Here is a 138,262-nt window from a genome sequence, read left to right on the forward strand (position 1 = left end):
AGGAAGGAAATGTTTCTCTCATTAATGGATAGCTTGTGTGTCTTCCTTAGATCTGGGTCTGCATATATCTCTCTATGTATGTGTCAATGTGTGTTTTTTTGCTATAAAGCGCATTATTTTTGCATATTTTCACACACCCATACACTCGCACACACATGCAAAAAGGAAGAAATGCTCCTTGCAGTTTTTTGATTACTTTTCACATACAATTTTTTATGCTGCCGAGATTTTTGCATTTTGCGCGCATTTCTACACCAGAAATAAAAAGCACCACCGGCTGCTGGCTGCTGACTGCTGCTGCTGCTGCTGATACTGATCCTGATCCTTCTCCAGTTCCTTCGCCCGATCCTGATCCTGATGAGGAGGAGAACCCTGGTGTACGTCACCCCATGGGCACAAAGTTTTCATTATGCCATTTCTCCTTCTCCCTAGTTTTTGTGTGTGTGCCAGCCTGTCTGCCTCCCCTTCTTGCCACATACCTTGCTTCCTTCGTTCCTTCTTCATTTGGTTGCTTGCTTGCCTCCTTCCTTCGCTTCGTTGGCTTCCTTGCGTGTGCATTTGCCACATAGCTCGCGCCAAGAAAACGCATATGCCACCTCGATCGCCCATAAGTAATCCTGCTCCTTACACACACACACACACACACACATTCTTATGGAAGGACACAGAGGCATGCAATCGCATTTGGAATGAAGCAAAAATTTAATGAATCGTGGCAAAGGAGCAAAAGGAGGGCCACAACAACAGCAACAGCCAGAGTCAGACCGAGAGCCAGAGGCCAGGGAAAATCTCTCCAAAAGTCTGAGCCAGGGGCGCAGCTGCTCGATGCCAGTTCCTTTGCCCAGGAGGAGGGTTCAACTTGATCCTCGAATTCGACTCGAACTCGTATTAGCAGTAAAGCACCACCAGTACGAGTACCATTACCAGTGGCACAACCAGCACAGCACCATCACCATCACCATCCTCAAGAGCACCAACAACACCACCAACTACCACCCGATCGATCGACTAAGCCCACCACAAGAGTTCCACGGCACAGCTCAAGAGTATTGCCTAGAATATTGATGAGGCTGGCAGTGGAAGAAAACTGGAACTCCTGATACCCCCTTGGACCTAATCTTTTTAAGAGCATAGATGAAAGTCACCTACCTTTGAGGATGGGAAATATGAGACCTTAACATCAAATATTACTGGTTTAAGATCACTAGAAATGTGGGGTCTGAAAAGACTTAAAGATCGCTATCTTTAAAAACATGATTTTTGAAATCTTTCAGCATGGTTTTCGAATTACACTTTTGGCCGAACTTCAAGGAAAATGTGAGCGTTTCTTAGGTAATTATAACACATGATATTATACGTAGATTGTGTTATTCTCATTGCAATCGTCCCCCAAAACTCAGCATAGCCCTAGTTCTCTAAATAATTTTCCTCCACTGTTCATAGGGGGGTTTTTCCTTCCCTTTGAGGGAGGGAAATTGGGGAAATGGAAATGCGAAGGAGAAGACAGTTGCGGACATTTATATGTGGCTCTGGCAGTCGTAAATAAATGGAACTGCCGGCGTGACAATGACCCCAAATGTTATTAATATGCCGCTGAAACAGCAGTTCCGTTAGACTGGAGAGGGGAGTGGAGCGTGAACGAGTGAGTCGGGGTGGAAAATGGGAAGTCGATCCATATGTGGGGCACTTATCTTGCTACTGTCTTAGGTTAGGGTCTGTGTCTGTGTCTGTGTCTGTGTCTGGGCAAAGCAAACAGTTCGTTGAACTTCCTTAGAGCGTGCCACATAGACAGCCGTATCTATATAAACGATAGATACCCCATGCCCGTACCCATAAAAAACGCAGAAACTTCCCAGAAAAACTATAGCACGTGATAAGCAATAGGGGATTAGATACAGCCCCAGAATTATAGCTATATTTGGATTACCACCATAGAAATGGGTTATAAATGAACAATCCATCGATAGATAGAGAACATTCCTGTACTTGGGAAATAGCAAATATTTTTTCAACATTTCTTTACCCAAGATTATGCGATTGAATGTCATCAAGTTGTTCCATCAATTTGCGGATTATTTAAGGGCTTACCCCTAATGAAACTTCAATGGTTCGAACGTCGAACTTCATTTATTGTTATTGCCTTTAACGGAAAATCCAACTGCAAGCTGCTTAAAGCCTTGAAGCCTGCTTTCATTTGCATAGGAGGGTGCCATATAATTTTCACCTTGAGTCCATTAAGTATTTATGAAAATGTATTGGGGATTGGGGGGACCGCAGGTTAATAATTTCGAATTAAGCACAATTATGCTAAACAAGAATTCAATTGGAGCCCTCCGAGCAACCCTTCCCCCAATAATCGAACTCATTAGCCAACTAACAATCCCCCAATTGACTGTAAAAATAGTGAGCATTTGGGGGTTGGGGTTCCTCCGTTCGGCTTTTAGCTGTGGGGCTTTTAGCCGGGGGGATCACTTACCAAATTTGTCGCCCTGCGATAAGCTACACTCGCACTCGCCCCAGAGAAGGATGATAGTCCGAAGGCACATTAAAACCGCACAAAATATGGGACAGATGTTTGGCGGAGCGGAGTGGAGTGGCTTGTGCCACGGCCTGGGTACAAATTGAAGGTGTCAGGCTGACTCTGACGCGCGGGCGAAGGAGTAGGAGAGATGCCGGCTGGAAGGACCTCATTATTTGCTGCATTTACCGGATCGCTTCGCTTGGCTGTGTTACAGTTTTGCCTCCTTCAAGAAGGAAGAAACAAGAAACAGGAACAAAAAAAAAAAAAGAAAAACCCCGCGCACTTTGGCACGAGCTACGACGATCAGCTGTGGCACGTTGACATTCAAGGGGGATGAAACTCGGGGCTCTTCTTCCAGGTGGCGGCGTCTAGCTTCCTAGTGGCCCCTAGCCCTTAGCCCTTAGCCTCCTGGCAAGTAAAAACTAACCTACCCCTAAGACATTCGCTGTGGCCGTCTTGACGAGTGTCTTGGGCATTCGAGAAATTGTGCAAAATCGATTACAATGATTGCATTTTGGAGACGGAAGAGGGATACTCGGGGGATGGAAGCCCGACCCACGAACCACGAACCTCGAAGCCTAGAAACAAGCGAGGCTGCCGGGCATCAGCATCACTGGGGCAGGACAATAGCCGAGGTGCGCCGGAAGAATAATGGCATAAACATCGAGCCCATTGTCCTGGCGGAGCAGCCGAGCGGAGGGAAAACTGCAAGATGTGCGCCAGGAGCCGGCCGGAGCCCGGTGTTGCACTGATTTTCCTTGCCTCGTCTTTGTTTGCTGCATTGTTGATTTCTTGATTCCGATTCCATTTCTTCTTCGACAACAACATTTTTGCACAGTTCTGTCCGTCCGTTTCGTTGGTGACATTGCGCAATGATTACCGTTGTGCGCAGCTAATGTCCTGCCAGTAATTTATATGATTTTAGGGGATCTGGATCTGCAGATTGAGCAAAGAGAGAGACTTCCTTGTCTCGTGCCGCTGCCCGGCAGGCCCGGTGTGCCCGACAATGTGTGCTCTGGCTCTGTGGTCAGTTTCTTGCCGTTCTGTTGCACAAATTTGACTATTGTCCTGATGCCCGAATACTCTGCCAGCCATCGCAGCCATCCCAGCCATCCCATCGAGACTGTACCCAGCTGCGCCTCGAGTTTGTTTAGACGGCGGGGGGAGCAAAGCTTTTTGCAGCTGCCCTGCCAGCCGCTCTGATTTATGTCACCCATGTAATCAGAGCACAGACCCCGCACTGATTAAGCTACTCGGTCATTGACTCGACAAGGACATGCAGCACGAGCACGAGCAGGAGCAGGAGCAGGAAGCAGCAGCTGCCACCCGTAGGAGTAGCATCGGAGCATCAGCAGCGAGAGTATCATCAACGGGAAATCAGCCACCGCGCCACCAGCATGAGGCATGAGGCATGAGCCATGAGCCATCATGAGCCATGAGCCTTGCACCTGCCTTGCCTGCTTACAACTTACAACGGGCCCGTGCCATATCCTTGGGGGTTGGCAACCACCCCAAAATATAGAAGCCACCACCACCAACGACACCACGATTAGCACCAGCAGTCCAGCCACCCTCTCGCGCACTCTCGCCTGGCACTCGCAGACAGCCGTTAGATTCACACGCGCATTATCCTGGCGCTGGTTTTGCGCACTGTACTGCTCCCAGGATACCAGCTACGTATGCTGGAGGGTGTACACCCAGGATAACACCACCACCACCCCATGCCACCAGCAGGAGTACCACTGCTTGGTACCACCACCATGGCATATCAATTTTGTTTGCCCTGCGGAAATGGCGTTCACTTGTTCTCATTTTTCCAATTCAGAATCCAGGGGGCGAAGCGCCTCATTCAACCCTGAATGGTCTCTCGCTCAATATTCCGATTCATATTCCCTTTGCAGCGATTCCCATTTTGCGCAGGACCTAAGCGCACGTGCGCTCTGATCCTGCTGCGCCTGCGCCACACTTTCGCGCTTTTGACTGACAAAAGAATCTGCTGGCGCGCACACACTCACACACACACCCCCTCTGCACAGAGTATCCTGATGCCGGGGCTCTAGCATTTATGTTTGATATCCTGATGCCTGATGCCGGCCCAAACAATGCCACTTCTAATGCAAATACAATCGCATCCTTTCAAAGGACCCCATTGTAAGCGATGCATATTAACAATTTTGTCCTCCATATAAATACATTTTATGCGGGCCCAAAAATATTTGTACGTACAGAACGTAGGATTATAGAGCGTGCCTCTCGATTTCCATGGCAATTTCGAATGGTGAAAATTGTATCCGGCACACGTGCCAAATTGAAAGGATTCCCCCGAAAAATGCAGATCACGGTCCCTGTTCGTTGCCGGTGGGCGTGAGGACAGACACGGCGAGAGAGAAAGTGGCAAATTATACACTTCCATTGAGGATCCGAAAAAGGAAGGAAGGAAGGACGGAAGAAAGAGTTGCTAATTAAGATTTCAAATTAATGTAAATAGAATAGTCCTTTCCAAGGCCTCACAGATGTAATATACGATGGATATTGAGAGAGATCTTTAAGCACTCAATTTTCGGTACTACATTCCGATTGTAATTTTAACTGAATATCATTATACCATCTCATTTAGTTTGCTTTGTCTTAAACGAAGTAAACAAACTCAAATTTCAAGCAAAAACATTTCAAGCTAATAAACCCATTCCCATAAATATGATCTACGGAACATTATATATTATATATCCCATAGCACTCACTCAGCAATCAAGAGTCGGCGGCAGGCAATCAGCAGACACAAAACTATTCATATACCACATATACGTACATATATAGTCGTATTCTCGTATACATTTTTAATATCTGAAGACCCCAAAGAAATACCAAAGACGATCCGGTCCGGACCCCAGTTGGAGTTCTGTTCTCAGTGGCAATCCAAAGTCCCAAGTCGCAGACAGACAGAGAGACAGAGAGAGAGAGAGAGACATGTCATGCAAACGAAGTTATTTTTAAGAAATTCAAACCTGCAGTGAGTGAATTATGAGGCAGGCTCTGTCAAGGCTATGGACTGATGCTTGGCAAGCGACACACACACGCTGGGAACGGACACCAGAGCCAGAGAACGGGGTACCACATACAATACTATATGTAGAAATGTAGAAATAGGTGTGATCCAGGGGAGAGGGAGGGCGAGGCACACCTTACGCTGCCGAATGCACAGAACAGGTTGCAGCAACAGAGAGTTCGGGGATCGGATCGCATCGGATCGGATCTGAACAATAGGTAGACAGAACTCACGTACTCATAATCATCGATGTTTCTTCTGTTGTTGTGTTCTGTGCCATGCCTCTCGTTTCTAACATATTTGAAATCTGCGCAATCTGCTTTGGTATGCACGGGGCTTGGGCCTTGGGCATTGGGCCTGTCAATAAGGTTTCCCATCTCTCAGGTTCACTCAGGTTTCTGTTTCTGTTGCTGTTGCTGTAGCTGATGATGATGATGTTTGATGTTGATCATGGGCAATGACTAGGAAATATTGCCTTTCCTAAGAAGGATTTGTGTCAGCAAACGTGACTCGAAAGACCAAGTTCCGAGTGGGTTCTCTGTTCTCTGTTCCGTGTGTCTGTGTGTGTGTATTTGATTGCAGATCCTTTTGTATATGCCTATTGTTTGAATAGTTAATTATGGGTTGGATCAGCGGACACTCCTTTCAGACCAAAAGCCGAAAACCTTTTCCACTCTCAGTGGCAGCTCGAGGATTGTTTTTAACCATTTTTACCCATAATTTGGGAATTATTTTCAAATTTTTTTTTAGAATTTTCATCTACATAGAGTTGCTGGTGCATGGTGCGTGGGGCGTTGGGCGTGGCTGCATTGACAACTGCTGACAATGACTTCATTTGTGGCAGTCCGGTGCTGACAAGCATCAACAAGCAGAAAGGGAAAAAGACAAGTAGAACCCCCACAGAAATTTTGCTCGCAGATTAATATTGCACACATATGGCGAGGATATATGTTTAGGATCCGTTGATGGATCGATCTTTTTCATAAACGTCATTTGGCCATTGTTCCAGAGCCTCACAATGGACGTTGAATGTGTGTGCAATTATCGATATTCCAGCAAAAGATTGCAGAACAACGATCCTCAAATGAGGATCCACGTGGAGATGAGCATGTGATTGCACTTGTAACGCCCTCAATATTTTTGCTGGTAGTACTTTCTGCTGCGGTTTTCAGTTCCAAGAGAGGATCATCGCCCACTCAGGGGATCGAAAGTAGAAAATCTGCCATTGATCATTCAATATCCAATACTAATGTTGTCTAGGAATGGAGATGTTTGTTGCCATCTGGTAATGGGAGATTTTTATGAAGAGATCATCGTTGGTAGATCTATTTTTGGGAGAGAAATAAATTACTCAAAGATCATTCAATTAGGTGAAAAATTATGGATCATTCCATTTCCTCGCTGGGATTATCCTTTAAGGTTTCTACCTTTTGCAGACGTTACTTTTGATCTGGTAATTTGATATTTGAGATGATATCGATCATTCAGTGGTATGTTTGGAAAACATAAATAACTTTTAAACCATAAATCATTTTAGTTTTAAATCAGAAATGCATATACCAAAGACATTGATATTTTTCAGTTAAATTTATCAATGAATAAAACGATTATTGACAGATCAGATCCAATAGAATACATATGTCATTGGGATTGATCACAGAATTGCATGAGATTTCTTAGTGCTCTAGATTTCTTCCCAGAAGATCAACTTTCTCCGTTCCAGAACTACCACCACACCTTCGGCAACTGCATGAGGAATGGGGCAAAAGGCAATTGCAAATCGACAAGGACCATTTGCTGATGTATTCGGGTCGATCTTCGGTGATCTTCAAGTTTTCTTTTCCCACTTTCATCTCACGGTTACGTGGAAATGCACCCATACCCATGTCACATAAATAAAATTTGTATATGCGATTAAATTTGAAATTCGAATCGTAATGCATTTCCACGAGAGACACGAGATACAAGGCTGCCCCTGCCCCTGCCTCTACCTATGCCTCTGCCTGTCAGTCATCCTGCCAGATAGACAGACACGACACTCTCACTCCGTCGATCGCTGGCATCCCTCCTAACCCTCCTGCCTGGTTCGGGGTCGGGGGCATGTGATAGACAAAATCTTGTCATAACTTTGATGTTGTTAGTAAAACAATGCAATTGGCTGTCCCAAGCTGAGACTTGGTTCCTTCCTTCCTTTCTTCCTTCTTGCTTTCCCCCTTCCAAGGCAAGCAAGGTCCTTTACCTTCAGGTCCTCAGACCCATCCTATCCTATACCATCCCGTTCTGTCGTGTCCCACCGTCTGGGAATGGTGCGAAATCTGCTCCTTGCGAGGGGTGCTGCTGCACACAACTTTTGGGCAGCTGCCGCAACTTCTGACTGTGGAGGAGAGTGGGAAAACCGTTTTTGGGTTTCGTCTCTCCTCTGATGATGATTATGCAACCGGCAACCGGCAGCCAGCAACAACCACGAAGACATCATCGATGGCATCTAATGTGCTGTGTAATTCCTAGAGACATTGAAAAATTACTGGACCAGGACAATCTTTAGATGATTTTGTGACTGATTTCCCTTAACTTACTCGTATTGTAGCCTCTCCGTCATATGTATGTCCGAATTCCGAGAACCACGAAAACTGCGCATTAGGCAAGATGAAGATTAAGATCAGCGCGCATTAGAGTGGATCTCTGGAGAATGACGATGTCCAGTGTTCCCTCTGCCTCAGTCTCTGCCCTGCTGCCTTGCCGCCTATCCCATTCCTATTGTCCCAGATCTGGTCCAAGACAAACAAATCGCTGATCCCAGGCGCCGACATCTCTCGGAAGAAAGGGGTTGCGTGGAGTGAGGAGCAAATGTGTTGAAGGCCTCGCCTCGCGTCGAGTCGAGTATGTAACGCGATAAGATCGTCTCACATCAATCCACAGCACAGGGCAATGCTATCCCTAAGAATGTTAATCAATTAATTACATGCTGCGTGTTCAGGGAGGGAGGGAGTTTATGAAAGGATAGAAGATGGAGCATACAGGATTCGCCACCGCCCAGGGGTTAACCCTTTCTCCTTTTTTGTTTTCTCTTGATTAATTTCAAACATTTCCCAAGGCTATCTATAAATTGGCATGGGACCAGGGGCCGTGTGCGGGCCAGAAAATTAGCTTGACCATCGGTCAGTGGTACGTGGTAGTACGTGGGTCAGTCGCGTGGCTGATATTAATATACAAATAAATATTGACCATCATCCAAAAAGGGTTGAGTAGGGTTTGAATCCCAATGAAATGAGAATGTTATTGGATAACAAATCCAAACGAGGGATTATTCTAGATGATCTTTTAGGGATCTTGGATTATTACTTTCGAATTGGTAAAACATTTTTGGAATATTTATAGTAAGTCTGAATCGAAATTCGGTTGGGTTAATTGGTCTCAAAATATATAATATGATCCTTCATGGATGATCATTTCTCTTATATCCCCATGCGATCCCCCAAATGTCCCTGAACTACTATAATCAAAAGGTATAGCAATCATGCCTTTAAGGCATAATATATGTATCATAATATCTGTAATATCTTTTATCTCTCCACTTTATGACATGGTTATGGGACCCCTATACCACTGTCACCATCAAAGATTAGCGCGCCAAAAAGCCGAAGCACTTGAGAAGTCATCCCAGGGCTCGTAAAAAACCGAAAAATGGGAAAGAATTTCAGCAGCCTGCTGTGTGGGAACCATTCCATTCCGGAGTCGAGCCGAGTCGAGTCCCGTGTTGCAGCATGTGACAAGAACAACAACATTTTGGCACTGTCCGACAGGCGGACACTCTGACAGACAGAAAGAAGATCAAAAACTGTTGCATTGTGTGTTGTGTGGCACTTGTTTTAGTTTCGAGCACACACATTGTGACCCAAATTGCTTTTTGGCGAAAACAAAACCGAGCAGAGATCCCCGAACAAAGCCGGGATGGAATGGAATGGAAAGGGAGATGGAAATGAAAATGGATTCGGATTTGGCAATGTGCCGAGCACAAGGCGAGCTCATGTCCTGATAAATGGCCAACCACTTGACCAGGACAATGGTTCGGTAGAGCGGCTACTATTCAAATTATATAGAAAATTGCCAGTAAAACACAAACTAATTGTATTTTGGCCCAGACAATGCGAACGGGCCAAGCGCGGGAGGGGGTGCCATGGGAAAAACCTTACTTCTTTTTTCCCAATTTCGCAAAAGATCACATTGGAGTGTGGAGTGGTGTGGAGTCTGTCTACCCAGGGCTTGGGCATGGGAAACTCAAGTGGCACACAGCGGGGCGGGCATCGATTGTGGCATGGATGCAATGTGGCAGGCAGATGATCAGTCGCCGTCTTCTAATCTAATCTTTATTTTTGCCATGGGTCCATGGGGTCTCTGCATGAGTATGGCCTGAAAACCCCAATATGTGCGACAAGCATATCAAAATCGAATTGAAATGCGAACAAGTCATAAAATTGTGTGCTATAAACAAAGAGGAAGTTCTGGCGGAGGAATCTGAAGCGTAGATACCCTATCTATATATCGGTCAAAGAACTGAATAACAAATTATCAGGATCGTGGAGATTTATAATCAATAAAAATGTCTGGGATATGTAAAAACAAACATTTCTCTTACTAAAAAATACTCTGATGTTTGATCTTTAGTATTCAGAATTTCAGCACAATTTTGTTGAATATTAAAGAACTTTTTTAAGTTCAAATCAATCATACAAGTTTTTCCGACACTCAAGAATCCAACAATATAGTCTCGGAAATGCGCGTACTCCCGAAGGGACAGAACTGTTACACCCTCTGTTCCTGCTAGGGTATGCAAATAAAAATAAAAATTCATATCTAAGCGTGTCAAGAACATTGTTCGCTCATTAGACGACGGGTACAGCGACGACATCGCCATCCACATACAGAGTCCCCCTCCTATTCCCTTTTCCCCCCGCTATTTTTGTTGTTTCTGTTTCTGTTTCTCCCATACAATACTAACTTTTGTTATACTCGTACCGCTCCAGCCGTTATAAATATAGAGAGGGAGCAGAGCAGGAAGGAGAGCAAGAGCGGGCGACTGGGAGAGTGTTGCACTGAAAACTGAAAGCATCGTTGATTAGTACTTCCTGAGACTGCTTTCTGTATTATAGTCGAGATATTCCATATCACGCAATGGCTAGAGAAAGAGAGAGATGGGGAGGGGGCGAGAGGTTTGCCAACAAACAAACAACTGCAGCATCTGGGGGCAGAGGGAGAGAAGCTTGGGCCCAGCTTATCAGCGGCACCAGCATAGGACGGTTCATGGGGGTTCTAATGCAAGAGGAATGCAGGAATGTTGAAGTTTCAGGTGTGCCTCTCTTCCGGCTATACATCTGCATACATGTATGAGAATAAATCACCAATTAGTATAAAATCGCAGTAATCAATTAGTTATCAATAATTTTATACCTTAAATATTAAGTTGATCCAATCATCCTTTCTTTGACAGGGCACTTACTTCCTCCTTGATGCCATAGACCCTTCTCTTCTCATATAATGGCACAAGACCCACCCAAGGAGACGTGAGAAGAGCGCACCCCATCCGAGAACGATTCCAGCCGTAGTTAATGGACAATTGATTTCCTCTTTGAGCTTTCTTCGGCTCCGGCTCGGAGCGCATTTAAACTCTGAACCCGGCAATTGATTGCCGGCGAGAAAGCTTCATTTGGCGGACACTGTCCCTCCGTCCGTCCCGTTGGCCCATTGGTGTGCGTGAGTGTGTGCGTGTGAATGAATGCGTTCTCTAACATCGAAATGAATTGCTTATTTTGACATTTATTAAAGCTTTAAATAAAATTTATGCAGAGAATCAATTAGTGGAGGAAGACCATAAAAGCGGGAGAGCAGCCCAGCCGCAGTCGGAGGGGGCACGGAAAGAGGCACCGGGGACCTACGCACGCAGCCGAAAGTCAAGTAACGCGAAAAGTATCTTGAGAATATTTCTCACAATCGGTTTGTAGACAAGACGGGTAAGGAAAAGGCAACCAGATATACAGAACGCGGCTGAAACGCGAAAAAAGGCTTCGAGGGTGTGGATACCCTTGCCGATACCATTGTTACGGGACACATTACGTATTCATCCGATTTGGATACAGTTTAGATATGCTATGAAGCTTGTTGAATTTCATCGATTATTGACCGACTATTGTTGCTTTGTCTGCTATAAGATATGGAAATCCGTTCTATATACTGTCTGAACCCAATGGCAAAGATTCTGGGGGGAGTTTTAGACAATTTTCAGATCGGTAGGGCTTCATCTCTGCTCTTCACACATCTGATGAAAAATAATCATACCCTCTGCAAGGGTATAAAAAGTAGCAGCAACAACAAATGCGGCGCAGCCAAAGAGAAGGCAAAAGGACAACCGGACAGCAGCAGAAAGAAGAGCAACAACAACAACAATCGAAGGAGCGACAAAGACTGCAAGAAATCACAAGCAAGAGTGTGGTGGGAGCAGGAGGAGACGAAGGCGAAGAACTGAAAGATAAACAGACTCGCAGACAGAGGCACCAATACATATTGAACGCCAAACTCCTCAAACGAGTCCTGCATACATGTACAATATTTTGGCGCAAAAACCTCCTGCCCCTACTCCTATTCCTCCTTGCACACTCATTCTGTGGCCCTGCTCTTCACCTACTTCTTCGCTGCGCTGCGCGCTGCGCGCTGCCCGCTGCCCGCTCTCCGCTGCACTTCGTCGACTGCAAGAAATCTCAGCGCCGCGTCCGCTGCGGCTGCGGATTCCCTTCCCCCACTCTTCTCCAACCATTCTCCGCAACGATTCTCACTCATTCTCACACATATACACACACACACACACACATGGAAGAGGCGACCAGTCGAGCTCGTGTTAAGGAATTTGCGCGCGCACGTTGTTGTCCCCGTTCCCTCTATTCCCGTTCCCGTTCACCTTCTCCTGCTCCTGCCTCCTGCCTCCTGCTCGTGACACACACACACACGAGCCGTTCTCAGCAGGACTAATTCGTTTTCTTTGCTGCTCATATCCTTCGGCTCCTTGGGCTCTTGATCAGCTGATTGAACACATGTATTGAGGCAGGAGCACATAGAGGGATGGGTAAGGAGAGGGCGAGACGGGTCATTCCCTGCCGCTATCCTTGTCTAACTGTTTCTCATGCGATCCTTCTCTGCTCCTTTTTCTGCTCTTTGCCTATGTGCGTTTGCATTGGGTGTTTTTCTGATTAGTTTTTGTCGATTCCTTTTTCGGATGTCCTTATGTACTCTTTGATTTCCCCTACCTTTTGTCTGTTGGGGCCTGAAGAGAGTATTTTTAGATCAGGGCCAGGGGCTGGCGAAGGGACAGACGCAATTCTTCGATGACAGACTGTCGACACCTTCGACAAAAATTTGTAATGCAAATTGTTGGGGGAGTCCGCGTCATACGCCAATATGTAAATAGCTGGGAATGTACAGTGGAAGCCGCCTTGGGGGGAAACTTTTGTATATTCTGTTACGTTCAAAAGGAACCCATGTACATTCCACGCGTTTAAAGTAATTGATTTCCCTGCAAGCAAGCTTTCACTGTCTTCAGGCATACATTTGGATCTGTGTGTGTGGGGCATACATAACTCACCTAGACATAAAATTGCTGGCTCTCCGCTTTGTACCTTCCTTCTAATTGCATTGCGCGCCTTCTTCAGCTTCCTTTGCCCCTTTTACCGCCTGCCACACACATGCACGTACACTGGGACCGCCCGCCCAGCCAGCCCCTCCACCCAGATTTTAAGCATTTGCGCGCGCGCGCGCGAGTGTATCTCAAACGCTTGTTATACACTCATGGGCTTTTATGTGTTTGCAGATACACTCGTACGCACACACAGGCACGACCGTATGTCGTCCGACGTCAGGCGCTTAAAAAAAAGAACCGAATCTCAAAGCTCACTTCTTGGAATTTCGATTTACAATTTAGTTCTTCACTTTTTTCCGCTTTTTTGCTGTTTTCTGCTGCTGCTCCCGCTGCTATTGTTGTGCGGCTCCATTCACATTGTTGCTGCAATTTTTGCTGTTTTTCTGTGTGTGCAGCCTATTCTCATTCTCATTCTTTGCCCGCAATCAAATTCTCCAGCAGCACATACATATATATGTACATATGTGTTTGTATATGAGTGTGCTTTTTTTGCATACATATGTGCACTGTGGTCACTGAACTATTTGAACTACGGCCAAAGCTATCCGGCAGGCAGGCCACACAAGCAGAGTGAGAGAAAGAGCATCTGCTGTGGAAGCTGTTGAAGAGAAAATTTAATATGCACTCCAGCAAGTACCGCAATCTCTTTTGAGTCCATTCTAATGTGTTTCAGCCCACTGTCCCGCACTATGAATGAGTTTTGAGCTTCCCTTCCCTCTCTCACACTCATGCGGTCTTTCGCTCACACAACAAATGCGCTTTTTTAACTTGTTCAAAACCACTTTATGATTTCTGCGTCCTTTTTTCTCTTCTCGGTTGTTTTCCATAAAGATGATCCTCTTCCTGCAGCAGCAAAGCAACAAAAGCTCGCTCGAGAAGAGGAATTCATAAGAATGAAACCGTAGCTCATTTGGTTGGTTTCGGCTGACGAGCCTGCCGGAAATCATTCACGCGAACATATGACTGAATGCCCTGGGCACTGTGAATGATATCAGATTGTTCGCTTTGCTCGGCTCTTTGCTGTCCTTTGTTTCTGCATTCATATTTGCCTGCCATCCGTCCAAGAGGGGGGCTTTACAGCTGGAGGGGAGATCACAAGCACACACTTGCACTGGGGTATCCATGGGTGTCCCAGTCCACTCCCCATCCCCACCATACCCCTCTCCATAACGATCTGCGAGAGATGACTCCCGCAGGGCCCTGAGCGCATATGTAACTCGATTTTGCTTTAACTTTGCCGCAACCACTCTCATACACACACACACACACACACACTTCTGCTCACTCCACATAAGGATGGGAGCGAGCGCTTTGCTGCTCATTTAACGACGACATTGGCGTCTACGTCTGCAAAAACACAAAAGAGACACGCCTCCCCACCGCCCCACTGCGGCGGTCATGGCATGGGGATGATCATATGATCCCACTACCTGCTGATGGCTTGAAGAGGCCACCAGGAGTTGGGGAGGGGGGAAGGAATGCGTGGATCTCACATTATTACCTGCAAACGACACAATCGATGCCGCTGTCGCTGCCGCAGCCGAAGTCTTGAATTCTGCTTAAAGATTTACTCAATTCTTTTACTCTGCCTCCTTCGTTTGCTCTCTGCCGCTGCGGCCTCCTCCCCTCCCTGCCTCTGAAGTCCACAAACTACTGTGCCGCTGCGGCGCAAATCACATGTGTTTCGCATTCGGCTCCACTCGGGCCCCAATCGGACCCCATTCGGTTGCCGATGGGGTCGGTCTTCGCGTCCGGTATAAAAGCTAGCGCGCCAAAATCTGTGCCCTCCATAGTGCTGGCGACCATTGGCGCCTTCTCTCCTTCTTGCTGGTTCTCCTTTTCCAACGGTTTCGTTTCGTCGTGGTCTCGCGGAGAATGTAGGGGAAAGAACGTGAGTGAGTGCAAGCTACCTGTTGCACTGGGAGCGCTCCAACTGCACAGATTTGTCCATTATTTCCCCTTTGCACTCCGTTTCTACGCTCTTCGGTTGGGAAATGGAAAATTGTCCACTATATATCCATGTACATACATATGTATTGTTGCACATAGCTCCCGATCCTGCTCTGACCGCCGCACCGTTATACCCTACACCGCTTACTCTCTCAGAGAGCGCCGGGAGAGAAGAGGCAAGAGTGTTCTCCGTCCTCGTCTCCTTCTCTCTCAACGATAAGGAGGCAACAACAAAATAATAGTCCTCTCTCACGCACACGCACACCAGAGCACCGCTCAGCTGTGCATTCTCATTCTCTCATTCTACCCTGTTTGCTCCGATCGAGAGTGGGGGTTGCACCGGTCTTTATAAAAACCAGCTGCGCCGAGAAAATAAACACAATTTTTCTCTCAACCGCCGCCGTGATCACATCTCGAGCTCCCTGTGTGGAGAAACTATTGGATAAACATTAACCCACACACCCAACAACAACAAAAAATTTAAAAAACAGTTAACATGCTGAAACGGACACATTAAACAATCCCAAAAAAGTATTAATAAAATGCAATATTAGCTGTAAACTATAAACTATAACTAAACTAAAGGACTACAAAGTGCAAAAGCCGAAAGCAGTAGAACAAACTGTAAATGAAGAGTGAGAAGTGACAAATCGAAAGAAAATTGTGTTTTAGCAATTTTTGGAAGAGGAAGACCCGTTTAAGGGGAATTTAAACATCAATTCGAAAATCCAACAAAATTCATCAACAAAATGCTCTGGGAAACGATTGAGGAGGAAAGCAGCAGCAACAACTGCAGCATCAGCAGCCTGGATTGCAATATCAGGTAACTATCCAATATCCATGGACTAGGAATACCCAAAAAAAATCCACCCACCAACTTTGATCGGACATAAAAGTGAAAAGAATAGCAAGAACGAAAGGATAGAAAATGCAAGTTCAAGAACAGCAAAAAGCACAAAAAGGTCTTGGAACAGAAAGAACGGTGTAAAGTGGGAGGAAGACAAGAAAATCGCTTGACAACGCCGACTGCGGCGCCGCTTTACAGTTGAACAAAAGTAAGAGTTTTATTGCTCTTCTCTCTGCTGCTTATTTTTTGCACGCTCCACACCGTTTACTTTTTTCGGCCCAGCTGTGCTGTTGTTGTTCTTGATTTTATTGTTGCTTCTTTTCATTCATTAAACCGGCTTCCGCGAGGCGTGCGGAGGAGCCCCATGCTCCAAAAGCGGAAGAGAAACAACAACAAGAGAGTCAGTCGTCAGTCAGTCACTTTTTTTGTGTTGTTGCGGTTCTTTGTGCTGTTTTTTTGAATTCCCCTCGTTGCGTGACCCAAAGTCCAGGGGCAGCAGAGTGCAGAATGTGCATGGGAATAGGAGAGTGGGGCAGCAATTGCAGTGAAAACGAAAACAGCTCGAGCAGAACGGTAAACGTTCACATGTGTGTGTGTGCGTGCCAAAGGGGATTCCGCTCAGAGTTCCGCAAAAGTAGAAGAAGAAACAGAAGCGAAAGGAGGCAAAGAGCGCGACTAAATTTCTAATTTCGAATTCCAACTTACGAGAGTGAGAGGGGAGGGGGAGGAGCGCAACCCCTGCGAGCGTTTTTGTTGTGTTTACACACCACCACCACCACCACCGTCGCCGCCCGCCTGCGCTCCTCCTGCTGCTGGTATTTTTAGCTGCAGTTTAATGACCCGTTCCAGAATTTAGGGAAGAAACAGAAGACCCCTCAACCGCTCTCTCTCTCTGTCTGTCTCTCTAAATGCAGCTGACTAATTCCCGTTCTCTTTCTTGCGCTCTCTTTATAGCAATTCGAGCAACAAACACAACAGCCGTCGCGCCCGCCGCTCCCTGGCCTGCAGCGAAATGATGGCCATGGACGCGGAGGAGCTGTCCTTCTACGACGATGATGTCCTGCCCCAACAGCGCGTGGCAAGTCCGGAGCTGATGGGGCTGCTCTCGCCAGAGGGATCGCCCCAGCACTTCCAGATTGTGCGCCAGCAGAAAACGCTGCCAGCGACAACGGAAGAGAGCAGCACAGCCGCGACGCCAGCCCGCAGCTTCCGCGTCTTCAACAGCCTCTCGTCCACCTGCTCGATGGAGTCCAATATGGATGATGAGTACATGGAGCTGTTCGAGATGGAGTCACTGGCGGGACAGCAGCCCAGCTCCCTGGGCTTCCCCAGCGGCCTCAATTCGCTGATCAGCGGCCAGATCAAGGTGGCCTCCCCGGCCCGCCCCATCAGATCGCCAGCCCTGACGATGCGTCGCCCCTCGGTCCGACGCTGCCTCAGCATGACGGAGACGAATAGCAATCAGCTGCAGCAGCTCCAACCACAACCAAAGACGCCCGAAATTCTGAAAGAGACTGCCCGGGACTGCTTCAAGCGTCCCGAACCCCCTGCATCGGCCAGTTGCTCGCCCATCCAAAGCAAGCGCCACCGCTGTGCCGAGAAGGAGAACTGCCCCACACCCACCGCCACTGTCCCACACAGCCACAGTAGCACCACCACGACGGTGACCTCCCATCCCCCACCGCTGCGCAAGTGCATGTCGCTGAACGACGCCGAGATCATGTCCGCGATGGCCCGTTCCGAGAACCGCAACGAACCGGAGCTCATCGGGGACTTCAGCAAGACGTACGCCCTGCCACTGATGGAGGGACGCCACCGCGATCTCAAGTCCATCTCCAGCAACACGGTAGCCCGCCTGCTGCGCGGCGAGTTCGCGGGGGATGTGGCCAGCTACCGTATCATCGACTGCCGCTACCCGTACGAGTTCGAGGGCGGCCACATCGAGGGGGCCAAGAACCTGTACACCACCGAGCAGATCCTCGAGGAGTTCCTCTCCGTCGCACAGACTGAGCTGCAGCAGCAGCAGGCCTCCGAGGCCGGCCCCAAGCGCCACATCATCATCTTCCACTGCGAGTTCTCCTCGGAGCGGGGCCCCAAGATGTCGCGCTTCCTCCGCAATCTCGATCGGGAGCGCAATACCAATGCCTACCCGGCTCTCCACTATCCCGAGATCTACCTTCTGCACAACGGCTACAAGGAGTTCTTCGAGACGCACATTGAGCACTGCGAGCCGCACACCTACCGCCCCATGCTGGACCCCGCCTACAACGAGGCCTACCGCCACTTCAGGGCCAAGTCAAAGTCCTGGAACGGCGATGGCCTGGGCGGTGCCACTGGGCGTCTCAAGAAGTCCCGCTCCCGTCTTATGCTGTAAGGGGAGTCTCCGGAGTATGGCTTTGAGTCGTTATCAATTGGGTGTTATCTGGGTATTATATATAATAGAGATGGTCGGGTCGGTCATCGGGGGTATTTATTTCACACGCAGCATTTTAAGTTGATTTTTGTTGATTTTCATTTGTTAATCTATGGCTTAAGTTTAACCAGAACTCCCCCCTCTGTCACACACACACACACACACACCACGTCACTACCCCACACAACTTTCGATGTCACCCCTCATTTTTATTTAGTTGTCTATTGTTTTTTATGAATTCGGCTGTAGTTCAATTATTTGTAGTCCTTTAGTTCAAATTTTAACGTAAAGAGCGCCAAACGCCAAGAAAGAAGCAAAAGCTGAAAGAAACAAAAAAAATGTGCATTATAAGCTAACGAAAAGACGAAAGCGAGAAACTGTCACTAAAATTTAAGAGGCCGAAACAGAATATTTTAAATTGTACATGTCCTCCCCTCAGACCCCTTCATCATTTTTTAGATGATAAGCAGAAAACAAAATGGCTAAAAACAAACACACATCCACACACACGTTCATCAAGTACATAGACATCCATTTTTAAATGTTTAAGTATGATTATTTAAGAGTTAAAGTTGAAAACTTTGGCTAGGTACAATTTACGCTTATTATTTGTTTAATTTTAAATATACTTGCAAAACACGAAAACTGAACTGAAAATCACTGACTGGTATTTAATTTTTTTTGTATTTTTCTGGCGCCAAAAGCACCTAAAGGGCGGGAATAAGAGAGTCGTCGGTTTTGATGGTAATTTCTCATTTTGAATTTGGCGCGCAAATTAGTACTGGCACAGTACCGACACCTATATAAGTTTGGACAAATGAACACCAGAGGGCGAAGCAGTATAAAAGAAGTAGACAACCGTTTGAGATTCGTAGCATACTTCTGGGCGTAAACATCAAATGTTCAAATGTTCGTTGCCAGGACTTTGTTGTTGTTGCTTCCTCCAGGGTTTTCAGGAAGTTGTCTCGGAACTTTGGGCGAAAATCAACACTGAAACTGTGGGATTCCCTAACATGGATTTTGTGGTCGCGGAATACGGATCAAGGATCTCCATTCACCGCAGTGTTTACACTGCGTCCGACCACGGACCAGCAGCATCCAAAATCGAGTTCCGCTACTCCTAACTTCGGAACTGGGTTTTCCATATGTCTTACCACAAATTGATATATTTTTCGTAAACATTTATAATCTTAAGATCTAGTGAAACATTGTCACTCTATGAGGTGCTTTCAGGTATGAAAGCCTGGCCGCCTCGGAAAAATGGCTCATGTCTCTGGGCAACTGACTATTATAGATCGAAATGGCCCTTCGTCGCGACACCCTCGATATGATGCAGATGGCTTTGATCTGATCCTCCCAGATGAAGGTGGGGCACGTCCTGTCGAGTGTGTGATGTCTGGAGTGGGGCACCTTCCGCGTGCGACAATTGACGCAGGCCTGATTCCGACTGCACTTCTCGCCGATGTTCAGGTGCTGCGCATAGCCGCAATTCAAGCAGGCCGAAAGACTTTGACAGTCCCTGGTTGGGTGCCCGAAGAGCAAGCAATTCCTACAGCGCGTTGGAGTGGGCACATAAGGATGGAGTCGAATGATTTTGCCATTCAGTTGAATACTGGGCGGAGGATAGGTATCAAAGTGCAGTATTATCAAACCCGTCTCGTGCTTTTTGCTGGGCTGCTGCCTCCAGCGAGTGATCTTCCTGACGCTGATCACATTGTGCTCCTGCAGCTGCTGGAGTATCTCCGCCTCGGAGTGTTTCGCCAGGTCGTACGAGTGCATCACCGCCCGGCCGTGGTTGAGGCTGCGATGCTCCTTCACCTCCACATCGATGTTGTTGGGCAGGAAGCACACCTGCGGGAGTTTTGCGGCGCTCAGGTTGGCGGCCCAAGTCTTCACAAGCACCGTGCCGTTGCTCAGCTTCTGGCAGAAATCAACGGGGCCGCAGCAGATATTTTCAAGAGCATTACAAATGTGTTCTACCATCACATGTTGCAGTCCTATCCTGGAGTTCAATCGGGATACAGTGAGATATTTGGGAAACGGTATTCCGCTGCGAGCGGCCATTGTGCAACCTTCGAGTGTCCTGACGAAACTGTAGTGAGCTCTGGAGCAGCCTCGTATTTTACCTCAATCATTCGCCACATTGCAGCATTGATCTTATGACGCTTTTTACCTTTTGACTGGTGCAATTGGTGTAGGCGGTTATCCTCATTATACCCTTTCAGTGGGCATTGGTCGTACAGCGAGCACCCCCCAGGTTGTGACTCAGGTGTACCCTCTCTTCAGTATCAGAAGATGCACTTATCAGATGGATGTTTACGAATATATACTATATATTACGTGTAAGTCAATGGAACGATTTTCCTATAGCAAGTATTAACCATTATTAGGAGCTTGAAACTACAAAGATCTTCAACATTTTATCACACTGAAAATTCCACTTTTCTAGCCTTGCACTAAACACTGAAATGGAAACTGTTAGGGTGTTCAAAGCACCGACGACCCTTTCCACACTCTCCCTATCAAGTGCACATAAGCAGATTAGCATTTGATTTCCTTCCCGACACTCGAGTCGGTGTACAAGTGGCTCGCACGAGTGTACTATTAATTTGATTCCCTCGAAATTGTGGGATATGAATGTGGGCTTATGCCAATTAGTCGCCTTTCTATGAAGTGTCCTGTATCTGTGCTTCCGAGTCCCTCCCTGTTGGGGGTTCCCCATCACTTGTTTTGCCACTTTTCCTTTTTTGTTTGTGTGCGGTGTCCGCTTATCTGGGGGTCTGAGCTTCCGCCATGGGGGGTGGGCTCGACTCTAGGGTCGAGTGGCGGCTGAGGTGCTGCTGGAATACCAAATAGAAAGAAATGGGTTAATCAGCGCAATTAAGGTCAAAACCACGTCTCTGTCTCTGTTTCTGTCTCTATGTTTTTTTTTGTGTGTGCGCGTTTGCATAGAGATTCAAAATTGCGCATACGCCGGGTAAGCCCTGCCATTATTTTATTGCAAGCGTCCCGCTGCGACTCTCTGTGCGGAAACATATACTAACGCATCCCGTATATATGGATGGATGGATGGAGGGATGGATGCGTGTGGTTTCTCTATGATAAAGATTCTCGAAAAGCTTCCACGGCGCAACCTCTAAGCCGTCGACGTTTCAAGTCTCTCTCTTTCTCTCTCTTTAAATTTTCTCTGTAAATGTATTTGTGTTTCTCGTTCTGTATCTGTGTCTCGTTCTGCAACTGTGCGTGTGTGTGTGTGCTGGAGCTGTAACTGTGTGCGTAGCCCGTTGCCTGGCTATAAGACAAAAGCGCTGCGCTCAGAAAACTTTAGATTCGCGTCAACCGCCGACCGTCGAACAGGTCGCATTCGCCCCGTAATTCCTGCTGCTCGCTGTCACTGTCCGTACCCTCTGTGGCATCCAGCTCTGTGGCTGCTTTTGTGGCACCTCTGTTAACGGTTTGGTGCGTCTACATCTCAACAGCTTTTGTGTGTCAAGCACTGGCCTGGCCGGCCCTTCAGTCAAGTGCAGCCACAACAACAAAAAATAGCCCCCCAAATTCAAGAACAACTCATGAAACACGTACCGCGGACAACAACAACAAAAACACCAATAGTTTCGGGGCTTAAAAAACCAAAGTGATACAAAAGTGTGTTAAGAGACCGCATTCAAGAACAGAAATAGCCAGAACAAGTTTTATTTTGTGTGTCTGCCGTTGTGTCAAGTGCTGACAAGCATTTGAATTTTATCGCGAAAAGTGCGCCACTCGTTGTGCCAGAAATTGATTAACACTTGCCGGATAATTCGATATAGCCACCCGTAAACCAGTAAACAATGAGCAGATATGACCGGCACCGGTATCCCAGACCAGGGAATTCTGAAAATAGTATATCTACAGCAACTGCAGAACGCCCAGCCATAAACATGATACTCGTAGAGCACAATCTATGTACATATATTATTCTTAAAGCGGTGCCAATTAATTGGCGAGAAATCTGTGGAGAGAGCGTACTGTCCGAGTCCGGGTATATGGGGAAGTACGCCCTTAATGGCCCGGCGATGGGTTCAATTGATATGTCAATGCCATCGACCATCGACACGACATCGCGGCAGCACGTGTTTGACATTTACTGCTCTCTGCAACCGTTCATCAAACCATATGCGTTATCAGGAGGCTTCATGAAGTGTGAAAATCATTTAGCCACAACTTAACCAATTGGTTCTAGATAGTCTAACCGATTGGTTCTGTTTCAAAACCTTTTGTACAGGTACTCAAAGATAATTGGTGGTGGCCAATGAATATTTAGGTAGGATTCGGTAGGCATTAAGTTAATGATTTGGATTAAGGAATATTTGTAAGGCCTTTAAATACAATTCTCATTTCAAATTGATTTGGAAAAACATTTTGAATGGATCAAAAGTACATTTTTAAAGATTACCTGCGGCATGTTCTGATCCCAGCTTATCCCACAAAATCTTCCAAAGGCTTGGCCCCCCCCATTTGGCATCGGTTTCCATATGATGTTTATATGCTAATCATTCGGGTTCATTGACCGCACCCGCATTTACATAAATATATACATATGTATGCACTCGAAGAACTTGGAAAGCAGAAGCCAAAAAAAAAACAAAAACAACTTTTGCATAATTAAGAGCGACAGGGAGAAGAGTGGAATAAACCGAATCGGGGGGTGAGGGAGTTGCAATCTGGTTAATCCAGTCTAGAAAATATATGCATCTCCTTCTTCTCTTCCTCTTCGTTGGGTGGGTTCTGCTGAGAAAGAGCCTTGATCTGGAGAGGTACAGAGGGGAAGACAGAAACGAAAAAAAATGTAATACAAAGTTCATTTAAAGACACACCCAAATCAAGAAAATAAACAATATCTTCTATATATACTACTTTCATGGGTCTTTCTTCAGATTTGTACAATATATTATTTGTTTGATTATATTATTAGGGAAAATAGCATTAGTCTAATGGTTTTCCGTGCCTATCTGTATCAAAGAATGATATTATAATGAATTAGTAAAGAAACCTTCAAGTGTCACAAGAAGGTGTTGTAAGCTTTAGTTGTTTTTAAAACACCTAAATCTTTCCCGTTATAATCAATTATTTTGATGGACATTTATGGATTTTCCACATATAATTATCCAATTTTCAGTTTTACAAACGTACAGTTTGTAAAACTATTCGTTGTGATATTTATTAGTGACTGAGCTTACAGAAACAATTAGAGTTGGTGTCCGTCACAGGCAGACAGGCAGACGGTATACAAATCAAACAGGAGACGAGGGAACTCAGCTTCATAGCGACTGATATATATACACATGTTCTAAGGCGGGATCTTGATGAAATGATACAAGGTGGTCCGCTCCCACAACTCGCTCTCTTTTCGGGTCTTACTTCGATCATTGCAACAGCAAACTTCATTCTCTCTCTCTCATCACACATTAAAGCGCTTTCAGTAGTGCTCAGTAGGACCCGATAGAGAGTAAGCGTACCACCTTGCATAATATCATATGCACAAAGGCAAATAGAGAAGACAGTGCGTTTACATATTCAACAAAAACACTTCCAGAAGTTATACTATAGAGTTTTTATCGAAAGAAACAGCGAATACATATAATCCGAAATATTAGCAGCACTACAGGCTATGCATCAATTGATCGAACATCTGGCCATAAAGATAAGTAGTACCTACCGCTGGCAAGGGCATACATATGTACGTGTTTAAGTACCCGTATACCCAACCGAACAGTAGACTCCACAGAGCATAATGCGGATTGTGCTAGTATATGGAGGAGGAGAGTCGCCAATCGAGTTTCATTGGCCCAGACCTTAATACGTGTCCGGCATAATGAGCCGAGCCCCCCCGCACGGCACCGCGCCGCCCCACAACGCAACGCAACGAAAATATAATCGTAAAAGAAAACAAATTAAACAAAATGCGATTTGCATTAAATTGAAATAAAGCAATAAGCAAACACAGTAAATTACGAGTAAGAAAACAGAAAACAGTAACAAGTGATTACTCTCCGCTCCGCTCCGCTCCGCTCCGCTCCGTTCCGTTCGGTTTGATTTATTTAATGAATTTCCAAAGTGATTTAGTTAATTGATTTGCGAGTACTTGCACAGAAGCCCCCCGCTGACGAGTTCTCTTCTGCTCCGTCTCCTCTCCTCCATAGAGTCGGCCATGAAGTGGATTTTGCTGTTTATGGTGGCCCTTGGACTGGGCCTGGCCGCGGCCAGCACCAGCTCCAGCTATAGCTTTTATCGCCTGCCGACGGCAGTGCGGCCCCAGAAGTACCATCTGAAGATCCTGACCCATCTGGACAATCCGGAGGAGCTGCGTTTCGCTGGCACCGTCAGGATTCTGGTGGAGGCTCTGCAGAACACCAAGAACATAACGCTTCACTCCAAGAACCTCACCATAGACGAAAGCCAGATCACGCTCCGACAGATCAGCGGCGAGGAGAAGAAGGACAATTGTGTGTCCTCGACGGAGGTGAACCAGGATCATGACTTCTATGTCCTGAACACTTGCCAGGAGCTGCTGGCCGGCAATGTCTACGAGCTCTCGTTGCCCTTTGCCGCCGAACTGAACAAACAGCTGGAGGGCTACTACCGCAGCTCCTACAAGGATACCGACACCAACAAGACAAGGTAGGAGCAGGGATACCGGTGTAAACATGGGTAACTGATGGACTCTTATTTTCAGATGGCTCTCGATTACCCAATTCGAACCGGCCTCGGCTCGAGCGGCCTTCCCCTGCTTCGACGAGCCCGGCTACAAGGCTCCGTTTGTGGTTACCCTGGGATTCCACAAGCAGTACACGGGTCTCAGCAACATGCCGGCGAAGGAAACCAAGCCTCAGTGAGTCTCGATCGTCACAAGACTCCCTGCAAAGTACCAAATGCATTTATCTGCCTTACAGCGAATCGCTGGCCGACTACATTTGGGTCGAGTTCGATGAGTCGGTGCCCATGTCCACCTATCTGGTGGCCTACTCCGTCAATGACTTTGCGAACAAGCCCTCCACGCTCCCGAACAGCCCGCTCTTCCGCACCTGGGCCCGTCCGAACGCCATCGATCAGTGCAACTATGCGGCAGAGTTCGGTCCGAAGGTCCTGCAGTACTATGAGCAGTTCTTTGGGATCAAGTTCCCTCTGCCCAAGATCGATCAGATTGCCATTCCCGACTTCAATGCCGGGGCCATGGAGAACTGGGGCCTGGTCACCTACAGGGAGATCGCGTTGCTGTTCTCTCCGGAGCACACCTCGCTGGCGGACAAGCAGCGGCTGGCCAATGTGGTGGCCCATGAGCTGGCCCATCAGTGGTTCGGCAATCTGGTGACGATGAAGTGGTGGACGGATCTCTGGCTGAACGAGGGCTTTGCCACGTACATTGCCAGTCTGGGTGTGGAGAACATCAATCCCGAGTGGCGGTCCCTGGAGCAGGACTCGCTGTCTAATCTGCTGACCATCTTCCGAAAGGATGCCCTGGAGAGCAGTCACCCGATCTCGCGACCCATCGAAGTGGTCTCGGATATAGCCGAGAGTTTCGACCAGATCTCATACCAGAAGGGGTCGTCGGTGCTGCGCATGATGCACATGTTCCTCGGGGAGGAGTCCTTCCGCGCGGGTCTGCAGTCGTATCTGCAGATGTACTCTTACAAGAACGCCGAGCAGGACAATCTTTGGGAGTCGCTGACCCAAGCGGCGCACAAGTTCCGCGCCCTGCCCAAGAGCTACGACATCAAGAGCATCATGGACTCGTGGACCCTGCAAACAGGGTAAGGACTACGAAATCGAAACCCTTTTATTTATAATTCTTAAACCCCTGCGATCTTCCAGCTATCCCGTGATCAATGTTACTCGGGATTACGGCGGCAAGAGTGCCAAGCTCAGCCAGGAGCGCTATCTGCTCAACACTCAGATCTCGCGGGAACATCGCGGCGGCTGCTGGTGGGTGCCTCTCAGCTACACCACCCAGGGGGAGCAGGACTTCAACAACACGGCGCCCAAGGCCTGGATGGAGTGCGGCAAAACCGGCGAGAGTCTGTCCAAGACCATACAGGATCTGCCCGGTGCCGATCAGTGGGTGATCTTCAACACCCAGCTGTCGACGCTCTATAAAGTGAACTACGATTCGCACAACTGGAAGCTGCTGATCGAGACCCTCACCGAAGGCGATTTCGAGAGGATCCATGTGATCAACCGGGCCCAGCTGATCGACGATGCCTTGTACCTGGCCTGGACCGGCGAACAGGACTACGAGATCGCCATGCGACTGATCGAATATCTGCAGCGGGAGCGCGAGTATCTGCCCTGGAAGTCGGCCTTCGAGAATCTGAAACGTGTGAGCCGCATCTTGCGACAGACGCCAGAGTTTGAGTTCTTCAAGGTAAACTGAGATATTCCCGAGTCCCCTCTATAGTATGTTTATTGTGAATCCTGCACTCGGCCTAACCTCTGGCTCTCCATTCTCATTTGTATTTCGAAACGAAACTATCTTAAAATTGCTCTCACACACCCAACCAACAAACCAACCAACCAAACCTCCATCCACAAAACTCCACTCCACTGCCATTGGGGGCCAAACGAAAAGTTGTTTTTTGTCGTAAGTCTGGGCATGACGTAAGAACAAACAAGACTGAGAATATAGTCGTGTAATCCGACTATAAAATACCCGGTACTCGCATTGTTATACATATATATTCTGCTTATCCGAAAGATGTGATACTCGGCAGATCGTTAGATGAAAAATACAGCTGTAAATTGCATTTGGAAGCGTAACATGTACGAATACCGGGTATTAATGTGTTTCCTGGAGACCATATAACGCTTACTTAATATCCATTAACCGAAATAAACCCTCTCCGCTCCCGCAGCGTTACATTAAGAAGCTGGTTACACCGATCTACCTGCATTTGAACGGCCTCAACGACACATTCAGCGGCATACAGCAGCAGGATCAGATACTGCTCAAGACCATGGTCGCCAATTGGGCGTGCCAGTACCAGGTTGCCGACTGTGTGCCCCTTGCCCTGCAATACTACCGCAACTGGCGATCGGAGGCGGATCCGGACGAGAAGAACCCGGTGCCGCTCAATCTGAGGAACACCGTGTACTGCACCTCCATCAAATATGGCACGGATGCGGACTGGGAGTTCCTTTGGACGCGCTACAAGAAGTCGAATGTGGCTGCCGAGAAGCGTACCATTCTGACCTCCCTGGGCTGCTCGCGAGAGGTGTGGGTGCTGCAGCGCTATCTGGAAATGGCCTACGATCCCAACCAGGCCATACGCAAGCAGGACTCGATGTGGGCCTTCCAGGCGATCGCCTTCAACGAAGTGGGCTTCCTGCTGGCCAAGAAATACTTCATGGACAATGTGAACTTCCTCTACAAGTTGTAAGTCTTACGAATAGCCCATGCGGATGAGCATCATTTGCTAACACAGCCTTGAAAAACCTTGTTTATGTTTCAGCTACTATCCGATAACGAAGGATATGGGTCGTCTGTTGACGCCCTTCTCGGAGCAGGTCTTCACCCAGAGCGACTTCAATGAGTTCAGGAACTTTGTCCTGCTGTCACGAGACTCGCTCAAGGGCCTGGAGCAGGCCATTCAACAGACACTCGAGACGATGCTCACCAACGTGCAATGGAAGGAGCGCAACTACCACCAAATGTCGCGCTCCATTCAGAAGCTCCTCTAAGCCAGTGTCCGACTCCGGCCCAAGCCCAATGCAGTCCAGCTCTCATCAGCTCATTGACGAAGGAATCTCTTCAGCTAAGCAGGAATACGATATATACATTTAGAAATCCTCTAATAAACTATTTAATACTATCGTACAAGTATTATCCAAGTATATCCGCAATGAAGATTCCGTTCAATTTCTGTGTAGGGTATGCCTCCCCGGAGATGCCTGCTCGTTGCCTGATTGAGTAGGGGCCTGGTCGTTAAATTCCCTCTAATTGAAAGCTGGTTCAGATTCTGAACATGGGGTATAAAAGGCATAGTTTGGACCGACTTGGGCTTAGTTGATTTGTATCGAGTGCCAGTGAAATTTTGCAAGTGAATTCAAGTGAAGGATCATAAAGAAAGTTACAGCGAAATATATAAGGGATACAGTTATCATAAGAAATTATTTCAGGGACACAGTGCAAGGACCTCAAAGGACCTAAACGATAAAGACTCTACCGCGTGTAGAATATGGATGTGGATATGGTGCTTTAATTTGTGATTCGGATAAGGAATTATGCGGTGCAAGCAAAGGATAAACAAAGTATTCCGACACTCATATGGATTAGGACTTAGAAGACTCTTAGTTAAAATTTAAAGGGAAAACTCTTCGTATATCCTAGTCATGCCGGCACTTTTGTATTCTCTCATTTGTTGTGGATTGTTCTGTTTACCGCTATGCGGATCTGAATACACCTATCCCCGGCTGCCGAAATCGGTGAAACCCTTGAGCTACAACCTAACGGTTCTCACCCATCTGCATGGACCCAAGAAATTCACCTTCGAAGGCGAAGTCCACATTCAGTTCGTGACCCGAGTCGAAACAGACAATATAACGCTACATGTCGGAAATATTACGATCCACGAATCCAAAATTAAAATCATTGCTCTAGACGGCGATGACACCGCATTTGAGCTCGATGGAACCGGAGAAGTGCCGGAGAGACAATACTATATGTTGTACGTGAATGTGAAGTTTGTACCCGATGTGGTCTACGAGCTGAGAATGGCCTTCTCCGGCGATATAATTGAGGCCGGAGATGGCTACTACTGGAATAAGTACACGGACCGACAGAACGATACCAGGTACAGACTCTTTAAATGGTGCGTATAAAGACTACACCCATCAAGTGTCCTTGCAGATTTTTGACGGCCACTCAGTTCCAGCCAACCCTCGCGCGGGATGTGTTCCCCTGTTTCGATGAGCCCAGTCTGAAGGCGAATTTTACCATCATATTGGGTCACGACAAGGCCTATCACTCGCTCAGCAATATGCCCGTTAAAAAAATCACTCCACAGTAAGTTCTTTGGAAGGGGATCTTTGGAACTCTTTCTGGATATTACGAGAATTTTTCCGTACAGCCCTGAGCTGCACAAATACGTTTGGACTGAATTTGAGGAGACCGTTCCGATGCCCACCTACCTGGTGGCCTTCTCCGTGAACGACTTTGATCATACAACGACGATAAAGTCCGACAGCGGTGTGGAGTTTCGCTCCTGGGCCCGTCACGACACCAACGCCACGACCCTGGCTGCCATGATATATGGCAATGTTATGGGCTTCCAGGTTTTGCAGAGTCTGGAGAAACTGTTCGGGATCAACTACGCCCTGCCGAAGATGGATCAGATGGCCGTGCCCAACTATACGGGAGCGATGGAACACTGGGGCTTGGTCACCTACCAGGAATCGCGGATCTTCTGCACAGACGATACGACGGTCGCTGACCGACACGCAATTGCGGGGATGGTGGCCCATGAGATGGCCCATCAGTGGTTCGGTAATCTGGTGACGGCCAAGTGGTGGTCGGATGTGTGGCTCAACGAGGGGTTTGCCTCGTACCTTGGCTGCTATGTCCTGCAAGATCTGATGCCTAATCAAGATCCTTGCGAGCACACGATTGTCACGAGTCTGCGCACGATTTTCAGTGAGGATGCGAACAACAACTCGCAGAGTTTTTCGCGGTCCGTAATGGACGGCGATGAGATCAGCGCCACCTTCGACGAGTTCTCCTACGGGAAAGGTGGCATTGTCTTTCGAATGCTGCACCACTTTCTGGGCAGCGACGCATTCAAGGCGGGCATGCGTGACTATCTGAAGCGGTTCGCCTACGGCAACGCAGGCAAGAAGGATCTTTGGGAGGCTTTCACTCGGGCAGCGGAAGATCAACCTGAGCTGCCGGCCAACATCAGTGTGGCCACCATTATGAACTCGTGGACGAGGCAGCCGGGCTATCCGCTTATAAATGTCACCCGCAACTATGATACTGGCTCAGCGGATATCACGCAGCAGCGCTTCCTGCAGGATCAGCAGGAGGATACGCGGGAGGATTGCTGGTGGATACCACTCTCCTTCACAACGGCCAAGCGTTTGGACTTTATGAACACCGAACCTCGCCATTGGTTCCAGTGTCCGAGCGATTCAGATTCCGGTACGGATTCTGTTCCAGATGTATTGACCCTTCCATTGCACGTCTCGGCCAAGCAGTGGGTCATCTTCAATCTGCGCATTTCTGGCCTTTACAAAGTCAACTACGACAGGCAGAACTGGGAGCTTCTCGTTGACACCTTGAACAGCGAACACTTCAGCAAGATTCACGCCCTGAACCGGGCCCAGCTGGTCGACGATTCCCTCCTTCTGGCCTGGAGCGGGTACATCTCGTACGATGTGGCCCTGCCACTGGTGAGGTATCTGAGCCGGGAGCTGGACGCTGTGCCCTGGCTGATGGCCATGGCCAGTCTGCAGAAACTGACCAGCATCATGAGGCGCACAGCCCACTATCCCAGCTTCAGGGTAAGCATCGCGAGGAGACTGCGTCTTGTGAGTCGCCTCTACACACAGGTTCATTGCAGGGCTTTGCACAGCTGATAACGACACCCATCTACAAGCACCTTGGGGGACTCAAAGACAAGAGGGATCTGAGCCTCAAAAAGCAAATCCTCAAGGCACAGCTCGTTTCGTGGGCCTGTGCCCACAGGGTGGACCGCTGTATAAAGGATGCGATGGATTTATTTCTCCGCTGGCGATCGGCCAGCCTTCCGGACAAACACAATCCCATTCCCGTGGACCTCCGTCCTGCCGTCTACTGCACGGCCATTGCCGAGGGCGATGAAATAAATTGGTACTTCCTGTGGCGGCGCTACAACAGTCCCAGCAATCTGCAGCCGCGTGGCATGCTTCTGAGCGCCCTGGCCTGCACGCAGAGACCGTGGGTGGTGCTCAAGCTCTTGGATTTCATTATGCGACCGAGGGGCGTAATGCCCGATGAAGATGTTATTGCTGCCGTGGATTCGCTGACAAATCAGGACGTGGGCTTTCACATAGCCAAGGCCTATTTGATCGAACGTTTCACGGGAACCTTACCGTGAGTAACGAAAGCAGTGCAGCTCCATCAGAACTGTCTCCCAAGGTTATACTCCCAACAGCAAAAGCCGCAGGACCGTTGTGAATTTCACCCATCTGCTGATTGCCTTGACCCGAAAGATCCACACCGAGAGCGATGCGCGATACTTTTCCGGCTTGATTCGACTGCACATTCCGAACATCCAGTCGGAGGAAATGATGCATAGGCTCCGGCAGGCCGTGAGCACGATGGTGGGCAGCGTTAAATGGCGGGCACGCCATGCCAAGACTGCGGCCAGTGCACTCCGGAAGGCTATGAAGTACAAGGACACAGAGGAGGTGGTAAGAGTGGAGGAGTATGGGGGCTAGAAATGTACCGATACGAGCGCTACATATATGTAGATGTTGTATATTTCGTATATTTAGTTAAGCTAGAACATGCTAATCCATAATGAACATAAATATAACTGGAATTCCTTCCATAATCATACATACATGTGTGTGTGAGTGTGTGGTTGTGTGTGTGTTCGGAATCGGTTGATCCCGTTTGATCATCTGTGTTTAAAAGTTAATGTAAATGTTACATATTACAATGTACATAATTATTTGCTTTGTAAATGTTAATATCACTATAGCAGCGCTCTTGGAAAAAATAGAAGGAGAACCTAAACGGAAACTAGTAAGTAAAACTAGAAGTAAATCTAGAGACTAAGGATAATAATGCGAATGGAGAAACTAAATCTAATTACTCAGCCAGGCTCCGTTTTTCACATTCACAAAAGTTTTCCGATTTACTTTTGAATACAAATAAATTGGGTCGGCATCCCGTTTTCACATTCCGCAAGATTTATTCGTTTTCAAAACGAAAACATTTTCGTTGACGAAATGAAAAGTAAACGGCAATTTATACAACAAAACGAACCTTAATTGCAAAAGGAAAAAAATAGATGACTTATTGTTGCAAACAGCAAAAATATGTGAAAACTGGATAACCTTAAAACGAATCGTTTTGGCAGAAAAAGTAATCCGAAAAACGGAACCTGCCTGACTAAAAATATTGCATAAGTGTGTGTGCGTGTGTGTGTGGTGTGTGTGTGTGGTGTGTGTGTGTGGTGTGTGTGCTATTATTATTGGTATTTGTTATAATAATTATTAAATCTATTTATCAATGTTACAGTATGTGTCGTTTGTGTCTGTTGATGTAGTTCTTCTGTTTTTTGTTTTGTTTTGTTTCTTTTCATTATGAAAACATTTGTATAAACTATGCACTCAAATTTTATAACAATTCTCAGTTGTTCCATCTTGATGCTGTTTCTCTCGGATCCGATCAGAGATCCGTTCCATACTATATTCCTCTGGCTGCTTGCCGCTTGCTGCGTGTTCCTATGCGTTTAACAACTATTCAACACTTCGTATATATATGCATGCGGATCCGTGAACATATACATATATCCACTTAAATATATATGTATGTATATGCATATGTGTAGCTCATTGTTTACAATAAACCGTTCCATTTACTAGATGTATACTTGATGCTGTAATTATTACAGATTGATTTGCTGCCTGCCTGTCGGCTGCCTGCTTTGTTCTATGAGAATATCGGAGATTATTCCATATTACATACATATACATATATTATTATTATCATTATTATTATTATTATTATTACAACATTCGCTTTTAAAGACGCTATTGAATCAAAGGTTTCGTTTTTTATTATTATGTGTATTATTACTTTTGGGATTTAATTTATGCACGAGTATATCGAAAATGTTGTGTTGCGTGTTGCACGTTGCATGTTGCGTGTTGCTTCAGTTACATTCAGTGGTGAAGCAAAACAATTCTAGACCGCGTCCGTCCTCGGCGTTTAAATTCGTGTTCCGTTTACGCAGCATTTTGTTTGGAACATTTAAATAACACATCGATTGAATGCCAAATGAAATGCAAATGTTATGGCAAACAGAACGAAGAACTGATAACCGATAGCCCCACACTCTGTGGAAATGGAACGTATAACCCATTCCGATCCAGTCGAGAGTGAAGTGTGGAAACAGATTACTTTTACAGGGCATGCAAAGAGGGGCGTGGGGAGGCATCAGTCAAACCGCTGGTTAGTTATGTTAATGATAGTTATGCATGTAGATAAACGATAGATCTTAGTACGATTATATTGTTTAACAAACAGACTTCTTCTTCTTATTATATTACTCTAGAGACATCCACATCCACATCCGATCCAATCCTATCAGTATGCAATACATATGTATGCTTGTATATTAATGCTGCTGCTTCCAGGGCTTTCCCGAACACCCTCAAATCTTATGCGACCCTACACCGCTGCCGGACAGAGCCTCATTCGACCAGGAGCTTTGCGATGACGCAGATGGCGGTGGCGGCGTCGAGGAGGATGCTGTGCCCGAGGGCTTCGACGGCGGCTGCAGATCGAATCGTGCATAGAACAGCAAGTATGGTGTTATGGTTATCTTCCGTGATGGGGACAACAGCTCCTCGAACTCCCGCTGTGTCATCGCCTTGATTTTGTCGTCATCGCACATGTACCAAATCGGATCCGTGCCGCCGTGGGCATAGTTCGCCTTGACACCGCCACGTCCCGTACTGCCGTAGCCCGTGGGATAGTTGGGCACCACACTGCTGCTGTTGATGCCGCCGCTGCCTGCCGCCCCACTGCCACTTCCATGGCTGAGATTGCTATTGCTGCCGTTCTGCAGGGACTCCTCGCTGAAGTCACTACAGCTGGCCGAGTTGCTGTTGCCGGCGGTGGCGGCACTAGGTTGCTGGCTGCAGCACAGGCGCATGGCACAGCAGCTCACGCCGTGGCAGGTGGTGTTCATGCTGAGCTTGCCAATGCCATTGGTGATGTTCTTGCTGCTGATTCCATTCAGTTGCTTTACATTTTTGCTCATGTCCCCGCTGCTCGAGGCCTTGCTGCGTCCGAATTTCATTTTCTTCATCAGACTAGTGCCAGAGGAGGCCAGGACCAAGGCAGCCGCCGCCACGGGCGTGCTGGCCACGTGGCTGCTGCCATTGTTTGGCGCCGCACTCTCACTGGAAGCCGCCGCCTGCTGCGTCTGCGATCCCGACACTGTGTTCCGACGATCCTTTGGGCAGTTTATATAGTCACTGGGCAGATCCAGGAAGCACGTGTACGCAATGTAATGGCCCACTGTAAGGGTGGCGCCGACATGGGTTATCACACTGTACAGCTTGTACACGTGCAGCTTGTTGCCGTCGCTCAGCTCGCAGCACTTGGCGCAGAAGCACGGGAGTGTAAAGGCCGTGGGCACATACGTGCTCACCTTCTCCATGCCGCCCGAGAAACGATTCAGCTGAATGACCAGCAATCGAGGCAGCACTTCGTACGAGATGGACCGTATGGCCTCGGTGTAGCCGGTGCACTGATTGCAACTGTATTTGTTCTCACCCCGAAAGTACTCCTTTGTGATGCAAGAATTCTGAAAGAAGAACTTTGAAAATGAAGCCGATTCAATGGATTCTTTTGCTCGACTCTCTCACCTGAATGTAGGTGCTGGGCTTGTCCTGGAGGTCGGCATTGTCGTAGCCTGATATCGGCACAGGCACGGAGATGTCGAGCATGCCCTGCTTTTGCTTCGTGACCGTCTCACAGCTGAGACATTTGGTGGTCAGCACCACAGTGCCCTCAAAGTCGGCACTGAAGAAGTTCAGATGCAGATCCCGTATGCGGTCCTCCAATCGCATGTTGTTCTTCAGCGCACTGGCCGGGTTCATTTCATCGTCGCTCGAGTATTTTCCGGTCGACGCTGGCTGCGAAACGGTCGGTGTTGCTGCCGGGGCCGCAACGCTGCTGGCGCCGCTGAGATCAACTGTATTCAAATAGAAGAGACTGTTTGCAGTGGAATGCGCCGGTGCCGCGGTGAGACCACCCGCCGTCGGACTGTTGTCCTTCAGCGGTGACTGTATACGCGTCGATTTCGATGACTTGACCTCATCTTTTCTCTTTGATTTGCGTGAGAAGAAAGATGTTTTTGTCGTGGTTATTTGACTAGTGTTGCCATTGCCAGAGCTTGCCAGAGGCCCCGCGGTATCCGTACGCTCCTGGGCAGCCTCCGCAGAGTCCACCTCATCGGGATTGGCTATATAACTGAAGGGATAATGCATTTAATAATGCAACTCAAAAACTAAAACTAAAACTGAAAAATGAAGAGTGAACACTTACCCGTTTGCAATGACCTCGGGGCATTCGTCCACGGCCTTGATCAGAGCTTGGTTCGTTTCGCGAATACAGTTGAGAACGCACATGAGAAACTCGTGGGCGTCCTGCTGCTGGTTGCCCTCAAATGTGGAATTCACAACCTGTATGGCATGCAGCAGTGTGTCCGCATGGTAGGGCTCCGTCGAGTCGGCCATTTCGTTGCCATGCAGGCTGTTGTACAGCTCGTGCAGCTTCTCCGTGACCGACTGATAGGTTTCCTTGATCGAGCTGGTGCTGGTGCTGCTGCCACTGACCCCGCCACTGCTGCTGCCATTGGTGCTGCTGTTGTACTGCTCTGAGGTGGCCAGATCCTTGCTGCTCCAGCTGCGTGCATGCTCCAGCTGCGTGGCACTCACGTTCCGCCCCAGCGAGGCCGACTTGGCGGTCTTCTGGCGCACTATAATCTGCTGCACCACGTTCAAGTCGTGGATCAGATGGTGCAGGTTGTGCAGAAAGAGTGGAGCAAAGCGTAGCGTGTACACTACCGAGTTCAAGTAGCATGTGTTGCCAATGTTGCAGAGGGTGCCCATTGAAGGAGCATGGTTGAGAGCGGCTCCACTGCCATTTAGGCCCGCCCCGGCGCCCGTTGGATTGCTGCCCCCCGAAGATCCATAATACGGATGGACCTGCAACTCCTGCGGCTCAATGTCACTCGAAGTGGCCGCACTGCCTGTCCGTAATCCGTTGCCGCCATACCCGTTCGGCACGCGCCGCTCATCGGCGGTGCTCTGGAATCGACGGTCGTACAACGACATGGTGGTGTTCCTCTTACGTTTGGCACGTGATGATGGCTTCCCTGACGAATCGAGCTCAAGTTGTGCCGCCGCAATAGCGGCCGCTGTTTCCGGGGCGTAGTTTTCACCGAGCTCGTTCAGTAGCCTGCCGCGTCGCGTGCGATTACGTCCACCGGCAACGCGTCGCTTCTTGCCGACGAATTTAAATTCCTCTTCTTCAATCAAATTCCAGAACGCCGGATTAAATTGCTCTGAAATGGTAGATCTCCCTTCAGATCGAGAACCGATTGAGGACTGGAAGTGGAAGTGTGAAACCCACCTGGTTTGATGTACTCTGTGGATTCTGTGGGCGTCGGTGAGGCGACCTGTGTTGGCGGTGGCGTTGGTGTTGTCGGCACCTGCTTCGACCCCGCCTCGGTTGTGTCTTTCGACTCTTGTCTCGATCGCAGGCAGCGGGATGTGTCCGCGATATAAACACGACGCTGACGCTTTCGTTTGGGAGTTAGCGGCAATAGCTCGTCCCTATCTGGACCCACTACAGACGACGGCTCATCTACCGCTTGATCGACGACTTTATCGGCAACTTCGAATATAGCAGGATATAGGGCTACGAGCGGTAATGTGGGGGAAAGCCTTTCCGGCCTGGTTGTATCACCTGTGTCTGGATTAGCTGTCGTGGAAGAATCAACCTGCTCGGCTATTTGCGGTTCCTCGATAGCCACCTGTGGTTGCTGCTGATCCGTGACCGTGACCGACTCACTGGAAATTTGGAGTTCGCTGCTGTCGTTGCAGCTTGTGTTTTTGTTGTTTGTGTCGTTGCTTGTAGGTGGAAGACTGGCTGGTTCCTCTTGACGCTCGTTTAAGTCATTTTCTTGCATTTTTTCATCCTACTGCAAGGACCAATAAATGGCATTAGTAACACACATCTCAAGGCCGCAAACAAGAGGTAAAGGTGGAAGGTAAGGGTAATGTGAACCATGCGGTATGAGCAATGCTACGCGAATGCGAATGCCACAGGTTCAAACGTTTTTCAAGTGTTTGTCATCGACAGTTACCACACACTTTTTGTTGTTGCCTGATAAGTCCTTCTCTACCACACACGATAAGAATCTGTTTGATAATTAATCATTGTTCTACGCCTACTGACGCGATGCGACGAGCAGTGAGTCATAGCCCCTGTAGTTCGACAGGAGAGAAGGAGTATATTTGCTGGTCAGGAAAACCTGACTCCATCGTACAATTGGATCTCTCAGAGATATGGATGGATTAGAAAGCTCAATCAGAAGCTTTTTTGGCTACAGGGCCTTGAGCTTCGGTCAGCTGCTGCTGGTACGCCTCATCTGATCACATGCGTTATCAATTGATGTCATAATCCCCCGCCGCCCACTCATTATGGCAGTAACTCTATTGATTGTCCACAAGTGAATATATAAATATATATGCTACCATGAACTTGACAAAAAGTATAATGTAGAAACCAAAAATTCAGGGGGTGGAAAGCCGTTTCACCGGTGCGATGGGGTGGGCGGGCGTGCGGTCGGTTGCTTTATGCTTTGGTGGGGCAGGCTCTCCGGCTCTGGTCTCGGTCTCGGTCTCTGTCTCTGGCTCAGGGTCTAGTGAATGCAACGTGAACGTAAACGATATTACTATTGATTTTGTAGCTGCTGGAATGAAGGTCACACGTCCCACAAAAAAAAAGAGAACACGGCAAACTAAAATCTGTATGCGCCCACAGCGGACCCACGAAAAGCTCTGCTCCCCCACACACATGCATAAAAAACGAAAGCCCACAAATCGAGAGCAACAACAACAGTTGGGACGGTAAACAGTTAAAATTATGTAGATAATTTATGCACGGCATGCTTCAAGGACTTGATAAATTATTCTGTTTTTCTGTGTTTTTCTTCTTGTCCTTCTCGTGAAACTCACATAATTGGAAGAGCAACATTTGAAGGCAATTGGCGATAAACAGTGCTGCTGCGGCTCAGGGTAAAGTAATTAAAACGCCGCCGAGCAAATGCGAAATTTAAAGAAATTTTGTGTTTGCAACGTAAGACACGCACACACACACACACACACTTACACACACGCGTCAACACGGGCTCTTGTACTCGCTGAGAAGTCTGATTTTGCTCCCACTCTTCTTCTTCTGCTCAACACCACTTTTCACTTTTTTCCACTGCAGCGGCCCCGTACGCCTCGCCGCTCTTGTGCTATCACCACGCCACTCGTATAAGTATATCAGTAGCGGTCGAAATTTGCATCGCCGCAAGAAGCTGTTTTTTAAATTTAATTGTGTGCTGAACGAAATTGTTTTTTATGTTCGTGTAAAATTATGCGCCGTAGTGGACGACTAGGGATGTGAAGTGACATCGATGAGCATACAGCTATCGATTGCCCGCCGTTAACTTGGCTAAAAAGCCGCTACAAAACTAAATTAAAACCAAAACATGCTTGCCACACAGTTGAAATGACTGTATAATATCACGGCTAGGTCGAATAAAAGTTGCAAAACGGCGAAGCTCCGGCAGAAATTGCAGTTATTTATTAATCGATAGCATAATGGAAAACCGATGGCCCCCCAACCAGTGGGTATTTAAATATACGCACGAATATTATGAAACTGGTGATGAGAGGATGGATTTACAAGAGGAATTGCAAACAATATTATTTTCCGCGGCTGAACTCAAGTTGTTAACCAGAAGGTGAAGAGGAAGGCGAAGTGGGCTAGGTTCGGTTTTTCATCATACGAGACGCTATATTGTTGTTGCGGAGCAAAAACAGCAATCGCCGTAGCAAGAAACCAAGTCAAATATTCAAAACGAACCAGCCAAGTAGAAAATCGATTCATTAATCGGATAAAATTATGTCGACAGGGCTGAGAGATCTAGATAGCTAGTAATATTCGACGGAATATCAAAAACAAGGAATATAGAACTTCAATTCGTCAGTATATTTCCGGTATACTTTTAAAGTGAGACGGTATATTTTGGTATATTTCTGAGGCTCATACGATATATTTGGTCGACTAATGGGTCGCACTGGGCACACTTCTCTCCGGCAGAAATCACGATGTCGACTGGTGTAAGTAAAAAAAACGCCGCAAAAATTTGCAAAATACAAAGCAATCATGCGGCTATAATTGCAAATTGAATGCTGAACGCGTGCCCAATGGGTCGAAGCACTGGTTACTAATGTTATTTCGTTTTGGATTTGGCTAATTGCAGACACTTTACACTTACCCCGAGAACTTCCGCGCGTACAAGGCGCTGATTGCCGCCCAGTACTCTGGCGCAAAGGTGAAAGTGGCCGATAACTTCAAGTTTGGTGAAACCAACAAATCGGCAGAATTTCTGAAGAAATTCCCCAGCGGCAAGGTAATTGCACATATATGATTTGCATGGGAAAACATGGACAAATCCCTTATCGCTTTTGGGTGTGTTCGCTTGTGGGTGGTCTGTCGAGCCGGCATGCTACGTCATCAACATTTTTGCTGCTATACTAATTTGTGCCGCGTGTCTTTTTGCAGGTGCCAGCATTTGAGACCGCTGATGGCAAATACCTGAGCGAATCGAATGCCATTGCTTACTTCTTGGCCAGCGAGCAACTGCGAGGTGGCAAGTGCCCCTTCGTCCAGGCCCAAGTTCAGCAATGGATCTCGTTTGCTGACAACGAAATCGTGCCTGCCTCCTGCGCACTGGTGTTCCCCCTGCTAGGAATCTTGCCACAGCAGAGGAACTCCACTGCCAAGCAGGACGTGGAAGGTGTCCTGGCACAGCTCAACCAGAAACTGCTCAATGTCACCTACCTCGCCGGCGAGCGCATCACCCTTGCCGACATCATTGTTTTCAGCAGCCTGTTGCATCTGTACGAGTACGTCCTGGAGCCGACTGCACGCGCCGAGTTCGGTAATGTGAACCGTTGGTTCCTCACCATCCTGAACCAGCCACAGGTCCAGGCTGTGGTCAAGGACTACAAGCTGTGCGAGAAGGCCTTGGTCTTCGACCCCAAGAAGTACGCCGAATTCCAGGCCAAGCAAGGCGGTGGCAAGCCCCAGCAGCAGCAGAAGCCAAAGGAAGAGAAGAAGCCCAAGGAGAAGAAGGAGGCTGCGCCCAAGAAGGCCGCCGAACCCGAGGAGTTGGATGCCGCCGATGAGGCCTTGGCTCTGGAGCCAAAATCCAAGGATCCCTTCGATGCCTTGCCCAAGGGCACCTTCAACTTTGACGACTTCAAGCGCGTCTACTCCAACGAGGAGGAGGCCAAGTCCATCCCGTACTTCTTCGAGAAGTTCGACCCCGAGAACTACTCGATCTGGTTCGGAGAATACAAGTACAGCGAGGAGCTGTCCAAGGTGTTCATGTCGTGCAATCTCATCACTGGCATGTTCCAGCGCCTCGACAAGATGCGCAAGCAGGCCTTCGCCTCCGTGTGCCTCTTCGGTGACGACAACAACAGCACCATCTCCGGTGTGTGGGTCTGGCGCGGACAGGAACTGGCCTTCCCCCTGTCGCCCGACTGGCAGATAGACTACGAGGTCTACGACTGGAAGAAATTGGATGCCAAGAGCGAGGAAACCAAGAAGCTCGTCACCCAGTACTTCTCCTGGTCCGGCACCGACAAGGGTGGCCGCAAATTCAACCAGGGCAAGATTTTCAAATAAGCATAAAAACCCCAACACCAACAGCCACACAGCAGCAACAATAAAATTTGAGATTCAAAATGCAGCAAAAGCACGATGCCTATTCCTTAAGTTCCAACTGATAGTATCATAATGAGACGGTCGTCTGTGGTCGTGCTGTGTCCTGGTCTGGTATTTAGTTGTTTCGCCTTCTGAAGAAGAATCGTTTTTGTATCGCCCATACTTTATATATATCATGATATTGTCCACAAAACCAGCCTGCAGCCAGAAATATAATTTATATAAAGAATAAAGTTTTCTATAAACAACACATCCCTTCACACTTCATTTAATATCTGATTAGGCAACTTTTATTGGCTTCTGATTAGATTTGATCCAATACCAAGGTTTGCTTACGATTAAAAAAGGCTCGACAGGGGGCTTGAAATTTTTAAGCAAAAGACTCGCCCCCTTGAAGGGCGAAAATTTCAACAAGGAAATGCTAAACGTGAACGTAACGTAACGTATCGATGCACCGCTGGAATTACTTCTTCTTCACCACAACCGGTCCCACGTTGTCGCCCGTCTGCTTGTTGTGCTCGCCATGGCTGCCATCGCAGTAGGGCCACTGCGGGAGAAAGGATCACATCACCGATCATGTTTTGAGACAGACAGACAAAGAGAAGAGCTTACGTTCTTGGTTTTCCAGCACCGGCAGAAAGCGGCCTGGCCTGCAATGTCCTCCACATCAACCATGGTAACCACTTTGGCTTCATTTTTGCGAATCGAGCTGTTGCAGCGTCCCGAATCCTTGCCAGCGCATCGCGCGGCCGGGCAGAAGGCAAGATAAGTGGTGTATCCAAGGCCGGCCACCACAACCGTGGGTGGAATGAGGGCGAGCCAATCCTTGACTGAAAATGGCAGAATTTAGGAGCATTAAGCAGGTTTATTTTAAGAAACAGATCTGATCTAGACGTTAGACCGTCGCCCATCTCCCCGCCAGCATCGGTGAGCTGTAGCCTTGGCACGAAAGAGATACCCTCTACACATAACTGTAAGTGTGTGTTTGATGGAGCGGCACAGCCCACAGGTACCGTACATTTTCTTTTATCTAAATTCACTTCCCCCTATCGTTCAGCAGATAAACCGAAGCCAATTAAAAATTGCGTGTTTCCAACACACAACCACAGCGGCAGAATGGCGAGGAGCTCAACAAACGTTGCATAATAGGTGCAGTCGGGGGTGGTCTACTGTAAATACTGTCACTGGAACAAGTGCATTCACTGCAATCTTATTAATCTGCACATCTCGCGTTGAACACCACGCGCTCTGCTGACAATCTTTAACTCAACAATATCATAGCCCTTGATGCTGTGTCATCGTTGGTGGTTAATGTAGGTCGCCCTTGCAGGCAAATTCCAATTGAATCGAACGTTCACTTTTCTCATAACTTACAAGATAGCTTGAACCAGCCCCCAAAGCTATCGGGAATTGGCAAACTGGACAGGTAGTTGGGCAATGAACTTTTAACTACGTGTGATATAGGCTCCATAATCGAGAGTTTCTTCTATATTTTCTTTTCTAGACTGCTTGTCTGAAGACCTGTTTTTGTTGTTGTTCTTGTTGTTTCAAATGGCGCCTGCGATACAGTAAAGTGCGATGATTTTAAATTCAATCGATAGTTGCACAATGTTCTCTTGCTGTGTACTAGAGCTGTCAAACCATCGATAGTAGCAACTGGCACAAAACATCGATAGTGCCATCTCCACCTCCAGTGTAAATTGAATACAAAAAACAAATATCTTTAATTTTTTAAATGTCGGCCGGGGTACAAGAACGTTTGCAAATGAGCCGAATGCCTCTGGATACGTGGACCAAGCGAGAGCATCTGTGCCTGGCGTCGTCGGTTTCCTGCAGCGGCGATCAGAACTGGATAACAGTCAGCCGCACGCTGAAAACAGTCTGCGGCAATGGCAACAGCAACAACAACAACAGACCGGCAGATTGGTACTCGCAGAAGAATTGTGCCCTGCAGTACGGAAACCTGCTGGAGAGCGTGGAGGCCACCAAACGCAAGAAGCGCAGCAGCGAGAGCAGCGCCGGGGTCTCCTCCCCGGCCTCGGTGGAGACGCCAACAGAGCTGCTGCTCCGCCGGCTCACGGAGGAGCGGATGCTGGAGATAAAAGCGCAGATGCGCTCCGACCAGGAAATGTACCTCAAGATACAGCGCGAGATCGATTCGTTGCAGTCGGACGAGGTGAGCGAGCAGGAGATGCAGGACATGTGGCTGGCAATCGAGAAGGAGCAGGACACGAAGCGCATTGAGGAGATGAAATTGGAGAACCAAATGCGCGAGCGGGAGCAGCGCAAAAAGGAGATGACGGCAAGCTGGCGCAACAGCAGTCCTGCCGCCCGACGATCCATTCAGACAACAGACACAACCTCCGTCGACATGGACGTGGAGGATATCAGCAGCGGTGGCAACAAGCAGCAGTCCGGGCCGTCACCACTGCTTACATCCCTACTGAAGTCGCCCACAAGCAGCAGTCCAGCTCCTCCTTCGACCCCCGTGGCTCCTGGCAGTAGTGTGGCCAGAGCCACGGCTCCCACAATAACTTCGCTGCTGACCAGCGGGGCCAGCACCGTGTCCAGCCAGCCAGCCATCACCATGAAGAGCCCCACCGACGCGGCATTCATGTCACGCCCCATGACCGGGCCACCAGCGAGTGAGGCCCTCACACCCACCACTCCCACCCTGGAGCGCAGTCCCTCGCAGGCGGCTCCCACGCTCTCAATGCTGCTGGAAAAGAACAAGGCGGCTGTAAAGTCTGGTGAGGCTGGCGGCAGCTCGGAGAAATCTGAGAGCACAGCGAGCCAGGAACAGCCGTTGCTGGATGACGCAGAGTCCGCCTTGGTCGATCCCGATGAAGCCGACCAGCTGCTAGAAGGGCTCTCAAACATCGACGAAATAATCGACGACATTGACATTGACATGGCCAGCGTCATCGATGATGAGATTTTAAAGGAGGTAGATGAGGCGATTGCCTCTCCCGTTGCCGATAAATCGGATGGAATTGACTTCGAGGACAAGCTGGACGCGCTAAAGCGGGAACAGACCGGGACCACGCCCACCGAGGAAGCTGCCAAGCCTGTAGAAGTGGTGATTGCCTCTAGTGATGACTCCAACGATAACATACCACTGGCGGCAGTTGCATCGCAGGACAACAGCAAGGACCGCACTCTAACGGCCTCCGAAGGCAATGCAACCCCGGAGGATGCGAACCGTTTGGCCAGCGAGGTGGCTGTAGAAGAGATCGGTGAGACAATAACACTTATCAGCACTTCCAGCGAGGATACGGCAGGCTCTCCGCCAACTATGGCTAAGCCTGAGGAGGACTTGGTCGCCGAATCGGTCCCAAAGGACGAGGAAGAGAAAGCCACAGAAGATGCGACCATTGAAGCTGTTGGCGAAGCCGTGGACACAGTAAAAGCAACAGAGGAGCCGGAAATTAGTCCTGAACCAGCAGCGACAGCAGAAGAAGCCACAGCAAACAAGGAAGATGCCGACAAGCAGCAGACGCTGGAGGAAAAGACTGCCACCCCCACTGCAACCGTGGCTGTCTCCCTGCACGACACAGACGAGGAGACATCTTCGTTGACGGACAGCAGCAAGCAGGATGACCCGCCACGCAGTGTCAGATCGAAGCAGCAGTCCGTCAAGCAACCGGCCACTGAAGAGTCGAAAGCCGACCAGGAACAAGCTGGAACTCCCCAGCCCCCGTCGGCACCGGCTCGAGCACCGCTTCTGCGCAAGCTGCCCCATCGAGATCGCTCCGAGAGTCCCATGGTTGACGACGATACCACAACAGCCAGCGACCATTCGACGGCTAGATCGAGCACGCGGCGCCGATGTTCATCGACGCCAGTCATCGACAGTATACCCAATTCGCCGGCCTCCAGCGAGCACACCGACGAGAAGCGCGAGACCCGAGCCGCCACCAAGAAGCTATTTCTCTCCATCTACGCGACGCTGCAGGAGAGCAAGCACGCAGCTCCCTTCCGGCGGCCCTTCCACGACGAGCACGCCCAGCGCCATGCGGAGATCTGTCTGCGTCACATGGACCTGCCCACCATCAAGCGGAACATCGACTCTGGCCTGATACGTAGCCTGAACGAGCTGCATCGCGACGTGCTGCTCATGGCCCACAACGTCCTGCTGGCCTACAAGCCCCACACCACGCAGCACAAGACGGCGCGTCTGTTTTTGGAGGATGTCCAGGCGCTGAAGGAGTTCTCGGTGGGGCACGAGACTGCATCGAACAGCACTGGTAGCACCTCCACTCCGGCTGCCAACGCCAGCGGGCCCAGCGGCAGCAGCAGCAGCACCACCACCAGAGCCGAGAGGCCGCACGGCAGCAAGGCACGGAGCGGCTTCAGGAAGAGCCAAAGGCATCATTAGGCATAGCACAAAAGATTCCTCATCAGATAGTATTCCATATCGAGTGCATAACTACACATTTTGGTAACATTTTTATATATTCATTGTTCGTTCCATCAACAATAAAGCCTAACATTTAACTAATCGAAGAATATTAAATTTTGCAAGCGTCGCGATCGGGATGAGTGGCAAATGGACCTTCGCTTGGGACAGTAGTACTTCTTGAGGCATCGCGAGAGCCGCAGATCGCACTGGCAGAGACGGGCCGCACAGGAGTCGGGACCCCCCCACTCGCCGTGATCGACGGCACAAAGGGGCTTGCCCCGATAGCACTTCCACACGTACGGGACAAAGTACTCCAAGTAGGAGATGCAGTTGCTCTGGCCGTAGCACTTGTCGTGGAGGCGACAGCATCGATCGATGCCATCGGCGGGCACCCCATGGCCACCGAAGCCACAGTAGCAGCCGTATCCCTTGTATATCAGCGGATCGCAGCCCGTCGAGCACTTGATCATGGAGTACAGCTTGGCCACATCCCGTTTGCCGCGATCCGCGCCCATTTTTTGCTCTTCCAAAGGCTCTGGGTCTGGACCCGGCTTCTGGCTGCTGGCATTGTTAAACGTCCACTTCATGGAGTAGCCAAAGGGATCGTTCACCCGCGCAATATACACGTTCTGTCCGTTCATCAGATCCTCCATCTCTGCAGGCCTACCACTTGTGGCAGCTATGACCCGTATGTCGGTCACGCGGCCATCGAAGTGCTTGTTCTTCAGATCCAGGAGTATCTCATCGCGCGGATATGTATTCTGCCAGCTAATCGCTGGATGAGTGTCCCTGGAGAGAGTTATTAAAAGGATTGCAGATACAGATACATATGTATATCACAGATTCTTTTAGCAGCGTCTAAGGAAATGTGTACTCACTTGTGGCTCTGCTCCAGCCAGGGAAGCGGAGGCTTCAGTTCGCCCGACCATCCTTCCAGGCCCATTTGCTGCCATTCGGCGTGGGGCGAGGTCACCAGGCTGGTCTTCACATTCGTTTCCGGCGGCTCAGCTGTCAAGGGAGCCGTGCTGGTCGTGGCTGATACTTCGGTGATATTGGGAAAGATTGGCTCCGCAAAATCCGAACGCTGCATGGTGAGCAGTTCGTAGCCATCACCGCTGCCACGAGTGGGCATTCTGAAGACAAAGGTGGGATTCGCGCTGCGCATACTTGAACCGTACATTTCCGGTATAATGTGGTCCAGCAGCTCGGTGTCGTTGGTGACGCCCCTGAAGGCGTTCCTAATGTCATCCATTACCGTGACATTTGCCACAACTCCGCGATAATTGAGCAGCATGGGCAGCAGCGACAGCGCCGCCGGCGATACCAATAATATCCACAACATGTTGTCCAGGAACTGGAGTCGAATTCGCGTTACGAACAAAATGATTTTTTTTGCGCATGCGCCACCGACCGCGAACCGCACGAGTCGAGCTCCAATCAAAAATTGAAGCTGCCTGCCCCGGTCGGCGAAATGCGGTAGTCGGACAATTCAACTGTCCGCGGCTAAGTACTCCACCCAGCCGGACAGACAGACGATCAGACGGGCAGACGGACAACAACAATACGAGTCGAGTACATAGAAAAACTCAAATACAGACTGTTCAAAATCGTGTTAATGGCAAAAAGAAGCTGAAAACAAATACTTCGGCGGCGCTTTGCCGAGCGACGGATTTGGTGCACATTGGCTATAAATACGAATCGATGTGGAGGAAAGCACAACCACAATTCGGTGGCACAAATTCGAACACCAACCCCATTTTGGGTGGTCAAGTTACCCACATTCACAGTACGATCTTAACGGGCCGAGAAACAGGCCAGACCGAGCCAGAGCCAGAGCCGACCTCCCCCAAGTTAAGGCGAAGGTTGGGCCCGCACTTCGATGCAGTCGTCATAAGCAGTTCATGGTCAACTTTTAGGGGGGGGCCTTAATTGTTACAGTTTCTGCGAGTGGGGCACGGGACAGTGGGGCAGGAAGGGGAGGGTGGCTGCTGCGTGACTTGCTGCTTTCCCAGCTCTGCTGCGAAATTGTGTGCAAAACAAAAACCGACAAGTGCTCGGCTCGTAAAGATTATATGGTCAACTCTGCTGGTGGTTGTGTCTGTCCATTGCACACATGTAATTTATTGTGGCCGAGTGCGTCTGTGGCTGCCTCCGCTGCGCTCCGCCTTAGTGTTACGTTAGTCGGCTTGTTGCGCGCAAAAGGAAAAGCTCTCCACCCAAAATGATCAAGCCTATTGCACTTGTAATCGCCAAGCCTCTATTCAAGGCAAGTGGGAGTACAAACTCGTATTAAGCATTTAATTTATGATCCAGTTGCGATTAAGTATCTTGTTGATCAAATGGTTCGCAACTACTGTAATCAAGTAGTAGCCCAGGCAATTGATCATCTCATTTATATTTATGAGTGCTCATTACTAATTAAACTATCACGTTCGGAGCTCTTTAAAGGAGATCTTAATATTCAAAACGTGGTTATTCACCTTTAACCTAAATTCAAATTCAAATTGTGGCTATTCAACATAGTTTACGCGCCGTGTGAATGGCAAGATCTGATCGAGGTGAAAATAAAGTTATCGAAACGATCGCTGGTTATCGACAGTGTTGTAAAACAACAGCTTCGCGTTTAACAGCTCATTTTGTGTTTTCGCGCGTAACATCTACTTTTGTGCATATCTGCTGCTGACACACATAATAATTTAAAATCTTGTCTAGCAACCGCCAAACTTTTCGCATTTTGTTGATTGCCGTTTTGATTTTCAGAATCAGAAGCAGTGTAATATTTAGTCATTGACATGTCGTCCGAGCTTCAGAGCTATTTCTGAGGCCAATTGCAGCTGCAATATTGAATAATCTTCGCCCAAAGCATGGGGCGCGTTGTTTACATAGGTATCCCTATATCCCTGCCCATGCCAACCAATTGTTTCCTTTCAAAAAGTATAAATCAAAGACAAAGCGCTCTTAGGAAGTGCATACAAACATCTTGTATTTTGATTTAATAAATGTGATTATCTTTTCTTTTCCGTCCGTCCGGGCCGTTGGTCAGAACAGTGGAGTGCCGATTGCAAAGTGCATCAGCGTCGGCAGCCCAGCCGCATCCTCCGCTGGTAAACGGAAATGCCGCGCATTGGGATTGGGGCAAACATTTTTCCAGCTGCTTCTGCTGTTGCTGTCGGCATCGACATCGACATCGACTAGAGTTCAAGTTGTTCGCGCATCTCTTCTCCGTTCTGCATTGCTTTAATCGCTGCATTGTCATCTTTGCTGACTACGGGTATGTATCCCCCCTTCCCCCCTGCTGCTGGGGCTCCTTCCTTTTCCCAATCATCGTTTGCTGGTGGTTCTGCTACTTCAGCTCCACCGATTGCTGGTGCTTCTACTTTTCCCGATCCGATCCACCGCTTGCCGCTACTCCTTCTTCTTCTCCGTCCCCGTCTGCTTCTTGTAGTTGTTCTCCTCCTCTGCCCCAATGGCGTCGTTGTAAAGTGCAGGCATTGTTGCTGTGCTTGTTCTGACTGCTGCTGCTGCTGCCGCTGTTGTTGGTATTTCTGTTTGTGGGAACGAGCACACATAGCAGGAAAACTATTTTCAAATTGGAAAGGTTTTGCACTTCACCAACGCCGCCGCACTGCAGTCGCGGTGCAACCTCTTTCGCCTCTTCTCCCGCCACCACGTCTTCTTGTTAGTTTGTTATTTTAACTATTATATCAATTAGTTTCAGCGTTTGACGAGGCTGCCAGTGTCATGGCGACTTCTTGTCGTTCCTGATTGCCGACCGGCTGCCTGGCTGGCTGGGAGGGAGGAAGTGGAAATTCAGTGCAGTACAGGGAAAGCCAGGCCAGGCCAGGCCAGGCCACGCCATCAGCCTCCCCTGCCACAGCCGTTGCAATTCAATGCTCTTCTTAGCTGGGGTTGCAACTCGATGGATATGTCTGTACCTACAAATAACAATACAGGAAAAAACAAAACAAACGGCATTCATTTAGAAAATATGTAAAGTAGACTCGACTCTCTTCGCCCTCTCCGGTGCGTTGGCATTTAAATGAGCGTGAAGCAGCAGAAATAACAATGAAACAGGGTTAAAAAGGTGTTCCGGCTCCATTCGCTCGTTCCTTCAGCTGAAAATTGGAGACAGGGAGAGAGAGCAGAGAAATGTTAATTTACAGAAGCACCAGCAGGTGCTGCAGTTAGACGCCCACGCAACAGTCGAGTCGAGTCGAGTCGAGTAGTCGTGTCGTCGTTGGTTGATTACTGCCTGGTGTGGCTGGTCACAAAACAACAAGCACCGTTACTCTCCATGCATGGAAACACTTACCCGCAGGCGCCAAAGCCTTGGCAAACACAGCCAGCCCTGTTGGATTTTCACACGCTGGGCTAGCTTAGCTGCAGCGAGCAACTCCTCGACAGGCAATCCATTGCATTGCAGTTTCCATTTGTTTTTGTCAACCCAGGCCCAGGCCGTGCGCATTCGATTTTTAATCGCGTGCGACTAGCCCATAAATTGGTGGCCCGCTGGCGCTGGCGGTGCTGCTGCTGGCTGTCACTAGCTGCAGCCTGACACTCCACTCTGCTCTGTCACAGTCCCGTCCCGATAAAAAGGCACTCAACACACACAAATCACCGATCCGATCCCAGCGTCAAGCTACTGTCCGCAAGACACGAGATGCGGGCTGCTGGGCGCTCGAGGGGCGTGTGAGCCGAGCCGCCGAGCCAGCGAGTTACAACAGTCATCGGTTAAAGGCCATTGACTCTTTTTATTTCTTCTTTGGTTTTGTCCAACTTACTACACGCCCTCATTGAAAGCTGCATGCTACCGCTACCGCTGCTGCTGCTGCTGCGGGGCGTGTGCCATTATGTGGGTCACGGGTCAATCATGCAATACGGAATCCAATCCCGTCATATATGAGAATACGTTTCCCATAATTAATGCGTCTGCTAATTGCCCAAGACCCACCCAGCGTTTCTCCTGGGGGGAGCGATTGGGAGTGGGAGTGAGAGTGCTGGCTGCACTGCTGGCTGGAGTGCAATTTTCGACAACTGCGTTGCTCTGCTCTTTCGGTTCGTTGTGTTGACCCAACTTAATAGACGAGCATGAAATCTAGTCACGAACTTAATCATGAACAACCGTGCACTAGATCCATGTTCGCCGACAAAATAGAGTCAGAGAAGAGCAAACGCTGCCGGATCAGACCCAGGCTCTGGCTCTGGCACTGTTACGGGGTCCATCCTTTCTTCCTCCTCCAAATGATGATTATTGCCAGTGCACGACTTTCTGTGGCATTTTTCGCCACTCTTCGAGGGACGGGCGATTGGTGGTGATTGGGTTTAGTTTTGGTTTTCAGATCGGGTTCTTTTTTGTTGTTTTTGGTATGGCATGGCATGGCATGTCATTGCTCTCGTGCCCGGCAACAATTTTCGATTGTGGGCCCGACGACGTTTGATCGGTTTTCATAGCTCAATTGGGTCCGAGACTGCGACTGCGACTACGCCCGTCCACTTCTACCCACTCCCCCCCTGGGCAGTGGGGAATGGGTGGGTTGGGTTGGGGTGGGGTGGGGTGTAATATGAATGAATCAAGCTCCAAGCTTCGAATTAAGGTTTATTATTTTTTGTGCCCGTTCGCTCTTGTTATTGTTGGGTTTTCTGCTGATTTATACAATACTATATCCCGCCTCAACCGCCAGCCGCCAGCCGCCACCTTCCCTTCGTCTTTCAAAAGCCGACAACGTCGTATTCGTCGACGTCGTGGCCGTCGTTCTCGCCCCGTCCGTCTTTCGATTGTTTAAGAATTGCGGCGTTGTTGCAGTTTGAATTTCTGCTGATCTGGGCAAAAATTCTCAAAAATAAAATAAGAGTAGGGCAAAATCCGATATGGCAACCGAATGATTCAACGGAAATTATTTGTTTGTCCCCATGGCAAGACGTAGCACCACCACCTATTAATCTGAACTATGGCAAGTCTTCCCAGAATTTCCAGCAATTTGTTCCGGCAGAAACCCAACCGAGAGAGGGGCGGAGCAGGAACGAAGAGGAGGAAACATCACCCAGCAGTAATGGAGGCGGAACTACAAACATGAATACACAACACACACACACACACACACACATGCACGGGCGGCGGACTGAGTGGTTGAACTCTTAACCTTTTCGTTATAGTTATAGTTACAGAAACTACAGACGGAACAATCACTCGAACAACATTTTCCACATTTTCTCAAGCGATTCCACAATTAATTTGTGAGTTAATTTCGGGCCTGCTATGTTATTCTTTCTCCATTTTTTGTGATCTTCGTTCGTTCTGTTCTTTGCATTCACTCCATACTATTCTTCTCATTTCGCCCCCCACTCTAATTTCGTACTATACGATCTTTTAATTTCATTCTTTCTGCTTTTCTAATTTTGTTGCTTCTGTTCCTGGCTCTATTCAAAAAAAAAAGTGATCCACATTAGCATTAATGGTAATTTAGTGCTGAGTAATAAAGATAGATATCCAAATAGCCCACAAATGCGAGTGTCTGTGTGTGTGAGTGTGGGGGATCTGTTCTGTTTCTCCCTTTCTCTTGTGTTCATTCGGACAGGTGGTTTCGTTCTGTCTGGCTGGCATTGCGTGCGTGTAAGAGAGGGCAGTTGACTAATTACCTTTTTCCCAAAGAGGCCCAAACAGGTGGTGGCTCTTTGGAAATATACATGGGAGGAACGGGACGGGATTTGCAGGACGGAAATGTGAATGAAACACTTCCACGAATCGATACGTATCGATGGGGGCCAACACGTGCATTCTGTTGATTGAACTACCGTTATTAATGAGTGTGGATCTAGTCACAAATACTAAGAAAATCAATGTGAAACACTGGACCCTCACTCACTAAAAACAGTAGTATGATCGCGAACTTAAAACCACTTCAAATGGGACTGAATGATTTTTTTCTTTTAGTTTCGTTTCGTTTCGTTTTTTTTTCCTTCTTTTCTTTAATTTCAATTATTAAGCGATAGTGCAAACACAACAAAACACAATACACAATGTGCTTGCTCGGTCGTCGTCGCTCGACCCATTTTGCTACACAGTTTTTTCCTCTTTTCGTTGATAAGCCGGGAGTCTCTGGAGCAGGCGGCGGTTCTGCGTGTCTTATCAGTGGAATACAGAACCTACATACACTCGTTTTATGTACATACATACATACATGGTTTAACTATTTCAACGAAATGTCCGTGCGCTTGATCGTTTCCAATTTAAAATTCGACGAATTTCGAGGCTGTGTGGCAACTCCGACAAAGAACCGCTTATTGGCAGGCGCAAAAATATAGGGAAAATTGAACGTAGTATATATGTTTTTTTTTCGCCTGCTTATATACATACCAACACAGACATGGCAGGCAAGCTTACACACACACGCGCGCGATCACAGCTATGGAGCGAGCAAAGCGATGGAGCAAGAGAGAGAGGCAGAGACTACTGGAGTGAGTGAGCGCCGTTGTGTGAGTGAGTAACGATCGGGGCAGCGCTGCTTTTATTTTTCAAGTATGTCTTGCTGCTTTTTTGCGGCTGTTGTTCTCGTTGTTTTAGTGATCTTCTTCTGTCTGTTCTTTGAATTGAGGAAGAAGTATGGCGAATTACACACAAACACACCAATACATGCATACACACGCACGAGGAGCCTGGTCCGGTCCGATGTGATCTTTCGCGTTATTCGTCTCGTCAATTTCGTTTCGCGAATTCATTTTTATTAAATCGTTATTGAAATTAAATCATTTCTAATTAGGCGCTGCATTCGAGGGAAAAGAGCAGAGCGTCGACCAACTACAAATGCCGCCTGCATCCGTCCCGTCCCCACTCATTCGGTATTTCGGTAAAGTCTGTGCTTGCGAGTGTGTGTGCGTGTATCTGTTCATGATCGTACTGTATACTGTACACTCGCCTCGGCTTGTAATTTGAAAAAACGGCACAGCCACATCATACAACGCATACAGGCACAGAAACACACTCACACAAGCGTAGATTCGCGGCAAAGCGACTGACGCGGGCCAGCGGATGAGAACGAACACGCGTTTAATACTATTTAGTTTAGGGTTTGGATTTTTATATACGATTTGTTTATAACATATTTTTCGCCGGAACTACACTTGGGATTAAACATTTCTTCTCGAAAGCAAAGGCGGCGGCGGCGGCGCAGAAGCAACAAAACCTCTATTCTGTTAAGCGCCTGGTATTTATACGGGGACCATGATGAAATTTGACGAGGTGTATTCCCGCAACGCGCTCTCTTCTCTCGTATCACGCGTGACGTCAGAGCGATCTCAGCGGGGCTGATGGTAATACACTCGAAAGAGAGACTCGCGTTAGGTTGGCAGCCCCGAGAGTGGTGGCATGATGAAAGTGTGCAAGGTGGTTCGATCCAGCAACGCGCTCTCTTTTCGGGGCTTCTCTCTCGCATCACACGTGACGTCAGAGCGATCTTAGCGGGGCTGATGGTACAAGACTCGAAAGAGAGAATCTCGTTAGGTTGGCAGCCCCGAGAGTGGTAGCATGATGAAAGTGTGCAAGGTGGTTCGATCCCGCCACGCGCTCTCGTTTCGGAGCTGCTCAGTACAACAGAAAATACAACAACAGCTTCCTTGCGATTGGACTTGTGTGAGTGATGAATTGAGAGGAGAGCGAATACAATACACCACCTCGTATAATTGAACTCTAGTCACATACACACAGTTATTGCTGAGCGTGAATTTCTCTCCCTAGTGTACGAGTGTGTGTGTGTGTGTGCAATCGTGTGCAAATGATACACAGAAGAATTATATCAAAGGCAGAGAAAAATAATGATGACGCAGTGAAAAAATTATATTAAAATAATTACAACGGCGCGTTCGTCGACTTCGACAAGAGATCGGAGCGTCGTGGCCATTGAGAGGGTTGTTTCTTGAGGAATTGTAGTGGAAAGGTTTTCCAGACGTTGTATGGGCATGCATATGTACATATGTGTACGTATGTACATACGATTTAATGTACAGCACACACATACTATGCGGCGTTCCTGTTGCTTTTTTGTTGTTGCCAAAAACTAAGGGCGATATCTTTGCAGGAAGGAAGGGAAGGGAAGGGTTCTGCCCTGCAAGTTGCGGCGTTGTCTGTCTTAGCTTTCCCGCCCTCCTGCGCCGGCGCAGCTGTTGCCGCGTCTGTCTCGGAATGAATCCCATTATCCGAACTGCCCAGCGGGAAGAATATTTTCGTTGTCTTTCCGTTTCTGTTCGGTTTTGTCTTTTTTCCGTCCAAGGTGACACAGTTTTGCGTATCGGCTGCGTCTTCTCTTCAATGAAATTGTGCCGAGTTGGACAAATTTGTTGTATTTAAATACGATGCAGTATTTTCATTCATTTTCCGCTTCCTGCACTTAAGATTCAGTGACGTGTGCAGGGTAGTAGTCCCTGCTTCCTGCGACTGAAAGATCTTCTCCGAATTCACATTTATTGAAGAAAGTACTAATTGGTTAGCTCTGTTGGGGGCAGATCGGGTCATGTACTACCGTTTGATTGTCAGGGTTCTTCCCCCTAAACATAACCCTATCTCGAAGCCATCTGACAAGCCACGAACATCTTTATAGCCGCTGCTTTCATATCACTCCAGTTACTCCCTCTCTCTTTCTCTGGGGCTGCCTGCCCCAATTAAACGCTAAATTCTTCCCACAGTACCGGGCCTGGGCCCCATCACATAATCCAATTCAAAGCCGAGCCCCAGTCTCAGCTCCAACACCAGCTCTCCAGCACTCCAGCTCTCCGGAGCAGATTAAAGAGCAGGTAAAAACGTCAAAGTCGATTTTTCGACTAGGAAATACCCGCTACTTGGATCCATTGTGTGTGCACTAACTAGAAAATGATCTAATTGGGGTCCTAATATATGGTATATGTACATATGTTTCATCACCTTTGCTTCAATAATTATCCGAATTAACCATGTAAATAATCTGGCCACATACAAGCCTGAAACAAATATCTTTATTCCCTCTACCCGTTCCATAGATCTGCACGAGCACAACATACCCATAGAGTCCACGGGTACCGCGGGTATTACAAAAAAATCACACACGCCTGGGCTACTTGTCATTGCGAAAACTTTGAGGTGTGTGCAGAGGAGAGGTGTTGGTGTCGGTGTTGGAGAGGTGGAGGTAGGGGTAGAGGGTGTGTGACCCAACCAATCTCTAGCTCCAGCTCCAGCTCCAACTTGGACTCGTATCTTTTATTGTAAATGTCAGTTGTGTTTTTGCCGTTGCCCAACTGCCAGGCCACGTCCATGTGCCCCATCTAAGACCCCCAGCCCCATTTCGATCTCCATCCACATCCCCAATCCCCTATCCCCCATCCCCATCCCCAGCCATGTCCGTGTCCGACGTCCACTCACATTAAATTACATACACTCCTTTTGTTTGCAATATATTTAAATTGCTTGGCCGGCCTGTCTAAACAGTCCAAAAGCAGAAAAGAAAGAAAGATCGGCCCATCCAAATCCAATGGCTCAAACAAATGGCAAAGTTCAAACGAGGTTAACAGCATTTCATGCCACTTCCACTTCCATTGAAGTTGAGGCTGTTGCTGTGGCTGTGCTGTGGCTGCAGCTAGATGGACGATTCAGCAGGATGGGACACAGGCCACGGCCACCAAAATGGATAAAAAAAAAAACACTGTGCAGGCCAACAAACCAAACGAAACCAAACCAAACAAACAAAACCCAGCAACGAACGCAGCCAAAAGCCATCTTAAACGACAGGCTGCGGTAACATGACCATAGAAACGATAGCTCCAGCTCCAGCAACAGCTCCAGGTCCAGGTCCAGGTCCACGTCCAACGTCTAGCACCGGCAACGGCAAGTCCAATAAATAGACATGAGCGCAAATCTGAAGCCACGGCTTCATATAAAACCTTTCTAACGATCGTTTACCTCTCTCGCGAAATGTAACAAAGGAGTTGGACGTTAAAAAAGTTGCCATTGGAGCGCGGGAGGGGAGCAAGTGATAGGAGGTGGTGGCATGGTGGCATGGATGCTGGCTAGAAGGAAGACCGACCAGTCCGGGCCAAGCCTGTGCCAATGCGCGCCCACTTCCTACTTGTTGCACGCTGCCGCTGCCTCAGCTGCTGCCGCTGCCGCTGCTGCCCACAAAACGTTGCCTAGAAGCTGAGATTTGGTTTTTATGCCTCCTCTCGGTCGTGGCTCGGATCGAAAATGGTAGCTGCTGGGAAGCTGCGTAGCTGTAGCTGTAGAGTTCAGGCCAGCGACGTAGATGGCGGGTAAGCTCTGGGCCAACGTAGTCATTTGGCCCCTTTGCATACGCCACTGTGCCCGAAAAGAGTCAACGGCGCGACCAGACCAGAAGACCAAGAGACCACCGCTCTAACCGAAAACCTCTAACCGAAAAAGCCAGAGCCAAAGCCAAAGCCAAAAACAAAATTAAAGGAGAAGAAAAGAGTAATAACCAGTTTTTTGTCTCCCGAAAAAGCCAAACAAATGAAGTCAAGCCTCAAGTCGAGGCAGGGAAGCAGAAGAAAAGAAGAGAGGAGAGGAGAAGAGAAGAGAACAAGAAGAGGAAAGAACGTACCTCATGTTTACGAGTGGGGAAGCAGAACCAGGCAACACAAAACTTCTGGCCAAAACGAACGAGCGAGCAGCAAGCAGCAAGCAGCCAGCAGACGATCGAGCAATCGAGCGGAGAACCAAGATCAGGGGGCAGGGCGGTGCAAGGGGTAGGGTAGGGTAGGGCAGCGCAGGTCGGGTCGGGCGCTCTTCAGCCTTAACTTGAACGTTAACGGCCATCATCAGATAGAGCAGAGCCCCAGCCCCAGCCACAGCCACAGCCGAAGCCGCAGCCGCAGCCGCTGCTGTTGCCGCTGCCAGAGACACGGCCAAGAGTCCCCAGCCCAGCGAAAGAGCCAGTACAGTTGAATTGAAGTAAAGTTGCGGCAAACGGGTATTGAGGGAGTTTTAGAGCTGGTACTCATAGTAGGTCTCTGCCACAGCTCCAGCTCCAGCTACAGCTCCAGCTTCGTACCGTACCTTCTACTCCCCATCTCTTCTGGCCTCTGGGGCTGCTCCAACTGGGGTTTCGGTGTGGTGTCTGTCTCTTTTTGTTTTTGTGTCTCTGTTGTAGGAGTTTTGGCTGCACAGAAGTTTAGTTACATGCTCATTACATAGATACAGATACACACACATAGACACACACACCACCACCAAGAAGATACATTGTAGAATGTATGTGGCAGTGGTGGCAGGCCATAGATACATACAATTTATGTATTGCAGATACATAGATACCCGTAGAAGCTGGCTCTGGCATTGGCTCTGACTCTGCCTCTGCCTCTGCCTCTGCCTGTTGCTTGTTGCTAGCCTGGACCTGGCTTGGATGCTGCTCTGCTGCTGCTGCTGCTATTGCCTTTCTAAACTTCGGGCTTTTCCGATCTTTATCGCAGAAGAGTAAAGAAAATAAAAATAAATAAATGCAGAACTCCCACCAAAAAAAGCGGACCATTTCTTTGGCCTAGCTACCCTGCTGTTGGGGATCCTCTTCCTGCCAAAGCGATCTTTCTTCTCATGCATAAATTTCGAACGAAAGCAGCTTCATTTCATCCCATGGCCATAGTCATAGTCATAGTCATAGCTATAGACATGGCCGGGCATCGGATCGGTCTCCGCCTCCTGCTCCTTCTCCTTCTCCTTCTCGGCGTCCTCCCGTCTTCAGCATCATTAGTTTTGAGATTTTTATGTATTGTATGCTCTGTGCTCTGTGTGCTCTGTACTCTGGTCGGGTCGGGTCTCCTATTGCATGCTGTTAGAGCCGCGATTGTTCAGGATGGGATTTGATTGTGACCATGGCAGTGCCACAATAAAAACTGAAACTCTTCTTCGTCTCCCAAGTCTCCCCCTCTCTCTCGATCTATCTATCTGCTGTGTCTCAGGTTTTTTCCGTGGGTCCGTGTGTGGGTAATTGTAAAAACAATTTAGACGAATTTTCCAGTTCAATTGCGCTTTTAATTTAAATTGCAGGCTAACTTGCCTTTGCTGGCTGGCACAAATCAATTGTCAGTCCATTTTGGAGTTGAAAGTTCCATGCGCGAAAATTGCCCAAGATGATCATGAGATGCCATGCCATGCCATGATCATGGACTGGACTGGAGTGGAGTGGAGTTGAGTGGAGCTCCCCTTTCTGCAATGGACAAATGTTGAGATGTCAGTGGAAATGTAAATGGAAATGGAGCTTAGAGCCGCCTCTGAGAATGTCAATTTGGCGGAATTTCGATGGGAGTTAATTAACGATCGAGTGATCGAATTGCTTGTTTGGACTGATCGGCAGATCCTCAGTTACAATACTCCTCAATACACAATATACTTGATCCGAGAATGATATCAGAGATATGTAGGAGGGGAAATAGATCAAGCTGTAAGTTGATGAATAGTTGGATAGAAAGATACAAGAGACAATACGTCTCCTGTGCCGTGCAAACAATAAATTTGATCTAGGATGGATGTAAGGGATGAAGAGGTGGATTCTTCGAGCTCCTATTGAACAGCAGATTCTCAATTGATTGATGTGCGACAGATCCCAGCGATGCGATAAGTACAGATAGATTCGTCAAGCTCTTACAGATCAGCAGCTCAACATTGAATGGCGCAACACACACGCAAGTACATACATACATACAATATATCTCTGACTCAATGGAAGAACCTCTTCCAGCTCTTCAAACATTCTCCTCGTCTCTTTTATAATCCCAGCTCTTCCAATTTCTATTTGTAGAATGTAACAATCATTGATGACTGTTTAATAGGCAAACATTTTGGAGTACTTCAGATTGTGTGGCCGCCTGGAGACTGTCAAGCTCCCTGGTACTTATTGACCACTTGAAGCCTTTCACCATTGCTTCTGGGCCGAAACCGAATCTGAAGCTGAAGCCGGGGAACAGTAAGCGCCGACTGGCGACTGGGGACTGGGGACTGGGGACTGCACTCGAAGCTGGGTTTCGTTCGGTTCGGGCTCCTCAAGTGAGGAACATTAAAGCCTAAGAACAACAAATCGCCTGCTGCTAAATTTCACTGTTTATTTCTTGTGCTTGAGCTGAAATTAAAAGACTATAAACAATCGTGAGAATGGCACTTGAACATGTTCAAAACTATAATGGCCTAAAACGAAATGTGCAAGAGAAGCCGCTGACGCTGCCGTTGCTGAAGATGAAGATGCGGATGGAGGAGATGGGGGAAACGACAGAGATGGCAAATGGACAAACCAACAAGCTCCACAGCCACAGCTCCAGCCACAGTCGCAGTCGCACAACCAAAGCCAAAGCCAACAAACGGAGCGAGCCATGGACAAGCGGCTAAATGAGCAGACAGTCAATCAACTTTTAGTCAAAAGCAACAGCAACAGCAACAACAATCATGACTGGGCCTATGACTATGACGTTGTTGGCATCAAAGAGAAAAGCGCGCGCTCGTCTCGGCTCGGCTCGTCTTGGCTCAATTCAAGCCAAACCAAAACGATCACGAGATCTGGCCTGGTCTCTGCTCTGCTCTGCTCTTCTCTGCCTTGGCCAAGATGATTTAAACAGAGCACTGCTGCACTGAGAAAACTATTACAAAATGATCAAAACAACTAAAACAAAATCAAATCAGCCGAAGACGATGCTCCTCAGATGCTGATGCTGGATGCTGATGTTGATGCTGGATGCTGATGCTGATGTCGTGGCGGCCTGATCTGTTGGACCTGAAGCGGCAATGGGCTATTGCTATGGCGATCGTATCGTATCGGATTGGATCGGTTCGAGACTCGATTACAATAATTACAATCGGCTACGCGCGATTCACCAAATCACAGCAACAACAAAGTCCCTCTTGGTAGTAGTGTATGAACACACATATCTGCATCTGTACCCGAGTATCTGTGTGTGGCTGTACACACACACAGATAGAGAGAGAGAGAGAGAGAGAGAGGTACGGGACCAACTATTACGTGCATATAAACAATTTTTATAAGAAATTGAAGCCAAGAAGCAGAATTAAAACAAAACTCATCAACGGCATCCACTTCCACATCCACATCCATAGCCAGAACCACGTCGTTGGGGATACGATACCAACACTCACTTGGGAGCTGCTCACACACACTTACCCACACGCACGAGTCAATTGCTGTGTCTGTTGCTGGGGCTGGAGAAAAGAACCGAACCGAGCAGAAAAGAAAAGAAAAGAACAGAACAGACAGAGATCCATCTTCAGCATCTGGGCTCACGCTCAGTTCCCAGTCCCCAGTCCCCCCAGCCAGCCCCTGCCCCTGCCCCTGCCCCTGTCTCTATTTGAGCATCAAAACAATCTTCAGCTAACTGCTCTGCTCTGATCCGGCAAAAAGGGCCAACACTCACTCGTTCAGCTATGAGCGTGAGCCGGGTATTAGGGATGTCAATAACTTTTAAATGATCGATTTGTCGATTTTCAATCAATTTTTACGATTTTCGCTTAATCGAAGACAAAATGGGTTCTGAAGTGGAAGATCCCTGCTGTTCCTGTATGTATCATAGGGATAGAAGTAAGGATGATTTGCTGTCGGCTTCGAATAGATGAAAGATAGTTACATGGGTCTGTACATCCCTAAATCTTTGCTAACAGCTCTGTGGCTACCGTGAAAGGAAAGGGTTCGATTCAGCTACGAGCGATTAAGCTGTGTATCTACTAGGCTCCATTTGGCAAAGCGAATCGGGCAAAACGAGAAATTGAAAAGACAGTTACAACGTCATAATGAAGCTCGGGTCTTCCTCCGGCCCGCTCCCCTTTCATCGTGGCGGCCCTGTGCCTGTGCCTGGCCATGCCATGCCCCCTCTCTCTGTGTGAGTGACGACCGCGAGAGCTGTGGCAAAAGTTTACAAAAATCCACAGCAACCGCATGCTACACATAAACACACAAACACACACACACACACACTGACAGGCAGGCCCGATCGTGATGTTGTTGTATATAGGGGAGCATTGGCTTTTTTTGCGAGATTGAAAAGTACATGGCAACCAGAATGAGAACCTGAAAGATAAGAGAGAAGAGAGCAGCTTGTTTCACGTTCATTTGATTCTGACGATCGATCAGCTGTTCTGCTTACTGGCAAAAAAATGGTGATGATTCGGCCATATTCAACCCATATTATCCTTCTCTTCGAATCGATTAATTTTTGATATATGTATGTACATATAAATCTGATTGTTTCCTTACAATAAATTCTAGAGTCCAGACCAACACTGCAGCAGATGTAACTGCACAGCCTCACGGTTCTTCTGTTCTTTTCTGTTCTGTGCTGCCTTCGCTTCTAGCCGCAGGCACGCACACAATCACCAACTACATACATTGCCCCCACACACACCTACGGTACATGGTGCACTTACATTGCAACTGGCTTTTGGTCTATAATTCTTGTTTCTGGTTTTCGTGCTGCCAAGATAAGGAGTGGGACATGGCCAGCGCAAAGCGCACAGCACACAGCGCACAGCGCAGCATCATCGTCGTCATCATCATTATCATGGAGTCGATGGTGGAGCCGAGCCGCGATGGGGCAACAGGAAACTACAGCAGCATGGCGCTTTGTCTCTTCTCCCAGGAGAAGAGGAAGCGGACCAGTAATATTTACATTTATTGCAAAATTATGCATACTTTTTTGCTGTTCGTATGCGGGCATTTTTATTTGCAGACCATCTTTTTTGCGAATAATCAACCTAAGAATGTATGGCTATGCTGTGCTACGCTATTATTCCAATATGTCATTGCAGCTTTGCAGTGCGCTGCCCAACACTGGCAAATAGAGTTGCTGTAAATTGAACAATCAACGCGGCGCCGTTGACTTGGAAAAATCAACAACGCCATATATTAATGAGTTTGTAATTTGAATAAAATTTATGACGTGAACCCATTTCTATGAGGTCGAGCAATCTCTCTGTGGTTTCCAAGTCTCCTTCCTCATTTGCCTCTTTCTTTATTTCTCTCCGTTTTGGACTCGGGGGGAAAAGCGTTGCGATTGCTACTAATGGCCGGAGATTTTCATGGAAAGTTGGTGCGGTTGCTTGTTGCTTTTTCTTGTTTTATGAAAATTTCACGCTAGTCGAAAAGAATTATTAATTGCGCAGCAGCAAAGGCAACCACCACCACCACCACCACCGCAACCACACCATGGCACACAAAAATCCAAAAAGTGGGAATTATGCATCGCTGCGCAGAAGCAGAACGCAGTACAAACAGTCACACACACACAGACACAACCAACACACACACACAGATAGAAACATGAAAAAACAGCAGTCTGTAAGCGCGTGTAAAAATATGGTAAACATGGAAATACGTAATAACAGTGTAACAAAAAAGGGAAATATAAAATCAGGTACAAATTTCCACCAAAAACAGTTTACATCGCTCGCTCCGTCGACGTCGGGGGGCCGTTGAGCTGCAATCTAACTGATGACTACAGACGGAATACTGGGACTGGGGATGGGGCTGGTCTCTGCTCTGGTTGGGGCTTTGGCCTGACTTTGACGATTTCGTGGTCACACAGTGTGAAGAATGGCTAGGAAATATTGTATGCACCGTTGTTTGGTGGGCTGTTACAGATTTACAGATTATTGCGCCAGATAACAAATGAAAGTGCCCCGGCATTTGTTGCTCCGCTGACTGGGGTTGTGAGTGGATGAAGAAAACGCAGGAGGAGGTGATTGCCACAACAAAAGAAACACAAAGTTGATTCAACAATTTCCTTTTTTTTTTATCTGTAAGAGAGTTTCTGATTCTTACAGAATAACTGTAATTTTGGGTGGGTTTTGTTTTACATATGGTTTATGAAGAAAGATCGTAGATCGTGGATAAGCAGCGAAGCTGCGCTTCAGCAATTTTCAGCTCGAAAAAGTGCTTAAGCTAATAAATCATTTGGAGTAACCCTGATTTGTTAGATGTGACAATTGCTTGGCAACTCTATCCTCCGGAAAAAGTTGTACAGCACTGGCCGAACGAAGAACAAAAAATTTTTTATCGCCCGTGAAAAGATTTTGGGAAAAGAAAAGTGTAATCATGGCTAACAAATTTGGACACGCTATCTCGAAGCTCCTGCAGCTTTCCAAGGGCTATCTGAAACGCTCACCTGTGCGCCCAAAGTCAAGCTTTTCGGCTCCCAACTGGATCCCGGGACGTTCAAAATGGCTGGCTTTCGGTGCTCTGACCGGCGGACTGGGGGCGCTGCTATACGCCCTGGATGCGAGTGTGGATGCCTCGCACGACTGCGTGCACCCACCGAAGCAGTTTTGGAACCATAAGGGTCTACTGTCGGCCCTCGACAAGGAGGCTGTACGCCGCGGCTACCAGGTGTACAAGGAGGTGTGCTCCTCGTGCCACTCACTGCAGTACATTGCGTACCGCAATCTGGTCAACAATTGCATGACCGAAGCGGAGGCGAAGGCACAGGCCGAGCAGGTGATGGTGAAGGATGGACCCGACGAGAACGGCGAGTACTTTGAGCGTCCGGGCAAGCTGTCCGACTATTTGCCGTCGCCCTATCCGAACGAGGACGCCGCTCGCTCGGCCAACAACGGAGCCTATCCGCCGGACCTGAGCTACATCGTGTCCGCCCGCAAGGGCGGCGAGGACTACATTTTTGCACTGCTGACTGGCTACTGTGATCCACCAGCTGGGTTCGTGCTGCGCGACGGCCAGTACTTCAATCCGTACTTCTCTGGCGGCGCCATATCGATGGGTCAGGTCATCAACAACGAGGTTGTGACCTACGCTGACGAGGAGGTTGCCCCATCGGGGTCCCAGATTGCAAAGGATGTGGTCACGTTCCTCAAGTGGACCTCGGAGCCGGAGGCAGATGAGCGCAAGCTGCTGCTGATCAGGGTGTTCCTCATTTGTTCATTCCTGATTGGACTCAGCTACTACATCAAGCGCCATAAGTGGTCGGCGTTGAAGTCACGCAAGATTTTCTACGTGCCGGAGGTCACTGGAAACGGAAATGGCCAGAGCAAGGGAAACGGCCATGGCAATGCAAAGGCCAAGACCGATGAAGCTTGCCCCAAACATGAGCGCAACAAGAAGGAGGGATATGGCAAGAATAACTATGGATATTGGAAGCCCAAGTAATCATCATATACTCAAATATTCATTAAATGCTGTATGGAAAATGTATTTTCCAATTCGTACGTAAAAAAAACATGTTCAAAAACAATAATTCACCGCGCGCTGCTATCGATAACAAGCGATAGACAATCCAGGGCGCCACGAAAATAAATACATAATAAAATACCAATTTCTTATTTTTATTTAGGTATATAATGGTATATTTTTATCAAATTCTTCTATTAAATTCAATTTTAAAAGATATATGAAGAACTAGGGATATAGAAACTTCCATTCGCAGGTTTTTTAACTTTTCGATTTGAAAACAGTATCCACATATTAAATTAATGAAGTGGGGTATACACCGGTTGACAAGAAAAATACCTTCAAATACCAGTAACATTGACATGACAACACTGCGACTGTTTTTTTGTTGACCTTTTTTTGTTTAAACCTTGCTGTAGTCAAAATACTATAAATGGGAGTACTTAAATGTAGCTAATCTTGTAGAACATTTATTCATCAATGATCTAAAATTATGTGGGCAGAGCTAAGGGTTTTAGTTAGTCAGCATTATTCAACGGAATATCAAAATTGAGCAATAGAAACGATTTACATATCTCTTACGTTTTATTTGTTTGACCTTTTTCGCTAAAACGTTTATTTAGACAAAATCCAATAAAAACAAGTATTTAAAACAAGCCAGTCAAATAGAAAATTGATTCATTAATCGGATAAAATTATGTGGGCAGGGCTGCGAGACCTATCTGGGTATTAATATTCGACGGAATATCAAAATCGAGGAATTTGTATGATGGAACTTGGATAATTCGCCAGACGGAGTGAGTAACTGAACACTGTTTATTTATTTTTCTTCAGAACACGGGCCCGGCGACGCGAGTGGCCAAAAACAAAACAAAAACAGTCGAAACAGACCCACTAAAAATGACAACGAGTCCTTCCAGCAGGTTTATGAAATGTCTGCAGTATGCGGCACACCAACATCGGGATCAGCGGCGCAAGGTAAGGGAAACTAACCGGGTCCATAGCGATTGTATTGAGCGACAATTTGATTTTTTATAGGATCCCCCGCAAACGCCGTATGTAAATCATGTGATAAATGTGAGTACGATTTTGGCTGTGGAGGCTTGTATTGAGGATGAGGCCGTGCTAATGGCCGCCCTGCTGCACGATGTGGTGGAGGACACCGACGCGACGTTTGCAGACGTGGAGCAATTGTTGGGCGGCGATGTCTGTGGTCTGGTTCGCGAGGTGACCGACGACAAATCGCTGGAGAAGCAGGAACGCAAGCGTTTGCAAATCGCCAATGCGGCCAAGACGAGCCCCAGGGCTAAGCTCATCAAGCTGGCTGATAAGCTGGACAATCTAAGGGACTTGCTGGTCAACACGCCGCAGGGATGGACGGAGGTAAGCAGAGCTGCTGCCACAGAAAAGCATTCTGAGCAATCCCTCCTTTTCCATCACAGGAACGTCGGGAGCTGTACTTCGTTTGGGCCAAGCAGGTGGTGGACAATCTGCGCGGCACCAATGCCAACCTGGAACACAAGCTGGACGAGATCTTCAGACAGCGCGGGCTTTTGTAAATATAAATCAACAAGATGTCTTATTTTTTATTGTTTTTGTAAAACTCCACCATGAGATTTGCCAGCTGCTGAGTCTCCTCCAGGGTGACGGCATTGTACAGCGATGCACGTATACCGCCCACTGAGCGGTGGCCCTTCAGCTGGATCATGCCATCAGCCTCGGCCTTGGCCAGAAACTCCTTCTCCAGTGCATCATTGCCGGCGGCGCTGCCAATGCGGAATGGAACGTTCATGTGGGAGCGCACATTCGAGTCCACGGGGCAGTAATAGAAGCCGTTGGACTTATCGATGGTCTCATAGATGAGCTGCGACTTGGCGTTGGCGAGCTTGGACATGCCAGCGATGCCGCCATTTCGCTTGATCCACTTGAAAACCAAGCCCATCACGTAGATGCTGCAAAGAACAGAGATTAGCATTGGGAAACAAGACAGAAAGCCTGGAAACCTACACAAATGTGGGTGGGGTGTTCATCAGGGAGCTGTTCTTGTCCATCAGTTGGAAGTTCAGGATGGATGGTGTGCTCTTCAGATGCTTGCCAATCAGATCCTCGCGCACAATTATCACTGTTGTGCCCGCTGGTCCAATGTTCTTCTGTGCGCCGGCAAATATTACCCCAAATTTGGCAACATCGATGGGCCGCGAAAGGAAGTTAGACGACATATCAGCCACCAGCGGCACACCGGCCGGCACTTCTGGCACAAAGTCAAATTCAACGCCCTCGACTGTCTCGTTGTCGCAGTAGTAGACATACGAGGCCTTGGGGTCCAGCTTCCAGCTGTTCTGTCGGGGCACGGATATGTACTTGGCCGCCTTGGGAAGAACGGCATTCACCTTGCCGTACTGGGCCGCCTCCTTGGCTGCCTTCTCTGACCATGAGCCGGTAATGACGTAATCGGCGGTGCCAGTGACACCAATCAGATTGAGGGCGACGGCAGCAAACTGCCCGGTGCCACCGCCCTGCATCAGAAGAACCCTGTAGTTGCTGGGGATGTTGAGGAGCTCGCGGAGATCGTTGATGGCCGTCTCCTGGATCTTGCCGTAGCTGCTGGAACGGTGGGACATTTCCATAACCGATATGCCGCTGCCATTGCAGTCAAGAAGATTTTTCTGCACCTCCTTCAGAACCTACGGAATCAGGGCGAATCAGGAAGACCGAAAATCGGTTAGAACTGGTATGAAATATTCTCGTCTGACCATGCGGCTGACCTCCTCGGGCAATTTGGCGGGACCGGCGGCGAAATTGATAACCATACTGAAGCTTTTGCGATCTGTGGACCTCTCTCCGGCAAGACACGACTGAAAGTGTTGGAGCTGCTCCCGACGCTGTTGCCGCAGTCACGCGTTCGTGCTGATAAACGAAATGGCAGAAAGAACAGCAACAAGTCAATGTAAACTGAAACAAAGCGTGTGGGGGAAAAACAGACTTCGGCTGGACAACGAACTCGCATTGTCCAGGGGCGTACTGTGCCCGATGGAGGTGGATCGCTGCATTGCTCGTGCACACCGAATGCGCCCCTGCACCGCCGGAGAAGCCAGACAATAAAGGCAGATGCAGCGAATTCGATCAAAACAAGTCGCCAAAAGTCGTCTGCGGTCGACGTCAGACGCGGACTGCAACGCACGAAAACAACATGCGATTCTCCGCCACTGTACTCCCCACTTTCGAGGTGGGTTGCCATGCACCGTTTGCTGGAGGGAGACGAAAACAACTTGAATTGCAGTAAACAAGCTTCGGGTTGATTGTGCACGTGTGTGTGCGCACAGTAGAGCATCGCTTTAACGTCATACACATGTGTTTTTTTTTTCAAGTAAAAACTTATCAGGTAATTCGCTCCGCCCAACTGATTGCGACCTACCGCTACTTTGATTTGTCTATTCAACAGTATAGTTTCGTAAATCATTGTCATTGCCACAGGAATCATTGCGGCAAGTAACTTTGAATCTTCCCCCGATTATATCATTACGGTTTAAAAACTTTAAGTTAAGTGTGCTTATAGATTTGTATAGTCAGGTGTCCCTATAGATTTTCTTTCAAGTATTCAATTTTCTTAAGTCTATCATTGGACTCATTGTATTCATATGAATGAGAATATTGGAAATTGAAGGCTTGCAATTAAGTATGAAAATATGTACAGTAAATTTTGGTTAATAATTTTATGAAATATTTATATTGAGCAAAAATTCTCGGAACTTGTTTATGGCTGGTCCCACTCAACCACTCTTATCCGCTTCCTCTGATAAGATGCCAGTAGTTAAAGGGTAGGGCATATAAAGGCCTGGAATAAATATGAATTTCACTAGCCATCTGGCTACGGCCTGTGCCTTAATTACTTTATCGCCATAGTCCGGCCCAGTCTCTCTTCATAGCCGGCATGAAAGGTGCTTAAAGTTTCCAATTTACTGGCTGGGCCAAAACAAATTTCCAATGAGAAGCTGGCCAACGTGTCTGGAAACTTAAACGTGTTCGGCTCGTGCGTCCGATTGCGGCCTAGTGTGGGTGGGTCAGTCGGGCGCACTGGTGGCTTGGTTCGAGTTTTCGGATGTGGGAGGGCCTGTCGGCCATGGTTCTGCAAGTGTGTGTGTGTATGATATGTGTGTGTGTGTGTGTGTGTGTGTGTGGAGCTCTGGTCAATTCATAAACGTTAAGCCAAAAAGTCAATAATTTTGCTCTGTAATGTTGATTGCACAGCTCAGTGGGGGGCTTGGCCCAAAGACGTCCGTCCGTCCGCCAAATGGGGATTTGAAAAATCTTCAAACAACAATTTCCTTTTGACTAATTAGGGTTTTAAAGATTTATTGCCCAGTGCAGGGTATATACGAGTACAGCTGTTATAAATAGGTACATAATTTTCGTTATTGCGGCTCGGCCTGCACCTTGTTAACGATGTCGCTCCAGAAGGTGCCGTACTCCTGTAGCACAGTGCCGCTGCAAAGGAAAATGTAAATTTTACAATCGAGCAAGTCATGATTTTCGTATGCCAGGCTAACAATTTTACAATGATTAAATATAGGCGGTTGCTATAAATAGGTAATAATTGATGAATCGACACTTTCCAGGTAGGGGCTTTGATGGGGGAGCTGTTGTACGGTGACACTAGGCAACAGAATTTGGATGAGGCTTGGCCCTGGCGCAGAGTTCCATATCATTTCTTGGACAAGAGCACTCTGTCTTACCTCTGCCTTATTTATAAGGAGTCTACAATTTCGTATTTATTTTTCCTTTCCTGGTACGAATAATATATGAAATCCTTCTTGAATGTTCCTATTTATTATTAAGCCTATAAAGTCATTTAGTTTTTGAATATAACTATATAAATTTTTTTCCCCATAAGCTCTTTTTCTCTTGATTTTCTTCTCTTGGCAATATTTCGGCAAAAACAGTTTTGTCATGGAAAATCCTGTCATTAAATTTGCATACACCTGGACATGATTTTCCTCTTTCAACATTAAATTCTGTAGTCCTGTCTGAGCTCTTTCTTTTGCCAAATGCTCCACTTAATATTTCATTTAATCCTACTTTTAGCATAATTTTTGGTAAAATGATTAATGACAAAAGAGTCAAACTATCAACTGCTGCCAGTCAGCACCCACCCATGTAGGACAGTGCCATCTTGCCACAAAGTTGCTTTTGTCATATAAAAAGCATTGACAAAGTGTCTTCGGATTTTGCCCTGGGCCGGTGCCTGAGCAAAGCGTCTTTGCCGTTTGATGCCTTTTTTGTGGATGCGTGGATGGATGCATGGATGGATGGAACTCTTTCACGTTTGGCTTTTTTCGAATAAATCAATTACATAATGCTTTTTGTGTGATTATCCGGCAAGTTTTGTCGGCCTGACAATTATGTGCGCATTTTGCTATGTGGGTCAACGTGGCGTATGATTAATGAATGCCCTTCCCAGACGATGAGGGTGCTCCTAATACATCCACGGTTATTGCTACTGGTCATGATGATTATGTGATGGCAATGACGATAATGACGATGGTGACAAACGGCAGACGAGCGACGACAGACACTGTTTGATGTCAGGCTTAGTTTATTGCCAAATCATCAAGAAATCCCCTCGACGACGGCTATCCCGCACCAGACTTACGTAAAGTAAACATTGCCGCGCTTGTTCTGCGGCGCCTTCCATAGCAGCTTGGCCCCCAGTTTGTCCCGGTTATCCGAGTGCGTTATGGCCGAGCACTCAGGTATGGTTTTTGTGTTCTCGCTCTGGACCCACTCGCCAATCCACTCATTGGAGTGCGCGTCGCGGGCCTGCAGGAAGAAGCCCCTGAAGACCGTGCTCTGCTGTGCGTGCGGATAGATGACCACAGAGATCTGCTGACCCGGATGGTAGCTCTGGGCGTCGGCCACCACCTCAAAGGGATTTGTGTGGGCTGGCTGTGTACGGGCCTTTCCGTGGTTGGGCTGATTCGCGCGCTGCTTCACACACGTATCGGCTGGGGCCCCATCCGGAAATGCGGCAGTGCTTCCGATGAGCAAGGGCAGTAGCATAATCAGCAGCATGCTGGGCACTTCCTGGGCTATTCTGGTAAAACGATCCTTCATTTTCTTAATCTTTTTTTTTTTGTAGATTTTTCTTCGTTTTCGAATCGTGGGAAAAACACGCGCGTGCACGGCTAATGTAGCGGTAAAACTTGGCTCGCGGCCGCCATCGCCGGCCGTTTATAAGGCCCCCAGCAGCTCCAGCAGTTTCGTCAAAGACATGGGCGGGCGGTCATATGTAGAGAGATATGGGTATGGGCTTTGCCGACTGCCTCTGCTGCTGCTGCTGGTGCTGCTGCTGCTGCAGTGTCTGCCTTGGCCAACCAGTTTTTAATGATCAAAAAACCAATAGCCAAATCAGCGCCAGCGCCGCTGAGAGTTCCTTTCCTGCACAGTGCTCCGAACTGGGTCACACATTAGCCCCTTCCCCCATGCGGAGTCGCCCGCTTGGAGTCTGGGCTCCAATACAGCTCTAAGTGCTCGATTGCGAAATTCTATGCTTCTAATCGTTGTCTCGTTTGTTTGTTTGCTTTGCGCCATTTTTTTGGTGCATTTTTCAGCGCGTTTTAATGTTTTAATTGACATGCAGCCGCCGTTGGCGTTGATTTCGTTGCCCCGAGTATTTTCATGCTATTTTTCCCTGCTCTGATTCCGCGCTGCGTTTCGCATTTCGCATTTCGCAGTGGCAGTTGCAAGCGGCGGTTTCCTTTCTGGGCACCGCCAACACATGGACCAGCGCGTCCAGTGCCCGAATGAGAATTTTGAAAAACATTTCCCCAGAAGCGTGGTGTTCATTTCATTTTGACGGAGCTCTGCCCGCAGCTCTGTTGAATGCGTTTCAGCTTTTCTGCATTACTTTGTCTCCCTTTTGTCCCCCATTTCAAAGGGACTCATCGTCTGCTAGTGTTCAGTTAGTGCATCCTGCAATGGTATCTGTTTGTGTGGGTAAATTTATTTAAAAGGCAGTAGGAACAAATTTGTACAACCCTATAAGATTTCTTTCTGAACAAATCATACTCAAAAGTATAGATGTATTTGAACAAAATACGAAATAAATGTCATACCTCGTGCACTTTCGATCATTTATAAAGCATCATTCAGATTACACGGGAACAAAAAATAAGTCTGTAGTCCAAGTTGAGTAGACCTTAGGCCCCTGCATAGAATTTGCAATATACCTCTTAAAAACTTTTTTAAATATTAAAAAGCCCCATTTGGTGACCTCGCGAACTTTAATAATTTTGACACTCGGCTTTTACAACGCTAATATCTTCAAATTGATGGGTTGTAAAGAGACACCTTACCATGACGACTGCAACTGAACTGAAGCTCTCTACCATATTTAATGTTTCATCAACTTTTGTTTGTATGGCAAGGCCTGTTTTAAACAAACTACTAATCATTAAAATGATCCAAAGAATAACAAAGTATATCATAGTAAAATTATATTACACTAAGCAAAGTATGCAAGGCTATAAAAGTATTCAACAAGCGCTCGATCCTTAAAGTATGCAATGTTTTTATTTAAATAATATTGAAACATTTTAATATCTGAATCAAAATTGATGTCCTAGGGATCAGAAAAGGAACCGCTGAAAAAATTCATTTCCTATTAAAGCTTGGTAAAGCAAATTCACAATCGGATCAAAATTCATTGAAAAAGGCAGACTTTCAAACAACATTTTCATTTAAAAGCAACAAAAAGGGGCCGTCTGTTCTATGTAAACGCTGTTATTGCTCAGATATTGCCATGTACGCACACACTTTTGAACAAACTCAATTTGCAACTCGTTTCATGAATTAAAATGTTGGGTTGAATATTTAAATTGGAAACTGCTGCTGCATCGGCAACTTTCTCTGCTTTGTCTGCTTTCTCTAAGCGAATTAAAATGTTTACTCTGCGAAATGTGGTCGACTTAAATTGTGATAAATATTATGTTGAATGGCATTTTGTCGAGCAAACATTGCCGAACTTTACAATGGAACATTTCGTTTCATTTAGACTGGTTTTTGTTTGGCTTTGGCTTTGGCATTGTTTTATTTTGTGGCAGTGGCGAAAGGTCAGTTAACCCGGCTTAGCCGGAGCCAACCCGAAAGACGACTCTCGCCGGGAGGACGTGTCATGTATTATGGATGCGGCCAATGCGAACTTTCAACTCCCTGAACTGGCAGCAGCTTCCTAAATGGCCCAGCATTCAAAATGACATTTGCGCCACATCACACCCGAGTCCAGTCGAATCCAGTCCGGGAGTACTCCTGCCTGCTGGCAATGCATGCGAAATTCGGTGAACACGGCAAAAAAAATACGAAGGAAAATGAGAAAAAAAAAACTGCCTGATGCCCTAAACCGATGTACCATGTAAATAGTAAACTTTGTAGGCCGTGCGACAAGACGGGGGAAAGGCCACTTCATCGAGGACGGTTGGCGCGGAAAAGTGTGTCACCTGCAGGGTCGCCTCTCTCCCATTGCCCATTGCGCAGGTCCTGAGAGCATCTCTCCGCCGCCTGTTGGTGTACGCTTCCGAACAGCTTTCACCAACGATGGCGATTTCCTCAGAACATCCGAGGATTGCATGTTCAAAACGTAGTCAGACGTTGAAGCGCGTGGTCGTCGAAAGTTCGTCCTCCGGAACATTCAAGAGGAGTACAGGAAAATATCTGTGAAACAACAACAAACTAGAGCAGCAAACCAGCAGCGGCAGCAGCACCAGCAGCAGCAGCAGTCGACGAAGGAAATTGTGAGCAATTTGTATTTTAGTATATTTTTACGCGCGCGTGGTCGTCTCCCTGTCTGTGTCCCTCCCTGTGTGAGTGTGTGAGTGAGTCTTTGAGTGTGTGAGTGGGCGATGATGATGAGATCCAAACTCGATTCAGACCGTGCAACAGAGCCACATCCAACAAAAGAAGAAGCAAAACCGGAGTTAAAAGTGCAAACACAAACAAAAACAGGATAAACTTTTGCTTTTTGAGGCAAGCAAATATTTTGAAAAAAGCACCCAACTTGAGGAAAGTGAAAAGCAATCAAAGTAATAAATGAAGTGGCAGCCAGCAGCAAGCAGGGAGCAGTACAACAAAGTAGAGGAAAAGCCGAAAGGAAGAGGGAAATCCACAAAAAAATCAATGCCTTTTTAGCAGAGTTATACGCTACGTATACGTGATATGTACCAAAGCCATAGCCAGAGCCATAGCCAGAGCCATAGCGCCAAGGGCGGGGAAAAGCCAAATAATAATAAAGGAAATTCTCACGTGACGCATAAAAAAGCAGCCACAAGCACAGCACACCAACAGACCCAGGCACACAACCCACACACCAGACCGACTCACAGATACACCTACTCTACCTGCCACACAAATTGAAGTTGGCGAAACATATTTGCGCAGCCGGGTGGCAAGGAAGTAGGAAGCATATGATTATGATGAGGCAGTGCTGGAGACATTTTGGGGCAGCAGGAGGACCCAAATTGACAACAGCTGGGGGGATCGGGAACATTCAAGGATGGCAGGGGATGGGGACAGGTGGAAGATTGCCTTCTGCCACATTTGTTGCTGCCAGTTTGCATACATTGAATTTAATGAACTGCCTGGCCCGTATCCGTATCGGTGTCGGTGTCGGTGTCTGTATGTGTGCATCTGTATCTGTGTGTGTTGGATTTGCTTTTAATAATTTAGCTTGCTCGGAACTAAATGACGCTTTTAAAGTATGCAACGTCAGGCGACCCCAATATGCGGCAAGCGGCAAGCGGCAAATGGCAAGATGTGGCAGAAACCGACCAGAACAGAACAGAAGACGGAAAAGACGCAAAAGGAACAAGAAAACACGAACCATTTAATGCCCCTTCGCACCCTCTGCTTGAGTGTATGTGAGTGTATGTGCAACCCCGAGTGGAGAAGGGCAGGCATACTAACACACTTCGCTTGGAGGACTACGTCATCCTAGCCCAGAGCCAGGGGCAGAGGCAGAGGCAGAGGCACGGGCACAACCCATAGCCAAAGCCAAAGCCAAAGCCAGAGCCAGAGCCAGCAGCCACACCAGCAGACCCGGCCAGGGGCTGGGTCGTCACATTTTCGCACTCACAATCACATCGCGTGGCACATAGGCCCGTTCTGGCCTCCACACAGAGAGTGCCACAGTTCACTACCACACATGCACAATGGGCGAAGTTGTACGGAGTCGAGGGTTCCTCCTTCGGATCGATTTCGGGGCAGCACAGACTTTGCGGCAGTTGCAGTCTCGCTCGGTTACTTCGCTTAGTGCTACACGGAAATCTGCATGTGGCATGCGGCATGCGGCATGGAAGGGGCGCCCAGTTCGGGAGTGGGAAAGATGGTTCGATTGTCGGGATGGAAACGTCATCAAATCGTATCGAGTCTATAAATATCAATATATATATATATTACCGATTTCCGAGGCACAGATGAAAGGGCTGCAGTAAATTTCGACATGATCCGGCAAGCACCGGCATGACCCTTGACCTTCGACTAGTGCCATGTGCCTTGTGCCATGTACCATGAGCTCGTTTGCCCATTTATGCTTCGATTTCTAAGGCCTCTACCCACCGCAGACCCCCAACCCCGCTACCCGTAACCCCACCTCCGGCCAACTGCAAAATCATTTGCCATCAAAATCGCATGTCGCTGGCACGAGGGGGGAAAACCTCGTAATACTCGTACAAAATAAACCAAAAAAATGGGAAAAAACGAAAGCAGAACCAGATCCACAGACCAGAAATCCTTGTCGCACAGTTTGCGTTTATAATTTATATTGCATTCTTCTTCTATATATTCTCTTGTTTTAGTTGCGCATTTGGCCTTGTCTTTGTCCCTTTGTGACTGTATCTGTACATGCATCTGTAGTTGTACTACTTGTATCTGTGCCTATGGGCCTATATCTGTATCTTCTTCTGTGTCTGTGCCCCGGCCTGTGCCTGTGTCTGCTGAGGAGACCTTTAAGTATGCCCGCTGGCATTTTGGTACTTTCGTTCAGCTCGAGGGTTTCCCTGCTTTATGACTATTAAAATATGCAATTAAATACACACACACGCACACGCACATGTCTGTATGTATGATCTTTGAGGGCTGTCCCTGCCCCATTTGTGTGTTCTTTAGGGGCGCATCGTTGAAAATTGAAATTTTGCGCTTATTTATGGAACGTCTTGAGACGTTGGCGTTGATTGCCGTAACGCCCCATTGCCTCGTACATGACTATAATAATGATTGCCATTTTTATAGGCCAACGTAGGAAGATAAATTGTTTGTGGCCGGCGATGCCGATGCCGATGCCGCTGGCCGGAAAATCGTTTTCGTCCTTCCCCGCTTTGAAGCCTTTTCTTGAAAGTTTTGCTGCCCCAGCATGAATGCCAATGAAGGGAACCGCATTGGCTAACCCATTTCCAGAGATGTACAGTCAGTCAGGCAGTCAAAAACCCAGTGAAGTGTACACGGCGTATACTTAATATTTCGGGTAAATGCTTCTGGGGGATGTACATGTATGTTAAGTGGAGGGCACCGGGCACTGGCATGGGCACTGGCATGGGCACGGGCACCCCTCTGAAACTGTCAACGCTGTCAGGCGACATCTCCCGCTGCCGCCCGTAGGCGCGGTCCGCTTAATTGCTCTAATTAATTTGACTGAGGTGAGTCTGTAAATTGCGTTTAACCTCCGCCTCCCAGCGGCTAATGTGTGGCCGTTCTAGAAGTAGCTTGAGCACAGTACGTGCTTACGTACGAGAGTCCATCTCTGGGGCTTAGGCTACGGCTCCACCTCCGCCGTCTAGGCCAACCAATTGTGCTGCGGTCGTTTGTTCCCATTTTGCTGATGACACAGACCCGAGGAACTCTCATTATGACCCCCGGAACATGTGTCAGAGTGTCTCCGGGCGGGTCTCTCTCTGTGTGCCTGGAGCTGCACGTGTCGAATATTAAAGCAAACTGTACAAACAGTTGTTGCCACATTAACCATGTCATGGCAAGTGCATATGCCAGTCTATGCCTTGCCTCTCCATCACCCCCATCCTCCAATCCACGTCACTCCACTCCCTCCGATACGTGGGATTGCGTGGCATATATTTATTTCGTATTTAGAGGCGCCATTTAAGTGACCGATGCCCGACTTTCGGCACTCGCGAGGCGACATTTTGAGGGGGCACTTATGGCTTAAGCGGGCAATCGCATTAGCCTACGGCTGGGGAACGTTGCTATAAATGTGTGAAAGCTTAGTGCCATATGCACACGCACCCACACCCGCGCCCGCGCCCGCACGTAGCATGCCACCGCTCTGACGTATCGCGCCCAGATGCGCCGAGGGGCAAGGCTCTGCCCACCTGCACCCACGGCGGTTAAATATTGCAGCAGTTTTATGCGATTTTCGAAACGCCATCGAAGCGCAGCCACATCCGTAGTCGCATCCGTTGCGACGCAAAAAAAGCAAAGATATGTACGTGGGGCACCGTCTTTGGTGGATGACAGCGGGTATCCCGTATTCGAGGATTAATGGCACATGGCAGAGAACTAAAGGGGATAGCAATTTTCATATCGAGTTGCAAAATAAACTGCGCCCATTAAATGTATATAATATTCTAGAGTTCAAAGAAGTAAACCAGTTGAGTATCCCCATGATAAGTTCTTTTTGGGAGCTAAAATGATTTGCTTTGAAATGAGGGGTATTCCACAGTTTAGAGCAATCTCTGTGGGTGGCATTCGCTTTACCATATTTATCGCCAGTTAGACGCCGCCACTGGAAAAGTCCATTAGGAAAGGGGGAAATGGGGCTGTGTGGTTGTGGATCCATTGTTGATGGCTTTTAGCATGGCATGCGAATTTAATGGCTCTGATTTTGTTTTCTGTTTTTCGGGAAATCGAGTTTCAATTGGGTCAGAAAATCAACGGCAAGTGGAATTGGCACACAGAAGATCGAACGTTGTCTAGTATGCTACAATGCTTTTCATTGATTTCGTTCGTTTCCTCTCTCTTGCCACATTATTTCCCACATTGCCACAGACATAACAGTCTGCCACCATTTGACATATCTGGTTTTCCCGATCGCTGTTGACACGCCTCGTTGCGTGCATTACAAACTCATTAGTTAGGATCATGTTCGAGCAATTTTCAGATGGCTGCACACCCGCACACAGGGCTCTGACTAGCGGGGCGAATGCATTGTGTGTGGTGCATATAAGTAGAGCCGTGACTGCCACAAAATATTGTATATAACAACGTCTCAACATTTATTTATAATGTGTCAGGCGGCAAAGGTTAAAAGTTGCCCATCGACTGCCATTCTGCCCCAGCTCGAATCAATTGCAGAGGCAACTCGATGGAAATCCGCTTACATTGGACTCGCTTTCACTTCCCTTTCGGCGGTAGCGCTGGGGGGTGATTCCCAGAGCGGAAACGGAAATGCACAAAAGGCAAAGGGCGAGACGGCCGTCGACGACATGCATCCGCCGCGCTACGCTTCGCGCTGCCTTGCCTTGCCTCGCAGCAAATCTTCAGTACTTATCAGGGTGTCTTTTGCTGCTGCTTTTTTAGTTTTCCTTTCTTTCAGTATTTTGTGGTATACCCGTTCTCGGAGCTGTGCTCTTCTTGGCCTAGTGGTGGTGGTGCTGGGCTAATTGGCTCTGTTCGGTGGGGTTGGCACTAGAGCACAAAAGTTTCAGTGCAGGAGGCCGATCTGGAACCGCTGCTTGCCACGCCATGTTTCGTGATTTTCTTTGATTCCAGTGCGTTGTTTCAGAGCCCCCCGCCCAAAGGCCGAACCATGGTCGGGGCAGTGCAGGAGCTGGAGCTGGAGCTGGAGCCTCCGGCAAACGCCTACTACAACGTGTACAACTCACGCCATTTCCGCTTGCCACTCGCCTCCATGTTGTCGTTGTCGTCGTTGTCGTTGTCGGTGTCGTCCGTCGTCGTCACAGTGCCTCATGGTAACCTTTTGTTGTTTGGTTGGCTGGTTTTGTTTGTTTGTTTGTTTGGTTGCTGGCAATACTTTATTGTATTTCGCATTTTTCGCCATTTTATTTATTGCCCTTCACATGGCAACCAAACCAGGCCGAACAGCAATCAGAGGCCACAACCATCCCTCCATCCATCCATCCCTCCGTCCACAATTCTTGAGCTCAACAGTTTTGCTGCGCTCCAAAAAAATCATAATTCATTCATATACATACTCTTAGGAGTACGCCCTGGCATTCGTACATATATCCACTTAGTCATCTGGAATTCCCCCCAGCAACAACAACAACAACAACAGCCCCCCCTCCTCCAACAACAACAACTCAATGAAATGCGAGCCAGAATTAATTCATAATGAGGAGCCAGGAATTCTTTTGGTTGTTGCATGCCCGTACTCCTGAGGAATGGCGTTGCCCTGATGGGCCATTTGACAACATGCGATATTTAATTGGGTTTTAATATACATTACATACACACAGGCACATCGACTCACCGACTCTTCGACTGGGGGGTACATTTTTGAAATATAAAACTAAAACCTAATGTAATCCAGCCATGAAGGCGATGCGATAAGCTATACCCCAGCCCAGGGACTGCGACCAGCAGTAAATCCACCCAAAATGGATCGGATTTGTACGTGGGAGGGGGTTCAAAATATTATAATTAATATATGTATGTGCTTTTACCTTGTTGGTAATCCCATTAGGAAGCTCAAAGGAGCGTGCAACTTAATATCAAATGTAATTCAACTGCAAAACAAGTTTTTTGTACAACAAGGGGGAGTCCCTTTTGGGGAGTGTTCCTTATTGAAAGGAAAATGAGAGTGCACCTTCCATGATGAGTGCACGTAAAAAAGTTTGCACAGAAATTTCATTAATTTTCCCATTTGCACCCTCACACATCAGCATTTATCTAGCCTCCAGGGTCCGGGCATTATAAAAGTCCACTCATGGAGTCCGTGGCCACAGAAATGCACCGCACAAAATGAGCAAAATGAACAAAGGAATTCAGTGTCATTCAGTGGCCTGTAATCGATGCGAATCGATGTTTTTACCATTGATTGCTCAATCGCCCATTTCATTTGCGTTTAATTTTTCGCCCCGGGCTTCCATTGAAATTCAATTTCCATTCAGATTCAGATGGGAATTGTTCATTTGTCACACAGAAAGACGGTTAGTAGAATGAAGGTGGAGAAGAGTTTAAAAATTAATTCGCAAAAACCATCTAGCGCGAATTTTTTCTGTGATTTATTATTCATGCGACTTTATTTATAAATTACGCTAAAAGCAAGTAAATCCTTTGAATTTATTTCAATGAGATAATACAAATATGTTTTGGTTGAGAGGAGTTCCTAAAAACTGGCAAAAGTGTGCGCGTAGTTTATATTCATTAATTTTTTTCTGCTAATCCCTGGCTAAACCATTAGTTTCAGTTTGTATAGTGTCTGGCATTAGAAAATTAATTGATATGAAAAATGGGAATTAGTCAATGTGCAATAATTGGATTCGTTTGCTCATGATTAAGAGCCAGTTATGGGTATGCATAGAAATGTTTCATTCGAAAAGGTTCTAGAATTACACTCACATAATTTGGCAGAGATATTCCCCTCAAAAGAGGAAATTGATTAAATTAGCAATTGATTTATCCGATCGGATTGATTTAAGCCAGCTCCCAGATTGGGAGAGCGAACCTTCGAGTATCATTAACATAGTCAAGATGAAATGATTAGGTCCCACAGGGATTATCAGTGCAACAATTGACAACTATTCAAGTACTTCTAAAACACAAAATATGTTCTTGGTGTTGGCATATCCCTTTAAAATCAATTAATCCAGGCCAAATCGATTTAACCAAATAGAATTGAATGGAATGGAATGGAACGAGGGTACTTCCAGTTGATGGAATCATTGATTTTTATCCCGCGACTGGATTAGGACTGGATGATTGTGCGGATTCAATTTGGTGGCTCGTGGCCCCAAATTGAATGGCAGCAGATTCCATTAGTTTGGCTGGATCTTGGGGCCCATTAAGGGCCAACCAAACATTGTCGCCTCGCCATTCTGTGTGGGTGGCAGTTGGGCCAATTGTTTGGGTTATCCGTCTTCGTCTTTGGGTCTTTGTTGGGGTCTGTCTATGGCTGAGTGAGTCTATGTGTGTGTCTGCCAAATGCCAAGCAATTTGTTCCATGCATATAAATCTTAAGAAATAATTGCAGCAATGACACGCACATACATACATACGTATGTGGATACAACCAGAGGAATGATTATAAGGGGCATAGATTCCGGCCTTGATTGGTTGAGAGCCGCTTAAAATATGCGAACTAAACTGTATTTTGGCTTGGCTCTCTAGATTCTGCACTAAGATTCGCCATCGCTCTCCCATCAGCAATCAATAAAATTTAGCATGCACTTGTATCTGTATCTGTTGGATGTATCTGGTGGATGTATAGTATAGAACACGACTGGCTCTTGGCCAAAGTGCGTTCGTTTTGGCCGCGTCTCTGAAAAGCTCACTTGGGCTCGCTTTGTTTGTCCTCGCTCTCGAAGCCTTTCGCCATTGTTTGGCTATGCCCAGCGCATTGTTGTTGCTGCAAATACACACACAGATCCATATATAAATATACTCGTATATATAGACACGTGTGCATAGGCACATGTGTGTCCTTTGCCATTGTTTGCTGAATTTATAGCACGAATTTCTGGATTGGCTCTTGGCGACTATTTGCAGTTTTATTTTTGTTTTTATACCCATAAAACCTCGTACGCGCCTCGACCAGCTCTCGAAGCCTCACTCAGACAACGCGCTGGCCGTCCTTGAGGCTTATGCTAAAACAATGGCTACTCCTGCTCACAAGTATTTATTTGCCCAACTTTAATGCCACGTATGGGTGGGGGGGATATGGCAGGTGCCTGCTTTATGATTTATGCTTGTGTCATGTTAATTAGCACGATCTTTGGCTGATTTGGGCTCGTGTCTGTGTGCCTCCGACACGTTGTCGCATGTGAAAATATTCCCCAAAAAAGAACACAGCACACATTCACACAGTGAACCCTGGCACAAGGGAATCACACTACTGAAAAATACAAAAAAAAAGAGGGGAAAAGGGAAAATAAGTGGTATTTTCAATCTATATCTAGTCTATGGCTTTGTTTTCAATTTCCACTTCGTTGAAAGTGGAAGGGTAAGAGGCTAAAAGTTTATTGCGTCATTCATGGCATTATAGATATTTCTCTTTCTCCACTTAGGGGGGCTTATAATAGTTTATCAGGCTCCTCCTACAGGTTCTGAGCTAGAATTATAAAAATTGTGACTGTTCTGAGTGGTCACAGTGAACGAAAAATAATTAAAACGAAACAAAGAGAGGAAAAACCAAAGGAGAGAACAGAACAAAGAACCATGAAATTCCCTGGAATTAACTATTAAGGACTCTTCCTAATTGATTTCATTACGCTCGTAATTAGTTAAGAAATTGAACTTGTTGTTGTTGGATAAGGGTGAAGTTGCATCCTATCAAGCGAACTTTCACTGTACCCGCAGAGTCCTGGCAACATCCGTTGCTGTAGCAGATATTATGGCTGTAATTTCCTTGTGTTTCGTGGCTGGCTTTCATGTGCCAGGCATTTGTCCCATCAACGTCACCGGCCCCATTCTTTCGTGCTGCTATCATGCCATCCCTCCATCCGAGAGCTGGGGGCACGTCGTGCGGCAGACTCGTCGTATATTGCGTATACGCCCCGTAATGAATACTCTTCAACCAATTGACAACGCATGAATTTATGAAAAACGACAAACAATTCCTCCGGATGGGCAGAGGGCCCTTGTCCGGGGCAAGGATGTGGAACGGGTATAAATATGCAACATGTTTCCTGTACATCATTCCCGCCTCAGTGCGCCTGGTGCGTGCCTCGTGGGTTAACGATTTTCGTTTCCTTTCCTCCTCTCTGGGCTTGTAACCATAACCGAAACCGACACTGAAACCATATCGTAAACAGGGCAGACCCAGCTTAACCCAAAATATACTCGTACTTTTGGCAAAAGTTTCTTATAGGCGCTGCGGCATAAATAACAACCGAATGCGGATGCGGATTTTCACTGTTGGGCTGTAAAATCCTGGCATCGTCTCTGGGGGCATTTATTCTCAAATCAGCACCAAAGCTGGCTCATTTGGCTTATAACCAAGGCCCCAGGCACTGGAATTTCCACTGTCAAGAGCAGCCAGCATATAAATAATTGTGGATACATATATCCCTTCTTATGGCTGGATATTTTTTAAATAGAAGTGTGGACACATGAGAGTGTGACTACATGCAAAATCATTTAAGCAGGGCCTAGGATTAGGGGCATGATGATTATAAATGACCCGGGCAAGAGTTTGACAGGTTTCGAGTGCATGTTTTAGCCAGATACATGTATGTACAATCGCGTACATACTCGTATATAGTATGTCCAGAGCACATAACACACTTCAGACAGTGTACGCTCATGTGGCATGCAGCAGTGTTTCCCCATTCATTGTTTATAATCGCTGGGCAAACAAGAGGCGCTCCACACGAGAGGATGAGGCGCCACAACATGCGTTGCATGTTCAAGTCCATGATTTATTCATCAGCTTCCCTCTCTCTGACTCCCCCACTAAAATGGTGTCCATGGCAGCCGTCGCACGCAAATCAGCCCCACACCCTGCTACCACCAATTAAATCAAATTATTGAAACGAGTTTTAATTAAATGCTTTTCATTCTGCCCGAACAATGGGTATATATATTCTATATCCTTGATCCCGTGGGTGGGTATCCTCGCCTAATCCAATTAACTCTCATAGACACACAAATTTGCCGTCAGTCAATTTAGTTTTCAGTGCCAAAAAGCCAGCCCTGACCCTTACACAAACACCCACACCAACACCCACATTCTCGGGGAATGGGCGGCGTCACCTGTGTGTCAATTCTGGTTTCAGTTACAGACTTTTGGTGGCACTTTCGGAAATTGTTTCAACAACGGTTTGTAATTTCACACGCCGCAAAGTGATTAGCTCTGCTTTGTGGCAACACCCACACCCACACCCACACCCATCCCATTCGATCCCCCAGCAGCATTGATTGAATCCCCAAACTAGAAACCGAACTAACCACAAACTCATTTTCTTCTTCTCTCTCTCTTTGGCAGGGACAGGGACTTTGATGTGAAACGGAAGGGAGGCGGCGATAGAAAGCGAGAGACAGGAAGGGCGCCAGAGGGCCAAAGGGCAATTGAAGGGGAAGGAGAAGGGAAGGGAATAGTGTGCAAATTGATATTGTCTAGCAGCATGGATGAGGAGCACGACGACGATCAAATAATATGAGATTAGATGGGGCTTTAGAGCCCCGGCACCGTCACGGTCACGGTCACGGAGCTGCCATCCTCAAGGGCCGCTTCCATGGTGTTGCCCCACTGAGGCGCGAGACGCGTGAAAAATGTGAGACAAAGCGAAACAAACAAGCTGACGAAGACGACGATGCAGCCACAGATGCTGAGTGTTTGACCAGCAGCAACAACAACACCAGCAGCAAGAGGACAACAATCAGCAGCAGCAACAACAGCAGCAACAGCAACAACTGCCACTGGCCGCTGGCAAAAAAAGCCAACTTGGACTTCAACTTTGAGGGCATCTCCACGGCAAGAGCAACAGCCCCAAGAGCTGGAGCCCAGGCCACTTCTTTGTGCGACGGAAACGTGAAACGCTCCTCCATTGTCGCCACCCTAAAAAAGCGTGCCCAGCCATCGTTAATGCTAATGGCCGCCACTGAGGGGCCAAAGAACCCCATTCCGAACCCGGACCCGAATCCGAACCCGAACCCGAAGAAGAGCATTAGCATGGGCAGGAGCGGGAGCGGGAGCAGGAGCAGGAGCAGGCGCCAAGGCATTGGCCCGGCCCTGGAGCGAGGTTGGGCTAAGGAATGGGATTTGGGCTTGAGCCGGCACTGGAGCTGTGACTGGGGCTGGGGCGCTCCCCTCAGCACGTTTGTCCTGTGCCTGATTTCCGTCATTGCCCTGCTGCCGCCTCTAACGCTCGGCGATGACGGTGATAATTTCTTTGCCGTAAATGCCTTCAGCGCGGGACCGGAGACGACAACCCCAGAGTTCGGTAAGTAGCGCACGAAACCCTCCATCCATCCGTATCCGTATCTAGCAGATAAGAATGCTGCAGCAGGTAGTGCGGAACTATACTAGATATTCATCCTAGGCATAGGCTTGGCTTTTGCTAAAGACCGCACTGACGTCATCGAGGCTGCCTTGGCCATCCTTTGTTCATTTCGCTGGAGGGGCTTCCATTGCAATTGCATAAGCTGCATTTTTTGCTCCTCAAACACAGGGCAGCACCCAGTATCTAGATGTAAGAAAAAGCACTGGTAGATATAAATAGAAACCACATTTTAGAGACTCTGAAACGAAGCGTTCTATGGGCTCTGCTAATTCTAGAAGTGCGCATCTTTTTCTATAAGCATTCCATTCCACTTCTTGGTTTCCCTTGAACCACTTTTCAGGGTTCATTTAGTACATCCTGCCGCGTGGAACAAAAGTAGTTTTCTCATTCACATATCAAAAGTCCCGTGGCCCAAATGGGGGGAAGTTTTTCATGTAGTCGCATATCTTTCGGGGTGGGCTTATAAGCCAAGTTCTCTTTAATGGTGGGGCCCCGTTCTGTTAATTATAAATGTGGCTCCTAATGCAACGCTGGTTGTTTAATGTCAGGCCATCAGCCCGTCTGACATGTGCAATTTGTACTCCGATTTTTTGGGCCCCAGACTTGGGCCTTTGAAGAGATGCTGGGCCTGTTTGAAAAATTGGCTGAATAGGACCTGGCCGGCAATTGGGTAATCTCTTTTCGGTGAGGCCATCAAAGGTTGGCCTGGGGGGTCAGGGACAGGGACAGGGACCCGCACCCTCGTCCGTGCCGGGTAGCCCGCACCCAACCTGGAGGCCTGCCGGCGGTCGCCACTTTGTCAACACTTTGAGAGAATTTCCTCAGTGCTGCAGTGCCACGGAAACCAAATAAAGCTCAGCTGCAAAAAAAAGAAATGTAAGCAAAGCTGTGTGTGGCATGATGCTGCGGCATCAGGCGTTTTCATCTCTCTTTTGTGGACTGTATGGAAAGGGTATGCGGGGGTCGATTGGTGCCAGGCATTGAGTGTGCAATCCAATAAGGAATATCTAATATGGAAAGGCTTTAAATATGTATGCTCGTAAATAAATTGAAGTCTGCGAACTGGGGCGACAGTGCTGTGTAGTTTCTTACCTTTTCAATCGCTCTATATTCAACTTGTAAATTCTTAAGCATGCTTTAAATTATTAACTTGAGATTGCATTTTGTGCTAACATTGTAAAGAGTATCGATTTACTTTAGAAAAGATATCAAATGGGATGCCTTACAACAGATTGTTTCATGAGACTCGAAGTTATCAACACTGAAACACAGTTGCATACCTTTTTCCCAATTGAAGATTAGTTCAATCAAATCTGAGTCCACTCAACAAAGGATACCGAGTTCTTTCAATGAGGTAACCCTCAGTCGAGCATTCTGGCCCTCTCATTATTCACATTAACATTCATTTTTTAGCATTTTGCTGAAACTAAAGCTCCTATTCATAGTCAGAAGGCGGTGCATTTAAAAATAAACCGCAAGCAAATAGACTCTCGGCCCCCATAACAGGCTCACACAAACGCACACTGGCACACTCTATTACACACACACATGCACTAGGGGGACGGGGAACACGGAGGCGAGTGAGCAAGCATCTAGAAAATGGCGCACCCCGTTTGTGCATGAGCAGCCATTTTGTTTTGTCTTTTCGCTTCCGCTGGCTTAAATGTCGACCGAGGGCGCATCCGCTCCACAGCCAGCCAGTGTCGATCCCGCTCCCTGTTATGGTCGCGGTGCTGGTCTTGGTCTTCGTTTGGGTGTCTCAGTAATTATGGCAGGAGTATCAACAGAATTAGTGAGGCAACGGCTGGCATATACGAGTGTGTCATGGCGTTGCCATTGCCGTTGTTGCGGGGTTAACTTAACCCTTGACTGGGGCTGAGATTTTGCACACATTGTCGGTGGCAATCCCCCAGCCAGAGTCGCTCCCAAGAGCTTAATTAAGATGTGAAGGGCCACAAACTCGACTCGCTGCCAGCTCGAGCATAGGTGAGTGTGTCTGTGTCTGTGTCTGCGGCAGGCCATGTTTTCATTCCATTCAACGTTAATGAAGGATTCGCCAGTGCCTCCTGGCACATGGCTGAAGTGCAGCGAAGACCAAGACACGACCCAGTCCGCAGGCACTCTTAAGGCCTCTCTCTGGGGGAAATGCAGAGACACGGACAAACACCACACCTCTACACACCTCTACACACCTCTACAAAGCTGGCTCTGAGCTGCTCTGTGCTGCGCTGCTCTGCGGCTAAAGAATTTACATTTTAATCTGGCTGTAAGTCGCTGGGGGATTCCGAATACATTTCACAAAGTTTCTTTCCACTTTTCCACGTTTTTTATTGATATGCACGGCGGCAAATCGAAAGTTTGTTTCGGTTTCATTACAGATTTCTCACATGGGATTAGTCAAAACAGACACGAGCCGAGTAACCCACAGTCCTTTCTCTCGTCTCTTCCCCATAGATTATGCCAGCCGCGGAGTGAAGAAGTTTGGGGACAAGTGCGATAACACCTTGGAGTGCGGTTTCCCCGGCTCCATATGCGATCCCAAGAAGAAGTCCTGCCAGTGCACCGAGGATCTGGCCGTCACCAATCACTATGATAAATGTGGCAAAGGTAAGGTAACTGGTGGGGTGGAGTGGGGTGGGGGACTGTCCGCCCCTGCTTTTCCGGCTTTTCCTGCCTTTCCTGCTGTCACTCTGCCAAGTTTTCATTAAAAATGGCAGTGAAGAGAAATTGCACTGCCAGCTAAGTGAAATCCCCCAAAGCGTTGTCTTGATTGTGGGGCGCAGCCACAAATTCTGTAAATTAAAATAGAAAACTTGGCAGCAGGTAGCAATATGGGTGACGGCAGTAGCAAAAGTGCAACTAATGCATGTTTGACGTAATTATAATAGATATTCCCCCGCTCCGACATCTGTTCAATGCTGTAAATTAAAATCTAATTGAGGCACATTCCCACTCCTGACTTTGATGAGCACATTTATGGCTGGGTGCTTAACGAATCCCATGACGGACTGCTGTACTGCTGGGTGTTACCCAACTGATTCCCATCTCCTCAGCAACTAATCCCCGTACAACCCGAGCATTGTCTGCGCGTCTCAGACTCGCCCCCTTTCTGTGGGGCGCCTTCTGTGATAATATTTGTCATCGGAGTGGACAAACACACACAGCAGAGTCAATCCTCCCGAGCCATCGCCATATCGCACTTCAATCAGCCATTAAATCAATCCACAAAAAGTCGAGACAGCGGAGAAATACTTTCTGTGATATGGGTGCCATTTGTTGTTGACCGTATGAATCATGGCGGGTCCGTCCGGACAGGACGGGGAACTTGTCCGTTGCCCACTCATCCCATGCCCATATGTTGCTCTCTTTTCGTTTTCCAGAGGCCGCCGTGAACGAGTCCTGCTTCTTCAACGAGCAGTGCGAACAGAAGTACTTTCAGACGGAGTGCCGCGACGGACGATGCGCCTGCCGCTTCGAGATGTCGCCCGTTTGGGGCAAGGATGGCACTGTGGAGTGTGCAGGTCGGTGCAGGCTCTGCCGGTCAGCCTACAAGTGTCCATGTTAATGGTCGATGTGTGTTTGCTTGCAGGGCGCCAGGACAAGCGGGGACCCGAGACCTACATCGATCCGGCCATGATTGGCGTGCTGGTAGGAATGGCATTGATGTTTATTATTATTTGTGTCGTCCTGCGATTGTTTAGCCAGTGAGTAAATTGCAATGCAAACATCTCCACCGCCCCACACCGAAAACCAACGCCACTTTCAGTACTCGAGCTTCTTCCATCTTGGCCATATGCTTGCCCGTCCAAAAGGGGCCCTGAACTGGGTCAATGGGGCTGTCGATACTTCGATGGGGCTTCATTAAATTGCTTGATGCTGTTGCTTTTGCTTTTCCTTTTGCTTTTGCCGCTGGCTATGCCGATGGCCGGTTGGCAAGCGATACATAAATCGAGCACCAATTAATTTCTAGTCTAATAAACTGAATTTCTGCATTAATTACGAGTGTATGCACAAGGCAAGGGCAAAGGCAAAGGGCAACAGCATCCTCATTAGCCACAACCACCAACCACCAATCACCAACCACCTCCCAGCTTTGGCACCCATCAACCGCCGAGCTTCTCGTGCCCATCCAAGAGGTGAAACTAATGCCTCCCTGCAATCTGCCACCATTACAGAGCCCGCTGGCATGAGAACCGGACCATCTTCAACACGCCCAATCCGCGCCTGATGAACGTCTCGCTGCTGCGCGACAGCAAGCTGCTCCACGGGCAGGAGCGACGAGGCTCCCGGATGTCGGTGCGCGCCCCATCCCGGCAGCCCAGCATGGCCTCGCTGCGTCCGCACTCGCCCAATCCGTCGCTAGGTAAGACAGGTTTGTATCCACTTCCATCTCTAAGGGCACACACACTTGTCCATCTTGTCCGGCCTTCTTCCGAGTCTTTCGAGTGTACGGCTTTGATTTGTTCTTGATTTTGGTTTGATTGTTTTCTGTTTACTGTTTGATTTTTGTCGGAAACTTGCAGAACTTTCTTTTTACAGCCAAAAAATACAACGAAAAGAAAGAGAAACTCAAAATATTAACTCAATCAATCAATCAGTCAGTCAGTCAATCTATTGATCAGTCAGTCACCCAACAAGAAACAAACAAAATCACTGAAAACGAAACTGAAACGAAATCTCTCTCTGGGGAATGTGTTGCTTCTGAAGTGGGGAATGTGCAAAAACATGGCAGAAATAATAAGTGTGGTTTTCGATATTAAAATAGATAACTCATCATACTATGTACGGGTACAATGACGGGCACTTCAATAGGGATTCGGTTTGAAATCTGAGAGTAAAGGAATATTTGTTGTAGAAGGAATGGAAAGATGAGGATATGTTTATGAAAGTATGTATATACCCTTACTATCCCAGCAAACCAAACGCTCATAAATGATATCGCATACGAGTCAAATGCGAGACTTAACCCGACAAAACGCTCGCATTCGGACCCGCATATGATAGAAATATGATACTTGTGTCGTTCAGTTTGTGGCAGTGAAAGTATCATTTATGATAGCTCGCAAAGGAATCGTTTGCGATATAATTTGCGAGCCTTTTGCGATATCGTTTGCGAGCATTTTGCGGAACTCTCGCAAAAGGCATGTTTGTTGGTTTGCTGGGATATTACTGAGGTATCCATCGTACACCCACTCGGAGATACATAAATCCACTTGTGGAACTCAATTACTTAACGATTTATTTAAGAAAAGCATAAAACCATCACTAAATTGTTTTCTTTTACCTATAAGTTGACTCTTCAGTTGAAATTTGTTGTGAAAAAAACATTCCCCATAGATGAAGATGGAGCTAGTTCGCTGGGCCGCACTGTCGCCGGGTATCTGGCCATATTGGCAGCCTTATCCAACATCAACAACGTTCCGAAATGCTAAACGCAAACGAAGCAAGACCAACAAGCTCTTTAGGGGCTCAATCAATTTGACTGACAGTTTAAGAACCGTTTTATTCGACGCCTCTCGCTGCCATTGGGGGGGGGGGCAGGCCCATGGCTATTGTTGTTGTTGTTTTTGTTGTTACTGCTTCTGGCCATTGCTGTGATAATTGTTGTTGTGCTAAGCCCAGCGGACAGTTGTCTGAAATTACCTTTTTTTGGGTTATTTTTATTCTTGTTTGAGTTTTGCGCCAAGTCCCCCAAGCCCAGACCAGACCCCAAAGACCCCAGAAACCGAACCCATCAGGACACGATGTCGCGTGCCTTTGTGAAAGCGAAATATTAAACGTATCCAACCCGCTCATTCCCTCCACCGCCCACAAACAAACGAACAACAAAAACCACCAAAAACCAAACTTAAACAAAAACCGACACCGATACCGCCACCGTCACCGTCACCGTCACCGCTCTGTTGAAACCACCATCGACACAAACAAAGGACGCATGATCCGCTCGAAGAGCAACACACGCTCTAGTGATTCACGGGTCAGCGATGTGTCCACCTGCTCCCGACTGCTGGAGCACCCGAGCGCCGCCAACCAGCACAACATAGTCCACAGTCACTTTCTGCCCTACGTGCCAACGACCACGGCGGCCTCAGCGGCCTCAGCCTCAGCCTCAGTATCAGGCACAGCCATGACAACGTATGCTGCCTCAGCCACGCCTTCACCCACGCCCACAGCCAGTGCATCGCCAGCGATGCAGCCAGTCACCGCCACCATCAGCACCACCTATGTGTCATCGCCGGGGGCGGCGCCAGCCTGTGGCCGAACGATTAAGTTTTAGATCACAAATAACTATACGTATCACAAAGCAAAAAGCCAAAAGCCAAAAGCCAAGAGCAAAAGCATCCATATCAGGGTCCAAGAGGTAGGCAGTCCCAGTCCAAATGTCCAATCCAATCGATCCAAAAACCACCCAAAATACAGTCTTTGTAGTGTAAATTTGACGTCTTGTTAGCGAAAATTGTAACCAAAGTTGTACTTGTACTTGTAATCGTACTCGTAGTTGTTGTACTCGTTGTTGTTGTCGTTGTTATCCTTTAATCGAAATGTTATTGTAAACCTAGTGTTAAGCTGTAGCTGAGAGTAGCAGTTTGACTATTACTCCTCCTACTACCAGTACTCCTGCCACTTATACAAATACAAACCTGTAGCCAAGCCAATACTCCACTCACACAGATACCCATACAGAGAAACATGAGCAGACACAGATACTCGTACAAAAAGACACGTAGATGCCATCCCGAATCTGCCATCGAACGCTTTCTCTCTCTCTTTCGAACACTATCTGCTCCATTGACGCATCCATTTTGATTTGAGTTTCCTTCCGCTTCAGTTTCCTTCCTTTACGGCACGGCTCTTATATGATATATGACATATATAAATATAGTTTCCTCAACTGGCTTTCTTCCATATAATTTTATATATTTACAACATAAGTAGTGAGGGACTTGAACTTCCCCTGAGTTCGAGTCCTGAATCAGACACTTTGCTGTTGTCCCGTGATGCCAAAGATAACTTCCCCTTAAACGGTTATCTGTAGTCTGTAGATTGGGGTCATTCCCTTCCATTGAAACTAATGGTTGTCCGTCTCCCACACAGGTTCCGATGAACACGGCAACGGCAGCAACGCCTCGGGCACATCAGTGCGGTCCAATCGCAGCAATTCGGTGGCTCCAGGCAAGATTTCCCATCATGAGCGCCACGGATCCGCACATCGCCAGCACCACCCCCATGGACACCAGCCGCAGCACCACCAGCAGCAGCAGCAGCAGCATCATCACCAGCAGCTGCAGCCCCAGTCGCAGCCGCAGTCGCCCCAGGAGCAGGCACTGATCACCAACATCACCACCAATCCGGTGGCCGAGAGCGTGACCGTCGAGATCATCGAGCCGGGACAGAAGTAGGACGAGCAGCAGCAGCAGAAGGAGGAGGCAGAACAGCAAGGCGAGGAATGGAGCATGGTATGCTAGACCAGATTAATGGCGAACTCTCTGACACGAACACTGAACACTGAACACGAATTCGAATCGTCGATATACGAGTAAACACACATACACACATATATGCGATGTACTTAGTCACGATATATGCACGCGATAATAAGGCTGGCTCCCCCGGATGGGCGGGGCTAGGCCCGACACTCACACATGATGCCATTGTTAGACTCTTTTTGACACAGACAATTTTTGCAATTAGTGGAAAATTTTTGAACCAAACCAATTATATACTTATTATATATATATTGTACGAAGCATATAACAACTTTTGCTGACACCCTCACACATACACCCAAGAAAAGCAAAAACAAAAACAAAGACAAAAACAAAAACAAACAAAGAAAATGCTAATGAATTACTAACGATATATGCATATATAGCGAGCAAAGCGTACATTGAACAGATATACGCGACTACACCGTAAAAAATATTGAAAAAAACCTTGCATAACAAATTCATACTAATCTTTTTTTTCAACCAAAAAAAAAAGCAACAAAAAACAAACAAAGAAAGAAAACCAATGAAGAAAACTTTATTCATTTATATAAAAAATATTGTAATGCAGTTGAACTATATTCTAAGCTTTGGGTTGAAGGAGGCTTTAGGAAACAAAACAGAGAAAGACCCACTAGGCATAGAGAAACGAAACCGTAGAGAGACCCTAGTGTCAGGCACTCAGATCTCAGATCTCAGCTCGTAGCTCGTAGTGTTCTATAACCAATCAATCTCAATTGGTGTGACGTGACCCCCTTTTCGCGGAGGGTCAGTGCGGAATCATTGCCAAAAACGAAATGAATTCGGATTAAACCAAAAGCAATTCGCTGATACAACGCCTTATCTATACTCGTAACTATAGTGACAAGCCGACTCAGATCGCGACTGAGCCACGCCTCCAATTGCCGCTCTAGCTCCCACATATGGATGTTAGCCCAAGATGGAAATGGTAGGAAACCAAGATGAAGAAATATTAAACAACCTCGGGACCATATTTTATAATCAAAATATGCGTTTCATTGCGAAGCACGCACGTTCAGATTATCCTTGTTTTCAAATTTCATTTCTCTCGCTCTAGGGATTGAGAAACGGCAAGATCGTACCTATATTTTTACCAACTTTTTGCCAGCTAAAAAGAGCAAAAGTCTTAGGGAACACACAGACACACACACACAACACAAAATGATACTAAGGATAATGAATATATACAATTAATGCTAGCAGTACGCACACACCTATACATAGAATCTAAATTGACTTCCAGTCGAATAATGCCTATTATATTTTGACCTAAGTTCTACTACTACGACCCTGTAAACAATTTGTGCTAAATTTGGTTTAACAGCAATTTCCACCACTCACCGATCGGGATCGTGGCCGGGGGGGACCTGGGATTGTGCATTGGGCTAGCCGGGAATAGGGGAAGATTTTCGGGTCTGTCCAATGCAGAGTTCGAAGCGGTGCCCGCTGAAAGATGATCTCCAAGTTATAGCCATAGTAGATATAGAAGTTTGAGATCGATAAGGTTTAGTTGTTGCCCCCAGACACCATGGAAAAACAGAGAACTCTCATTTGCTTTTGTGCTCAATCAAAGAAGCTTAACTGTGAGAATAACAAAACGAATACAAGATACAAATAACTGTAGAGCAAGAAAATAATCTTAAAATGCTTGAGAACTCTAGCTAAACAATTAAAATTAGTGTAACTCTAACGACGAACAACAAAAAAAAAAACAAAGCAAAAACCAGAACAATTTTATTAAAGCATCGAATTTTTCTTAAAAACCAAAAAAACAAAAAAAACACAAAAAAAAAAACTTATAATGAACGAGCAAACAAACAATCTTATTTCTAGGACAAGAAATCTAAATACTTATTTACATTCCAAAATGCGTTCAATAAAAACGATTTGGTCCTTGGAATTTGGGGAAGAATTTCGAGGATCAACCCGGTTTTTAGTTTGGGAACTGCAAGACATGTAACATCTAAGCACCAGAATAGCAACTAATTATAATAAATGACATCACTGATTTTTCTATTTACATCAAATACCGTTTGTTGAAGGCAGACCTTAAGCGAATTTTAAATAAGCTAACTCGATGAAGAGCGATGAAGTGGAAGAGAATATTTTAAAACCAGTTATATACATACATGAATATGCTTTATTTACTTTAATATATACATTATATACACGAACAACAACTACATACAACTAATACTATATATACACTTGTATTAAAGTTCCGTGAGGGAACAACCAACCAACCAAACTCAATGCGATAAATTCATTTACACTCTACCTAAAAGTCGAAAGGAAAACAAATTTTATATCTCGTAATGCTAATATTATGTATTATGTATACATCTAGATTCAAATGCCATTATCGCACATCTAAGAAACCAATATTAAAGTTTAATATTAACGAAACAAAAGAACTAATTCTCTAAGCCTAGAACAGAAGCAAAACATACATATTATATAGTTAAACATTTCGATTTCTCATGTGACTTGTGACTAAAACAACAAGAACAAAAAACAAAGAAAAAATGAAAAAGGAACAAGATAAACAAGATCAAAGTAAACTAGCAAAGGATCGTAGTTATAGAGAGCGAATCAAAGCCAGACAGTACGAGTAGCGAAGATACATAGCAGATATAGAGATACGAAGATACATGAAGATTAACTGCTTTTTTCCAACTTCAAGAAAGGCAAACGGAAGAGTTGAATCAACTAAGTATATATATATATTATGAAGTACATACATATATAAATATATACATATATAAAATATATATTTAAAGATCAGTTCACTATAATAAAAACTATATTACCATACCTTACAGAACAAAACAAACGACCCCCGTGTACGAGTACCTTCTTATATACCTATAGTACAGTACAGTATAGTATAAGTATGAGCTGCAGTCTTTTAGAGAGTGGTGCCATGGTAGCCGTAGCCCTGCTCCGACACAGGCTCGGAGTCCCGAGCCCTCCTGCCCAGCACCCGCTTGCGGTAGCTCTGCTCGGCCAGGTGGCGCAGATGCTGAGCGGTGCCGACTCCCGTCTTCTCCACGAAGCGATAGAGGTGCCCGTTGCGGTGCTGGAGCAGCTCGTGGGGATGGCCCAGCTCCACCACGCGGCCCACATCCATGACCAGCACGCGGTCATTGTCCATCACCGTGTGCAGGCGATGGGCGATGGTCAGCACCGTGCAGTGCTCGAACTTGGTTTGTATAGCCTCCTGGATGAGCTTGTCAGTCCTGCCAAGAAAATGGGTAATCAATGGCAAGCTTGAAGATGTCTATGGGGCGTGGGTAACTTACTCGGGATCCACATTGGCCGTGGCCTCGTCCATGATGAGTATTTGATTCTGGCGAAGTATGGCCCGCGCCAGGCAGACCAGCTGCCTCTGGCCCATGCTGAAGTTGGCCCCGCTGTCGTGGAGGCGGCAGCTCAGACCCCCCTTCAGACCCGAAAAGAACTGCTTCAGCTTGACAGCTTCCAGGGCCTGCCACAGTTGCTCGTCCGTTTTCTGCTCAAACGGATCGAGATTGTAGCGCAGTGTGCCCGAGAATAGGACAGGATCCTGGGGAATGATGGACATGCGGCTGCGCAGGTCGTGGAGTCCCAAAACGGATGTCTCGTAGCCATCGATCTCGATGATGCCGTCGATGGGTGCCAGCCGGAAGAGGGCCTGCACAATCGAGGACTTGCCGGCGGCCGTGCGACCCACGATTCCAATCTTCTCCTTGGGATGGATGGTGAAGCTGAGTCCCTTGAGCACATACGGACCATGATCGCTGTAGCGCAGGCGCAGATCCTGGAAATGTACCTGCCCGGCGCTGGGCCATCCTGCGGGTAGATTAACCGACTCCGGCGTCTCGTAGGCCGGCTCCGGGGGTATGTTCACATACTCCATCACCCGCTCCACGCTGGTCATCTGGTTCTCCAGCTCCACCGTCTGCCGCATGCCCCACTGGCACATGAGCACCAGCTTCATGGACTGGGTGATGGCCAGTCCCACATCGCCGCTGTAGTAGCCGTGCTCCCTTTGTTCCACCAGCAGGAAGCTGAAGGTCACCGCCAGGATGTACAGCACGCAGATGAGGTCCGTCCAGAAGGCGAAGGCCCTGTTGACGCTCACATACAGGTACAGGGCCGAGGTGTTCTCATTCTGTAAGCGATGAAAGTCCCGCTCCAGGCGCTTGGTGGCGTTGAAGGCACGTATCGTGGTGAGTCCTTTAAAGGTGGCATTCGTGTGGGAGTAAAGGGGGCTGCGGGCTGTGGAGGACAGAACAAGATGAGTTCTGCAACTGGGGAAAGGAGAAGGCCGACTTACAGATGGTCTCGATGCGCTTCAGGCTCCGGCTGGCTCCAATGTACAGGCATCGGCAGAGGTACAGCAGAGCCATCACAACAATGGCCGGAATGAGCAGCCACGTGTTGGCCGTGCTTACCACCGCGAGGACAGCCAAGGCATCCACAAAGAACTCAATGGAGTCCATCATCGACTGCGGCAGAGTGACATCAATGGCCAGGATATCGCTCGAGAAACGGTTGAGTATACGCCCGGATGTGGCCAGCGTAAAGAACTGCATGCTGGCGCGGATTATGCCCCGGAAGAGGTAGTTGTGGATGCGCAGCGAGATGCGGAGGCACATCATGAAGAAGCCAAAGGTTCGGAGCACATACAGGATCAGGGTGCTCAGGATCAGAACCAGGTAGAGGGTGACTAGACGCATACGGGTCTTGTGATACTGCGGGATGGGCTCGTGCTGATTGGGCTCCGTCTCCTCCCAGGTGGCCCTGCAAAAGGATTCCCAATTGGTTTATATATTCGCTGCAAGGAGACCCCCCATTCATGCTCACCATTTGGACAGGAAGATATCCATGGTGGCCTCTGAGGCGCGGGCCGCAATGAAAAGTATAAGGATCAGCACCACCACAGAAGGAATGCGCAGGATTCCCAGGTATGCCTTGTACGTGGACCATTTGACCGATCCCCGTAGCTGCTGCTCCTTGTACTGCTGCTCCGATCGATCCAGATCGACTTGCTGCTGCTGGGTCAGGGGCTCCCTGGGCTGCGTCTCCTCGAAGATGCTGTCAGTGCGTACGGCACGGAGCTTAGCCACCTCGCTGTCGTTTGCCACCGACATGCGGAACCGGATGAGCTTCTTCAGATTATCGTACTGGCCCTGAATAGAGGCCCGACCGCTTTCCAGTAGCACCAAGTGATCGACATGCTTCAGCAGCTGGACACGATGCGTGACCAGGATGCGGATCTTATCGCTGAGAAAGTCGTTGAGGCACCGATCGAGCAGCATCTTGCTCACATGCGAGTCCACTGCGGAGAGGGGATCGTCCAGCAGATAGATGTCGGCCTTGCGGTACACGGCACGCGCCAGACTGACCCTCGCCTTCTGGCCCCCGCTTAGGCTGGCTCCTCCCTCGCCCACAATGGTGGCGTCTCCGGCGGGCAGCTCCTCGATGTCCTTGTCCAGCATACAGACGCGCAGCACTTCCTTGTATCGCTGCTCGTCGAAGACCTCCATGAAGAGGATGTTGTCGCGAAGACTGCAGCGGTTCAGCCAGGGCTCCTGGGCGGCATAGCTGAGGACACCGTTGAGCTCCACATTGCCGCTGATGATATCCAGCTCCCCCAGCAGGGCCTGCAGAAGGGTGCTCTTGCCGGCGCCCACAGTGCCAACGATACCCACGAACTGCTGCTCCGTGGCCTGGAAGCTAATGTCGTCGATGTGGCGCTGGCGCTTCTCCTGCTTGGCCTGGTCCCAGCTGGCCGTCAGCTTCTGTACGGTGACGCTCTTGTGCATGGCGCGCGGATTGTGCATGCGGCCAAAGAAGTTGCCGTGCTCCACGTCCTCGTCCACATCCTTGAAGTTGTCCACGCCTCCATCGGCGGGATCTTCGTGCTGGAGCAGGAAGTCCACCACGCGACCGGCAACCACAAATGTCTCGGCCCAGATGTTAATGGCCAGCGGCCAGAGATGCAGCAGGGACTCGTTGAGGTGGTCGTAGTAGCTGGACACAATGAAGACCTTCTGCGAGGTGACAATGTCCCCGGTGAAGACAAAGCTGGCAAGGGACAGGAAGAGCGACAGCTTCGATATCATTCCGGTGCACTGCAGGGCCGCATAGATGTACATTGATCCGCGTATGGAGCCCATCTCCTTCTTCCTGACGCGGCCAATCAGCTTGGCAAACGACTTCTCCCACGCGTACATCTTGATCAGCTGCATGGCCGTGATGATCTCGTTCATCAGCTTCACCCGCTCATCGCCAAACTCCGCCGATCTCCGCTTGAACCGGGCCGTCGCCCGGGCAGCCCACGCCTGCAGCGGTATGAACACGATGATGGTGGCCAGTCCCACGAGCGCCGGCCAGCCAATCAGCTGAAAGATGATGTAGCCAAACACCAGTCCCTCCAGCGGACCGCGCCACAGCTCTTGGAAGAAGTAGAAGGCCTCGTTGAACTGCGGCAGATCGGTGGCCATTAGGGATATGGCATAGCCACTCATGCCGCTGTTGTCCGCGGCCACCGACACCCTCAGGCACTTCCTGTAGACGAGTCCAGCGCACGCCAGCCGGATGCGGGAGCCCACCCCGAACAGGTAGTGCATGAAGGGGTGGTAGAACAGACCCGAGACCAGGGAGCACAGGACCACGCCCATGGCATACAAGTATGCCGACTTCTTGGAGATGTCATCGGTGCTCTCCGAGAAGTAGGAGACCAGGCCGCCCAGCAGCAGTGGCTGCAAAGTGCTGTTAAGGGGAACAAAGGGGATGGGATGTCACTAACCCGAAAGGTGTCCTCTCCGCCAATGACAAAATACGTACTGCACAACGATGGCCAGCAGCGAGTAGACTATACTGACAGGTACAAATCCCCAGCCGTATGCCCGAAAGACCATACGCAAGACGCTGGGCTTGGGACGCTTCAGCTCCTTCTCCCAGTGGCCGAGGAGGAACTGCGACACCTTGGGACTGTCGAGTTTGGGCACGGGCGCATACAGATCCGACGGCTCCACACTCTTGCGCATTCCCTTGGCGAGAATCTCGCGTGTCCAGCTGGAAGAGAGAACACAGACACAGGCCAGGTGGGGCGGGGGGTTAATGATGGACGGTGACAGGTGTCGCCTGCGTGTCGTGGTTTATTTTTATCGCACTTGAAAAGCGAATCCACTCGCTCTATAAATTCGAAATGATGGCCAAGGCTAGACCGGCCATAAATCTGGCTCGGGGGGTGCCCTCTTCAGTTCTATCTTATCAGCAGGACTTCGAGTACGGCGGAATTTAAAATTATTTCAACACAGTTAAATTTCACCAATAATGAAATAAAACATACACTTCAAGGAAACGCACTTATGTATGTACAAACTGAAGGATTTTCACAGATTACGTACAGGCATCCTTCCACACACTTTCACAAAAAGATCCTCAATAGTCACAAAACTCACATAAAAAACCATTTGGAGAGGAAATTGGCCTTTAGCACCGGATTCGGCCTTCGTTGCTCATGTACGGCTTTCATTCTACATATAGTACATAAATATCACATAGATCCTTGACACAATTCACACTCTAATTCCGACGGAAGACATTCGCGTGCGGTGCTCGTGCCGCTCTGCTCGCCACTGAGTTCCTGCCCGCCCAGACATTTGATTTTTAACCAGCGCTGGCTCCGTGCTCGGGAATCATCGTTATAAATCAGTGATCCGCCTGGGGCCCGTCCTATCGGGGGGCACTGTTTTATCTTAATGCCCGGTGACAGCCACGCATCAGCGAGGCGGACGCAGCAACCGCCTGGCTAACATTTTGGCTAAGTGTGTTTTACTGTTGTTTACGAAACTTTTGACGGCACGACGGGAACCGGGGCATCCCGACTGCGAGAACAGGTGGTGTGGAGTGGAGCAGGGAATCCTCCAGCCCATTGACCACTTGTTCGGCTCTTGTATCTTATCACCATCATTAGCTACCATGTTGACTTATTCTGATTACACTTTTAACCAATTGACAATTTTAATTGGAGCTTCGGAAGGTTCATCCTTATCGATCCCCGCTACGTAATTCACCCGAAAGTAGTCGTATGAATCATTGCGATTTCGTAGTACAAGACTATTGCCTGTTCGCGATCACAGATACGCCCCGCCCCGACCCGTGCGACATAATTAACTGTTTGAGTGGCTTCATTAACAGTTCCATGTACGTAATTTTCAGGCACTTTATTGAGATTGGTGTTTGTACGTATCTATAAGTACGAATTTGTAATACATATACTATATTACATTGGCTACCTATAATTTGTAAAAGTACCTATTTAAACTCTTTTCTTTTGTCTTAGTTTGATTGAAGTTTGCTTTCGATTAGTGCACGCGGCGAATGCGAATTGCTTTATATTGGTTTGCCAATAGAACACATGGTGTACAAAACATACGGGTACATAGCACGGTTAATGTACAGTGGTACAGTAGTTACTACTAGTAAGTGGAACAGATACGATACATAGATAAATTCGTAGTAACAAGTAGTAACTTAACAAGGCTTACGGCTTACACTACACATATACATAGATGTATCTCCTAAGTACAAGGCAATAAGTAGTTCGATGACTTTAAGTACATACAACGTTTCTATGTACTTTAATACTTTCAGTTCTTATGCTATAATCCTTAAGCAGATTTTGTGCGTTTGTGTGTTTGGGTGATGATGAAGAACGAGAGCGGTTCAGTTACTCAGTCTGCTCTTGCAGAGCCAGTGTGATGTTCAGGTCGTCGGTGGCAGTGTCATCGCCAAGCAGCCGCTTGCTGTAGTTCTGCTCGGCCGACTGCTTCAAGGCAAATGCTGTGGCCGCTCCAGTGTTTTCCACAAGTTGGCGTAGATAGCCGCCTGGTCGCTGCAGCAGCTCGTAGGGATGTCCCAGTTCACGGGCCTCGCCCGCATCCATGACCAGGACACGATCGCTGTCCATAACAGTGTGCAAGCGATGGGCAATGGTCAGGACCGTGCAGTGGGCGAACTTTGACCGAATTGTCTGCTGGATAAGCTTGTCCGTTCTGTAAGCAAATGCATCATAAGAAGGTATTCGCTTTCGTATTTGTATTCGACTTACTCTGGATCAACATTGGCTGTGGCTTCGTCCATGATGAGAATTTTGTTGTGCCTCAATATGGCACGCGCCAGACATACCAACTGCCTCTGGCCCACGCTGAAGTTGGAGCCGCCGTCGTACATGCGACAGTTGAGGCCACCAATCAATGTGGATACGTAGGAGCGCAGCTCCACATCTCCCAGAGCCTTCCACATTTCCTCATCCGAGCGCTCATTCTTGGGATCGAGATTATAGCGCAATGTGCCCGAAAACAGAACTGGATCCTGGGGTATAATCGAAATGCGACTCCGCAGATCATGCAATCCCATGTGCTCGATGTCAATGTCGTCGATGCGGATCATGCCCTCATTGCAGGCCAAACGGAAGATCGACTGTATGATCGATGATTTGCCGGCGCCAGTGCGACCCACAATTCCAATCTTTTCGCGCGATTCGATGGTAAAGTTAAGATTCCTGAGGACTGTTTCCTCCTTAGGCGAGTATCGCAGCTTAAAGTTGATAAATTCAATGCGTCCCTTGCTGGGCCACTCTGTCTTTGGCTTGAACTTCTCCGCTGTCTCTAGCGGCGGCTCCGATGGCTGTTCTGTGTACTCCAGCACTCGCTCCACGCTGGTCATTTGGTTCTCCAGCTCGGCTGTCTGTCGCATGCCCCATTGGCACATTCCCGTCATCGTGGTGGAGTGCAAAATCGCTAGTCCCACATCTCCGCTGTCGAAGTCGTTGCGCAGCAGCAGGAAGCTGAAGGTCACCGCTGTCATGTAGGCGATGCACAGCAGATCCGACCACAGGGCAAAGGCCCGTGTGCACGACAGGAAGAGGAACCAGGCCGATGTGTTTGCGTTTTGGTATCCGTGAAACTCCGACTCCAAGGCGCTCTGTGCCTCCAACGCGCGAATGGTGGTAAGCCCTTGGAAAGTTTGATTTGCCAACGAAAAGACAGGACTACGAGCTGCAAATAACAACAGGATTAACTTCCCAACTCAAACAACTTGTTGCTGTGCGTTTGGCTTACATATGGACTCTAGTCGCTTGACACTGCGACTGGTATTCACATAGAGATAGCGAATCCCGCCCAGGATCACAACAAGGAAGAAAGCCGGCACCAGCAGCCAATAGTTGGCAATGGCCACAATGATCAGCACGCCGGAGACATCAATGACGAACGCCAAGCAGTCCAACAGCGTGTGCGGCAAGTCCGTATCCACTGTGCGTATATCCTTTGAGAATCGATTCAATATGCGGCCTGAAGAGTTTGTGTTGAAGAAGTACATCGTGGCGCGGGTGATGCCGCGGAACAGCCGGTCGTGCAGGTGCAGAGAGATGCGCAGGCACATCTTGAAGAACCCGAATGTGCGTATCAAGTAGACAATCAATGTTGCGCCCAGGATGATGGCATAGAAGAGGACAAGCTCCTGGCGTATGCCAGACTCAATACTGCCATTAAAAGTGCTTGTCGCCGAGTCCGTGGTATTGAGGGGCAGTGTATCATTTGCAGGCATCAGATCCATATCACTTAATAAGGTTGTCTCGGTGGCATTAGCCGCAATTTTCTCTTCCCAAATGACCCTGTGGAATGTTGGGATTAGTTTGGGTTTTGAGAACTTGCCACAAAGGAACTTACCATCGCGACAGGAAGTAATCTACACCGGTAAGCATGACTCTGGCGCAGACAAAAAGCGTCACAATCAGGCACAAGAGGAACGTACTTTCCAGTGCCTTCAAGTATGAGGCGTAGACGTGCATCTTCACGGAGCCCACTGACTGCTGTTCCTGGTTTAGCTCCTCCACTTGCTCGTCCGGCCGCAGGAGCGGTCGATTGTGCTGATGGTGTTCCAAACTCTTCTCCGAGTCGCTGCGGGAGACATAGCTGCTAACGCTGTGCGTGTCGATGCCGCTCTCGTCGTGCGTTTGCTCCAGGAACTGGAACTGACGTGAGCGCTGAAGCTCCTGATAGCTGCCCTGTGCCACAATCTTGCCCGATCCCATGAGCAGCAGGTGCTCCACATCGAACAAGTACTGCACTTGGTGGGTCACCAGAATGCGTATCTTGTTGGACAGAAAGTCGCGTATGCAGCGATCAAAGATGTGCTTGCCCACGTGAGTGTCCACAGCGGACAGGGGATCGTCAAGGAGGTAGATATCCGCCTTGCGGTAGACGGCACGGGCCAGACTTACTCTGGCCTTTTGTCCACCGCTGAGACTGACGCCCCGCTCGCCGACAACCGTCAGATCGCCCCTGGGCAGTAGCTCCATATCTCGCTCCAGGCCGCAGGCCTTTACAACCTTCTTGTATCGCCGTTCATTGTAGTCCTCCACGAAGACAATGTTATCGCGGATGGTCCCCTCAAAGACCCAGGGCTCCTGGGAGGCATATGAAACTTTTCCATGGACCAGAGCTTCGCCCTTGTCGATGCCCACTTCCCCGAGGAGCACGTTTAGGAAGCTCGATTTGCCAGCTCCCACGGGTCCGACAACCGCAGCAAGCGTTTGATCTTGTATTTCCGTACTGAAGTTCTCGATGGCGCAGCTGGGTTGCCCGTCGCTAGTGTCCCACGAGGCTGAAACATTCTTCAGAATCACGCATTTTTTCGTCGCTTCCGGATTGTAGTCCCTGAGACGGCTATGCTGCGGCACACCATTGGACAAAAGCGAGCCGTTCAGCTCTACATTCTGTTGGATGTCCGTCTTGGTGGGCGCTCGTTTGGTCTTTGTCTGTTGCTGATTGGCCTCTAGGTTTATGGGGACCTCGGCTCTATCCCCGTCCAGCAGGAATTCCTTGCAGCGTCGCGCCGAAACCAAGGCCTCGGCAATGAAGGTGATGGACAGCGGCCAGAAGTGAACCATCGAGTCGTTCAACATGTTGAAGTAGGAGGACACGGTGTACACCTTTTGAGCAGTTAAGGCATCTCCAAAGTAGACATAGGAGCAGAGAGCCAAGAACACAGACAGCGGCGATATCATGGATGTGCAGCCAAGGGCCGCGTGGATGTAGGCAGTGCCCCGAATGGCTTTCACCTCCTTCAGGCGTACCTCGGCCACCACGCGGGCGAAGCTCTTTTCCCAGGCATACATCTTGATCACCTGTATGCCCTGGATGATCTCGTTCATGAGCTTCACGCGCATATCTGTCCTCTCGGCGGTCATCTGTCGGTAATAGGCGGCTTTCTTGGCCGCCCACGCCTGCAGTGGGATAAAGCTGAGCATGAAGGACACGCCTATCACAGCGGATAGACCGATTTCGCGGTACATGAGGTACCCAATCAGCAGCGATTCCAGTGGCCCCTTCCACGTGTCGTGCAGGAAGCACAGAGCCACATCGAAGCGGCCCAGATCGTTGGAGAGTATGTTGATGGCCCTGGCGCGCAGTCCATCGTTGCTGCTGCTCTTCGATACCTGCAGGCACTTGCGATAGATGAGGCCGGAGAGGGCGAGACGCAGCTTTGTGCCCACTTGGAAGATGTAGAATATGAAGGGATGGAATGTTATCACAGGTACCAGCATGCAAATCACAATCCCCAGCGCGTACAGATAGGCGGTCTGTTCAGTGACCGTGGTCTGATTTGTGGCAAAGTAGCCCACCAGCCCACCAAGGAACAGGGGCATAAGTGATCTGCAAGAAAATGAGTGGTAAATGGAGGAATTAGCTAATCCGCCGAAGGGTGATTGCTACCTACTTGCAGCACGACTCAGCGACCGAAAAGGCCAGGCCCAAGGGAATGAAGATCGTTCCATAAGCACGCAATATCATGCGCACCACACTGGGATGGCTCCGCTTCTTCTCGTCCTCCCACAACTCGCTGAACTTGTTGGTCACCCGCTCGCTGTCCAGCGTCTTTCTGTGCTGGTACAGCTCCTCGTCCGTGAGCGGACCCTGAAGTCCACGCTTGAACAGATCCCGCATCCACCTGAAAGTGTGCACAGAGATTAGAATTTTATTACTGCAGCGGAGGCTATCTGGTAATTATTGTATGATGATGCTTTAATAGAGATCCGAAACCCCTTTGTTAATGCCATGTGATAGTCGCTAAGTGCGGGGGCTTTTCTGCGATTGCCGGAGCCCACTTTGGGAAATACTTAGCCGAGTCTCCGTCTCAAAGTTTTTATGAAATGACCACCCTTGGTAACACAATGTGATACAAAATATATACAAACATACATACGTCTACACAGCAGAGTGGCTGACAAAGAAAAGGGGACAAAGATGCATTCTCATGATGTTCGGATACGAAGAAATTACTTTGTTTGGTTAATAATACAATATGTGCCATGTGTTTGTACAACGCAGTGGACACTTTCAGGGGAAACTGATTTTCAAGATACCATTTACCCCACAAGACGGGCTGCCCAGTGCGAGGCTTCACTGTGTGATCGTTAAAGACTTTGTTAATGAAATACAATTCAGCTCAATTTAGTTCACGACTCGTCTGGCCGTCTGCTGATAGGCGGCTGGGGGGCTGTAGTAATGTATGGAATTTGTAATAAAAACATTTAAAGTGTGTTATCAGCATGTATAGAAATTTGAATCTTACAAACTAGGAAATCTGCAATAAATCTCTGCCACAGCGGCCTCTAATTGGCAAGCGTACAGCGTACACTGTACACATATTGTGGCACGATAAGAATGTAACCTTGGTGTCCAACAATGACATTTAATAAAATTGTCGTGTCCAATTTAATCGATGTTTGTTCTAGTTCTCATTAGATCCGTTGCTGCTGTTCTTCCTGGCAAACCCCCTTCTTATCGCAAGTGAAAGTATCGTGGGTGTTAACAATCAGATAAAGCTATAGGCTAGAACGCGTCCGATAGGGCTCCACTGTAGTATTTATAGTACGATTGAGGCAGAAAGATTAGCAGGGGCGGCATATACATATACATACATACTATATCACTACAATATGGTACAACACGTGCTAGACACATCTGATGTGGATAGGCATAGACAGTCGCAGTAGACAACAAAAAGAAAAAAAGTATGTAATTTACCGTAAATAATGTGCACATGACTAATGATAATAAGAGGCGGGGACGGCAGAGCCGATAGTATGGTTATGATTATGATAAAGACTTACCAGAATGTCCATTGTGAGAAGCAGTTGGCTTTGGTGTAGGGATTCTTTGGACGGACAACTTTCCTTCTGGTGCGGTTCATAATATTCGTATTTTTGATTTGTTCTGTGCAGGGCCGTTTACCGTTACGGCTGCGGGAGCGAGCGGAAGAAACCCAAAAGGGAAGTCGAGCTCCTCTGTCTTTCTCTCTCTCTCTCTGTCTCTATGTACTATAGGTTGCGATCACAGTCTACTGCAGGCGAAAATTGTCTAGGTCGAGGTCATCAGCAGTATGTGCCGTTAGTCCAATGACTGGGAATTGTACCGTTTGTTGCTTTTGGCAGAGCTGCCAACAACGCACCAACAAACAATGAACTGCGCCCCGATGCGACTTATCTTTCTCTAAACCAGACACACTAATAACATTAACAATAAATAGTTAACAACGAAAAATCATTTTATGCGATTTTTCTACACGTGTTTATTCAACAAAAAAAACAGTCGCAGTGTTGCTGGTGTTTGAAGACATGATGCGTGTATAGGCCTTTGTGCACCCTATTTCGTTAATTTTATATGAAGATGAAACGTAATTTATTAAGACCTTTTCTCAGATTGATATTCTTTAGACATATTCAAGTACATTATTAGTATCTTGTATATATTTATGTCGATCCTGATACCTACGGAGCCTTGGAAGACAAACATATTCTTAATTCTATAACATCCATTTCCCCCAGGGTATGTGTGCATGGAATTAGCAACATGTTTGTCTATGGAATGAGACTCATTGTTGCAAAAGCGAAACTGCGGCGAATCGGGTATTGCCTATATTTCAAGCTATATAGATTTGCCCACTTAGCTTTATCCCATAGATAAATGCATTTTCTACAAGATTGCTTCTTTTAATTACCTTTATGTATTTTATTTTGACCAAAAAACGGTTTTCAAGGAAATGTTGCCGCAACAGTGTGTATGAAATGGGACTCATTATTGCTAAAGCGAACTGGGGCGAACTGCGGCGAACTCAAATTCGATTCAAAAAACGACCAATTCTTTGTTCCGTTGAATAATACTATCTATATAGAACATTTAGCCATGCCCAGTCAATTTTGTACGATTGATGAATCAATTCTATACATGATTGGCTTATTCGAAATACTTGCATTTATTTGATTTCTATATAACATTGAAAATTAAATTAATATTAAATGCCAGCGATGTTTTTTCTAAATAATCGATGCTTGGAGGATTTACACCATTAATAAGTTACGATAGTTGATACGATAGTATGAAATATTCGAAAAATCTAACAATCGAAACTGAATCGCAACTTGCCGCCTTGATCGAAGAGCATATTCCTTGATTTTAATGTTCGGCTTAATATTACTAGCTAGATAGGACCTTTAGCCCTAAACAAATAATTTTATCCCCTTAATTATTCAATTTTATACAAGAAATGCTAATTTTAGGGACTTATTTTTATTGGACTGTGTCTAAAACAAGGTTTTAACAAAAACAAAGCGGTAACCTAAATTTATTTTCCAGTTGAGTCGATTTTGTGATTGTTGTTTTGAAATAACAACACCCGTATTTTTAGTTTAAGAAAAGATTTAAAATCGTATAAAACATATATATTTATTTAGACTGTTTCGGAAGACACCACTCTTCCTCATCAGCGATCTTTTCTTTTTCAATAATGAAAAAGATGGTAAATCGGACAGCCTACATTTCTGTAGCCTTTGGCATATTTTTATAAATTAAAGGGCGATGCGTGCTTTTCAGCATTTTGTAAATATTTTCTATTCACAAAAGCCATCTTTTATTATTCCCTTTATTTTTTTGGCATACGGGCTATTCTTTTCAGAATATAACTGCCCTTCGTGCATCCATTTCCTTTTATTTTTTTCGTTTATTTCGAAACGCTTTTTTTCTGCTATTATACATTTATTGGTATTCAATTTATCATTGAACCATTTATAGTTCGTATATACAAACACTTTAATCAAGGGCTTTACGATTTCCCGTCTATGAGAAGCACATGGACTAGAATCCGTAAACCACTCCAAATCATGCTTAACGCATTTTTCAATAATATTTTTTGCAATATTTTTATCGCATGGAGTGGTTTTGAAACATTCTGTAAATATTTGAATATGCTTTAATGAATGTTCAAAAAGAGATTGTGTAGGATTTTTAATTCCACGGATGCTCTTTCCATCAGGAACTACTATTCTTTCACAGATTGTACATTCAATGTTCAGTTTGCACAGAACAATTCCCAATGTATTTCTTACAGCAGCGAATTCCGCAATTTTAGCAATTGGGCGATTCAAACTTTCCGTTTGATATACAATTAATCCATGCTGTTTAATGGAATTTTGGTTTACGTCCTCCTCCAAAGTTACCTTTTCAGGTATTTCCAGAGGCAGGTGCTGAACCAACTGAGCTGCTGTTGGGCTATCGTATTGCCACCCAATTTCTCGCTTTAAACTATTAAAATATTCTTCCAGGGAATCTTGGTTGAAACCCCTGGTATTTATTTTTTGAATATCTTTTATTTCTAAAAGATCTTTTGAAATTTGATTGATTCTTTTGCAAGTTTCAATCAGCCTTTTCAGGCAACTGGCTTGGGAATCGGTTTCGGTTATTTTATGGGGGCCGAATTTAATCTTTCCCAAATAACCTACGAATTCATCCAAGCGATTGGTGAACGTTTTATTGGCACGGAAATATGTATTGTTCAATACATCAAAGCCATCGTTCATACTTTTTAAAAACATGGATGTAGCAATGGCTGCATCCTTGTCTTCAAAAGTATCACGATCAGCAAACATTTTAATGCCTGTGCTGACCGTATTCGAAAAAACATGAACAGCCAATTCGGTATTCATTCTATCATATCCTTGCGGATTGATGTGCTTTTCCGTAATCTTGGGTGCCAAGCGAAAAGAGTTTAATGAATCGACTTCATAAAACTTTTCGATCACTTTCCATGTCGCTTTTCCGACTGGTGTAGTTATGTCGTGTGTCAAGAAGTTATTTCTAACGCTCTTGAATAAATGTACGTAATCGCACACGAACTGAGGCACTGGCGGATTGATCATTCTTTCACGGTCTATTTTTTCAAGAGCCGCCGTGTTTACTGAAGCCTGATCGCAGACTATAGCGCGGACATTTAAGCCGGCTGCAGTACAACACTTAACCGCCTGAGCAATGGCTTGGGCGTATTTGTGAGTTACATTTTTGTTAACAAATATTGAGTTAACAAAATAGCTGTAATCACTTACCAGCCCTCTAACAAGGAATGTCAACATTCCAGTGGCTTGGGAGGAATATTGTTCCTTATCGGAAATTCCGTCTCCCAGGTCTACGTAACCAATTGCTCGGTCAACATTGGCAAGATAGCAAATTTCTGGTTGGATGAACATTTCATCAAATATGAGTGCACAATTTCTGTGACTCTCATCCAACTTTTGTACAAGTTTCTTCAACTTTTCAATATGCTCGCCTTGAAAGCCTGGCTCAAGTACTTGGAGCGGCGGCGAAACACATTGTTCTTCTTCATGAGCCCTGTTCGGGCTCAATGATTTAAGTTGAGAAATTTCTTTCTCTAAATCATTTATTTTTATACCCGATACTCAAAATGAGTATTGGGGTATATTAGATTTGTGGTAAAAGTGGATGTGTGTAACGTCCAGAAGGAATCGTTTCCGACCCTATAAAGTATATATATTCTTGATCAGCATCAATAGCCGAGTCGATTGAGCCCTGTCTGTCTGTCCGTCCGTCCGTCTGTCCGTCTGTCCGTCTGTCCGTCTGTCCGTCCCCTTCAGCGCCTAATGCTCAAAGACTATAAGAGCTAGAGCAACGATGTTTTGGATCCAGACTTCTGTGATATGTCACTGCTACAAAAATATTTCAAAACTTTGCCCCGCCCACTTCCGCCCCCACAAAGGGCGAAAATCTGTGGCATCCACAATTTTAAAGATACGAGAAAACCAAAAATGCAGAATCGTAGAGAATGACGATATCTTTTAGACTGCGGAATCTGAATTGGATCGTATTATTATTATAGCCAGCATCAAGAAAACAATTTCATTTTTTCTCGCCCTGTCTCTCTCTAACACACACGTAGCATAGGCGGCTTTGCTTAGAGTAAAACATTAGCGCCTAGATCTCAGAGACTATAAAAGCTAGAGCAACCAAATTTGGTATCCACACTCCTAATATATCGGACCGAGACGAGTTTGTTTCAAAATTTCGCCACACCCCCTTCCGCCCCCGCAAAGGATGCAGATCTGGGGATATTCATAAATCTCAGAGACTATTAAGGCTAGAGTAACCAAATTTGGTATCCGCACTCCTGTTAGATCTCACTATAAAACGTATATCTCAAAATTTCGCCCCACCCCCTTCCGCCCACACAAAGGACGAAAATCTGTTGCATCCACAATATTGCAAAATCGAGTAAACTAAAAACGCAGAATCATAGACAATGACCATATCTATCCGGTTGCCGAATCTGGATCAGATCGGATCATTTTTGTAGCCAAAAGCAAGAAATCAATTTTTAGTGGCTACGCAGCGCCCGACGTCACGCTCAGACTGATTTTCTGTCTCTCTCGCACGCACTCTTTGTCGTGTCGTTTAATATTAGCGGCGTCTGCCGGAGGAGAGCCATACTGACTTAGTATCGGGTATAACTGTAGAGTTGCGGTGTCCGCAGCAACTCACAACGTTCCCCCTCGTTTGTAAATAATTTTTACTATCATCTTCACTTTGGACAGTGAATGCGTGCAATTTTTCATGCAAATTTTTAATTTCTTCTTTTAGGGAAATATTTTCCTCATTTAGGGCTTTATATTTCTTTTCCAGAAATTCATAGCCGGATTCTTGAGAAGAATATGTATCTATTGCTAGATCGGCAGTTTTGTTTTCAATATTAACTATTGAAAGATCTATGTTAGTGCTGTTTTCAATATTAACTATTGAAAGATCTATGTTAGTGCTGTTTTCAATATTATCTATTGATTGATGCCCATTGTGTGTTTCAATTTCTATTGCTTTTTGTTTTATCTGCCTTTTACTGAACGAAAGTTCATGCAATGGCTTATGTCCTAAATTTAACAAATTAAACATAAATATAATTAGTAAACTTTTAAATAAATTTAAGTTATTTAATTAATAAATTTATTGAGTACAGTCAAACTTCCATATAACGAATTTTAAGGCACCCAAAAACCAGTTTGTTATATGAAAAATTCGTAAAATGAAATAGTTTTTAAGTTAAAAATTTGCGTTTGATTTCTCCCGAAAAACTTCAAGGCCGTTAAGGGAAGGATATACATATCCAGGCACATTATTTCTCATCTCCACAAACGTCCGCATTATTTCAACCGCTGACAAAGTTTGCTGAAATGTGGGTACCTCCATAACGATTGAAGCAACATCTATCAACCTCTACAGCAACTACAAACTCAGAGCTGATGCAAAAAAACCTAGTAAAGGCATTATTTTTTTTATCTACCCTTAGTAAAATGGCTATATGTGCAAAAATTATTTTCAATTTTTCTTAAAAAGTAATAGATGCTTCTTTGGTTTGACTATGCAGTTCTTATCTCTTATTGTTGTGCTCAGTTATGACAAATTTTCGTCTTCTTTGGAAAAAATCGTCGACTTAATAGTATTGACAAAACGGCACTTGGGGCAGTTTGCAACTGAAGACCTAATGAGCTGCAACAAAATCAAGGCAGAACTCGGGTTAACAATCCCCAGGGTGTGAGCCAAATTTTGAACGACATATCAAAAGAAAGTGGTCAAACTCTTCTAAACTAAACGCCATAATGATGCGCGCATGTCATTTTTGAAAAGCACAAGTTCTGGGACCCCGAATTAGAAAATTTAACTTTTAGTGATGAAAAAAAATGAGTTTACACGGTTCAGATGTCCATCATAAATATTGGAGAGACCCGCGTCATCCACGCGAAAATTGCTACAAGCCAAACCATGGTGATGGATCCGCTAATGATATGGGCTGCCTTTAGTGCCAAAGTGAGGTCTCCAATATGTTTAATATCCGGCCGGATGAATGCTCAAGCATAGATAGAATTGATAAATAGTGAACCTTTTTCATTTCCTGAGCATTTCCATGGTGATCAATATACATTTCAGCAGGATAAAGCGCCAATTCATGTTTCCCGGGCCTCAATGGACTATTTTGAGATCCACAATAAACCGTTGATTAAGTGGGCTTCAATGAGTCCGGACTTAAATCCAATTGAGGATCTGTGGGGAATCCTTGCAGCAGAAGTCTATGGCTGTACAAGGCAGAATGATACATTGAAGCAATTAAAACCATTTTCCATGTGAAAAATTTACAATTTTTTTTGTTATTAAAAAAATTGATATTGAATATCTTTTTGCCTTTTTGTTATGTACTTATTAACAGCTACCCAAAATAAATCAAGAAAACACGTGTTGAAAAAAAACGTCATTCAAAGCAGTGCACATATGTATAGCCATTTTACTAAGGTACGGAAGTTCGTGAAAGATAAGTTCGACTGTGTTTGTGAGTTTATGAGTTATGTAAACTTTTTTCTAGGTGCTCATGAATAGACAGACAGACAAAGCTTAGATATAATCACTTACCCAAATTCTCAGTTGGGATACTTCCCTTCCGAAGCATTCCATTTATAAAGCATTCCGCTTTGAAATGCTTCGCACATACTTTAGAGCGTTGGGTTGCTCTTTCAATTTGTAGGTTTTGAATCCATTTTTCTGCAGTTCCACTATTCCGAGGAAGCATGTAGAATTTCTCGTCCCCTTCGCAGCTTGTTACCAAGCACTCGTCCATTTTGCTGGAATATGGAAACAAATTACTATTACTTGAACAAATTTTAATGGTTAATGGGTGGGTGGTTAGTGTTCGTTAGTAAGACAAAAAAAAAAAAAAATTTGTTAATGGAAAAACAGCTGTGGTTTAAAGGAAAAAAAATATTGAATTTTTGGGGAAAAAAAAATTAATTTTTGGGGAAAAAAATAAATATTTAAAAACCAGCCATGGTCGGTCAGCCCAGGCCTCGAGCCTAGGGACCCTCGCCTGGTCTTTTTTGAGAAAATGAAAAAACAGCAGAAGTCGGTCAGCCCAGGCCTCGAACCTAGGGACCCTCGCCTGTGAAAAAATGAAAAAATGGAAAAACAGCAGAAGTCGGTCAGCGCAGGCCCCGAACCTAGGGACTCTTGGATCATTGTTGGTCTCATCCCTTAGATGAAAAAATTGCATGTCCGTTGCCAAGCTAAAATAATACAAAATACAATTGGAAATACAATACAAATAATTGGAAAAAGGAAATTGCTCATTGCACACACAAATTTCACTGGTACGCACGTATTCCACACATATTCCATATTTCACGCACAGCATAAAAATTTCACCCAAAAAATTCACCCAAAAGAAAATTGCAAATTAACGCCAAAAATGCACGCCAAAAATGCACGCCAAAAATGCACGCCAAAAATGCACGCCAAAAATGCACGCAAAAATGAAAAGCCGAAAATGTAACAAAAAAACATAGGATTTTGCGCAAAACTTGCGTTCAATTGAAAAAATAACTTTTACTTACCAGCTGTTAAGCATTATCACTTTGGTTTTTAACACTTTCACTTATTTTAACAATTTTTAAATATAACAATTGCTTTGCGCACTTGTTGCTTTGTGGTGAAGGTGTTTATCGATACCGGTATCGAGTCCACCCGCACATATGATAATCGGGTTGCCAATTGGAAAATAAAAAAGCATTTTGCCAAAAAACAGCAAAATTAATTTATCGTAGTTCAGAAAACGGTTTGTTTAATTTATTTTCCTGCATTTCAGATTTGTTTACAAGCCATTTAATTATATTTTTAATTAATTGCAAAATATTGGCAAATGCAACCGTGCACTTGTTTGTCGATATGAGGTTCTATCGGATTCCGATTCCCTCATTCAAACCCAACCGACAATTAAAAATTTGAAAAATTGTGAGTTTAAGTTTATTTTATGTTATTAATGTTTTTTATTAAATATTTGTATACTTTCAGATGCCTCAGGCGATATATTTTGTAAATGGTGGCCGAGGACGCGGTTTCCACTACGTTCAAGGTGCCCGTGGACGCGGAGCCCCCTATGCCCAAGGTGCCCGAGGACGCGGAGCCCCCTACGCCCAAGGAGCCCACTACGCCCAAGGTGCCCGTGGACGCGGAGCCCCCTACGCCCAAGGTGCCCGTGGAGGTGGAGGACGTGGAGGTGGAGGTGCCCACGGCTACCAAGGAGGGCTAAACCGCCGTATGCGTAGGGCTATAGCCGCGATCGCTAGAAACGCGGTCCGTGCTTCCTCCCCGGCCCGTGCTGCCCCACCTACCTCACCGGTCCGTGCTGCCCCACCGGCCCGTGCTGCTCCACCGGCCCGTGCTGCCAGACCTGACCCACCGGGCTGTGATGCTCCAAATGCCCCATCGGGCTGTGATGCCCCACCTGCCCCACCGGGTTTTGATGCCCCACCGGCACAGGACGCTCCATGCTGCGTTCACTGCGCTTTGAAAAAAAATGTAAAACAATAAAATGAAATAAATATAATGTATAATTAAATGAATTCTTATTTGGGACGGGTGGCCTTGGGTTCATTATGGAAATAGAACGCCAACGCCAACGCTGACCAGGCTGTACCTTAACAGCTTGTAGGTCAGAGGGGAGAGAGGGGGAGAGAGTTTCCTCGCATCGCAGCAGATTCTGTGGCTCGACTGCTTGCTGGTGAGAGGGGAGGGGGGGGGGGGGGGGGGGGGGGACGTTGGTTTCGTTGTTTCGGGATCGCAGCTGCAGACTCTGTGGCTCGACTTTAACTGTAAATGCGAAGAAGGTGGAAAGCACGGAATAGCCGAGGAACTGCGGTTGTTTTTGGGAGTGCCCTCTGACAGGATTTTTACTGTTATTCGAAGCCACTGTAGGCAGTCGCACAAGGCACTTTTGCTCATACAACAGTAGCATAAACAAACGAGTATCGTTCTAATTGCTCAATTTCTTTATTCCGTCGAATATTATCAGCTATATAGAATATTTAGCCATGCCCACATAATTTTACCCAATTAATGAATCAATTTTCTACTTAACTGACTAATGTTTAATACTTGCTTTTATTGTATTTTGCTTAAAAAAAGGTTTTAGCGAAAAAGGTCAAACAAATGAAACGTAATAAAACGTAAGAGAAAAATCGTTCCAATTGTTAAATTTCTTTATTCCGTTGAATAATGCTGCCTAACTAAAACCATTAGCTCTGCCCATCTAATTTTAGGCCAATAATGAATAAATTTCCTACCTGATTGACTACTTTTAAGTACTCCTTTTTATTTTGTAGTGTAGAAAACAAGCTTTAAACAAAAAAGGTCAACAAAAAACAGTGGCAACGTAAGTGAGTATGGAATGCGCCGTAAGTGAGTATGAAATGTCACGTCAACAGGAGTTTGGGCGCAGGTATACCCTATTTTGTTGATATATATGAAGAAACTGTTTTTCCAAGCTGTTTTTAATATAGAAATGATCTCAGATTGTTTTGTTTTTGACATTAATGCATAAGATATACACACTTGATCATAATAATAGGTACACCTTGAAGCTTTTCATTAATAATTAGTTTTATCGTACTTTAAGTGTTGAAAACAAAATTTTGTTTGGTATGTTTTATTTGTCAATGTATTGCAGTTCCGTGACAAAAAAATGAAACAGGGAAACCGCCGAATAACAGAGCTTTAAGCGAAATTGCGAGTTGACATCACATTATGGCTGATCAAAATAATAGGTACAGTGTCAGTAAATTTTGAATATCAAGTGAATAATTCGGAAATTCTTGACTTTTTGGCAAATTAAACATCCATTTCATTAAACAACAGTCTAAATATGAGCAAATAATTATTTTTTTCTTACAAGAATAGGCCGAATGTCTTATTGTACAGCCCAATTGGCTCTTAGTCTGAAAAAAGAAGGCCAATCTCTTCGGGCCATTGCCAAATTAATGAAAAGGTCCCATAATTTTGTTACAATGCTTTAAAAATTAAAACCTAGTCAGGAAACTCGCGGAAAGCCACAGAAAACAACCATAACACTTGACCACTACATACTTTTCTTTGAGGAATAAGGACCCATTTAAGTCGTCAAAGGCTATTGCATCAGATTTTGCACTAGAAGTTAGTGCTCCAACGATCCGTAGACGGCTACAACAAGCCAGCCTTCCAAGGAGAATAGAAAGAAAGGTCCCACTTACGCGTCAAAAAAATTTAGCCATGGGGCAAACTTTTGCTAAAGATCATAAAGACTGCGCAGGATGCGCCGGAGAGAAAAAGTGGAGAAGCCTTTTATGGAGCGACGAAACTAAAATAAATTTATTAGGGAATGAATGTGAAAGCAATGTAGGAAGCCCTAAACGAAAGAATTTTGATCCATGTTTCAAACAAAAAATTTCTCAAACATGGAGGTGCAGGCTAAAGACATGCGGCTGCTCATCCTGGTACGGCGTAGGTCCATTTTTCCTGAAAACGAACAGAATGGACGCTGAGCAATACAAACCCAGATTGCAGACAGTTTTGCTACCTTATGCTGAAGAAAACATGAGTTTCCATTGGGTATTTAAGTAATATAACGACCCAAGGCACACATCTAAGCTTTTGACCAACTTTTTTGAGGACCAAACAATAGACGTTTTAAAGTGGCTTCCTAAATTTTCCGACTTAAATCCAATCGAAAACTTGTGGGGAGATTTACGAAACAAAATTAGCTAAGTTTTCATTTTCAAATAATCAAAAATTATTCGTGGGCGACCAAAAATTGTGGTATGAGACACCTGCCAGACGCTTATTACAAGTACGCCAAAAATAATTACAAAGTTGACAAAAAATAAAGGTGGATACATCGGATATTAACTATAAATCCCATTTAGGCAACGAAAAAATAATAATAATCAGTTAAAAAACCTTTTTTCATAACAAAACTTGAAGTGTACCTATTATTTTGAGCAGCCTGACATTGACTCTGAAGTACAAATTGCTCTCTTTTCTTTTATAACATTATCCTATAATATAATAAAGTTTTTTTTATTGAAAACAAATACTGTTGGTATAATTGAGAACTAATTTTAAGTTTCAAATATTGAATACAACTGCTTTTTGTTATGTTAAAGTTTGCGTAGATGTGTGTACCTATTATTATGATCAAGTGTGTATGTATATGCATAAGAAGTGTTTTACAGATATGTATTTATACCCCCCAATTGGCAGAGTTTTGCAATTTTGTACCCCGACCTCAAAGACCACTTCTGTTTTTTGTTTTTGTTTTAACGTAACATCAGGTAATTTGTTTTTACATTTTGTCGTACGAAGGCCAGAATGGAAACGCCCATATTGAACTATCTAAAAAAATTACAGAAAAACTATCAGCAATCATTCCTCTCCGGAAAATTAAAAAATGCTTTTGTTTTTTTTTAGTTACGACCACCACTTTATTTTCATTTTGTGTTTTTGTAAGTTTAGTTCATTTTCATTAAGTTTGCTCAAATCATGTTCGATTAAATTACAAAGTGCTTAAACCTAAAAGTATGTGTGTACGTATGTATGGACTAAAATAGTTAACAAAGTTTGGCAATCAGTTACAGTTAGTGGAAACGAATTCAAAGAACCCATGTAGGCGTAGTACAACCAAAACAACAATGGGAAATCGAATCAGTTTAAATATATATGCATGTATGTATGTATGTATTTTTGTTTTTGGTTTTCTTATTCGATCATGCGTTGGCCGAGAAATTGTGGCTCAATGCGATTAGTAGAAATGCAACAACGTGTAAAACGGCCCAAAAAAGAGCCGCCACAACCAATAGAATATCACACCAAAAATGGCAGAGTACAACAAATCCAACAGATACAATAGATTATAATTATAATTATAATTAGTGAGAGTAGGTGAGTGTGTAAGTGTGTAAGAGTTTCTTCTTTGCTAAGGATAGAATGTGAGGGACGCGGACCTAACTAACTTGGTAGGGGACACGACACAGGTCCAGCTGCTGCTCCTGCTCCTGCTGCTGCTACTGCTGCTGTCGTCGTGCCGTGAGGCTGGGCTCTAGCTCGGTGCCTGTACAGAGTGCTCTCGCTGGTGTCCGGGGCGTGGGCTTTGGGTACAACATTCATAAAGTTTATCTACCTCAGCGCTACCTAAGTTGTCGTTGTCGTTTTGCTAGCTAACAAAAGTACAATAACTGTGTATATATATGTATAAAATTACCAACAAATTCATAAATTATTGTTGTAATATGTTTAGAAAATAGTGTCCATATATCATCGTCATCGTCATCATCATCATCATCATCGTCGTTATCATCTGTATCTTCACACTTATCATCTAATGCATTTGAAGAATTGACTACAATTAAATGGCAAAAGTGTGCCATAGTTTCTGATTTTCTTAAATGTATCTTTTTTAGATTTCATTTCTTTTCTTTTTTTTTTTTTTTGAGTTTCCATGTAATTACATACATTACACATACACATGCAATACACAATAATCATTTAAATCGTAATTATGTTAAATGTAACTGGTAACATCATGCTAAATACAATATACCTCCATTATAGACAGATTCGTTTCCGTATCCCCCCCATCTCAACAGGCCATCCTGCCGCCTGTTGCCTGCCACCTGCCACCTGCCTCCTTATACGCATTTCAATTACAATTATCAGAGATTTGACGTCTATAGCAAATACATAATTTTTTAAAAATTATTTGGAGGGAATATTCATGATTTTTTCAAATATCGTTTACATTGATCTTGCCTTATCAAAGTGTTTGAGCTTTCAGGAAAACATTACGCTTTTCCCATTTACATTTTCTCTTCATAGACTTTGCTATGAGATTGTAAGACTGGTACAAACAATGATTGAGTCGAAACGAACAAAATAAAGAGATTACGCGTATTTCGTTGAAGGAAATGCATTATATGTGCCGGTTGTTATTAAGTACAATGTTGTTAGGTACCAAAAAGTGTAAAGCAAAGTTAAAGTATTGCCGCGTTCAAATGAAAGCATGTAAAATCGTTTATATCTATTTTGATCATCAGTTTACAACCACGAAAACATTTAAGTTTACATTTACTCTTATGTATGTACATGTGTCAGATACACATTAATATTAGTACTGTATAAATACATACATACATATATCCTCTATGTGTGGGTGTATCTGTATCTGTATCTGCATCTGTATCTGCATCTGTATCTGCATCTGTGTCGGCATGTTGCGAGCTAGATAGATTTACATGCTACGTAGTACGTATTGTACAAATTACGTTCAACAAGAGGTTACAGCATCTCAGCTAAATGCCATAAAGTAACAGTTTGTGTTTCTTTATAAAAGTGTATCATTGCATACTTATTACAGTTAAAACTTACATCGTAGATTTGTGTAGTTCTTGTATATATGGTACTTAATCATAGCAGGGTCGATCGGCCCGACCGCCAGCCGCGAGCCGCCCCCAATCGAGGATCAGGGGTCCGGCACGGTCCGGTCCGGTCCTGTCGAGCCTCTCGATAATACTGAGCGGTAAAGTTTGTCTCGCAATGCGTTGCATATACAATATACATATAGGTATAGGCATAGATCATGATCGATACTTTGTTCGGCACAAGAATGAGCAGGCTGAAGAATTCATCCAAAGCTGAGATCTCACAATTTCGTATTCTTTTATTACTCGTCAGTCTAAATACTCTGAGATGTCGCATGTGAAGCGTAGATGTTGTAGTGAAAGTTGTGCCTAACAGAAGATCCCCTAATTACTATATTACTATATATATATACTCGTAGATCACATCATTATGCACTTGCACCTGCAATTGCACTTTCCGATGTTGCTTAAAATTTCCTCTTACTGGCTAAACAGGAATGCAAACTTGCACAGATATACATACACAGTCGTGTATATATACCCATATATATATATATATATATGTATATATATTGAATGTTTTCTCGATTCGTTTTAAATAAAATTGATATGTCTAATAGCTATTATCAATCGTTTTCAATTTCAAAAGGTTTTTGTATTGTATTCGAAGTAATTCAGTTGCATTTTACGCTTTATATTTTTTGTTGTTGTTTGTTTGTTTTTTTGTTTGGTTTACCCCCTGTTTTTCAGGTCTGACATACATACATATATGGTAGTTATATATGGTATTTGGTATATGGTATCTGTAAGTTGTACAAAATACACATTTACATATACATGCAGTACTTATCTTGAATGGCAAAATTATTGATGAGTTGCACATTGAACTATTTAATGGCTTTGAGTTAGAATCAAATTTCGTATTATTGATCACTTGAACTTGAGTTTTGAGCTAAAAAGAATTCGGTTATCCATCCATCAGATGCGCGTGGCATATCTTTTTGGCATGGCCTTTGGCTGTGGCCTTTGATTGGTATGTGGAATTGGGTTGACTAGGCTTATATACAGATTATACAGATTAATCGTACGTATAAGTATAAGTATTGCGTTAATACGGTTTACATTTACATTCGCTTAATGAACAATCACAACGCAGAGTATTCGAATAAAGTGAGTGAGCAGAGCGACGAGCCGAGGCGAGGCGCGGCGAGGAGCGTCGCGTCGCTGCAGCTGTAGCCGAGTTAATTCTTGAAATTAGATTCAGAGAAAAAGGTGAAAATAGCACAAGATACTTGTCACAGATTGTCTTTCTCGTTACTCGTTATGTTACTAGTATAGTAATAAATAAAAATGCAAAACGATCGTATGAAAAATGAAACAGTTGAAATCATTTAATTGGTAAACGATAAACATTTTTGCACAGTAAACAAGGCTTAAAATGAAATAAAATATAAATATAAATAAATTTTGGCGAATAACCTATTGCATTTGACTAGATCTAGATGGTAGAACCAATACAAATATCTTCACGTTTATCGTCTGTTTGTCTTTAGGAAACTTTTTTGAAAAGCAACAAAGTGCACACACATCCAAACTTAAGCTAATTATGTATACGTCTAGATTTCAACACTTACTTAAGGATAAACATTCATTTTGTTGGATACATACTTTATTTTATAATACTTAAGACTTACGCTTGAAGGCATTTTAGCATAGAACAGATCGAAACGGAACAGAATAGAATAGAACAGAACAGAAGAGTTGAAACGGAAATCGAAATGGAAATGGAAACGGAAAATAGCAGAGACGTTATGGTGGATGCCATACAAACAGATTATTGTACGTGAGAAAGTCTTTGAACGGCTTCGAAGAGCCCACAACAAACAGTTCTTGAAGGTGCTTTATGGTGGGTTGCTGTAGCTGTATCTCGTATCTATGTATATCCGCTTACACTTATTGTATATAACACCGAAAAATATCCAAGAACTATGTCATCCGTTAACTAAATCTATGGTTATGGCTATGGTTATGGTTATGGTTATGGTTTACTAAGTATTACTAAGTCAGAGGGGGGGAAGCGAACACATGGCAAGGACAACCAACGCAACGGATGGCCGTAGTTTGGTAATTTGGAGTCAGGTCTGATTTATGTCTGTGATATTTACAACATCATATATAGAGTGGGTTTTTGTATACAGTGCGATAAGTAAATCTTACGCACACAACTGGCAAAGTACAACCGTAAAAATTGCTAATAGTTTCTTCTCAATCTCATACTCATCTCTGGATCTTTCTCCGTCTCCGTCGGGATCTGTGGGAAATCGTAGGTGTACGGGGGATAGGGTCGGGTCAGAAGATATTAGACTAAATACGAATATTTAATTTGGTTTTTGGTTTTTGGTTTTTAGCTTTGCATGCATTGGTTTACATTAAACTAGATTAATATACGCCATCGTCAATAATATACCACCCGGCGCGGCACGGCACGGCGCGGCACGGCACGGCACGGCACGGCACGGCACGGCACGGCTCTGGTACTGGCCTCAAAAACGTTTGAATCAATTGATCAATTTGTTGTAGTACATTAGCTCACTGTCCAAATGGAAAACGTGTGATTCTTGTTGTTGTTGTTGCTTCAAATTACTGGCAGATTTACTGTTGTACCATTTAATTGAATATAATTATATGTATGTATATAATTACTATGTATAACCTATGTCTATATAAAACTGTACTGTACTGTCTCTCTGTGTGTGCTTCCTGGGTGCTGAGGTAAGGATTTGGATTTGGACTTGGGTGGGAAACTTGATGTGGTAGAGGGGGGGCTGGGGAGCTTGGGGGATAAATCTAGAAATATCAATAGTTTAATGTCTTTTATGCGTTTTGGAGAAATTTGAAAGTTATCTTTCCTTAAGGGGTATCCCTACGGGGGTATCTTATGTACAGTGCCTTACAACCTAAAACATTGCGTTAAAATTAAAGTTAAAATTTTCCATAATTTCGATTTCATTGCATTAGATTTGTGTGTGTTTGTGTGTGTGTATGTGTAAGTGTTAAATTTTTTTTTTTTTCATTTTTAGCTAAAATCGTTTTTGATCTCACTCAATATCACTTGATTTCACTAGATTTTCTTATGGATTTTTGTTGTTGTTTGTTTTTTTTTGTCGTTTTTAAGCCATATTTTAAGTACAGTAGTTTTGGGTTTCTTTAGGTAGTATGTATGTCTGTCTGTGTGTATGTCTGTGTGTATGTAAGTACGATCTAGGTAAAATTTCAACTACTTGGAGTTGCTGACTTGCGTCGTTAAAACTAGAACAACAATCATATATCGCATATATCGTAAGTCTAGGCATATATGCATATACTATACTCGCATGTATATATGTATGTATATATATAGAGATTCTCTTAGGGGCTACACCTTTATCGCTCTAGTAAAGTATCAGTGTAGTGTAGTGTGTTGCAACTATGTACGAGTATTTGGAGTAGAAAAAACTTGTAGTTAACAGTAATTATGCGCTAGTTAATCTGTTTATCATAGATTTGGATTGAGCTTTAGCTTTAGCCTCAGCCAGTAGTTCTTTCGGTTTTTTGCTTTCTGTTTTCCGTGTGTTTTAAAGTTATAGAGTTACCGTTACACCTACAGTCGAGTCGAGCAGAATAAACGCCTACTACGATATAAAAATACGGTAGGGTATATTAGAATTATCTCAACATAAATATTGCACTTGCCTACAATAGTTAATAACAATTCAATTTGAACTTGTACCAATCATTGGCTAGACTTAAACCCTAGAGTGAGTCGAAAGTGTTTCCTACTTAGATGATATCTAGATAGAAAGAGAAGGTGTTTTTTGTTTGGGTAGATAGATAGATAGATAGTTAGATAGATTCTACATAGATAGAGTAGACGTAGTTGGAGATAGACTGAAGGAGCGATTTGATTTGAATGGAGAAATGCCTTTAACTACTACATACAGATGACATTGATTTTTAGACTCAAATTCGTCTAAGAGTAAATTCTAACGCTGCTTGCTTAATGCGATTGTCAATCGATTTTTCATTTGTTAAATCTTTTAATTTTTTGGAAGTATTTCTTATTTCTGTCCCGATCTCCCGGTCTCTAAGACGACGTTGCGATCGCTGATGAGGCGGCTGTTGATGCTAATCCCGATGCCGTTCCTGTCGATGTCCCTGTCGATGTCCCTGTCCCAGTGACTGATCCTGTGATAATATTTGCTAGATTGCTCAGCTGCTGCTTTTGTTGCTGGTTTTTGGGCGACGGATCCGATTCCTGAACCCGATGCGTCTTCATATGAGCACTGCGACTCTTGACCTTATTGAAGACTCTGACAGAGGGAGAGAGAAAAAGTCAGCCATGAGAGCATGTGTATTGCGAGCATCGAGAGCTACGACCACTACCAGCTAGAATGCACACTAAGTGGATATTTTGGACACTTAGATATAATGAAGCACATAGAGTAGGCAGCGATTATCACAATTAACACAAGAGTATATGTAGTAGGGCATGCTTAGGTACGATAGATAGGGCGGATAGCATGCGGAGATATGGAGATATTCTTCTGTCACTTTCACTTCCTCTTACTTAGCCTTGTGTGGAGTTAAAATTTGCTTTGTTGTTATCAATAACCATGGAAAATAGAGAGTTCATGTTGATTGTTTTTAGGAACGAAACCGAAATCGAAACAAATAAAATTATTTAATAAATACATTTATACATATATTTGTAGGAAAAACAGAAGAGTTGAGAATTGAAAGTGGAGAGTTTGTTTGGTGTGCGCTTGAATGATGATAGCAGAAGTACACTAGACAGCCGCACTCGCCGCGGGTGGTGATCTCAATGCAACAAATTTGACCAAATTCCAGATATACCAGATGTACGTAAACCAATTTCGTAAACACTAGTAGTAGTAGTAGTAGTAGTGGATCAGAGATCACGTCCCAAGCGAGCGGTATACAATTTACAGAGGAAATGTAGCAATTGCTTAGAGGTGTCCCCAGTCCCAGAACAGCCCCGTGATTTGTTAGTTAGTATATTTACAAAAGATAAGATATCGAATGCAAGAGGCATTTAGCGCTGCTCTTAGGTACGTAATTGTATTGTACATATATCGAAACAATTGTACATCAAATCAGAGATCAGAGAACAGAGAACAGAGATCGAATCGAATGGAGTGGTGTGGAGAACGGAAGAGGGGGTAATACCGAAATGAAACGTAATGGAAGGGTGGAAACGAAAGAGTGAAAATTGCTTACTTACCGGGCGATTTGCCAGCGTCTGCCTGGCGTCTTTAGTCGCGCTGTTTGTGTGAACTTGTGGATCTGATATCAGTTCCGGTTACATCTATTTGCGAGCTGTGACTCCTCGCTTTAAAATTGCAATTTCGATTTATTGTTTGTATTCGTAATTTGAATTTTTGTTTGATCATGGAACAATACAATACAACAACAATAACAACAATTAATTAATCGCTTGATGAAAACTCTAACTAAATGGCAGAGAAGTCGGAAACTGACATACGATAGAATGGAACTCAAGGCTTCGTAATGTCTACAAACTCAAGGCCAAAAACTATACTCGTACGTAATCATAGATAGGGATAGATAGATAGATAGATAGAACGAGAGAGATTGAGTGAGTGACAGACAAAACGAACAATTGATGAACACAACAAAAGAAAAAGAGATCTTTCGAAACAATAAGAAGAAAGTTCAGTCAACTCAAAGTCTAATTAAAAACTCAAGATCTCGTTTACGTTTACGAATACTCGAGAGCTGGCATGGTAAATAATTTACGATATAGCGTGCTTTACGATCTCAACTCAAGTCAATACACGGGCACTCAAATCGCTTGCGGATTTCTGAATTTGTTCTATGGTTTTTCACTTGATTGTTTTTTGTTGGTTGGTTGGTTATACGAGTGTTTTTTGGTAGAAATTTCTTTGGGGGGGAATCTTACTTGCCGCACACCTTGCAGGGAAATTCCCCCTCCTTGACAGTGGGCGGGGCAGTGGCGTTCGTGTTGCCCGTTTCCACTTTGGAGGCTGTCAGAGTCGAGGAGGACGTGGCTGTCGTTGTGTTTGGGTTGCCACCGCCATTGATAGTGGCACTGTTGCCACTAAGATTCGTTGCATTTGCTGTTGCTGATGTTGCATTGCTTGATGGATTAGTGCTGCTGTTGGTGGTGAGGGGCGCGCATGCGTAGCTGTTGGAACTTTGTTGGTTGCTGTTTGTGGCATTATTTGCCGGGGCATGCTGCGTACTGTTGCTGCTGCTGTTGTTGCTGTTGCTGCTGTTGTTGTTGTTGCTGTTGCTGTTGTTGCTGCTGGCATTACGGCCAAAAGCGTGTATGCGAACATGGCCGTGCAGCGCCGCCTTCGAACTGAAGCTCTACATTTGGACGGGCGGGCGGAGGGGTTGATTTGGTTGATTTGATTTTGTACAGAGCATTATATACAGTATACAGAAAAGAAAGTAAACAGAAAGAGCCGGTGAGGTGAGGCGGGATGTTGTGTGTGTGTGTGTGTGTGTCTGTTACGGCTGTCATTCGGCTGGGTAAGGTCTCAAGAGGGGTGTGCTAGAGCTGGCGACATGCTGCAGCATTTAAGGCCTACAACTTACCGCTGAACAGTCGGCAATCTCGCAAACATAGGGCTTCTCCACGGCGGGCACGATGTGGGTCACTGGCTCCATCTTCAAGTGCGATACCTTATAGTCCACGCAGAGCTTCTTCCAGAAGTAATACATTTGCACACACTCCCCCGAGGACTTGGTGCGAAGCTGTACAAAGGAGGATGACAAAACGTTTGGGGAAAAGGCTTCCACAGCACTCACCTCGCTGGCAATCTTGCCAAAGTCCTTGCCGTGCTTCTCCAGACCACGCAGGAACTGCTCCAGCTCGAAGGCGGTCCACTTCATTTGAAATGCACTGGACTGCGTCTGGAGGAGGGTCAGCACCGCCGCCGCCGAATTGCCCTGCGACTTGAGCAGCGTGTGGAGGGCCACCTCCTCGGAATGACTGCCCATTGGCACGGCCGATGATTTGCTGAGATCTATGTAACGCATCAGGATTTTGTCGTCCTCCTGCACCTCGGGATTCCACATCATATCCGCACCCATGGGCTCACTGGCGGCCTCCTCCAACGGCTTGCAGCAGGGTATCTGTGCCTGATATGCCGAGCCGAGATTCACCTTCGACTCGTCCGAGAAGTCGACCAGGCCCACCGGGTCGCCAAAGTCATCTTCGAAGGCATCGAATATGCCCTGGCCCTGCTGCTTCCGCACAATGCAATACAGGCCTGTTCCCTTGCGGTCCGGATTGAGGATGGGGGCCGGCGTGTAGTGCGTGCGGGAGGGCTTGCGCAGCTTCGAGCGATGCGGCGACAGGGTGTGGAACTTGGAGAACTTCTGCGTCCCCTGGGGAGCGTTCGAGCGCAGGCGGCGCTTCAGTATGGAATTGGTTTGATTCGACAGCGGCTGCAGATTGGACACGCTGGGCGGGGTGGCAATTACCACAGGTGTGGGCACCGATGTGGCCAGTGCCGCCAGCAGGGACTTCCCATTGCCATTGCCATTAGTGGCAGAGGCCGTGTCTGTGGCGCCGCAGGGAAAGAGCAGGCTGGCATCGAGAGCGGTGCTCTGGCCTTGATTGGGATTCATCTGGCAGTCGGTGGTGAGCACTGCCGCATTGTTTGTGGTGGGTGTACCGCCGTACAGCAGGGGCTGGAGCAGGCTGTTGAGCGGCTGCAGGGTCATGGTGCTCTGACTGGTATCCAGGAACTGGCTCTGGCTGGTAACCGCCGCAAAGCCATGACCCCCCACCAGGGGCAGCATGAATTCTGTCTGCTGCTGGCCCCCCTGTGCCTGCATGGACACCGTTTGGCTCAGCGATTGCTGGGGGACCAGGATCTGCTGCGACTGCTGTTGCTGATCCTGTAGCTGCTGCAGTATCTGTTGCTGCTGCTGCTGTGGCTGCTCTTGCAGGTCCGACTCTTGCTGCTGATAGATGGCCGTGGTTTGCTGGAGTTGCTGCTCCATCGGCTGGGGCATAGTCGTTGCCTGGATCTGTCCCATCTGACGCTGCAGACCGAACTCGCGTGGCGAGGAGGAGAGCATCGGGTCCTCCGAGTTGTTCATCATCTGGGACTGCAGTCCCAGGCCCGGCAAGTAGTAGAGATCAATGATGTTCTCCCCCTGCTCCTCGCTGGTCAGCTGCAGCTGCATGTTCTCGTCGGGCAGCACTTCTCGGAGCACCTGCTTCACATCCTCCGCCGAGCCAATGCCGCTGGTGAAGAAGGACTCCGACAGCGGGGAGGTGGCATTGCGGGAATCATTGAGAAACTCCTGGTCCTCGTCGAGGAACGAGAGATTCGTTTCGGCAAACTCGCGCAGGTCGCACTCGGTGTCGTCTTCCGTGCCATTCAGCAAGTCCTCCACCTTGATGGAGGGATCGAAGCTGCTCTCCTCCAGCACCGACTTGAGCTTCAGGATCTTCTCGTTGTCGTTCTCGTTCAGCTGCTCGATGGGCTGGCCATCGTCCGTCTTGAAGTAGATGTGCGAGAAGTCCGTCTTGTCTCCGAAGAAGGTGTTGCTGGCGTCCACGAACTGGGCGGCCGCATCCTCAATGAAGGGCGACGACTGGGCCATGTTCTCGTGACTGGAGGGTGGCGTCGGATAGGCCAGCGGCGAGTGGAGTGGAGAGGGCAGGATGCTGCCGCGCATGCTGGCTATCGCCTGGATCTGGGAGCTGTTCTGCATGATGAGCTCCTTGGAATGGAATTGCTGGAAGGTGGGCAGCGGTGTCGTGGTGGTGGTGGTGTTGCCGGTGGTGCTGGTGTTATTGCTGCTGGAGGAGCCGTTGGCGGTGCCCGTGTCCGGCTCCAGCTTCACCAGCTGGGTGTGGACACTATCGCCGGCCTCGCTGAGCAGGGCAAAGTCCTCGGAATGTTCGCTCTTGATCTGAGCCACGTCCTCTTCGTCGTTCAGCAGCTCCATGGAGTCGACCGTCTGGAGCAGCATTTCCGTGTCGGAAACGTTGTACACCTCTGAGTCGTCGAACAGATCGGTGCCATCGCTGGTATAGGTAACGGTGTACACTCCGCCTCCTCCGCTCGTGATCACTCCCCCGGTCCCGCTGCCAACGTGCCCCTCCTGACTGGGGGCGATGTTCAGCGAGAGGGCCGTGTCATCGGCCAAGGAGATGCTGCCGCTCGAGCAGGATGTATTCACGCTGCTGCTGGTCTTCATCAGACTTCCCGTGAGGCTGGACAGGCTGCTCAGCTTGCTCTTGGTGGCCACCACCTGGACATCGGAAGGTATGATCACCGTGCGATTGTTGTTGGTGATGATCTGCCGGCCGATCGTCTGGAGATTGCTCCCCCCGATGGTGGTGAGCTCTGTGATAGCTCCCAGGCCCGATCCTGTGCCATTTTGGGTAGTCATCAGCACATTCGTGCCGCTGTGGGTTGTGTGCGACTGGGCCTTCTTGGAGGTGACGGCAATGCGAGTGCCGCGCTTCAGCAGCTCGATCAGGGTGGAGTCCTTGGGATCCGTGTTGGTGGCTGCGGATATGCCGCTAATGGTGCCGCCTGCCTTCAGAGCGGTCAGCGCACTCATCGTCGTGGTGGTGGGCACGTTGTTGGTGGTGATTGTGATCGTATTGGTGCCGCTGCCAAGACTGAGGGTCTTCGACTGCTTCTGGCCCCCACTGAAGATCTCGATGCTCTGGGGCAGCCCGATCTGCTGTATGCTAAGCCCGTTGCTGCTCTTGATTGTTGTGGCCGCCGGCAGCACCGCTGTGGTGGTGGCCGTGCTGGTGGAGAGCGTTTGGGTGAACGCACTAGAGCTGCTCTTCGGATTCAGGAAGCTCTCCAGGTCGCTGATCGATCGTCGAAGGGTGGTGGTGGTGCTGCTGCTGCTGTTGCTGCTGCTGTGCGGTGGTGCGGGTACCACGAAGGCGCCCTGCGGGAAGAGGCAAGAGTAGATGCGAATGTAATGCTGGATGGATGGATGATACTTTAATTTTTGATGATCAACCCACCTTGTTCATGTCCTTGCGCTTGCTGATGATCTTCTCCTCGATAAGGGCACGCACTCCGATGCTGGCCGTCTGCAGGGGGGGACCGCTGGAGTCCTTCTTCTCGCTGCGCTTCGTTTCCGGATCCTTCTTGAAGTAGCCGCCGTGCAGGCGCATGTGCCCATTGAGGGCGGGTATGTTTTTGAACTTACGGTGACAGAGATTGCACTCGACGGGCTTGTCGAGCTTCACGAGCAGGTGGGGATTGGCGGTGGCCACAAGTTGCTGCTGCTGGCCCACATCTTCCTCCTTGATTTCTACGGGGGAGTTCGATGAAGAAGCCACCAGATCGGTGCCATCTTCCACATGAAGCGTCACATTTTGGGCGCTGTTGAGCTGTGAATAAACGAGTATGGATGCTTTCAGCACTGCTTGGGGATTGATTGGGTATATTGATGTCCACCCACCAATTGCATGTTCCAGGTACGGGGCCTGGACGATGACGGGGCCGAGTTCGTGTTGATTTTGTAGGAGCTGACGCTGGTGGGCGAGGAGACGGTCACCTGGGCGCTCGTCTGCTTCGTCTGTTGCATGATCTTGCTGATGAGATCGAGCTGCTCCCGGGTCAGGCCCTCGCCCTCGAGGCTGATGCCATCGCTGAGCGTGATGGTGGGGGAGCTGGCTATCACGGTGCCATTGCCCACCGACGTCGCGATGGTCGACGGCGAGGACGACAGCGACGACGACGAGGCCGTGGAGGATCCATTGGAGGATGTGGAGGTGGTGGGCGACAACAGGGTCATGCCCGTCTTGATGGGCAAGTTCATGGCCTTGATCTGTTCGTCCGAGAGAGCGATACCCGTGGCGGCATCCACCAAGGAGCTGCCCGTGGAAATGTACGTTCGTATGCACGTGGCACCGTCCGGGGAGCTCGCATCCCCGCTGGCCGTAGACGGCGAGAGGCTCAGCGAACTGGTGGCCACTCCGACGCTGCTGCTAATGCTCGCCCCGCTGGAGCTGGCTGTGGGGGAGAGCGATTGACTGGTGGTGGGAGTGACTGCCCCCGCATGATGGTTCTCCGAGTGCCTGCGCAGGGAGCGAGCATCGCAGTAGGACTTGCCGCATCCATCCGCCTTACATTCGTAAGGCTTCTTGTTCCGATGAGTCATCATGTGTCCGTTTCTGTTTGGGGGGATTACGGCGTATGGGTTAGTGGATCAATGGATCATTGGATCAGCGTCATTTACTTACAAGTGATCTTGCCGCTTGAATGCCTTCGAGCAGAGCACACAAATATATTTCCGTTCGTCGCTGTGCGTCAGTTTGTGCTTGGCCAGCGCCGAGGCATTTCCAAAGATCTTGCAACAAATCTATAAAAAGTTCGAAAAGAGCCAAGTGAAATGTAATTAGCATTGCCTGAAGGCCTCTCTCTCCCCCCCTCTGTCTCTATCCACCTCCATTTCTAGGTAATTGAAATTGTTGCGGTGGCCATCACAGACCGCCAGACCACCAGTCCGCTTGCCGCTGACGCTATTTGAACATTTTAATGAGCCACATTGCGTATACGTTATGTTTCTGCGGCTGCCACAGCATACCCACCCTAATTACCACCCCGCGAAAATACCGAGAACACAACCAAAAGCCCAGCCACACGATACTCTAAACTATAGATACATGTGTCTGTGAGAGTATTCCTGCATCAGCACCAGGAGTGAAATTTCTGGCTGCTGCCATTTCCTGCTGCCTTCTGCCTTTTGCCTGCTGCCTGCTGCTGACCAAACATTTCCTCTGCAGTATCGTAAAACGCGTCATAAAATTGACTTCATACTCGTACTTCTCAACTAACAGACGCGCAGAAAGGAAAGACTTTAAATTGCAGCACTTTGAGCGGCTGTCAGTTTTATTGACAGACGTCGAAACGTGTTGAAATAGTCGTGCGAGGGGTGCTAGAGAGGTATTCTTTAGTTGGGGCCATAAGTGGTGGCTAGGAAATACTTAAGACAACTGCAGTGAAAGTGGAAGGTACTCCATAGCTTCTAGGGAAAGTGAAAGGAGATCCATAAACTGCTCTTTCCAGCATCACCAGTTTTCGTGCGAGGTCTGGTCAGGGAATATATTATTGCGCATACTCATTGATATATGCCGCTCTATTAGTATTACATAAACTAATGGAACAGCTCTTTATGGCAGCAGAACGTGTTGAAATCGTTTCGAGAGGGTAGCTAGAGAAATTCTCTAAGAATAATGCATCATTCGTAGCATTCATAAACAGATGGCACAGCCGATGGAGCACATGCAGCCCCCCCAACCAGATGGGCTCTACGCTCACTTAGCATTGCGTATAAACACGCCCGACTATGGCTATATAATTTTACTTCCAAGTGGATGTGACGCCTACATTTACGACTAGGAATACGAGTTCAGGTGCGAGTGCGAGTGCGGGTGCGGGTAGGGGTGCAAGTGCGGGTAGAGCACTTTTGAGAGCTGTGCGCGTTTCACCTGCCACTCGGCCGAGACGACCTTAATGTCTGTTTATAAATATGCCACGGCACGATATGGCATGGTACAGCACTCGGTGTCTGGCCGTCCTGACATGTTGGCATGGCTCAAAGTGACCGGCGATAAATTAGCGATTAGGCCGCATCGAAACCGAGCAACAAATTAGTTGGGGGATTCGCACACCCATACGCACCTGACACTGCTGTGGTCCGTGTCGCGTTGGCGAGGATAGCTTGGGGCGGTTCTTGCGCGGCGCTTCGATGCTGATGATGCCACCAATGCCAGGGGTATTAGTGCTTGCGGCTACTGTGCCTGCACCTCCCACTGACCCACTGTTGGCAGGAACATGTCTACCGTTGCTCTTGAAGGACAGGCTGTGCCCGCCGCCGGTGCTGCTGTTGCTGTCGTTACTGTTGCTGTTGCTGCTGCTGTTGCTGCTGTTACTGCTGCTGCCGATGCTGATGCTGCTGCCCACGGAGGAGGCGGTGCTGAAGTTGCTGCTGTTGCTGCAGTTGCTGTTGTTGTTGTGCTGATTGAGGAGACTGGATGCGCTGCTGGTGCTGCTGTTGCTCATAATCTGCGCCAGCGTCGTGACATTGGTGACCGTGTTGCTGCAGCTGCTGCTGCGGATCAGACAGTTCTTAATGTAGCTGGTATTTGTCTTGCTGTGACTGTGGCTGTGGCTCTGGCTCTGACTGCCACCGATTGTGGTTGTGTTCGTGGAGGTGCTGACGGACTGCACACTGCGCCTAGTTATAGTTATCTTGTTCGGATTATTCAGATGATTGCCATTAGCCGATTTCGTTGAGCTATTACTTAAAGTCGTGGCTGTGATTGTGTGGTTGTTCTTGAGAGCTAGACAGAGATACAGACACGTTAGTATGTGTCGATAGAAAATTGTGTTGTTTACTTACAGGCTGTCTGTATGCTGCCCAAGACATCTGCCAGCATTTCCGGATCCGGATACCCGATCGTCAAAGCATTCTCTAGTGCCGACGTTGAGGACGTGGCAAGCGTTGTAACGCCATTCCCCCCTGTTGATGTGGCAGATTTCGTGCTCGCTGTTGCTGTTGCTGCTGTTGCTGCCGATGTTGCTGCCTCCAAGGCGCTAGCATCTCTCAGTTGCAACGTTACGGATCCCTCAGAGCCCACAGAGGCGCTGCACATCAACACGCGCGGCGCGCTGCTGAGACTTGTCAAAGGCAGGTGTATGCTCTTTGGTACCTGTGGGGCAAGTCAAAGGCAGAACGGCATCTCAATGGCTGATAATTTATCCTCCTCTATCGTTCCTTATACTACATAAACTACATACATACATACATATATCATGTATGTGCTTGTGTCTGTTTCTGTTTCTGTGTGTGTGTGTGGAAGGGGTGAACAATAGAGACATGTATGTACATGTGTACACTCGAAAATGCTGCCAAAAGGCACGACAGCAGCAGCAGCGGCGGCGGCGGCAAACCGATGGCTGTCAGAGGAGATTAGTCGAGATTATTGATAATTCACAGCAACTGTCGCCTAATGGACGGCGTGTCGCATAATTAATTGAATTTAAATGCATTTCACTTCGAGTCCAACAACTGTTTCTCCTCCACCCGCACCCACACCCACACCCCGGGACCAGTAATCACGGAAGTTAAGTATTCGCCGTGTGGCCAGTGCTAGTGCCAGTGCCAGTGCCGTGCCGCAGTGGGACCTCGTCGTCCGCAGACAAACCCGCACTTGGCACTTACGGAACAATGTTGTTTGTATTTTTAGTCGGTCATATTTCTGCTATTCTTGGCAGAACCTCAACGTATGTATGTATGTATATTAATTTAAATGCAATAAAATTTCGTCCATTCATATGCACAGACCCTCTGCTGCCGCGAGTACACCATACACATGGGGTCTTTAAGGGGTTTTGGGTGGGCTCTGCCACTAGATGGGGCAATTAATGCTTTATAAACCGCAACCGATGCCCAATTAAAGTGGCCTGCAATTGCCCGTAACCACAAAACAAAAAGCAAATAAATAAAATAACAGCGCATAAATTTCCAAAAGTGCCCGCGACGCTGACCATAATGAAAACAAGGGGAAAACGAAAGCAGGAACGCCCTAATTTGTGTTCCGACTCTTTGGTATCTTGTAGGAAATGATACAATTCGAATTCAAGGGAACAGCAGATACACAATTCTCGTATACCCTGTTTCCCTGCGAGTACCTCGCACCAGGGAGAGGCAGAGATGCAGAGACGAAAACGAAGACATTCGCATAAATTAGTTTCGGCCAAATAAAATTTCTCGTAGAATAAATAAACAAGAGTTTTATTATTGTTTAAGTTCTGGGGAAACAAAAACACATCCAGCTAAATGAGTATGTTCTCTGCTCAATGAACTGGACCGTGCTGAAAGTAAGAGTGGAGCCACAAGTGGCGCAGGGAATCATCTCTGTGCCCGCCTCTGATCTGTGTAAAAGTTCTTTTGAACGGAAAATGTTTATTTGAATGTGCCAGCAATGGGCTATGAAATATATATGGCTAAATCGAATAAGTGCTATACGTAGAAGTAAATTAGATTAATGTGGAACAAGTGTTGTGATAACCTTGTCGAACACCGAAATACTCGGAAAAGTCTTACTGATTCCCAAAGAAGTTGTTCTTTAATTCAATTTTCCTTCAAGCCATATCTTTGAATAAACACAAATTAAATTCACTCTAAATCAATTCTGGCATCAAGTAATTACATATATGATGCTGCTCCATTTCACAAGACGGAAGATTTATGTATGCCAAGTGATAGAATATCCCATCGTCTGGCAGGGCGCGGGCACGGGCTCGGGCACGGGCACGGCAGGGCTGTCAAGTCTCAGAGGAAAGTGTGAGCGGGTTGTGGGACGCCGTATCCTGTTACGACAGACGGCCCACACCAATTGCCCATACTCCGGCGTGTACCTGGCCTGGACTCTTAGGTGTTTGTATATTTATACGACGTGATTCACGTGCCAATCAAATGTCAATGTCACTCCAAAAAACAACCAAAAGCCGACGCGTTGATGTTGGGCGTCAAAAAAAAGCACACAGAAGACAGCATGAATCCATAGAGGAACCCGGCTCCCCATGAGAACTTTAACGCTGCCAAAATCATATTTCCTCTACCGCCAGACTCCGTCGGGTGCGGATTCTGATGGGTGAACATGGATGTGGATGTGGCTGTGGATGTTCGTGTGAATGGGGATGTGGAGGTGGACATTGGACTGATTTGAATTTGGCAAGGTCTTGGCCCAAACTCCCAGATACATATTTATATTAATGAAAATTTTAAGCTGATGTCAGTGGAAAATTGAATACGCTAGGTGGTAATTTGTCATCGGGTTTTCTCTTTTCCCTGTTCTTTCCTCATCGTGTGTGTGTTGTTGTTGCTTTTGCCGTTGCTTATTAGTAAAATGAGCTGAAACACATGTTCGGGAAGCTGAACACGGGCATACACAAGGGCTGACAGAGCAGAGCGCCTTTGTCGTCGTCGTCATCAACAACAGATTCATCATCTGGTAAATCGGTCATCGTGCCCGAAATCTCTTCGCTGGCCGTATTTCAATTTGCAATTTTGTTTATGATTAAGCTTGCGGTGCTGCTTGAATGGTATTGGCTGCCGTTCAACACGTCGTATGCGTGATATTCCATACGATTAACATGTTTCCCGAGATGCTATTCGAAGTATTTTACGACACCAGCAAGGTGACGATGTATGTTTATGTAGCGAATGGAATTTAATTATTGGTTTAATATTTATGGGCTGACAGCGGAGTGTAGCTAAACCCTAAACCGAAGCCCAATCACAGAAATAAACTCATTGCTAGTGGTATTTTTTTTGCATTAAAATATTGGCTATCTAAATAATTGTATAGCATTTGGGAAATGATGTATGCACAAGTGATGCTGTAAAATACCAACCAACATATAAAACAGAATTATTGCATAAATATTTATGTGGGGAGGAAGGGAATTTAACAGTATTTTCAGGATAATTTATGGAAATGAAATGCTAAAATACCAACTGGTACAGCAAACTAATTAGTGAAAAAATATTCAAGGGAGGAATGAAAAGGACGAGGAGGAGGTGGGGTAACGTTCTACTGTTGACCTAAATTGAACAATTTATATTGCCCTTATAGGGATTAAAATGAGAACTCAAAGTCCAACTCAGCGAAATATATACATAAATATCGCACCAACTGACGCAGCAAGAGCACGAAGGAATATTCAATTTTGAGAAGTTTGGAAAGCAATTCGGGAACACTGTATATTTAATTGGTAATAATCCACAAGTTTGATTTGGTCAGTGCTATAAATATTCGAAACGTTTCGAATTGTCGGATAAAATGTGGCATGAGCCATAAATTAATTTTCCATTAGATTGGCTGCACACAATACTTGTTTCTCTTGGTGCCTGTTGCAGAGGTTAATATGATTTAGCCTCAAATTGTAAAGAAGAAAGATGTGCCACAAAAAGATGGAATATAAGTTCCATTCCGACTATTCAATATTCCAATCGAAACCCTAATCGTATGGCACTACCGAACCAAGAGATCCCATAATCGGCTTTCATTGTAGTATTTCCTGTCTTTGTTTTGATTTGATGTTTGGGGGGAAGTCCCGTACTTACCGTATTTATGGCTGCCATCGTCGCAATTGACGCCGTTGATGATTTTCTTGTTGTTCTGGTTGTTGTTGATGGTGGTGCTTGTACTTGTTGTAGTTGTTGTTGTTGTTGTAGTTGTGGTGGTAGTGGTGGTGGTGATGATGGGGATACAAAATCAAAAATCTGAAAAAAGTTTTGGTATGATAGAACATATTCGAATTGGTTGTTGCGTTTCCTCTTTTGCTTTTGCTTTTCTTTCGTGTCTTTTCTCTTTTTCTTTTTTTGGTGACATACAAAACAAAAAGGCAAAAGATCAACCAAAAATCAGATACAAAAGATAACAAATTTATGCATAAAAATGTGCGCATACAAATTAGTGAAATAAAGAGCACAAACACATGCACACTTGCACGGGTACACAGATACAGGCATGCATGTAGGAGATAGATGCAGGAACACAATCAAAAAGAATGAGATACAAGCTCGTTGATGTCGATTGGCTGCTTGAGGGGATGCTGGGGACTTAAGGAGGGGCGATGGCGATTAGTCTGGTTTTTTTGGCTGAGCAATGTGATGACTGATTGACTGCCTGGCTGACTGGCTGACTGACTGACCAAGTGTACGACTGATTAGCCAGATTAGCAGCCCATAAAAAATGACATTGAAAATAAAATTCGGATTTTTGTCTATTTTTTAAAAAGTTAAAGATCTTTGGGATCTCTGTTCTTGCCACACTGACAATTTGAATTATTCTGTGCACTCGCACTCGCACTCGCTTCTCTTGCATTTCTCGCGAGTTTTCCTCTATCGACATCGCTGTCTGTTTCCATTTCTTTATATCTAATACGAGTGTATCTACTCGTACCAACATACATATACCTATACATATGTATGTATATTATTTTCCGATGTCGTTGGCGTTGTCGTTGTCTGTTTCTGTGTGCCTGTGTCTCTGCGCTGTCTCTTGTAATTTTATTTCGGTACACAATAGTCTTTGTCAGTCAGCATGCATGCTTATTTTTGTTTTAGTTATT

General features: G+C 46.6%; 17 protein-coding genes across 26 annotated transcripts; 8 read left to right on the forward strand and 9 right to left on the reverse strand.

Annotated features, from left to right (window-relative positions):
• The first annotated feature begins 15,100 nt into the window (after positions 1-15,100).
• On the forward strand, positions 15,101-19,118 carry LOC6595236 (M-phase inducer phosphatase). Its single transcript, XM_026993919.1, has 2 exons — positions 15,101-16,024; positions 17,003-19,118. The coding sequence occupies exons 1-2, from the start codon at positions 15,951-15,953 to the stop codon at positions 18,420-18,422; spliced, it is 1,494 nt and encodes a 497-aa protein (XP_026849720.1). The 5' UTR covers positions 15,101-15,950; the 3' UTR covers positions 18,423-19,118.
• A 540-nt stretch (positions 19,119-19,658) lies between these two features.
• LOC6595235 lies at positions 19,659-20,525 on the reverse strand. Its single transcript, XM_002020221.1, has one exon. The coding sequence runs from the start codon at positions 20,523-20,525 to the stop codon at positions 19,659-19,661; it is 867 nt and encodes a 288-aa protein (XP_002020257.1).
• Positions 20,526-21,810: 1,285 nt separating this feature from the next.
• LOC6595234 (aminopeptidase N) lies at positions 21,811-28,337 on the forward strand. Its single transcript, XM_002020220.2, has 7 exons — positions 21,811-21,920; positions 24,644-25,121; positions 25,177-25,332; positions 25,394-26,251; positions 26,313-26,862; positions 27,350-27,870; positions 27,947-28,337. Exons 2-7 carry the CDS (start codon positions 24,652-24,654, stop codon positions 28,173-28,175), a joined length of 2,784 nt encoding a protein of 927 aa, XP_002020256.2. The 5' UTR covers positions 21,811-21,920; positions 24,644-24,651; the 3' UTR covers positions 28,176-28,337.
• Positions 28,338-28,567: 230 nt separating this feature from the next.
• LOC6595233 (aminopeptidase Ey) lies at positions 28,568-32,026 on the forward strand. 2 transcript variants are annotated; one of them, XM_002020219.2, is made up of 5 exons: positions 28,568-29,287; positions 29,344-29,499; positions 29,564-30,992; positions 31,052-31,563; positions 31,625-32,026. In XM_002020219.2, the coding sequence occupies exons 1-5, from the start codon at positions 28,827-28,829 to the stop codon at positions 31,908-31,910; spliced, it is 2,844 nt and encodes a 947-aa protein (XP_002020255.1). In that variant the 5' UTR covers positions 28,568-28,826; the 3' UTR covers positions 31,911-32,026. The 2 variants fall into 2 exon arrangements, with proteins under 2 accessions (XP_002020255.1, XP_026840487.1); XM_026984686.1 differs by having other exon boundaries at positions 29,253-29,305; positions 29,363-29,499.
• A 1,663-nt stretch (positions 32,027-33,689) lies between these two features.
• LOC6595231 lies at positions 33,690-38,639 on the reverse strand. 3 transcript variants are annotated; one of them, XM_026984672.1, is made up of 6 exons: positions 38,614-38,639; positions 37,186-37,420; positions 36,850-37,113; positions 35,761-36,781; positions 35,079-35,685; positions 33,690-35,017 (listed from the first exon to the last, which is right to left on the reverse strand). In XM_026984672.1, exons 2-6 carry the CDS (start codon positions 37,406-37,408, stop codon positions 33,857-33,859), a joined length of 3,276 nt encoding a protein of 1,091 aa, XP_026840473.1. In that variant the 5' UTR covers positions 37,409-37,420; positions 38,614-38,639; the 3' UTR covers positions 33,690-33,856. The 3 variants fall into 3 exon arrangements, with proteins under 3 accessions (XP_026840473.1, XP_026840461.1, XP_026840467.1); XM_026984660.1 differs by having other exon boundaries at positions 36,850-37,420; XM_026984666.1 differs by lacking the exon at positions 38,614-38,639 and adding an exon at positions 38,460-38,485 and having other exon boundaries at positions 36,850-37,420.
• Positions 38,640-39,587: 948 nt separating this feature from the next.
• LOC6594849 (elongation factor 1-gamma) lies at positions 39,588-41,260 on the forward strand. The gene is made up of 3 exons (XM_026994660.1): positions 39,588-39,614; positions 39,758-39,907; positions 40,060-41,260. Exons 1-3 carry the CDS (start codon positions 39,603-39,605, stop codon positions 41,188-41,190), a joined length of 1,293 nt encoding a protein of 430 aa, XP_026850461.1. The 5' UTR covers positions 39,588-39,602; the 3' UTR covers positions 41,191-41,260.
• A 225-nt stretch (positions 41,261-41,485) lies between these two features.
• LOC6594848 (CDGSH iron-sulfur domain-containing protein 2 homolog) lies at positions 41,486-42,732 on the reverse strand. The gene is made up of 3 exons (XM_002020215.2): positions 42,604-42,732; positions 41,842-42,059; positions 41,486-41,776 (listed from the first exon to the last, which is right to left on the reverse strand). Exons 1-3 carry the CDS (start codon positions 42,698-42,700, stop codon positions 41,693-41,695), a joined length of 399 nt encoding a protein of 132 aa, XP_002020251.1. The 5' UTR covers positions 42,701-42,732; the 3' UTR covers positions 41,486-41,692.
• A 196-nt stretch (positions 42,733-42,928) lies between these two features.
• Positions 42,929-45,607, forward strand: LOC6594847 (bromodomain-containing protein 8). The gene has a single exon (XM_026994653.1). It carries the CDS (start codon positions 42,965-42,967, stop codon positions 45,605-45,607), a length of 2,643 nt encoding a protein of 880 aa, XP_026850454.1. The 5' UTR covers positions 42,929-42,964.
• Positions 45,608-45,726: 119 nt separating this feature from the next.
• Positions 45,727-46,973, reverse strand: LOC6594846. The gene is made up of 2 exons (XM_026984156.1): positions 46,510-46,973; positions 45,727-46,420 (listed from the first exon to the last, which is right to left on the reverse strand). The coding sequence occupies exons 1-2, from the start codon at positions 46,971-46,973 to the stop codon at positions 45,727-45,729; spliced, it is 1,158 nt and encodes a 385-aa protein (XP_026839957.1).
• A 16,704-nt stretch (positions 46,974-63,677) lies between these two features.
• Positions 63,678-64,871, forward strand: LOC6594844 (cytochrome c1, heme protein, mitochondrial). The gene has a single exon (XM_002020212.2). It carries the CDS (start codon positions 63,691-63,693, stop codon positions 64,753-64,755), a length of 1,065 nt encoding a protein of 354 aa, XP_002020248.1. The 5' UTR covers positions 63,678-63,690; the 3' UTR covers positions 64,756-64,871.
• Positions 64,872-65,521: 650 nt separating this feature from the next.
• On the forward strand, positions 65,522-66,358 carry LOC6594843 (guanosine-3',5'-bis(diphosphate) 3'-pyrophosphohydrolase MESH1). The gene is made up of 4 exons (XM_002020211.2): positions 65,522-65,540; positions 65,611-65,754; positions 65,815-66,159; positions 66,219-66,358. The coding sequence occupies exons 2-4, from the start codon at positions 65,677-65,679 to the stop codon at positions 66,333-66,335; spliced, it is 540 nt and encodes a 179-aa protein (XP_002020247.1). The 5' UTR covers positions 65,522-65,540; positions 65,611-65,676; the 3' UTR covers positions 66,336-66,358.
• LOC6594842 (probable phosphoserine aminotransferase) lies at positions 66,328-67,647 on the reverse strand. The gene is made up of 3 exons (XM_002020210.2): positions 67,542-67,647; positions 66,784-67,460; positions 66,328-66,728 (listed from the first exon to the last, which is right to left on the reverse strand). The coding sequence occupies exons 1-3, from the start codon at positions 67,584-67,586 to the stop codon at positions 66,356-66,358; spliced, it is 1,095 nt and encodes a 364-aa protein (XP_002020246.1). The 5' UTR covers positions 67,587-67,647; the 3' UTR covers positions 66,328-66,355.
• Positions 67,648-68,523: 876 nt separating this feature from the next.
• LOC6594841 (putative defense protein 3) lies at positions 68,524-71,137 on the reverse strand. Its single transcript, XM_002020209.2, has 2 exons — positions 70,427-71,137; positions 68,524-69,261 (listed from the first exon to the last, which is right to left on the reverse strand). Exons 1-2 carry the CDS (start codon positions 70,885-70,887, stop codon positions 69,189-69,191), a joined length of 534 nt encoding a protein of 177 aa, XP_002020245.1. The 5' UTR covers positions 70,888-71,137; the 3' UTR covers positions 68,524-69,188.
• Positions 71,138-73,534: 2,397 nt separating this feature from the next.
• LOC6594840 lies at positions 73,535-92,969 on the forward strand. Of its 4 annotated transcripts, none has more exons than XR_003408498.1 (8): positions 73,535-73,562; positions 83,939-84,896; positions 87,411-87,563; positions 88,337-88,477; positions 88,546-88,660; positions 89,132-89,328; positions 90,887-91,317; positions 92,052-92,111. XR_003408498.1 is itself a non-coding variant. In XM_026986488.1 (7 exons), exons 2-7 carry the CDS (start codon positions 84,110-84,112, stop codon positions 92,354-92,356), a joined length of 1,698 nt encoding a protein of 565 aa, XP_026842289.1. In that variant the 5' UTR covers positions 73,535-73,562; positions 83,939-84,109; the 3' UTR covers positions 92,357-92,969. The 4 variants fall into 4 exon arrangements, 2 of the variants coding, with proteins under 2 accessions (XP_026842289.1, XP_026842291.1); XR_003408499.1 differs by having other exon boundaries at positions 89,132-89,319; XM_026986488.1 differs by lacking the exon at positions 90,887-91,317 and having other exon boundaries at positions 92,052-92,969.
• A 5-nt stretch (positions 92,970-92,974) lies between these two features.
• LOC6594839 (probable multidrug resistance-associated protein lethal(2)03659) lies at positions 92,975-100,181 on the reverse strand. The gene is made up of 6 exons (XM_002020207.2): positions 99,919-100,181; positions 99,299-99,529; positions 97,313-99,223; positions 96,783-97,249; positions 95,767-96,724; positions 92,975-95,703 (listed from the first exon to the last, which is right to left on the reverse strand). The coding sequence occupies exons 1-6, from the start codon at positions 99,990-99,992 to the stop codon at positions 95,373-95,375; spliced, it is 3,972 nt and encodes a 1,323-aa protein (XP_002020243.1). The 5' UTR covers positions 99,993-100,181; the 3' UTR covers positions 92,975-95,372.
• A 491-nt stretch (positions 100,182-100,672) lies between these two features.
• Positions 100,673-107,018, reverse strand: LOC6594838 (multidrug resistance-associated protein 4). The gene is made up of 6 exons (XM_002020206.2): positions 106,641-107,018; positions 105,245-105,475; positions 103,192-105,180; positions 102,583-103,136; positions 101,571-102,519; positions 100,673-101,514 (listed from the first exon to the last, which is right to left on the reverse strand). The coding sequence occupies exons 1-6, from the start codon at positions 106,718-106,720 to the stop codon at positions 101,190-101,192; spliced, it is 4,128 nt and encodes a 1,375-aa protein (XP_002020242.2). The 5' UTR covers positions 106,721-107,018; the 3' UTR covers positions 100,673-101,189.
• A 16,933-nt stretch (positions 107,019-123,951) lies between these two features.
• On the reverse strand, positions 123,952-137,343 carry LOC6595205 (serine-rich adhesin for platelets). Of its 4 annotated transcripts, XR_003409403.1 has the most exons (11): positions 137,253-137,333; positions 133,521-133,830; positions 132,800-133,461; positions 131,359-131,477; positions 130,575-131,289; positions 130,132-130,503; positions 126,927-130,052; positions 126,714-126,872; positions 126,052-126,482; positions 125,353-125,460; positions 124,366-124,420 (listed from the first exon to the last, which is right to left on the reverse strand). XR_003409403.1 is itself a non-coding variant. In XM_026994681.1 (10 exons), the coding sequence occupies exons 1-10, from the start codon at positions 137,268-137,270 to the stop codon at positions 124,195-124,197; spliced, it is 6,138 nt and encodes a 2,045-aa protein (XP_026850482.1). In that variant the 5' UTR covers positions 137,271-137,343; the 3' UTR covers positions 123,952-124,194. The 4 variants fall into 4 exon arrangements, 3 of the variants coding, with proteins under 3 accessions (XP_026850482.1, XP_026850481.1, XP_026850480.1); XM_026994681.1 differs by lacking the exon at positions 125,353-125,460 and having other exon boundaries at positions 123,952-124,420; positions 137,253-137,343; XM_026994680.1 differs by lacking the exon at positions 124,366-124,420 and having other exon boundaries at positions 125,173-125,460; positions 126,063-126,482.
• Between the last annotated feature and the right edge of the window lie 919 nt (positions 137,344-138,262).

The sequence above is a fragment of the Drosophila persimilis genome, unplaced genomic scaffold (genome assembly GCF_003286085.1).
Source record: "Drosophila persimilis strain 14011-0111.01,24,50 unplaced genomic scaffold, DperRS2 tig00000000-arrow-pilon, whole genome shotgun sequence".
Lineage (NCBI taxonomy): Eukaryota > Metazoa > Arthropoda > Insecta > Diptera > Drosophilidae > Drosophila > Drosophila persimilis.

Bases quoted from the DNA above. Each gene is read 5' to 3' on its own strand.
- LOC6595233 (XM_002020219.2), top strand. From the start codon at position 28,827: ATGCCGGCACTTTTGTATTCTCTCATTTGTTGTGGATTGTTCTGTTTA. The intron at 29,500-29,563 runs GTAAGTTCTTTG...TTTTCCGTACAG, and splicing joins GTTAAAAAAATCACTCCACA to CCCTGAGCTGCACAAATACG. The intron at 30,993-31,051 runs GTAAGCATCGCG...GGTTCATTGCAG, and splicing joins CCCACTATCCCAGCTTCAGG to GGCTTTGCACAGCTGATAAC.
- LOC6594840 (XM_026986488.1), top strand. From the start codon at position 84,110: ATGAGATTAGATGGGGCTTTAGAGCCCCGGCACCGTCACGGTCACGGT. The intron at 84,897-87,410 runs GTAAGTAGCGCA...TCTTCCCCATAG, and splicing joins GACGACAACCCCAGAGTTCG to ATTATGCCAGCCGCGGAGTG. The intron at 88,478-88,545 runs GTCGGTGCAGGC...GTTTGCTTGCAG, and splicing joins TGGCACTGTGGAGTGTGCAG to GGCGCCAGGACAAGCGGGGA.
- LOC6594848 (XM_002020215.2), bottom strand. From the start codon at position 42,700: ATGGAGCCTATATCACACGTAGTTAAAAGTTCATTGCCCAACTACCTG. The intron at 42,060-42,603 runs GTAAGTTATGAG...TGCCATTTTCAG, and splicing joins GGGCTGGTTCAAGCTATCTT to TCAAGGATTGGCTCGCCCTC. The intron at 41,777-41,841 runs GTAAGCTCTTCT...TTTCTCCCGCAG, and splicing joins GGTGCTGGAAAACCAAGAAC to TGGCCCTACTGCGATGGCAG.
- LOC6594847 (XM_026994653.1), top strand. From the start codon at position 42,965: ATGTCGGCCGGGGTACAAGAACGTTTGCAAATGAGCCGAATGCCTCTG.
- LOC6594849 (XM_026994660.1), top strand. The intron at 39,908-40,059 runs GTAATTGCACAT...GTCTTTTTGCAG, and splicing joins AGAAATTCCCCAGCGGCAAG to GTGCCAGCATTTGAGACCGC.
- LOC6594842 (XM_002020210.2), bottom strand. From the start codon at position 67,586: ATGGTTATCAATTTCGCCGCCGGTCCCGCCAAATTGCCCGAGGAG. The intron at 67,461-67,541 runs GTCAGCCGCATG...CTGATTCCGTAG, and splicing joins CCGCCAAATTGCCCGAGGAG to GTTCTGAAGGAGGTGCAGAA. The intron at 66,729-66,783 runs GTAGGTTTCCAG...TGTTCTTTGCAG, and splicing joins AACACCCCACCCACATTTGT to CATCTACGTGATGGGCTTGG.
- LOC6595234 (XM_002020220.2), top strand. From the start codon at position 24,652: ATGAAGTGGATTTTGCTGTTTATGGTGGCCCTTGGACTGGGCCTGGCC. The intron at 25,122-25,176 runs GTAGGAGCAGGG...TCTTATTTTCAG, and splicing joins ACCGACACCAACAAGACAAG to ATGGCTCTCGATTACCCAAT. The intron at 25,333-25,393 runs GTGAGTCTCGAT...TCTGCCTTACAG, and splicing joins GCGAAGGAAACCAAGCCTCA to CGAATCGCTGGCCGACTACA.
- LOC6594844 (XM_002020212.2), top strand. From the start codon at position 63,691: ATGGCTAACAAATTTGGACACGCTATCTCGAAGCTCCTGCAGCTTTCC.
- LOC6594839 (XM_002020207.2), bottom strand. From the start codon at position 99,992: ATGAAAGCCGTACATGAGCAACGAAGGCCGAATCCGGTGCTAAAGGCC. The intron at 99,530-99,918 runs GTGAGTTTTGTG...TCTCTCTTCCAG, and splicing joins CTCTCCAAATGGTTTTTTAT to CTGGACACGCGAGATTCTCG. The intron at 97,250-97,312 runs GTGAGCATGAAT...ATCCTTTTGCAG, and splicing joins GATATCTTCCTGTCCAAATG to GGCCACCTGGGAGGAGACGG.
- LOC6594841 (XM_002020209.2), bottom strand. From the start codon at position 70,887: ATGAAGGATCGTTTTACCAGAATAGCCCAGGAAGTGCCCAGCATGCTG. The intron at 69,262-70,426 runs GTAAGTCTGGTG...TTTCCTTTGCAG, and splicing joins CGCGGCAATGTTTACTTTAC to CGGCACTGTGCTACAGGAGT.
- LOC6595236 (XM_026993919.1), top strand. From the start codon at position 15,951: ATGCTCTGGGAAACGATTGAGGAGGAAAGCAGCAGCAACAACTGCAGC. The intron at 16,025-17,002 runs GTAACTATCCAA...CTCTCTTTATAG, and splicing joins AGCCTGGATTGCAATATCAG to CAATTCGAGCAACAAACACA.
- LOC6594838 (XM_002020206.2), bottom strand. From the start codon at position 106,720: ATGAACCGCACCAGAAGGAAAGTTGTCCGTCCAAAGAATCCCTACACC. The intron at 105,181-105,244 runs GTAGGTAGCAAT...ATTTTCTTGCAG, and splicing joins GTCGCTGAGTCGTGCTGCAA to ATCACTTATGCCCCTGTTCC. The intron at 102,520-102,582 runs GTAAGCCAAACG...TGTTATTTGCAG, and splicing joins CAAGCGACTAGAGTCCATAT to CTCGTAGTCCTGTCTTTTCG.
- LOC6594843 (XM_002020211.2), top strand. From the start codon at position 65,677: ATGACAACGAGTCCTTCCAGCAGGTTTATGAAATGTCTGCAGTATGCG. The intron at 65,755-65,814 runs GTAAGGGAAACT...GATTTTTTATAG, and splicing joins ATCGGGATCAGCGGCGCAAG to GATCCCCCGCAAACGCCGTA. The intron at 66,160-66,218 runs GTAAGCAGAGCT...TTTCCATCACAG, and splicing joins CGCCGCAGGGATGGACGGAG to GAACGTCGGGAGCTGTACTT.
- LOC6595205 (XM_026994681.1), bottom strand. The intron at 131,478-132,799 runs GTGCGTATGGGT...AACTTTTTATAG, and splicing joins ACGGACCACAGCAGTGTCAG to ATTTGTTGCAAGATCTTTGG. The intron at 131,290-131,358 runs GTAAGTAAATGA...CCCCCCAAACAG, and splicing joins TTCAAGCGGCAAGATCACTT to AAACGGACACATGATGACTC.
- LOC6594846 (XM_026984156.1), bottom strand. From the start codon at position 46,973: ATGTTGTGGATATTATTGGTATCGCCGGCGGCGCTGTCGCTGCTGCCC. The intron at 46,421-46,509 runs GTGAGTACACAT...AACTCTCTCCAG, and splicing joins TGGCTGGAGCAGAGCCACAA to GGACACTCATCCAGCGATTA.
- LOC6595231 (XM_026984660.1), bottom strand. From the start codon at position 37,408: ATGCAAGAAAATGACTTAAACGAGCGTCAAGAGGAACCAGCCAGTCTT. The intron at 36,782-36,849 runs GTGGGTTTCACA...CTACCATTTCAG, and splicing joins CACAGAGTACATCAAACCAG to AGCAATTTAATCCGGCGTTC. The intron at 35,018-35,078 runs GTGAGAGAGTCG...TTCTTCTTTCAG, and splicing joins AGCCCAGCACCTACATTCAG to AATTCTTGCATCACAAAGGA.
- LOC6595235 (XM_002020221.1), bottom strand. From the start codon at position 20,525: ATGGCCGCTCGCAGCGGAATACCGTTTCCCAAATATCTCACTGTATCC.